Source organism: Oncorhynchus masou, chromosome 6 (genome assembly GCF_036934945.1).
Source record: "Oncorhynchus masou masou isolate Uvic2021 chromosome 6, UVic_Omas_1.1, whole genome shotgun sequence".
Classification (NCBI taxonomy): domain Eukaryota; kingdom Metazoa; phylum Chordata; class Actinopteri; order Salmoniformes; family Salmonidae; genus Oncorhynchus; species Oncorhynchus masou.
The window spans coordinates 63,360,277-63,504,455 of NC_088217.1; the positions used below are offsets into that span (position 1 = coordinate 63,360,277).

The 144,179-nt window shown below is 40.9% G+C and overlaps 2 protein-coding genes and 1 pseudogene across 4 annotated transcripts; 2 read left to right on the forward strand and 1 right to left on the reverse strand.

The window, feature by feature from the left end:
- Nucleotides 1-35,658: 35,658 nt before the first annotated feature.
- On the forward strand, nucleotides 35,659-55,573 carry LOC135542421 (zinc finger CCCH domain-containing protein 15-like). Its single transcript, XM_064969342.1, has 10 exons — nucleotides 35,659-35,867; nucleotides 36,466-36,561; nucleotides 43,228-43,333; nucleotides 45,601-45,753; nucleotides 45,866-45,966; nucleotides 47,524-47,706; nucleotides 48,034-48,180; nucleotides 48,316-48,417; nucleotides 50,592-50,724; nucleotides 55,310-55,573. Exons 1-10 carry the CDS (start codon nucleotides 35,790-35,792, stop codon nucleotides 55,480-55,482), a joined length of 1,272 nt encoding a protein of 423 aa, XP_064825414.1. The 5' UTR covers nucleotides 35,659-35,789; the 3' UTR covers nucleotides 55,483-55,573.
- A 9,494-nt stretch (nucleotides 55,574-65,067) lies between these two features.
- LOC135542422 (RNA-binding protein 45-like) lies at nucleotides 65,068-105,730 on the reverse strand. Of its 3 annotated transcripts, XR_010456081.1 has the most exons (12): nucleotides 105,418-105,730; nucleotides 97,850-97,972; nucleotides 97,488-97,614; nucleotides 97,235-97,360; nucleotides 96,955-97,128; nucleotides 96,522-96,651; nucleotides 80,794-80,893; nucleotides 80,405-80,562; nucleotides 75,231-75,452; nucleotides 71,023-71,105; nucleotides 66,627-66,815; nucleotides 65,068-66,315 (listed from the first exon to the last, which is right to left on the reverse strand). XR_010456081.1 is itself a non-coding variant. In XM_064969344.1 (10 exons), exons 1-9 carry the CDS (start codon nucleotides 105,691-105,693, stop codon nucleotides 75,251-75,253), a joined length of 1,416 nt encoding a protein of 471 aa, XP_064825416.1. In that variant the 5' UTR covers nucleotides 105,694-105,730; the 3' UTR covers nucleotides 73,641-73,927; nucleotides 75,240-75,250. The 3 variants fall into 3 exon arrangements, 2 of the variants coding, with proteins under 2 accessions (XP_064825416.1, XP_064825415.1); XM_064969344.1 differs by lacking the exons at nucleotides 65,068-66,315; nucleotides 66,627-66,815; nucleotides 71,023-71,105 and adding an exon at nucleotides 73,641-73,927 and having other exon boundaries at nucleotides 75,240-75,452; XM_064969343.1 differs by lacking the exons at nucleotides 65,068-66,315; nucleotides 66,627-66,815; nucleotides 71,023-71,105 and adding an exon at nucleotides 73,641-73,927.
- Nucleotides 105,731-134,603: 28,873 nt separating this feature from the next.
- LOC135541173 (cytochrome c-like) lies at nucleotides 134,604-137,227 on the forward strand (annotated as a pseudogene).
- The last annotated feature ends 6,952 nt before the right edge of the window (nucleotides 137,228-144,179 follow it).

The window sequence follows — 144,179 nt, forward strand, 5'->3', positions numbered from 1 at the left end:
CCCTCTGGAGAGCCTTACGGTTGTGGGTGGAGCAGTTGCCGTCCTAGGCGGTGATACAGCCCGACAGGATGCTCTCGATTGTGCATCTGTAAAAGTTTGTGAGTGCTTTTGGTGACAAGCCGGATTTCTTCAGCCTCCTGAGGTTGAAGAGGCGCTGCTGCGCCTTCATCACCACGCGGTCTGTGTGTGTGGACCAATTCAGTTTGTCCGTGATGTTTGCACCGATATTACATATTTGGCCAATATTTTCCTTGCCCCAAAAAACGAAACCGATAACCAATATTTAAAAATGTTTCTGCCTTTTAAGCATTCTAGTGCAGTTAAATAGTTAACACACACACGGAAGCAGCGGTCTAAGCCAATACATCTCATTGCATGGTTCGAATCAAGGCAGTATCACATCCAGTTGTGATTGGGAGTCCCAGAGTAGTTGTCTGTTATTGGTGTAGAGAGGACGACAAAGGAGAGGGATCCCACACGTGGATGGGAAGATCCATAATAATGATAATTTGTAAAATATTAATTTCAAATCCAGGAATTTTAAAACTTTAGCATTCTAGGTCAAGCCAGTAGACTATAGTAGGTTGTATCCAAGTGGAAACATTTGTCAACGCACTGTGGAAAGTGTCGAATTTGGTCAACAACAAAATGAATGGCTTATTTCATAATGCTTAAGTTGTGGACACGTGACATACCGAAAACTTTGATAAAAACACTATGTGTTGTCTCCAGATCGCTATGCATATTCATGCTAGTAGCTAAGCATCTCTCTCCATTGAATACAGGCGGTTGACGTCAACAACCCTCATAGTATATAAACAATAGATTACAATAACATGTATTAAACAAATAAAGAAAGAATAGGCGGCTTTCACCTTGATTCATCTGGTTACCTGGTCACAACTTGCAGACTTGTTTACGTGTTGCTGTGTGTTTTGTGCGTTCTGATGCCAACTTACTTTGCTACCTAACAACTTTACGGTTTTTACTTTTTAATTGCGGTTTTTATTTGTATTTTTTCCCTCACTCAAATTTTTTTCATTCAACTTTTTCACTCAGGACGCTTTATCTGGATGTGGTCGCTGTACTCATAATATACAGGAGAATGATCGCCTTACTGCGAAGCTAGCTGTGTTGCAAGCCCAGCTTCAGACGCAATCATTAGGCAAGGGTAATTTCAGTGTAGGAAAGGATGAAACAGCATCTGTGCCACCAGTAAGTACAGATAGTTACATTAGTATAAATCCCCTCGCACGGTCCCTGCAGCCGGACAACTTTCTCATGGTTTCTGGAGGGAAATGCTGTAGGAATGCTCAACCAGTGTCGCTCATTCAGCCGACAGAAACTTTCAACCGGTTTTCCCCATTAAGCAGTGAGTCTGAGTCTGAGGCCGAGCCTTCTCTTGTCTCTACTCCTCCCGTTACAGGGTCTGAGACGCGGAAGCCTCCCACCATTAGCTCTGACAAATTGAAAACCCTAGTCATTGTGACTCCATTACCCGCAGTATTAGACTTAAAACGAATCATCCAGCGATCATACACTGTTTACCACGGGGCAGGGCTACTAACGTTAAGGCTAATCTGAAGATGGTGCTGGCTATAGCTAAAACTGGTGAGTGTAGAGAGTATAGAGATATTGTTATCTGTTAGCCAGCCTGCCAGCTTAGTGGAGTCTGCCACTAGCACAGTCAGTGTATTCAGCTCAGCTATCCCCATTGAGACCGTGTCTGTGCCTCGACCTGGGTTGGGCAATACTAAACATGGCGGTGTTCGCAATCTCACTAGGATAAAGACCTCCTACATTCCTGTCATTATTGAAAGAGATCGTGATACCTCACATCTCAAAATAGGGCTACTTAATGTTAGATCCCTTACTTCAAAGGCAATTAAAGTCAATGAACTAATCACTGATCATAATCTTGATGTGATTGGCCTGACTGAAACATGGCTTAAGCCTGATGAATTTACTGTGTTAAATGAGGCCTCACCTCCTGGTTACACTAGTGACCATATCCCCCGTGCATCCCGCAAAGGCGGAGGTGTTGCTAACATTTACGTTAGCAAATTTCAATTTACAAAAAAAAATGAAGTTTTCGTCTTTTGAGCTTCTAGTCATGAAATCTATGCAGCCTACTCAATCACTTTTTATAGCTACTGTTTACAGGTCTCCTGGGCCATAATACAGCGTTCCTCATTGAGTTCACTGAATTCCTATCGGACCTTGTAGTCACAGATAATATTCTCATTTTTGACTTTAATATTCACATGGAAAAGTCCACAGACCAACTCCAAAAGGCTTTCGTAGCCATAATTGACTCAGTGGGTTTTGTCCAACATGTCTCTGGACCTACTCACTGTCACAGTCATATTCTGGACCTAGTTTTGTCCCATGGAATAAATGTTGTGGATCTTAATGTTTTTCCTCATAATCCTGGACTATCGGACTTCCATTTTATTACGTTTGCAATCGCAACAAATAATCTGCTCAGACCCCAACCAAGGAGCATCAAAAGTTGTGCTATAAATTCACAGACAACACAAAGATTCCTTGATGCCCTTCCAGACTCCCTCTGCCTACCCAAGGACGTCAGAGGACAAAAATCAGACTCCTCTTCAAATCTGCGTTTTCCTTCAAAGCTCAGTTGTCTTGAGTCTGCACAACTCTGCCAGGACCTAGGATCAAGAGAGACACTCAAGTGTTTTAGTACTATATCTCTTGACACAATGATGAAAATAATCATGGCCTCTAAACCTTCAAGATGCATACTGGACCCTATTCCAACTAAACTACTGAAAGATCTGCTTCCTGTGCTTGGCCCTCCTATGTTGAACATAATAAATGGCTCTCTATCCACCGGATGTGTACCAAACTCACTAAAAGTGGCAGTAATAAAGCCTCTCTTGAAAAAGCCAAACCTTGACCCAGAAAATATAATAAACTATCGGCCTATATTGAATCTTCCATTCCTCTCAACATTTTTAGAAAAAGCTGTTGCACAGCAACTCACTGCCTTCCTGAAGACAAACAATGTCTAGGAAATGCTTCAGTCTGGTTTTAAACCCCATCTTAGCACTGAGACTGCACTTGTGAAGGTGGTAAATTACCTTTTAATGGCATCAGACCAAGGCTCTGCATCTGTCCTCATGCTCCTAGACCTTAGTGCTGCTTTTGATACCATCGATCACCACATTCTTTTGGAGAGATTGGAAACCCAAATTGGTTTACACGGACAAGTTCTGGCCTGGTTTAGTTCTTATCTGTCGGAAAGATATCAGTTTGTCACTGTGATTGGTTTGTCCTCTGACAAATCAACTGTAAATTTCGGTGTCCCTCAAGGTTCCGTTTTAGGACCACTATTGTTTTCACTATATATTTTACCTCTTGGGGATGCCATTCAAAAACATAATGTTAACTTGCACTGCTATGCAAATGACACACAGCTGTACATTTAAATGAAACATGGTGAAGCCCCAAAATTACCCTCGCTAGAAGCCTGTGTTTTAGACATAAGGAAGTGGATGCCTGCAAACTTCCTACTTTTAAACTCGGACAAAACAGAGATGCTTGTTCTAGGTCCCAAGAAACAAATAGATCTTCTGTTGACTCAACCCACTTAAGTGACGCACCCCTCTTAGGGACAGCATGAAAGGGCACCAGTAAGCCAGTGACTCAGCCCCTGTAATAGGGTTAGAGGCAGAGAATCCTAGTGGAAAGAGGGGAACCGGCCAGGCAGAGACAGCAAGGGCGGTTCGTTGCTCCAGAGCCTTTCCGTTCACCTTCACACTCCTGGCCAGACTACACTCAATCATATGACCCACTGAAGAGATGAGTCTTCAATAAAGACTTAAAGGTTTCAGACCGAGTTTGCGTCTCTCACATGGGTAGGCAGACCATTCCATAAAAATGGAGCCTTGCCTCCAGCTGTTTGCTTAGAAATTCTAGGGACAATTAGGAGACCTGCGTCTTGTGACCGTAGCGTACGTGTAGGTATATACGGCAGGACCAAATCAGAGAGATAGGTTGGAGCAAGCCCATGTAATGCTTTGTAGGTTAGCAGTAAAACCTTGAAATCAGCCCCTGCCTTGACAGGAAGCCAGTGTAGAGAGGCTAGCACTGGAGTAATATATGATCACATTTTTTGGTTCTAGTCAGGATTCTAGCAGCCATATTTAGCACTAACTGAAGTTTATTTAGTGCTTTATCCGGTTAGCCGGAAAGTAGAGCATTGCAGTAGTCTAACCTAGAAGTGACAAAAGCATGGATTAATTTTTCTGCATCATTTTTGGACAGAAAGTTTCTGATTTTTGCAATGTTACGTAGATGGAAAAAAGCTGTCCTTGAAATGGTCTTGATATGTTCATCAAAAGAGAGATCAGGGTCCAGAGTAACGCCGAGGTCCTTCACAGTTTTATTTGAGACGACTGTACAACCATTAAGATTAATTGTCAGATTCAACAGAAGATCTCTTTGTTTCTTGGGACCTAGAACAAGCATCTCTGTTTTGTCCGAGTTTAAAAGTAGAAAGTTTGCAGCCATCCACCTCCTTTCTGAAACACATGCTTCTAGCAAGGGCAATTTTGGGGCTTCACCATGTTTCATTGAAATGTACAGCTGTGTGTCATCCTCATAGCAGTGAAAGTTAACATTGTTTTCTCCTGACCCCTCCTGTCTCAGCCTCCAGTATTTATGCTGCAGTAGTTTATGTGTCGGGGGGCTAGGGTCAGTTTGTTATATCTGGAGTACTTCTCCTGTCCTATTCGGTGTCCTGTGTGAATCTAAGTGTGCGTTCTCTAATTCTCTCCTTCTCTCTCTCTCTCTTTCTCTCTCTCGGAGGACCTGAGCCCTAGGACCATGCCCCAGGACTACCTGACATGATGACTCCTTTCTGTCCCCAGTCCACCTGGCCGTGCTGCTGCTCCAGTTTCAACTGTTCTGCCTTATTATTATTCGACCATGCTGGTCATTTATGAACATTTGAACATCTTGGCCATGTTCTGTTTTAATCTCCACCCGGCACAGCCAGAAGAGGACTGGCCACCCCACATAGCCTGGTTCCTCTCTAGGTTTCTTCCTAGGTTTTGTCCTTTCTAGGGAGTTTTTTCAAGCCACCGTGCTTCTACACCTGCATTGCTTGCTGTTTGGGGTTTTAGGCTGGATTTCTGTACAGCACTTTGAGATATCAGCTGATGTACGAAGGGCTATATAAATAAATTTGATTTGATTTACTACAGCTCATTTAAGGCAGTTTCATTAAGCCAAACAACATCTAAATAAGTAGCTAGCTACTGTAGGTCTATACTGCTCCTACATGGTGTAACAATACATCATGTCGATGTATATACTCGACAGACAAGGTCTATACTGCTCCTACATGGTGTAACAATACATCATGTAGATGTATATAATGCACAGACTTGGTCTATATTGCTCCTACATGGTGTAACAAAACATCTTGTAGATGTGTATAATGAACAGACTAGGTCTATACTGCTCCTACATGGTGTAACAATACATCATGTAGATGTATATAATCAACAGACTAGGTCTATACTGCTCATAGATGCTGTAACAATACATCATGATGTACCCTAGCGTTAAGAGGTTTTGGTTACTTAGAAATGTCCTTGTTTTTGAAAGAAAATCACATTTTTTTTTAAATTTATCATTTATAAAAACCTGTTTTTGCTTTGTCATTATGGGGTACTGTGATGTCATTATGGGTTATAGTGATGTCAATATGGGGTATTGTGTGTGGATTGATGAGGAAAATGTTTTATTTCATCAATTTTCGAATAAAGCTGTAATGTAACAAAATGTAGAAAAAGTGAAGGGGTCTGAATACTTTCTGAATGCATTGTATATATAGGGGCAGTACCTAGTGACATCACTTCATGAAACAGGAGGTACAAATATATAACATAGGTTCAAAATATCAACATTCAATGTATCAAAATATTTGACCAAGCTGGAAGTGTAAACGCCAGCCCAGCCACAATCCTAGAGGTTCACTGATGATCAAGCTCCTCCTTCACATCTGACTCCTGATGATCAACCTCCTCCTTCACATCTGACTCCAGTGATCAATCCAGAGCATCGTCTTTCTTGGGGAATCCCGATGGACGACGTCATCCAATAGGCCGTCATCACCACCACAAGTTAATTGTCATTCAGGTTATTGTTGAGAAGAGCATTAGCAATATGTCCTGTCTGGTAACTTGACTCGTTCAATGGATTTACATTGACAGGTGTAAAAAAATAAATAGAAATTCAGTCGATCTCAAACTGCAGGAAAACTTTTGGAAGTCTTTCACTGCATCAAAGTCTGTGGCCAGTGATGTTGGGACAAATGATAGTCCCTTATTATACAATTCTACAGCACAATGGTAGAGTCATGTCTTCCGTGTAAAACTAACAATGACTCAATAATCCATGCCTCCTGGGAATGTTATAACATCCAAAAGTTATGGGTGGAGTTAGAAAGTTGGCTGTCAGAAGTACAGATATGCAATGTAAAATTACTTTTAATCTGTCTGTCTGCAAATTTCAAACGCTGGCATTTGAGTGTGCAGTGAGATACCCCAGAGTTGGACAATACTTTTCTCGTCAATCATCTTAAATATTATACTTAATTAAAACCTGGAAATCAACCAATCCTCCGTTGTTAACGCAACGGAAAGGTCAAATGCTTTTTCATCTACAAGTTGAAAGTGTCGGAGAGAAATAAAATGGTGCTGATGCGGGCGCTGGAGATGGGGCTGTGTTCTAGTGGGTCTGGGCAGGTGTGATGTAGTTAATGGAGATGGGGGTGTGTTCTAGTGGGTCTGGGCAGGTGTGATGTAGTTAATGGAGATGGGGGTGTGTTCTAGTGGGTCTGGGCAGGTGTGATGTGATGTAATATGGAAGACCAGCCTATTCCCTATGTAAACTACAACAGAAATACCATCAAATGTAGAACTTCAAATTAAACCAATTGTTTGCGCTCATGATTTGAGTGATTAAAGCAAACCACAGTTTTGGGAATACATAACGCCATCTAACCAAAATCAAAGAATGTTAGCTATAAGCAGTTATCTTAGCCAGCCAGCTAACATTAGCTATTTAGCAAACTAGCTATGGTCAGCGAGCTGGAGCCCGACCACCAGAGACCAGTTACAACACGATGAACAAAACCCAACTAAAACATAACTGCAGATCAAAAGAGCAGAGACATACAGAATGATGTCAGGGAAAATCCCCACTATCCAAAATAGAAAGATTACAGATGTCAGTCAGCTAGTGCGCTAGCAGTAAGCCAAGGTTGTAAAAGTTACAAAACTCCCATAGTCTACTTCACAGAGAACATGCTGAAAAGTAGGGATGCGAAACAAAGCTTCCTGAAGCATTGACACTTTCCAGCCAATTGTGTCAAAAATAGATTCATTACTCAAGGCTTTGAGCGACACATAATTTAGAACAGCCACATTTTTATAGATGACGTCACACATGTCATAGTGTCTGCGCAGTGTCGCCTTTATGTCATCTACTAAACCACTGGCCATGTTCGAGAGCATCAAATCCATGCGACATTGTGAGTAAATTATGACTGGTTGACTGATTTATAAATAATAATGAGTAGTTATTTATTATGCAAGGTGATTTGTAGGTCAGTCAGTCAGCAGTTGGCTGCAATGTCAAACAAGCCCAATACCAAACCAATCAGGTGGTTGTTTCGACAAAATGAATCTTCAGACGCCATTGATGACGTGCTGCTGATAAAGTGATACAGGCATCGGCACACTGCTTTGAAGTTTACTGCTTAGAAATTTGGACGCATGCCTCAAACCTCTGGTGTCAAACGTAACATCCCTATTGAAAAGTTGCCAAAACAAAAAGGAGCAAGCAAATTGATTTCCTCTGTCGTTTTAAACCCACGGCAAGAAGGCACCAGAGACCACCATGCTAACACGTTCCCACTAGATACCACAACCACACAGTATATGAAAGCATGAGGTGTGGCTAACGTTTGCAAGCTTGAGCAAGATATCAACCTAGTGTGACCTTCCTGTTCCCTCAAGTCAGTGAGTCAACACAGGAAGGTGCAATGAATGGATAGTTAATGGATAGTTTATTTCCAAAGCTGCAATGATGGGACACACACAGTATGGATGAATGATCAGTAGTGATGGGATATAAGTAGCACTCCCATAGCATTTTTCCATAAATCTGCCCTATAATATACAAACAAAAAAACAATTGAAATGTCTTTTATAGTTATTGTGATCATACAATGGATTTAACAATTCCTACTAATTCCTAATTTACTATAATAGAAATAAATGCATGGTTTCTATGTGTAATCTCATATTTACAACATCAGAATAAACTGTCATACATTTTAGTATCAAAATATATCAAATTAACCTGAAAGAATATTCAATGTCCCCCTCTGGTGGCGAAGAAGTATAATACACCTAAACTAACAACCGGGCTAATAAACTGGCTGGTGTTCATGAGTTTATAAAACATATACGTTGAATGATCAGTAGTCGACGGGGTAAAAATAGCACTCCTAAAAATATGCATTTTCCATTTAGCTACCAACTTGAAAGAGGGAACCTTAGCATAAAACCCACATGGAAAACTGAGATTTGGCATATAACATATAAAGAGAGGAATATTTGACGCCAAACCAACAACAGTAGTTACTAAAACATAAATTGCTAATGTATGATGTAATGGCAAGTTTATACATTTCTATCCCAGGACCACTCAATTTTCAAATTCTCAAAAAATCTGCTGTGGATTACCAAGATTCCCATACCTTTATCACTGACTGTATTACACTGAGTAATACAAACACACGAGCAGCCCAGCAGTCTAAGGTACTGCATCTCAGTGCTAGAGGCGTCACTACAGACCCTAGTTCAAATCCAGGCTGTATCATTACAGGCCGTGATTGGGAGTCCCATAGGGCTGCGCACAACTGGCCCAGCATCATCTGGGTTAGGGTTTGCCCGGGGTAGGCTGACAATGTAAATAAGAATTTGTTCTTAACTGACCTGCCTAGTTAAATAAAGGTTAAATATATTTAAAACATGTATCTTCATTACACCGTTACACTGGCATACAAACTCAGTAGCACAGAGTAGATCCTCCATATGGCATTGAGAAATACTGCATTGTGGGCAGTTTAGATGATTTCCTGAAATAAGTTAATAGAGATGTAATGTAAAACATAACTGTTTGTACTTATAGGTAACCAGATCGTGAATTCCATTAGCTTACTAAGTCTTTCTTGGTGAGTAAAAACGAATGCTCCCTACACTTTAACTTGTCTGAACATTATTATATACACTGCTCAAAAAAAATAAAGGGAGCATTAAAATAACACATCCTAGATCTGAATGAATGAAATATTCTTCTTAAATACTTTTTTCTTTACATAGTTGAATGTGCTGATAACAAAATCACACAAAAATTATCAAGAGAAATCAAATTTATCAACCCGTGGAGGTCTGGATTTGGAGTCCCACTCAAAATTAAAGTGGAAAACCACACTACAGGCTGATCCAACGTTGATGTAATGTCCTTAAAACAAGTCCAAATGAGGCTCAGTAGTGTGTGTGGCCTCCACGTGCCTGTATGACCTACCTACAACGCCTGGGCATGCTCCTGATGAGGTGACGGATGGTCTCCTGAGGGATCTCCTCCCAGACCTGGACTAAAGCATCCGACAACTCCTGGACAGTCTGTGGTGCAATGTGGCGTTGGTGGATGGAGAGAGACATGATGTCCCAGATGTGCTCAATTGGATTCAGGTCTAGGGAACGGGTGGGCCAGTCCATAGCATCAATGCCTTCCTCTTGCAGGAACTGCTGACACACTCCAGCCACATGAGGTCTAGCATTGTCTTGCATTAGGAGGAACCCAGGGCCAACCGCACTAGCATATGGTCTCACAAAGGGTCTGAGGATCTCATCTCGGTACCTAATGGCAGTCAGGCTACCTCGGGCGAGTACATGGAGGGCTGTGCGCCCCCCCAAAGAAATGCCACCCCACACCATGACTGACACACCGCCAAACCGGTCATGCTGGCGGATGTTGCAGGCAGCAGAACGTTCCACACTGCGTCTCCAGACTGTCACGTCTGTCACATTTCAATTTTGAAATTTTATGAAAATTGTCCACAGTGTTCATATCATCCTGAATAAACAGTACAGCAAAAAAAATTACATCCAGAGTGCATCAAACATGATTTAGACTTTGCTTCCGGAAAAGTGTTTATTTCTCTATTTCAATGTTAAAATTTGCAAAAAATTGTCCACAGTGTTCATATCATCCTGAATAACCTGTACAGCAAAAAAAAAATACATCCAGAGTGCATCAAACATGATTTAGACCTTGTTTTCGGAAAAGTGTTTATTTCTGTATTTCAATGTTAAAATTTGCTAAAAATTGTCCACAGTGTTCATATCATCATGAATAACCTGAACAGCAAAACAAAATACATCCAGAGTGCATCAAACATGATTTAGACCTTGTTTTTGGAAAAGTGTTTATTTCTGTATTTCAACATTGAAATTTGCTGAAAATTGTCCACAGTGTTCATATCATCCTGAATAAACAATACAGCAAAAAAGTACATCCAGAGTGCATCCATCATGATTTAGACCTTGTTTTTGTAAAAGTGTTTATTTCTGTATTTCAATGTTGAAATTTGCTGAAAATTGTCTACAGACAGTGTTCATATCATCCTGAATTAACAGTACAGCAAAAACAAATACATCCAGAGTGCATCAAACATGATTTAGACCTTGTTTTTGGAAAAGTGTTTATTTCTGTATTTCAATGTTGCAACTTGCTAAAAAGTTTCCACAGTGTTCATATCATCCTGAATAAACAGTACAGTAAAAAAATACATCCAGAGTGCCTCAAACATGATTTAGACCTTGTTTTTGGAGAAGTGTTTATTTTTGTATTTCAATGTTGAAATTTGATAAATAAATTGTCCACAGTCTTCATTTCATCCTGAATAAACAATACAGCAAAAACAATTACATCCAGAGTGCATCAAACATGATTTAGACCTTGTTTTTGGAGAAGTGTTTATTTTTGCATTTCATTGGTGAAATTTTATAAATAAATTGTCCACCGTCTCATTTCACCCTGAATAAACAATTCAGCAAAATAAATACATCCAGAGTGCCTCAAACATGATTTAGACCTTGTTTTTGGAAAAGTGTTTATTTCTGTATTTCATTGTTGAAATTTGATAAATAAATTGTCCACAGTCTTCAGATCATCCTGAATAAACAGTACAGCAAAAAAATACATTCAGAGTGCATCAAACATGATTTAGACTTTGTTTTGGAAAATATTTTTATCTCTGTCTTTCATTGTTGAAATTTGATGAATAAATTGTCCACAGTCTTCATTTCATCCTGATTAAACAATTATAAAAAAATACATTGCATCAAACATTTTATGTTTTTAGAGACACTCTTTATCCAGAGCATTGTACAAATTGGTGAATTCACCTTTGACATCCTGTGGAACAGCCACAAAAAAAATACAATAGTGCATCAAAATCATTTAGACTTTGTTTTTGAGAAGGATTACTTTATCCTATCCTAGGTATTCCTTGAATAAACAGTGGGGTTTCAGGTGTCTCAAACATGAAGGTGGTGATTGACTCCGCTGTCCTGGCGTGTCCACAGTTTGAGGGAGTCTGTTAAGTACAGCAAAAAAATACATCCAGAGTGCATCAAACATGATTTAGACACCAAATTTGCTGAAAAATTGTCCACAGTTGGGGGCCAGAGCAGCGCAAAACAGTGTTGACTGGGCTTTGAGAAAAGGAACTCTGTATTTCAATTCCTTTGAGTGGTAGGGATCCTGAATAAACAGGCAGCAAAAAAATGACATCGCAGTGCCCTTTTAGTTTGGGTTTTGGGCCTGATCAGAGCCTGGATTTTTGTATTTCATTGTTGAAATTTGCCGTTTGTCACAGTGTTCATTTCCTGAATAAACAGGCAAAAACAAATGACCATGGTCTTGATTTAGACGGATTTTGGAAAAGTGTTTTAAACTGGAAGCCAGTGGAGACTTGCTGAAAAGTCCACGGTTCATGACCTGAATAAACAGTACAGCAAAAAAACACCAGAGTGCTCAAACATGATTTGGATGAGTTGTAGGGTGTTTAATTTTGCATTTCAGGAAATTTGGGAGCCCAGCCAACAGCGAGTTGCAGTAATCCAGACGGGAGATGACAAGTGCCTGGATTAGGACCTGCGCCGCTTCCTGTGTGAGGCAGGGTCGTACTCTGCGGATGTTGTAGAGCATGAACCTACAGGAACGGGCCACCGCCTTTAGATGTTAGTTGAGAACGACAGGGTACAAATTTGGTAAATAAATTTCACAGTCCAGCAAAAAAAATACATCCAGAGTGCATCAAACATGATTTAGACCTCCATCACGCCAAGGTTCTTAAACGCTCTGGGAGGAAATACACAATGGAGTCAAACATGTCAACCGTGATGGCGAGATCATTTCAATGGAAATTTGGTCAGTCCATTCCCTGAGGAAACAGCAGCAAAAAAACATCCAGTGCTTGCAAACATGATTTAGACTTGAGGTTTTGGTGATCCGTCATCCACACTGATATGTCTGCCAGACATGCATCCTGAATAAACAGTACAGCCAAAAAAATCATCAGAGTGGGAAACATGATTTAGATTAATTTGTGTGTTTATTTGCATAGCAATGATAGGAGAACCATGTGAGGTTATGACAGAGCCAAGTTCATTTCTCCTGAATAAACAGTACAGCGAAAAAAATAGGAGAGGGCCTCAAACAGAGCCCTTGGGGGACAAGTGGTTTTTTCTGTATTTCAGTTGAACAGATTCTCGTCCACGCCATCCTGGTAAACGACCTACAGGTAAACGCAACATCCAGAGTGGGCCGCAAACATGATTTAGCCTTGTTTTTGGAGAGGGTGGAGAGGAGGATCTGATGGTTCACAGTATTTAGACCTTGATTTTGGAGAAGTGTTTATTTCTGTATTTCAATGTTGAAATTTGATAATCGAAGGCAGCCGATAGGTCTAGAAGGATGAGAGCAGAGGAGAAAGATGATTAGCTTTAGCAGTGTTTAGCGCCTCCGTGATACAGAGAAATAGTCAGTCTTCATTTCAGTTGAATGACAGTCTTGAAAAAAATACTGACTGATTTGGATCAAGAAGGTCATTCTGATTTCAATGAGAACTTGCTGGAGAGCTGTCCACAGGTTCATATCATCCTGAATAAACAGTTTTGGAAAAAAGAATCCAGAAGGGATACTGGTTTAGTTGTTGACATCGGAGGGATCGAGTGTTTATTTTTTTTCAGTTGAAATTTGCAACTCTTGTCCACAGCTTCATCATCCTGAATAAACAGGACAGCAAAACGTAGCCAGAGGTCAAACATGATTTAGACCTTGTTTTTGGATGTTTTTATTTCTGTATTTCAGGTTGAAATTTGGGAAAAGGTCCACAGTGTTCAATGGTCTGAATAAACAGTACAGCAAAAATACATCAAGTGGGCAAACATGATTTAGTTGTTTTTGGAAAAGCGGCCGTTGCCGTGACAAATAAATTGTCCAGATTTCATCTGGAGAAAGAGGGGACAGAAAGAGGTCAGAGTACAGGGTAGGGCAGTGTACAGCAAAAAAATTACATGAGAGAAGAAAAATGTCCAGCGGTGTTCATATCATTTGACTTAGCAAAAAAAGGATCGGATGTCAAACATGATTTAGACCTTCTTTTTGGAAATGGTTTATTTCTGAAATGTTGATCTTTGCAAGAGGGAGGAGGGGGTTCATTTCATCCTGAATAAACAGTACAGGAAAAAGGAATACATCCAGGTGGCAAACATGATTTAGACCTTGGGTTTGAGGTTTATTTGCTTGGAATTTCAGAGTGGAAGAAAAATGTCTTTATTTCATCAGAATACAGAGGAAAAAATGTATCCAGAGGGAGTCAAACATGATGCCAGGTCCGCAGGAAAAGTGTTTTTATTTTCCTCCATTCCCGCTCGGCTGCCCGGAGCATTGTTCTGAATGAACTACAGCAAAAAGTACATCCAGAGTGAGCCACGGAGCGGGATTTCAGTTGACCGCTGAAAATTGTCGGCCTGGAGGATAAACATAGAGAAAAAAATCAAAGGATGCAGAAAGGGAAGAGAGGAGGGTTGAGGAGGCAGAATCAGGAGATAGGTTGGAGAAGGTATGAGCAGAGGGAAGAGATGATAGGATGGAAGAGGAGAGATCAAAAACATCCAGAGTGCATCAAACATGATTTAGACGGGGTGTTTAGAGTTGAAATTTGCGAAATTGGGACGTCTTCATTTCCATCCTGAATAAACAGCAGTGTCCAAGTGTTGGATGAGACCGAGAGGGAAAAGGATTTTTTCAAGGTAGTGTTGGAGACTTGGAGGGGAGTTGCAATGAGGTTATCCTGAATAAACAGCATCTAAAAAAATATGAGTGCATCAAACATGATTTAGACCTTGTTTTTGGAAAAGTGTTTTATTTCTGTATTTCAAAAGAGAGAAGTTGAAAAAAAGGTCAGAGTGTTCAATCCTGAATAAACAAACAGCAAAAAAACATCCAGAGTGCATCAAACATGATTTAGACTGTGAGAGTGAGCCGTCCTTCAGGAAAGGAAATAAATTATCAAGGCATCAAGCTCTGATTGACAGTGCAAAAACTCATCCGAGGCACCTGGAGGGAAAAGTGTTTAAATGATAAGGATGTTAAGCTTGAAAGGGCTGGTAACTGTGACAGCATGGAATTCAAAGGAGGCGAAAATACATCAGATGGGTGATTTAGACTTTGAAAGAGAAGTGTTTATGACCACTTGGGAGAGATGAGGATCCACAGGTGCCACCATCCTGAATGAACAGAAGCTCTCGGGTGTGCGACATGATTTACACGTTGGGGACGTAAGAGAGAGCAGTAGGAGTCCACAGTGTTATCTGTGGTGATCCATGTTTCCGTCAGTGCCAAGAAGTTTAGGGACTGGAGGTGTTTAGGCATTTCAGGTTGAGATGAACTCTGCCACAGTTGTAGGCATCCTGAATAAACAGGCAGTTCCAGAGGCTCAAACATGATTTAGACCTGGAACTCCACGTGGGTTTCATTGTGCGTTGCTGGGACCACCAGTGTTCATTAGGTACAGCAAAAAAAAATACATCCAGAGTGCCAAACATGATTTAGACCTTGTGGAGCGTTTGTATGGTCTGTGCAGAGAGGAAAATTGTCCACAGGGATAGATAGACATCATGAATGACAGTACAGAAAAAAATACATCCAGAGTGCATCAAACATGAGATTGTTTTTGGCAAGTGGACTGTATTTCACGTTGAAATTCAGAAAGTTAAGTCTTATTTAGCAAGAATAAACTTATTGACTAAAAAGATTGAAATGATACAGTACTGCTGGAGTAGGCTAGCTGGAAAACATTTTATTCTTTCATTGTGGGTGCGTTGTTGACTTTGTAGGCTAGCTGGCAGTGGCTGCGTTGAATGACACTACACTAATACATCGAGTGCCGTCAAACATGATTTAATAGTTTTTGGACAGTGCTTATTTTTGGGGCTTTCAGTGAAATTTGCTAAAAAATTGTCTACAGCAGTGTTGATTATCCTGAATAAACAGTACAGTTAAAAGAACGACAATAGCTGGCTATGATAACCTTGTTTTGAAAATCGCTCTCAGACTACACAATTGTCTTAGATACAAAGACCTGCTATGTAGCTAGCTAGCTACGATCAAACAAATCAAACCGTTGTACTGTAATGAAGTTTTAAATGAAAATGTGATACTACCTGTGGAGCACAGTGTTCAATGTTGATCCTGAATAAACAGTGAAGTTCAATTACATCCAGAGTTGGCAAACATGATTTAGCTAGCTTTTGGAGAAGTGTTTATCTCCTTTCAATGTTAAACGACAAATAGCTGGCTAGCTAACCTCGGTAAATTAAGATAATCACTCTAAGTCTACACACTCTAAACTACACAATTATCTTGGATACGAAGACAGCAAAGACAATACAGCAAAAAAAAATACATCCAGAGTGCATCAAACATGATTTAGACCTTGTTTTTGGAGAAGTGTTTATTTTTGTATTTCATTGTTGAAATTTGATAAATAAATTGTCCACAGTCTTAATTTCATCCTGAATAAACAATATAGCAAAAAAAATTACATCCAGAGTGCATCAAACATGATTTAGACCTTGATTTTGGAAAAGTGTTTTTATCTCTGTATTTCAATGTTGCAACTTGCTGAAAAGTGTCCACAGTATTCATGTCATCCTGAATAAACAGTACAGCAAAAAAATACATCCAGAGTGCCTCAAACATGATTTAGACTTTGTTTTTGGAGAAGTGTTTATTTTTGTATTTCAATGTAGAAATTTGCTGAAAATTTTCCACAGACAGTGTTCAGATCATCCTGAATAAACAGTACAGCAAAAAAATTACATCCAGAGTGCATCAAACATGATTTAGACCTTGATTTTGGAAAAGTGTTTATTTCTGTATTTCATTGTTGAAATTTGATAAATAAATTGTCCACAGTCTTAATTTCATCCTGAATAAACATTACAGCAAAAAAAATACATCCAGAGTGAGTCAAACATGATTTAGACTTTGTTTTTGAAAAATGTTTTATCTCTGTCTTTCATTGTTGAAATTTGATAAAAATTGTCCACAGTGTTCATATCATCCTGAATTAACAGTACAGCAAAAACAAATACATCCAGAATGCATCAAACATGACTTCGACCTTGTTTTTGGAAAAGTGTTTTTTTCTGTATTTCAATGTTTCAACTTGCTGAAAAGTGTCCACAGTGTTCATATAATCCTGAATAAACAGTACAGCAAAAAAATATATACAGAGTGCCTCAAACATGATTTAGACCTTGTTTTTGGAGAAGTGTTTATTTTTATATTTCAATGTAGAAATTTGCTGAAAATTGTCCACAGACAGTGTTCAGATCATCCTGAATAAACAGTACAGCAAAAAAAATTACAACAATAGTGCATCAAACATGATTTATACCTTGATTTTGGAAGTGTTTATTTCTCTATTTCATTGTTGAAATTTGATAAATAAATTGTCCACAGTCTTCATTTCATCCTGAATAAACAATACAGCAAAAAAAAATACATCCAGAGTGCATCAAACATGATTTAGACCTTGTTTTAGGAGAAGTGTTTATTTTTGCATTTCATTGTTGAAATTTGATAAATAAATTGTCCACAGTATTCATTTTATCCTGAATAAACAGTACAGCAAAAACAAATGATCCAGAGTGCATCAAACATGATTTAGACTTTGTTTTTGGAAAAGTGTTTTTATCTCTGTATTTCAATGTTGCAACTTGCTGAAAAGTGTCCACAGTGTTCATATAATCCTGAATAAACAGTACAGCAAAAAAATATATACAGAGTGCCTCAAACATGATTTAGACCTTGTTTTTGGAGAAGTGTTTATTTTTATATTTCAATGTAGAAATTTGCTGAAAATTGTCCACAGACAGTGTTCAGATCATCCTGAATAAACTGTACAGCAAAAAAAAATTACAACAATAGTGCATCAAACATGATTTATACCTTGATTTTGGAAGTGTTTATTTCTCTATTTCATTGTTGAAATTTGATAAATAAATTGTCCACAGTCTTCATTTCATCCTGAATAAACAATACAGCAAAAAAAAATACATCCAGAGTGCATCAAACATGATTTAGACCTTGTTTTAGGAGAAGTGTTTATTTTTGCATTTCATTGTTGAAATTTGATAAATAAATTGTCCACAGTATTCATTTTATCCTGAATAAACAGTACAGCAAAAACAAATGATCCAGAGTGCATCAAACATGATTTAGACTTTGTTTTTGGAAAAGTGTTTTTATCTCTGTATTTCAATGTTGCAACTTGCTGAAAAGTGTCCACAGTGTTCATATCATCCTGAATAAACAGTACAGCAAAAGAAAATTACATCCAGAGTGCATCAAACATGATTTAGACCTTGATTTTGGAAAAGTGTTTATTTCTGTATTTCATTGTTGAAATTTGATAAATAAATTGTCCACAGTCTTCATTTCATCCTGAATTAACAGTACAGCAAAAACAAATGATCCAGAGTGCATCAAACATGATTTAGACCTTGTTTTTGGAAGTGTTTTTATCTCTGTATTTCAATGTTGCAACTTGCTGAAAAGTGTCCACAGTGTTCATATCATACTGAATAAACAGTACAGCAAAAACAATTACATCCAGAGTGCCTCAAACATGATTTAAACCTTGTTTTTGGAGAAGTGTTTATTTTTGCATTTCATTGTTGAAATTTGATAAATAAATTGTCCACAGTCTTCCTTTCATCCTGAATAAACAGTACAGCAAAAACAAATGATCCAGAGTGCATCAAACATGATTTAGACTTTGTTTTTGGAGAAGTGTTTATTTTTGTATTTCAATGTAGAAATTTGCTGAAAATTTTCCACAGACAGTGTTCAGATCATCCTGAATAAACAGTACAGTAAAAAAATTACATCCAGAGTGCATCAAACATGATTTAGACCTTGATTTTGGAAAAGTGTTTATTTCTGTATTTCATTGTTGAAATTTGATAAATAAATTGTCCACAGTCTTAATTTCATCCTGAATAAACATTACAGCAAAAAAAATACATCCAGAGTGAGTCAAACATGATTTAGACTTTGTTTTTGAAAAATGTTTTATCTCTGTCTTTCATTGTTGAAATTTGATAAAAATTGTCCACAGTGTTCATATCATCCTGAATTAACAGTACAGCAAAAACAAATACATCCAGAATGCATCAAACATGACTTCGACCTTGTTTTTGGAAAAGTGTTTTTTTCTGTATTTCAATGTTTCAACTTGCTGAAAAGTGTCCACAGTGTTCATATAATCCTGAATAAACAGTACAGCAAAAAAATATATACAGAGTGCCTCAAACATGATTTAGACCTTGTTTTTGGAGAAGTGTTTATTTTTATATTTCAATGTAGAAATTTGCTGAAAATTGTCCACAGACAGTGTTCAGATCATCCTGAATAAACTGTACAGCAAAAAAAAATTACAACAATAGTGCATCAAACATGATTTATACCTTGATTTTGGAAGTGTTTATTTCTCTATTTCATTGTTGAAATTTGATAAATAAATTGTCCACAGTCTTCATTTCATCCTGAATAAACAATACAGCAAAAAAAAAATACATCCAGAGTGCATCAAACATGATTTAGACCTTGTTTTTGGAGAAGTGTTTATTTTTGCATTTCATTGTTGAAATTTGATAAATAAATTGTCCACAGTATTCATTTTATCCTGAATAAACAGTACAGCAAAAACAAATGATCCAGAGTGCATCAAACATGATTTAGACATTGTTTTTGGAAAAGTGTTTTTATCTCTGTATTTCAATGTTGCAACTTGCTGAAAAGTGTCCACAGTGTTCATATCATCCTGAATAAACAGTACAGCAAAAGAAAATTACATCCAGAGTGCATCAAACATGATTTAGACCTTGATTTAGGAAAAGTGTTTATTTCTGTATTTCATTGTTGAAATTTGATAAATAAATTGTCCACAGTCTTCATTTCATCCTGAATAAACAGTACAGCAAAAACAAATGATCCAGAGTGCATCAAACATGATTTAGACCTTGTTTTTGGAAGTGTTTTTATCTCTGTATTTCAATGTTGCAACTTGCTGAAAAGTTTCCACAGTGTTCATATCATACTGAATAAACAGTACAGCAAAAACAATTACATCCAGAGTGCCTCAAACATGATTTAAACCTTGTTTTTGGAGAAGTGTTTATTTTTGCATTTCATTGTTGAAATTTGATAAATAAATTGTCCACAGTCTTCCTTTCATCCTGAATAAACAGTACAGCAAAAACAAATGATCCAGAGTGCATCAAACATGATTTAGACTTTGTTTTTGGAGAAGTGTTTATTTTTGTATTTCAATGTTGCAACTTGCTGAAAATGTTCCACAGACAGTGTTCAGATCATCCTGAATAAACAGTACAGCAAAAAAAATTAAATCCAGAGTGCATCAAACATGATTTATACCTTGTTTTTGGAAAAGTGTTTTTATCTCTGTATTTCAATGTTGCAACTTGCTGAAAATGTTCCACAGACAGTGTTCAGATCATCCTGAATAAACAGTACAGCAAAAAAATTAAATCCAGAGTGCATCAAACATGATTTATACCTTGATTTTGGAAGTGTTTATTTCTCTATTTCATTGTTGAAATTTGATAAATAAATTATCCACAGTCTTCATTTCATCCTGAATAAACAATACAGCAAAAAAAAAAATACATCCAGAGTGCATCAAACATGATTTAGACCTTGTTTTTGGAGAAGTGTTTATTTTTGCATTTCATTGTTGAAATTTGATAAATAAATTGTCCACAGTCTTCATTTCATCCTGAATAAACAGTACAGCAAAAACAAATGATCCAGAGTGCATCAAACATGATTTAGGCTTTGTTTTTGGAAAAGTGTTTTTATCTCTGTATTTCAATGTTGCAACTTGTTGAAAAGTGTCCACAGTGTTCATATCATCCTGAATAAACAGTACAGCAAAAGAAAATTACATCCAGAGTGCATCAAACATGATTTTGACCTTGATTTTGGAAAAGTGTTTATTTCTGTATTTCATTGTTGAAATTTGATAAATAAATTGTCCACAGTCTTCATTTAATCCTGAATAAACAGTACAGCAAAAACAAATGATCCAGAGTGCATCAAACATGATTTAGACCTTGTTTTTGGAGAAGTGTTTATTTTTGTATTTCAATGTTGCAACTTGCTGAAAATGTTCCACAGACAGTGTTCAGATCATCCTGAATAAACAGTACAGCAAAAAAAATTAAATCCAGAGTGCATCAAACATGATTTATACCTTGTTTTTGGAAGTGTTTTTATCTCTGTATTTCAATGTTGCAACTTGCTGAAAATGTTCCACAGACAGTGTTCAGATCATCCTGAATAAACAGTACAGCAAAATAAATTAAATCCAGAGTGCATCAAACATGATTTATAACTTGATTTTGGAAGTGTTTATTTCTCTATTTCATTGTTGAAATTTGATAAATAAATTATCCACAGTCTTCATTTCATCCTGAATAAACAATACAGCAAAAAAAAAATACATCCAGAGTGCATCAAACATGATTTAGACCTTGTTTTTGGAGAAGTGTTTATTTTTGCATTTCATTGTTGAAATTTGATAAATAAATTGTCCACAGTCTTCATTTCATCCTGAATAAACAGTACAGCAAAAACAAATGATCCAGAGTGCAACAAACATGATTTAGACTTTGTTTTTGGAAAAGTGTTTTTATCTCTGTATTTCAATGTTGCAACTTGCTGAAAAGTGTCCACAGTGTTCATATCATCCTGAATAAACAGTACAGCAAAAAAAAAATACATCCAGAGTGCATCAAACATGATTTAGACCTTGATTTTGGAAAAGTGTTTATTTCTGTATTTCATTGTTGAAATTTGATAAATAAATTGTCCACAGTCTTCATTTCATCCTGAATAAACAGTACAGCAAAAACAAATGATCCAGAGTGCATCAAACATGATTTAGACCTTGTTTTTGGAAGTGTTTTATCTCTGTATTTCAATGTTGCAACTTGCTGAAAAGTGTCCACAGTGTTCATATCATACTGAATAAACAGCACAGCAAAAACAATTACATCCAGAGTGCCTCAAACATGATTTAAACCTTGTTTTTGGAGAAGTGTTTATTTTTGTATTTCAATGTAGAAATTTGCTGAAAATCTTCCACAGAAAGTGTCCAGATCATCCTGTACAAACAGTACAGCAAAAAAAATACATCCAGAGTGCATCAAACATGATTTAGTGTAGTGTCAACATCGCAGCCACTACCAGCTAGCCTACTCCAGCAGTACTGTATCATTTCAATCATTTTAGTCAATAAGATTCTTGCTTTTTGTAAAGTGTTTACTTTCTGAACATTCGAGACGTGTAGTCCACTTGTCATTCAATCTCCTTTGCATTAGCGTAGCCTCTTCTGTAGCCTGTCAACTATGTGTTATCTATCCCTGTTCTCTCCTCTCAATGCACAGACCATAAAACGTCCACAGTGTTCATTTCATCCTGAATAAACAGCAGCAAAAAATCTGGTGGTCCCAGCACGATTTACGACCCACGTTTTTGGAGTTCCAGGTCTCCGGTATTTCTGGAACTGCCGATCTGCGGCCAACAAGGCAGAGTTCATCTCAGCCTGAATAAACAGCAGCTCCCTCCAGTCCCTCGACTTCTTGGCACTGACGGAAACATGGATCACCACAGATAAACTGCTACTCCTACTGCTCTCTCTTCGTCCGCCCACGTGTTCTCGCACACCCCGAGAGCTTCTGGTCAGCGGGGTGGTGGCAAAGTGGATCCTCATCTCTCCCAAGTGGTCATTCTCTCTCTCCCCTTACCCATCTGTCTATCGCCTCCTTTGAATTCCATGCTGTCACAGTTACCAGCCCTTTCAAGCTTAACATCCTTATCATTTATCGCCCTCCAGGTTTCCTCGGAGAGTTCATCAATGAGCTTGATGCCTTGATAAGCTGTTTCCTGTAGGACAATGTTCAACCTCTCACAGTCCTGGGCATACATCCTTAAACTCCCCATCCAGTCTACCTTTGACTCATTCCTTTCTGCCTCCTTCTTTCCACTCCTCTCCTCTTTGACCTCACCCTCTCACCTTTCCCCTACTCACAAGGCAGGCAAAAAAATACATCGACCTCATCTTTACTAGATGCTGTTCTTCCACTAACCTCATTGCAACTCCCCTCCAAAATTGTCTCCGACCACTACCTTGTATCCTTTTCCCTCTCGCTCTCATCCAACACTTCCCAAACTGCCCCTACTCGGATGGTATCGCGTTTATTCCCAACCTTCGCTCTCTCTCCCCCGCTACTCTCTCCTCTTCCATCCTATCATCTCTTCCCTCTGCTCATACCTTCTCCAACCTATCTCCTGATTCTGCCTCCTCAACCCTCCTCTCTTCCCTTTCTGCATCTTTTGACTCTCTATGTCCCCTATCCTCCAGGCCGAATAAACTCAGTCCTCACCTCCCCAGCTCCGTGGCTCAAACTCATTTAGAGCTCACAGAACAGAGCTCCGGGCAGCCGAGCGGAAATGGAGGAAAACTCATGCCTCCCTGCGGACCTGGCATCCTTTCACTCCCTCCTCTCTACATTTTCCTCCTCTGTCTCTGCTGCTAAAGCCACTTTCTACCACTCTAAATTCCAAAAAATCCAGCCTCAAACCCTAGGAAGCTCTTTATTTTTGCCACCTTCTCCTCCCTCCTGAATCCTCCTCCCCCTCCCCCCCTCCTCCCATCTTTGCAGATGACTTCGTCAAATTTTGAAAAGAAGGTCCACAGTGTTCACATCCGATCCTCGTTTGCTAAGTCAAAACATGATTTACCGCTGGCTCTGCTCACACTGCCCTACCCTGTGCTCTGACCTCTTTCTCCCAGTCTCTCTCCAGATGAAATCTCGCTTCTTGTGACGGCCGGCCGCCCAACAACCTGCCCGCTTGACCCTATCCCCTCCTCTTTCTCCAGACCATTTCCGGAGACCTTCTCCCTTACCTCACCTCGCTCATCAACTCATCCCTGACCGCTGGCTACGTCCCTTCCGTCTTCAAGATGATTTAGAGTTGCACCCCTTCTGAAAAACCTTTACTCGATCCCTCCGATGTCAACAACTACAGACCAGTATCCCTTCTTTCTTTTCTCTCCAAAACTCTTGAAAACATGATGCCGTCCTTTTTGGCCAGCTCTCCTGCTATCTCTCTCAGAATGACCTTCTTGATCCAAATCAGTCAGGTTTCAAGACTAGTCATTCAACTGAGACTGCTCTTCTCTGTATCAATTTGGATGCGCTCCGCACTGCTAAAGCTAACTCTCTCCAGAGTGCTCAAACATCCTTCTAGACCTATCGGCTGTTTATTTCCTTGATTTCATGTGAACCATCAGATCCTCCTCTCCACCCTCTCCGAGTTGGGCATCTCCCAGAGTGCCCATGATTTAGATTGCGTTTGACAGGTCGCTCCTACAGGTGGCGTGGCGAGAATCTGTCTCCTCACCACATGATTCTCACCACTGGTGTCCCCAGGGCTCTGTTCTAGGCCCTCTCCTATTCTCGCTATAAACACCAAGTCACTTGGCTCTGTCATAACCTCACATGGTCTCTCCTATCATTGCTATGCAGACGACACACAATTAATCTTCTCCTTTCCCCCTTCTGATGACCAGGTGGCGAATTTTGGAAATCTCTGCATGTCTGGCAGACATATCAGTGTGGATGACGGATCACCAAAAAAAGCTGAACCTCGGCAAGACATGAGCTGCTCTTCCTCCCGGGGAAGGACTGCCCGTTCCATGATCTCGCCATCACGGTTGACAACTCCATTGTGTCCTCCTCCCAGAGCGCTAAGAACCTTGGCGTGATCCTGGACAACACCCTGTCGTTCTCAACCAACATCATGGCGGTGGCCCGTTCCTGTAGGTTCATGCTCTACAACATCCGAAGAGTACGACTCTGCCTCACACAGGAAGACAGGACAGGTCCTAATCCAGGCACTTGTCATCTCCCGTCTGGATTACTGCAACTCGCTGTTGGCTGGGCTCCCTGCCTGTGCCATTAAACCCCTACAACTCATCCAGAACGCAGCCCGTCTGGTGTTCAACCTTCCCAAGTTCTCTCACATCACCCCGCTCCTCCGCTCTCTCCACTGGCTTCCAGTTGAATAAACATCCGCTAAAAGACCATGGTGCTTGATTTACGGAGCTGTGAGGGGAACGTGTTTATTTTTGCATTTCAGGCTCTGATCAGGCCCTACACCCAAGCAAGGGCACTGCGTTCATCCACCTCTGGCCTGCTCGCCTCACTACCATTGAGGAAGTACAGTTCCCCTGCTCAGCCCAGTCAAAACTGTTCGCTGCTCTGGCCCCCAATGGTGGAACAAACTCCCTCACGACGCCAGGACAGCGGAGTCAATCACCACCTTCCCTGGAGACACCTGAAACCCCACCTCTTCAAGGAATACCTAGGATAGGATAAGTAATCCTTCTCACCCCCCCTTAATGATTTAGATGCACTATTGTAAAGTGGCTGTTCCACTGGATGTCAGAAGGTGAATTCACCAATTTGTAAGTCGCTCTGGATAAGAGCGTCTGCTAAATGACTTAAATGTAATGTAAATGTAATGTAAATGATTTAGACCTTGTTTTTGGAAAAGTGTTTATTTCTGTATTTCATTGTTGAAATTTGATAAATAAATTATCCACAGTGTTCATTTCATCCTGAATAAACAGTACAGCAAAAAAAATGCATTCAGAGTGCATCAAACATGATTTAGACTTTGTTTTTGGAAAATATTTTTATCTCTGTCTCTCATTGTTGAAATTTGATAAAAATTGTCCAGTGTTCATATCATCCTTAATAAATAGTACAGCAAAAAAAATACATCCAGAGTGCCTCAAACATGATATTCACCTTGCTTTTGGAGAAGTGTTTATTTTTGTATTTCAATGTAGAATTTTGCTGACAATTTTCCACAAACAGTGTTCAGATCATCCTGAATAAACAGTACAGCAAAAAAAATTACATCCAGAGTTGATCAAACATGATTTAGACCTTGATTTTGGAAAAGTGTTTATTTCTGTATTTCATTGTTGAAATTTGATAAATACATTGTCCACAGTCTTCATTTCATCCTGAATAAACAATACAGCAAAACAAATTACATCCAGAGTGCATCAAACATGATTTAGAACTTTTTTTTGGAGAAGTGTTTATTTCTGTATTTCAATGTTGAAATTTGCTAAAAAGTGTCCACAATGTTCATATCATCCTGAGTAACCTGTACTGCAAAAAAAACAGTTAAATCCAGAGTGCATCAAACATGATTTAGACCTTGTTTTTGGAGAAGTGTTTATTTTTGTATTTCAATGTAGAAATTTGCTGAAAATCTTCCACAGACAGTGTCCAGATCATCCTGAACAAACAGTACAGCAAAAAAAAATACATCCAGAGTGCATCAAACATGATTTAGACCTTGTTTTTGGAAAAGTGTTTTTATATCTGTATTTCAATGTTGCAACTTGCTGAAAAGTGTCCACAGTGTTCATATCATCCTGAATAAACAGTACAGCATAAACAAATACATCCAGAGTGCATCAAACATGATTTAGACCTTGTTTTTTTGAAAAGTGTTTATTTTTGTATTTCAATGTTGAAATTTGCGGAAAATTGTCCACAGTGTTCATATCATCCTGAATAAATAGTACATTAAAACAATTAAATCCAGAGTGCAACAAACATGATTTAGACCTTGTTTATGGAAAAGTGTTTAATTCTGTATTTAAATGCTAAAATTTGCTGAAAATTGTCCACAAGATAGTGTTCATGTCATTCTGAATTGATAGTACAGCAAAAACAATTACATACAGAGTGCATCAAACATGATTTAGACCTTGTTTTTTGAAAAATGTTTATTTCTGTATTTCATTGTTGAAATGTATAAAAAATTGTCCAAATTGTTCCTTTCATCCTGAATAAACAGTACATTAAAACAATTACATACAGAGTGCATCAAACATGATTTAGACCTTGTTTTAGGAAAATGTTTTTATCTCTGTATTTCAATGTTGAAATTTGCTGAAAATTATCCACAGTGTTCATATCATCCTGAATAAACAGTTCAGCAAAAAAAAATATGCATCCAGATTGCATCAAACATTATTTAGATCTTGTTTATGGAGAAGTGTTTATTTCTGTATTTCAATGTAGAAATTTGCTGAAAATTGTCCGCAAGATAGTGTTCATATCATCCTGAATTAACAGTACAGCAAAAACAATTACATCCGGAGTGCATCAAACATGATTTGCACCTTGTTTTTGGAAAAGTGTTTATTTCTGTATTTCATTGTTGAAATTTATTAAAAATTGTCCACAGTGTTCATTTCATCCTGAATAAACAGTACATTAAAAGAATTACATCCAGAGTGCATTAAACATGATTTCGACCTTGTTTATGGAGAAGTGTTTATTTCTGTATTTAAATGTTAAAATTTGCTGAAAATTGTCCACAGTGTTCCTATCATCCTGAATAACCTGTACTGCAACAAAATACATCCAGAGTGCATCAAACATGATTTAGACCTTGTTTTCGGAAAAGTGTTTATTTCTGGATTTCAATGTTGAAATTTGCTAAACATTGTCCACAGACAATGTTCATATCATCCTGAATTAACAGTAAACCAAAAAAATACACCCAGAAGGCATCAAACATGATTTAGACCTTGTTTATGGAGGAGTGTTTATTTCTGTATTTCAATGTAGAAATTTGCTAAAAATTGTCCACAGACAGTGTTCATATCATCCTGAATTAACAGTACAGCAAAAACAATTACATCCAGAGTGCATCAAACATGATTTAGACCTTGTTTTTGGAAAAGTGTTTATTTCTGTATTTCATTGTTGAAATTTGATAAATAAATTGTCCACAGTCTTCATTTCATCCTGAAAAAACAGTACAGCAAAAACAATTACATACAGAGTGCATCAAACATGATTTAGACCTTGTTTTTGGAAAAGTGTTTAATTCAAATTTTAAATGTTAAAATTTGTTGAAAATTGTCCACAGTGTTCATATCATCCTGAATTAACAGTACAGCAAAAAAAATACATCCAGAGTGCATCAAACATGATTTAGACCTTGTTTTTGGAAAAGTGTTTAATTCTGTATTTCATTGTTGAATTTATAAAAAATTGTCCAAAGTGTTCATTTCATCCTGAATAAACAGTACATTAAAACAATTACATACAGATTGCATCAAACATGATTTAGACCTTGTTTTTGGAAAAGTGTTTATATCTCTGTATTTCAATGTTGCAACGTGCTGAAAAGTGTCCACAATGTTAATCTCATCCTGAATAATCTGTACAGCAAAAGAAAATACATCCAGAGTGCATCAAAAATGATTTAGACCTCTTTTTTGGAAAAGTGTTTAATTCTGTATTTCAATGCTAAAATTTGCTGAAAATTGTCCAGTGTTCATATCATACTGAATTAACAGTACTGCAAAAAAAATTACATCCAGAGTGCATCAAACATGATTTAGACCTTGTTTTTGGAAAAGTGTTTATTTCTGTATTTCATTGTTGAAATTTATAAAAAATTGTCACAGTGTTCATTTCATCCTGAATTAACAGTACATTAAAAAAATTACATCCAGAGTGCATCAAACATGATTTAGACCATGTTTTCGGAAAAGTGTTTTTATCTCTATATTTCAATGTTGCAACTTGATGAAAATTGCCCACAAGACAGTGTTCATTGTCATCCTGAATTAACAGTACAGCAAAAACAATTACATCCAGAGTGCATCAAACATGATTTAGACCTTGTTTTTGGAAAAGTGTTTAATTTTGTATTTCAATGTTAAAATTTGCTGAAAATGATCCAGTGTTCATATCATCCTGAATAAACAGTACAACAACAAAAAATACATCCAGAGTGCATCACACATGATTTAGACCTTGTTCATGGAGAAGTGTTTTTTTTCTGTATTTCAATGTAGAAATTTGCTGAAAATTGTCCACAGACATTGTTCATATCATCCTGAATTCACAGTACAGTAAACAAAATTACATCCAGAGTGTATCAAACATGATTTTGACCTTGTTTTTGGAGAAGTGTTTTTTTCTGTATTTCAATGTAGAAATTTGCTGAAATTTGTCCACAGACAGTGTTCATATTCCTGAATTAACAGTACAGTAAAAACAATTACATCCAGAGTGCATCAAACATCATTTAGACCTTGTTTTCGGAAAAGTGTTTATTTCTGTATTTCAATGTTGAAATTTGCAGAAAATTGTCCTCAGTGTTCATATCATCCTGAATTAACAGTACAGCAAAAAAAATACATCCTGAGTGCATCAAACATGATTTAGACCTTGTTTATGGAAAAGTGTTTATTTCTGTATTTCATGGTTGCAGCTTGCTGAATATTGTCCAGTGTTCCTATCATCTATTTCAAACAGTACTGAACTTTTTTTTGCTTACAGAGTGCTTCAATCTTGATTTAGAACTTGTTAATGGAAAAGTGTTTATTTATCCTTTTCATGGTTGAAACTTGCTGAAAATTGTCCACAGTGTTCATATCATCTCATTTAAACAGTACAACAACAAAAAATTACATCCAGAGTGCATCAAACATGATTTAGACCTTGTTTGTGGAAAAGTGTTTATTTTTGTATTTCATGGTTGAAACTTGCTGAAAATTGTCCAGTGTCCACAGTGTTCCTATCAAACAATAACCACTTTTTTTTGGTACCATCCGGCATGCCGCTCGTCCGGCATGATGTGAGACAATGTTCTGGTTTCACAAATTTGAGACATTTTTTCAGCACTTTTTTATAAACATGGTCGCAAATCTTTTTTCAGGCTCCGTTTGGCAAGTCGCTAGTTCGGCATGACAGGAGAAACCGTTTCTGGGTCACAAATTTGAAACACAATTTTCAGCATTTTTTCATGAAAGTGGTTTAAAATCTCTTTTTAGGTCCCATCCGGAATTCCGCTAGTTCGGCTTGACAGGAGACACCATTTCTGGGTCACAAATTTGAAACATATTTTTCAGCACTTTTTCATTGGCATGGTCGGAAATATTTTTTTAGGCCCTCTGTCACGCCGCTAGTTCTTCGAAAAAGTGGTGAAAAATAAGTTTCAAGTTCGTTACCCAGAAACGCGTCACGAATTTGAAACATATTTTTCAGCCCTTTTTCCTGAACATGGCCAATAGTCCTTTAAAAAAACAAAAACATTTTTGGCCATGTTTACAAAAAGTGCTGAAAAATGTTTCTAATTCAAAAGGTGGTCAGATGATCCTAATGCTAACCTACAGTACTGTTTTGCGAGCACATGCTGGAATATATATTCCGGGATTCTTCCGATGGCATTGGTATACCACATCAGTCACTACCTTTATCAATAAGCGCACAGAGAACTTGGGACCCACGGTGACTGTACGTACATACCCCAACCAGAAGCCATGGATTACAGGCAACATTTGCACTGAGCTAAAGGGTAGAGCTGCCGCTTTCAAGGATTGGGAATCTAACCTGGAAACGTATAAGAAATCCCGCTGTGCCCTCTGACAATCCATCAAACAGGCAAAGCATCAATACTGGATTAAGATCGAATCGTACTACACCAGCTCCGACACTCGTTGGATGTGGCAGGGCTTGCAAACTATTACAGACTACAAAGGGAAGCACAGCCGAGAGCTTCCCAGTGACACGAGCCTACCAAACGAGCTAAATAACTTCTGTGTTCGCTTCGAGGCAAGTAACACTGAAACATGCAAGAGTGCATCAGCTGTTCCGGACGGCTGTGTGATCACTCTTTCTGCAGCCGATGTGAGTAAGAACTTTAAACAGGTCAACAATCACAGATTACCAGGACGTGTACTCCGAGCATGAACTGACCAACTGGCAAATGTATTCACTGACATTTTCAACCTCTCCCTGTCTGAGTCTGTAATACCAACATGTTTCAAGCAGACCACCATAGTCCTTGTGCCCAAGAACACTAAGGTAACCTGCCTAAATTACTACCGACCCGTAGCACTCACGTCTGCAGCCATGAAATGCTTTGAATGTCTGATTATGGCTCACATCAACGCCATTATCCCAGAAACCCTAGACCCACTCCAATTTGCATACCGCACCAACAGATCCACAGATGATGCAATCTCAGTTGCACTCCACACTGCCCTTTCCCACCTGGACAAAAGGAACACCTATGAGAGAAAGCTATTCATTGACTACAGCTCAGCATTCAACACCATAGTTCCCTCAAAGCTCATCACTAAGCTAAGGTCCCTGGGAGTAAACACCTCACTCTGTAACTGGATCCTTGACTTCCAATGTATCACACTACTCCTCTCAGGATTCTTCCCCCTTGGCCCCATCTTCCTCTACTTTCTTTACTGCCTCAGCATATGACAACTTCACAATGGAGAATATTAGATCCTAATGACTCCCATTGAGTACACTCTTCTCTCTTTGGAGTGATTTATACAATATGCTTAGATTTTAAGAAGCCTTCTGAAGTAGGATTTAGTCTTCATGTTTTTGTATTTTTTTTTATTAACGTAAAATATTAGAGCACAGATATAGAAAACAGTTTCATGAGTATATTATTATTATTTTATTTTTTTGTTTACAAAATCTACTTGGCAGCAAAAACATTTTTTTTACAGTGTTGATAAATCAACTACATGAAAGAATAATTTCTCATAAATCGAAACTTCTTGACATCTCGACAGCTTCACAAAATGAAAAGACATTAAAGGCCCTAAATACAGCCTGCAGGTTAAATGCCAACATCAAAGAACTAAAGTTATTGGGGCATAAATCACCTGGCGAATGCAAACTACGCGGGACAAAACAGCGGTCAAAACGACATAACCTGTTAAAATAAAAGGCATCAATCCAAAGGGATTATCTACAATAGTCAAAGACGCATGGCAGACCAAAAAAGTGGAACCAAACAATTGGCAAAATCAGGAAGTAGAAAGGAAGACTGCGCATGCATTGCTGTATTCAGCACCATTAAATGGAGAGATGGCTTCTGCTGCATCTCCACTCATGAGACAGGAATTAGAGGAGCTCCGTGGTGCTGAAATGGACAGCGCCTCAGCCCAGTTGGCAAGGGCTATTTACCGTTTGAGGGAATTTTGACATGCTATAGGCACAGTTCAGTACACCCCTCATCCAATAGACCCCAGAATCTATATAACCCCCCTCCTGTAATTCTCACAGAAACCACTTTATGTCGGCAATGTTTTTTTTTCCAACACTTTCCCTGGATGCGCACACTCTTGCTCAGCAAATAAGGTCATCTGTCTAATTTCAACTTTTTAATTCACTGCAACAAAACTATTTGAGGTGCTTTCATGGAATATTTAGTCACTGAGAAAAAGTTATATACAGGCTATATAATGTAATGGCATCTAGAAAGTGTTTTAATATACATATACCAGTAGGGGAGCCTACAGATAAATAATGCACTAGGTTAGAGAGAAACGTTTTTTATAAATTAGTACAATTTAAGTTACCCTCATGTTATACTTCACAAACAGACAATTTCATGATGCAGTGTTCCAATCCTGCATTAGACAAAGCAGTAAAAAATCTGTAGGTTAACACCGGATTAAGTCATTAACAAATGAAAAATAATATCACAACAAAAGTAATGTGAGCATTGAAAAGCAATGACTTTATAAGAACATGTATTGCAATGTGATGCATGTATTTGTTGATGAAAAAGTAACTATGATTTGGTGTACTCTACTTGATAATGTGTTTAGAGTTTTGAAACCACTGCCTATTTGATGATATGTTGTTGTAGCTTTTTCTTCCCATATACTTGTGAAAATTGTACCGGTTGAGGGTAGATGAGTCTGTGGCCATTGTGAATAGCACTTCTCATCCAGTATGTGGTGTTAAATCCCCCCCTACGTGGCTTGAATGATGAGTAGAGTTATTCCTTATAATTCCTAAGAAATGTAAGGTCAGTGTTGGCAACATTACTTCTGGTCCAGCAGGGGGTGGTGAAATCCCTCCCTATATGAGTTGACATTCCTTTGAGCTCCTAAATTAAGCATAAGGTGTCAACAGTGCATCACTGCTGAACCCTGTTCTGGGCCGTTTGCTTCACTTAATTCGAGATGATTCCGTTCTTCTTCATCAGTCCTTCTCCATGTCTTCCTTCCTGTCTTGTCCTGTGGGTTCCACTGAAGTGTGTGTTTTAAAAAAAAACACTGGCCACTTTAATTAATGGAACACTAGTTACTTTAATAATGTTTACATATTTTGCATTACTCATGTCATATGTATATGCTGTATTCTATTCTACTGTATCTTAGTCTATGCCGCTCTGACATTGCTCGACCATATATTTATATATTCTAATTTCATTCCTTTACTTAGATGTGTGTATTGTGTGTTAATTTTATTTATATTTTATTTAAGGAGAGCTGCATACTCTAGGAGCTCAGATGCAATAATTTAATTACCAACGTTTCGACAGACAAGCTGTACTTGTGTACTTCAAGCGCTAGCCAGCACCTCGCCTAAATAGGTGTGTGTTTCTTTCGCCTCTATTTTATTTATTTAGCATTTATTTAACTAGGCAAGTCAGTTAAGAAAAAAATATTATTTACAATGACAGCCTACACTGGCCAAACCCGGATGACACTGGGCGCCACCCTATTGGACTCCCAATCACGGCCAGTTGTGATACAGCCTGGATTCGAACCGGGGTGTCTGTAGTGATCCCTCTAGCACTGAGATGCAGTGGGTAGTGGGTAAATGTGGCCTCAGGATATGTGGTTTCCAGTTTGCATAAAGTCCAGTGGAAATTCTTTGAGGGCTGTCGTGGTATCGGCTTGAAGGGGAATATACATGGCTGTGACTATAACCGAAGATATTTCACTTGGGAGGTAATACAGTCAGCATTTGATTGTGAGGTACTCTAGATCGGGTGAACAAAAGGACTTGAGTTTCTGTATGTTATCACAATCACACCTTGAGTGGTTAATTGTGAAACAAGCATCCCCGTCTTTCTTCTTCCCGGAGAGCTTTATTCCTGTCTGCGCAATATACTGAGAACCCAGCTGGCTGTATGTACAAAGACAGTATGTTCCAAGAGAGACCTGATGTCTCTCTGGAAGGCGATTCTTGCCCTGAGCTTGTCTACTTTATTATCCAGAGACTGAACGTTAGCGAGTAATATACTCGGAAGCGGTGGATTGTGTGAGCGCCTCCTGAGTCAGACTAGTAGTCCACTCCGAATACCTCTTCTCAGCCGGAGGTGTTTTGGATCAGGCTCTGGAATCAGTTAAATTGCCCTGCGGGGTACGAACAAAGGAACCAATTCGGGAAAGCCGTATTCCCGGTCGTAATTCTGATTAGTTACCACCGCTCTGATATAAAAAAGTTATTTCCGGCTGTATGTAATAACAAAAAAATATTTCCTGGGCTGATAATGTAAGAAATAGCACACAAAAAAATGAAATACTGTTCATTAACACGGTACTTCATTCTGTTTATCTGTCGGCCACAGCCTCGATCTCAGGCCGGCCCTGTGTGTAAGCTAACTGACCCTCTCTGCCCATTCATCGCCGTTTACCCGTTGTTGTCTTACCTCTCCCAATCAACACTTTATGCCTTTCTCTGTCAATATGTATACTGTTGTTTAGGGCAGAGCTCATTGTTTTATTTTACTGGAGAGCCCCTAGTCCTGCTCAACATGCCTCAGATAGCCCCTCCCCTGCCCACACATTCCCGAGACCGCACCTAGCTTAACTGGCGCCTCCAGAGATGTAACCTCTCTCATCGTCACTCAACGCCTAAGTTTACCCCCCCCTGTACACGCACCCTACCATACCATTGTCTATACACTATGCCCTGAATCTACCATACCACGCCCAGAAATGTGCTCCTTTTATTCTGTTCCCAAAGCACTAGACGACCAGTTCTTATAGCCTTTAGCATACCCTCATCCTACTCTTCTTCGTTTCCTCTGGTGATGTAGAGGTTAACCCAGGCCCTGTGTGTCCCCAGGCACTCTCATTTGTTGACTTCTGCAACCGTAAAAGCCTTGGGTTCATGCATGTTAACATCAGAAGCCACCTCCCTAAGTTTGCTTTATTCACTGCTTTAGCACACTTCGCCAACTCTGATGTCCTAGCTGTCCGTGTCTGAATCCTGGCTTAGGAAGGCCACCAAAAATTCGGAAATGTCCATCCCCAATTACATTTTCCGTCAAGACAGAACTGCTAAAAGCAGCAGAATTGCAATCTACTGTAGAGATAGCCTGCAGAGTTCTTTCATACTATCCAGGTCTATGCCCAAACAGTTCGAGCTTCTACTTTTAAATATCCATCTCCCCAGAAATAAGTCCCTCACTGTTGCCGCTTGTTATAGAGCCCCCTCAGCTCCGAGCTGTGCCCTGGACACCATATGTGAATTGATTCCCCCCCCTTCTATTGTAAGAATTTGTACTGCTTGGTGACATAAATTGTGGCGACAGGATAGCCTAGTGGTTAGAGCATTGGACTAGTAATCAAAAGGTTGCAAGTTCAAATCCCCAAGCTGACAAGGTACAAATCTGTCGTTCTGCCCCTGAACAGGCAGTTAACCCACTGTTCCTAGGCCATCATTGAAAACAAGAATTTGTTCTTAACTGACTTGCCTAGTAAAATAAAGGTAAAATTAAAAAATATGCTCAACACCCCGGCCGTCCTACAATCTACGCTAGATACCTCAATCCAAGCTGGCGTAGCAGTGCAGACGTGTTTTTGTTCGTCCTCTAGTGTACATTTCATGAATTTGTACGATGTAGCCACGATTTTAACTTTGTGGTTGTGGTATAGAGTGACAACCGTTGAGGAACGAGGACGTTAAACGATGGTCAAAACTCTCCAGCACAGTAGGTGTCGGTAATGCACCATTATGTTGGATGCCAACCGCCCCCCAAAAACACCTAGGAAGAAGAAGAATTACCACTGACATCATTCAGCGTCAACTTGGTAACAAGTTGTCACGGAGTGGCCTGTTAGTACTGCATGTAGCGGTGGCTATCGTAATAGAATAATTCAAAAAAATATAGTTACATCAGTCACTATGCCTCCGAAGAAACCAGTTCAAGCTGCCGCAGGTAGTAAAAAAACGCAAGAAAAGAAGAAGGAAAAGATCATTGAGGTGAAATCCCTTTTGCGCACGAGATCCAAATTACATGGGATAATGCTAAGCTAGTTAGCTAGCTAAGTTACAGTAACGTTCAAATGTTATTTTGTGAAGCTAGTAAGTTAGACGGATAACGTTAGATGCTAGCTAGTTATACCACGTATTGTTGAAAGAACACTCTCCAATCGTTATTTGCTATGTACCAACCCAACGAACGTTAGCGTTCTTATGCTAATCCCTTTTTAAGAACGTGGTAGCTACTGGTAGCTAACTTGTGCTTGCATGATGTAGCTTGTTAGCTGCAGACAGTAACTAGCAAAGGTTACAATCGTATTTATTCGAATTAATGTTAAGTGTAGCTAAGTTGTGTGATCGTCTGTCCACGGCTTGAATTAACTGCTTAGTTAGTAGTTGTAACACAGATGAAAGGTTGGCTAGCTAGTTATCTCACATTTGTCGGTAAAGTTAGCTAGTTAGTCAGCTACTATAACTACTTCGATAGCTAGCGCCAGAAACCTTATTATTTTGTCGTTGAGGTTTCTTCTAGGTAGCCTGCCAACTAACGTTAAGTCCTTTATTAAATTGCTGATATTGAATTTGTTTATCTATATAGGACAAGACATTTGGTTTGAAGAACAAAAAGGGTGGAAAACAACAGAAATTTATCAAGAATGTCTCTCAGCAAGTCAAGCAAGTTCCCGGTAGTAAGGTAAGATTGAGCAGCTAGGCCTACAGTCGTATTGTTTCTCAATTAATTGTCCGAATGACCACTGGCCTGACATGTAATTTCTACAGATATGTTTACCATTAGAACATCAACAATCTATAGCCATAATAACCCGGCCTTTGTTCGTCTTATCTCTCGTTCGAATGTACCTAGTCAGCATACAAGTGTAAGTAAAAACGAATGCAAATAAGTTGGAAATTGTGCTGCTAATGCACATGAAGGCACAAACACATCTCGTAAATATGTTTTTGTTTGGTTATCTTTTGGAAATAAAACATTTTCCTGCAGAAGTTCTAGCTAGGCAGTCTAACATCAGTTAAATATCATACAGTAGGTGTATATTAATAATTATATATTGAATTTTTAATTTATTTTACCAGGCAAGTCAGTTAAGAACATTCTTATTTTCAATGACGGCCTAGGAACAGTGGGTTAACTGCCTGTTCAGGGGCAGAACGCCAGATTTGTACCTTGTCAGCTCGGGGGTTTGAACTTGCGACCTTCCAGTTACTAGTCCAGCACAAGTCCCACAAGCTACTGGTGGCTGAAAACACAATCATCGTGGGATGAACGAGTAAGTTTATACTCATGAGATGTCATCAGAAGTGTCCACTTAATTTGAGGGCTGAGGGGATAGGGTGGGTCTTTTAAGTGTTTGGACCACAACCACAGAAGTGACCACCTGTGCTAATTAGCTATCTAGCATGCTCCAAACACTTGTGTGTAAGCGTAACTCAGGTGTAGTTAGGTCGGATGGAGCCACCCATAGCTGTATGGATCTGTGCAACACTGCTTCAGTAATTGTATATTTTTTATTTGAATGTTTCTTTCTCACTAAGGGCTAAATGTTTTCGAAAGTTGTATCGCAAGCAACGATTATTTACGTTTCTAAACTTCAAAACAGTCGGGATTGTAGGTCACACGAGCCAGTTGTGGGTGACGCTGACAACTGTAAGGAGAAGACAAAATGCTCCCTCGAGTTTTTGAGAGCTAGAGCTAGTCGGAAGAGTGTGTTATGCCAGAATGTGGACAGCTAATGTTAAAAGCAATACGCTGGATTTTACAACACTTAAGGTAGCTACTGCACCCCCTAAGCGTTGCATTTTCTTGGGATTCAATGGACTGCTATAGCATTTGCTAGCCTATCAGGCTGATGAAAAAGGCAGTTTAATAAAAAATGGGCAATATTTCAATCTTATCAATTAAACAATTATCATTTGGGAGAAATTAAGAGTACAGTGACATATTCTATCCCAGGATTGAGTTACATTTTCCTAGCCATATTCCGCGCTGTCCACGTTCTGGCATAGCTCTGTTCCAACTAGAGAAGAAATTTACATAAGTCAGGTTCTTATGGCTACATCAATCTATATATGTTTTCTCGCTAATTTACTTTGAATTGACACATCTAGCCTAATTTTTGACTGGATCTAGCATCTTAATTCTGAGTGTGAACTTCCCACTCTAGTTGCTAATAATAACATATACAGTGGGGCAAAAAAGTATTTAGTAAGCCACCAATTGTGCAAGTTCTCCCACTTAAAAAGACGGGAGGCCTGTAATTTTCATCATAGGTACACTTCAACTATGACAGACAAAAATGAGGAGAAAAAAATCCAGAAAATCTCATTGTAGGATTTTTAATGAATTTATTTGCAAATTATGGTGGAAAATAAGTATTTGGTCACCTACAAACAAGCAGGATTTCTGGCTCTCACAGACCTGTAACTTCTTCTTTAAGAGGCTCCTCTGTCCTACACTCGTTACCTGTATTAATGGCACCTGTTTGAACTTGATATCAGTATAAAAGACACCTGTCCACAACCTCAAACAGTCACACTCCAAACTCCACTATGGCCAAGACCAAAGAGCTGTCAAAGGACACCAGAAACAAAATTCTAGACCTGCACCAGGCTGGGAAGACTGAATCTGCAATAGGTATGCAGCTTGGTTTGAAGAAATCAACTGTGGGGGCAATTATTAGGAAATGGAAGACGTACAAGACCACTGATAATCTCCCTCGATCTGGGGCTCCACGCAAGATCTCACCCCGTGTGGTCAAAATGATCACAAGAACGGTGAGCAAAAATCCCAGAACCACGCGGGGGGACCTAGTGAATGACCTGCAGAGAGCTGGGACCAAAGTAACAAATCCTACCATCAGTAACACACTATGCCGCCAGGAACTCAAATCCTGCAGTGCCAGACGTGTCCCCCTGCTTAAGCCAGTTCATGTCCAGGCCCATCTGAAGTTTGCTAGAGAGCATTTGGATGATCCAGAAGAAGATTGGGAGAATGTCATATGGTCAGATGAAACCAAAATAGAACTTTTTGGTAAAGCTCAACTCGTCGTGTTTGGAGGACAAAGAATACTGAGTTGCATTCAAAGAACACCATACCTACTGTTAAGCATGGGGGTGGAAACATCATGCTTTGGGGCTGTTTTTCTGCAAAGGGACCAGGACAACTGATCCGTGTAAAGGAAAGAATGAATGGGGCCATGTATCGTGAGATTTTGAGTGAAAATCTCCTTCCATCAGCAAGGGCATTGAAGATGAAACGTGACTGGGTCTTTCAGCTTGACAATGATCCCAAACACACCGCCCGGGCAACGAAGGAGTGGCTTCGTAAGAAGCATTTCAAGGTCCTGGGGTGGCCTAGCCAGTCTCCAGATCTCAACCCCATAGAAAATCTTTGGAGGGAGTTGAAAGTCCGTGTTGCCCAGCAACAGCCCCAAAACATCACTGCTCTAGAGATCTGCATGGAGGAATGGGCCAAAATACCAGCAACAGTGTGTGAAAACCTTGTGAAGACTTACAGAAAACGTTTGACCTCTGTCATTGCCAACAAAGGGTATATAACAAAGTATTGAGAAACTTTTGTTATTGACCAACTACTTATTTTCCACCATAATTTGCGAATAAATTCATTAAAAATCCTACAATGTGATTTTCTGGAGAGAGAAATTCATTTTGTCTGTCTTAGTTGAAGTGTACCTATGATGAAAATTACAGGCCTCTCTCATCTTTTTAAGTGGGAGAACTTGCACAATTGGTGGCTGACTAAATACTTTTTTGCCCCACTGTATATTCCAGAAGACTGAACAAACCCTTTACAAGTCAGAATGTTGAATAAACTTCAGTTGATCTTACTCTCCTGGTTGTCCTCTGAGTTCGTCCTTATTACAGGCTATAACTACACCGCTCGCGTCGTGTGCCCGAGCGTTGTAAAATACATGTAGATTTCTATATTATTCAATTATTGCACCTACACTGCTCACGCGCGCCAATGAGCGTCTGCGTTGCCAAGAGCTAAAAGAGAAGTCAGTTCTATTTCTGAAGCAGATCATGCTGAAAGTCCTGCCTCTCCCATCTCATTGGTTTATAGACGCAGGTTTCCACGCCATCTCCTCATTGGTTATACCCACGTGGGTGACTGAAAGACAAAATAGGTCAGTGGCAGTAATCCACCTAATTTATGAAAGTTGCCAATCGCAATATAAAGTCAAGAGAAGAAGAAGCCTGGAAGGTGGAGAGATGACTTGAAATTATTCGGTTGACCGCTCTATATTTGGATTAATTGGTGGAGGAAAAGACCTTGTGCATTTCAGGTATATAAAAAAAATCAATGTTTATATTCCAGGACAAATTAGCTAGCAACAGCAAACTAGCTTAATAGGACAAATTAGCTAGCAAATGCAAGCTAGCTAGCTAAATTGCCATAAATATTTAATACTTTTAAACCTGTCCCCAAATTAATATAATTGGTTCAGAGTTTGTTTTGATATTTTAATCTGAGTGTCGTGATCGTGTGTGGGGTGGCAAAAGACATTTATGCACGATGGTGCACGCGTGCAGCCGGTTTGGGGTCCGTGTTATGCTGTTGGAAATTTGAGACAAAACATCCACAGGAAAGTATTAAAGACATGCTCCGGAACTTTGGCGAAACCTCCCACTAGGCTGGATGTGTCAATGTGCAGTTCATGCATGCATAATAAATAAGCAGAATTAGTCTTGCCTCAATTAGCCACGAAATTCCTAGTTTCAAAGACACTTTTCTGGAAGCTGGGCAGTGCCGTTTCCCCCCACCCAGGGGGCCCTATAGCAATTCGAGCTTCAGCCCTCAGCTTTGAGTGACAGCTAGCAAGATGCACAGACAGCAGAGCGAGAGAGACCAAATATGGGGTACACGTGACGTATGACCTTTTCGCGGCCATTTATTTTAGGAAAAAATATTAATGTAGGCTTTTGGCTTATGTGGCTTCAACTTGTTTAGTAGATACTTCCATTTGAATTTTATCATCCAATGTTGGGACATTGCAGCTCTACATGCTCGTCAGCCTGCAAAGTAAATACTTCTAAGGCAGCTAAGATAAATTACTAAACTAGAAAATGTTAATATACTGAATTTGTGGGCTTGCTTCAGTTGAATAAAAATATTTGTAACTTGGGTTGCAAATTTTGGGGAATATTCAGAGGTGGCACTTTCCATGGGAATTATAAAGGGAATATATGGGAATTAACATAATATATGCAAATTAATATTAATACCATTTAAATGTAGATGTTTTTTGCATTGTATATATTTACCATATAATATGGAGACATAAACCTTTTACATTATCATAAGTAGACATAATTGCAAACGATTAAATCCTTCCAATAGAAATAAATAGATGTAGTTACGAATTGAACTTTAATTAAACGAGTTGACTCTTCACATGGGATGATTTCACTGAACAACAAAAGGGAATATTGAATGATCCCCAATGATCCATCGCATCTCCCAAAAATGTTTTCAACATGCATCTGTAAAATTATAGTCTCGAAACTAAAGCTTTGATTCTCTAACACTCCGGCTTCGAAGTCTTCTCCCTGGACCCCCTCAATGTCCACCTCTTGAACATCAGACGCCGAGGCCTCATCTTCGCTGTCACTTTCCAACCTTTTTGAGGATGGCTCGTTGTCAGGCTCAAACAGCGCAAATTTGCCTGGAGGGCCACCAATTTTTCAGCCCTTGTATTGGTCAGCCTGTTGCGTGCTTTGGTGTGTGTTCCCAAACAAGGACCAGTTGCGCTCTGAGGCGGCTGATGTTGGTGGGATTTGGAGGATGATGGAAGCAACAGGGGAAAGAGCCTCAGATACACAGTGCCTTCCACCAGGTGGCTGATGAGATATGTTGGCACGACTGCAAACATTATGCTACAAAGCACACTTTTAAATACAACAAAACAAACGGAAGCGAGAAGCTTCGGAACTAAGGTTTGAACACATCCTCGTTCGCGTCTCCATCACAACCCCACTTTTGCGCAGCTGAGGCTGGCTATTTAATTGGTAATTAAAGGGGATGCGCCCTATTGGAAGGAGAAGCACTGAGACGGTTCAGACAAATTCAGGGCCGTCACAACATGCATGTGCACAAACACCTGCACGCGGCATCAGCCTCAGGCAAACCGTCATTAGTTGTAAAAACACTGCCACTTAGTGTCGTACTTTTATTATGTTTTATTTGGACATTTTTTCCCCTTTATCTTTTGACCATCATTCTCTCTCACACAGCAACTCCACTCCCACTTGTCTCCAATTCCACATACCAACCCTCAGCTTCCCACAGCCCATCCCATCTATCTCTGCTGTCCACCCACTTCGTGTTTCTACGCAAAGCATATCTTTCAACTATGCTATGATGTTTAAAGTACAATTTCAATCTATCTAATCAAATAGCATCTACAGATTGCATGTTGAAGATAAATACTTTTACTAAGAGTATTAGTTTATTAGTAATTGACTGAGATCTCCAGATCTCCTAACAGTACTATTTCTAGGGTCAATTTTAGATCAATGCTATGCATTTTCAGCCATTCTTGAACCTGAGACCAGAAACAGGCTACCTACCTGAGGGCAATACCAAAATAAGTGGTCCATTGATCCTGTATCCTCACAACAAAATCTGCAGCGCTTCGATTAATTTTTGCCCCAAATATTCAACATTTTGGTGGCAAGAATTCTATATAATAATTTTAGCTGAAAAGCACGAAGTCTTGAATCTTGCGTTGTTTTATATATCAACTCATACACCCTGTACCATGGAATCGGTACATCAAAAATCTCTACCCAACTATTTTGCAATCTGTATGGTACAGTTGTCAACATCCTGGTCCTCAAATTAAACTGGTATACCTTCCTATTTATGCTATTTTTAGATATTTTGTCAAAAATGTCCAATGGCATAGGACCAACAAAGTGGACAATTGGCAGAGTAAGTCCAAATGACACTTTATTCAACATTCTGGCAAAACAAGGCACCTTCTGAAAAATGTAAATGTATGTAAAGCTGACCTAATCAAAATCAGTTTGTCACATGTGCCGAATACAACAAGTGTAGACATTACAGTGAAATGCTTATTTACAGGCCCTAACCAACAGTAAAAAATGTAAGTAAAAAATAGGTATTAGGTGAACAATAGATAAGTAAAGAAATAAAACAACGGTGAAAAGAGTGAAAAATAACAGTAGTTAGGCTATATACAGGCACCGGTTAGTCGGGCTAATTGAGGTAAGCTTAAGCTATAGCTTGCTATTAGGTCAGGAGACCGGCCAACCTGGTTCCTGTTGTGGACTTGTGACTAACTAGATCCTGTTTTCCTAGGTTGCTGCTGAAGGGGACAAGAACAGAAAGGGTGACAAGAAGAAAGAGTTAGATGAGCTGAACGAGCTTTTCAAGCCAGTGGTGGCTGCTCAGAAAGTCGCTAAAGGTGAGGATGGAAATGTCTTCTGTATTCAGCTACAAAGTTTCCTCTGGTACATATATTCTGAAAAATGCTCTGTTTAATATAAAAGGATATTTTGCAACCTTACCCTATTGAATGCTTAACAAACTCCTAATGTCAGTCTTTATCACTGATTAGGTCTATGTGGACTACCCTCTACTGTTTGTCAAGAATTAGAACAGGGCAAAGGTGCAAAAAGTTATTATGATATAAACTGAGCAATTTCAGACCATCTTTATGCACCAGGCAGAAAAGCCATCAAGTGTGCATAGAGTTGCATCATTGCGGTTTTGTGTCGGAGATACTATAAGATATTTTATTTTTAAGTTCTTATTTGCAATGACGGATGTTAAAATTCTAAATTATTCATTCCATTAGTGGATTGTTTTCTCAGGAGGGTTATATCAAGTTTCAATTAACACAATTTGCAATGTTTTCTCTAAGTTGTCTCTAAAGAAAGGTTTATTGCAATGCATCAAATTACAAGATTAACACTAACATGTAAAATAATTTGTAACACCTTTAACAAATTCGATGTTTACTGTTATGTTAATGAAGTTCTTACAGATTGTATTGCATGTTTCAATGAATGAGTTTGTAATAAATGTTAATGTTTATGTTGTACAGTACCAATCAAAAGTTTGGACACACCTACTCATTCAAGGGTTTTTATTTATTTTGACTAGTTTGTAAGTTGTAGAATAATAGTGAAGACATCAAAACTATGAATTAACACATGGAATCATGTAGTAACTAAAAATGTGTTAAACAAATCAGAATATATTTTAGATCCTTCGAAGTAGCCACCCTTTGCCCTGATGACAGATATGCACCCTCTTTGCATTCTCTCAATCACCTTCATGAGGCAGTCACCTGGAATGCATTTCAATTAACAGGTGTGCTTTGGTAAAAGTTCATTTGTGGAATTTATTTTCTCCTTAATGCGTTTGAGCCAATCAGTTATGTTGTGACATTGTAGGGGTGGTATACAGAAGATAGCCTTATTTGGTAAAAGACGAAGTCCATATTATGGTGTGAACAGCTTAAATAAGAACTTTGAAAGGTTCTTCAAGTGCGGTTGCAAAAACCATCAAACGCTATGATGAAACTGGCTCTCATGAGGACCGCCACAGGAAAGGAAGCACCGGAGTTACCTCTGCTACAGAGGATAAGTTCATTAAAGTTACCAGCCTCAGAAATTGCAGCCCAAATAAATGCTTGAGTTCAAGTAACAGACACATCTGAACATCAACTGTTCAGGGGAGGCTGCAAAGAAACTACTACTAAAGGACACCAATAAGAAGAAAAGACTTGCTTTGGCCAAGAAACACAGCAATGGACATTAGACCAGTGGAAATCTGTCCTTTGGTCTGATAAGTAAAAATGTGAGATTCTTGGTTCCAACCGCATTGTCTTCAACCAATGCAGAGTAGTTGAACGGATGATTTCCACATGTGTGGTTCCTACTGTGAAGTGTGGGGGTGCTTTGCTGCTGACACTGTAGGTGATTTATTTAGAATTCAAGGCACACTTAACCAGCATGGCTACCACAGCATTACGCAGCTATACCCCATCCCGTCTGGTTTGGGCTCAGTCCCACTATCATTTGTTTTTCAACAGGACAATGACCCAACATCTCTCCAGGTTGTTTAAGGTTTATTTGACCAAGAATGAGATTGATGGAGTGCTGCATCAGATGAGCTGGCCTCCACGATCACCCAACCACAACCCAATTGAGATGGTTTGGGATGAGTTGGACTGCAGAGTGAAGGGAAAAAGCCAACAAGTGCTCAGCATATGTGGGAACTCCTTCAAGACTGTTGAAAAAGCATTCCAGGTGAAGCTGGTTGAGGGAATGCCGAGAGTGCAAAGCTGTCATGAAGGCAACGGGTGGCTACTTTGAAGAATCTACAATATATTCTGATTTGATTTGTTTAACCCATGATTCCATGTGTTATTTCATAGTTTTGATTTATTTTCCATTCTACAATGTAGAAAATAGTAAAAAAAATAAAGAAACCCTTGAATGAGTAGGTGTCCAAACTTTTGACTTGTACTGTACATAATTTAAATAATTACCCAATATTGTTACCCTGTGTTGGGTTACAATAACAAAAGAGAATAATTTTTTCTTAATGTGTAGTTATTCTATTAAATCCACATAACTGGCAACAGTGGCAGGAAAGACCCTGAGGTAATGAGCGCAAGAAGAAACATTCAGTACTTATTATATTTTCCTCTTAATTCTGCAGGGGTGGACCCAAAGTCAGTTCTTTGTGCCTTCTTCAAGCAAGGCCAATGCACCAAAGGAGACAAGTGCAAGTTCTCCCACGATTTGACACTCGAGAGGAAGTGTGAAAAACGGAGCCTCTATGTTGACAAGAGAGATGATGAGCTTGAGAAAGGTTAGTGTCTTCTAACCATTAGTGTTGTCAGCAGTTAAGAAACTGATAAAAAGCAGAAGCTGATATCTCTGCTGGGTTTTGTAGAGCTGACTATTTATCCTGTTTTGTATAGACACCATGGATAATTGGGATGAGAAGAAGTTGGAGGAGGTTGTGAACCAGAAGCACGGAGAAGCTGAAAAGAAAAAAGCTCAAAGCTCAAAAACTCAAATTGTATGTTTTGGCACATCCCTCTAAGAGCTAAGATTCATCACTACTATACAGTGCGTTCGGAAAATGTTCAGACCCTTTCCCTTTTTACACATTTTGTTACAGCCTTATTCTAAAATGGATTACATGTAAAAAACAAAAAAACAAAAATGGTCATCAATCTACACTCAATACCCCATAATAACAAAGCAAAAACAGGTTTTGCAATTTTACATAAGTATTCAGACCCCTTGCTGTGAGACTCAATTGAGCTCAGGTGCATCATGTTTCCATTGGTCATCCTTAAAATGATTCTACAACTTGGGAGTCCACCTGTGAAAAATTATATTGATTGGACATGAAAGACACACACCTGTCTATATAAGGTCCCACAGTTGACAGTGCATGTCGGAGCAAGCCATGAGGACAAACGAATTGTCTGTAGAGTTCCGAGACAGGATTGTGTCGGGGCACAGATCTGGGAAAGAGTACCAAAACATTTCTGCAGCATTGAATGTCCCCCAAGAACACAGCGGCCTCGATCATTCATACATGGAAGAAGTTTGGAACCTCCAAGACTCTTCCTAGAGCTGGCTGCTCGGGCCAAACTAAGCAATTGGGCGAGAAGGGCCTTGGTCAGGGTGACCAAGAACCTGATGGTCTCTCTGACAGAGCTCCAGAGTTCCTCTGTGGAGATGGGACAACCATCTCTGCATCACTCGGCGGAAGCCTCTCCTCAGTAAAAGGCACATGGAAGCCCGCTTGTAGTTTGCCAAAAGACACTAAATGACTCGGACCATGAGAAACACGATTTCCCTGGTCTGATGGAGTTTGAACTCTTTGGCCTGAATGCCAAGTGTCACATCTGGAGGAAATCTGTCAGCATCCCTACGATGAAGCATGGTGGTGGTGGCAGTATCATGCTGTCAGGATGTTTTTCCGTGGCAAGGACTGGGAGACTAGTCAAGATCGAGGGAAAGATGAACGGAGCAAAGTACAGAGATCCTTGATGAAAACCTGCTCCAGAGCACGCATGACTTCCAACAGGACACCGACCCGAAGCACACAGCCAAGAAGAGTGGCTTCAGGACACGTCTCTGAATGTCCTTGAGTGGCCCAGGCAGAGTCCTGATTTGAACTCGATTGAACATTTCTGGAGAGACCTGAAAATATCTTCAGCGACGCTCCCCATCCAACCTGACACAGCTTTTATGATCTGCAGAGAAGAATAGGAGAAATTCAGAAGTGCCAAGCTAGTAGCGTCATACCCAATAAGACTATAGGCTGTAATCGCTGCCGAAGGTGCTTCAACAAATGTATGGAGTAAGGGGTCTTAATACTTATGTAAATGTAATATTTCAGTTTATTTTCCAACAATTTGCAAAAATGTCAATTTCTTTTTGCTTTGTCATTATGGGGTATTGTGTGTAGATTGAGGGGGGTGAAACAATTTAATCTATTTTAGAATAACGCTGTAAAGTAACAATGTGGGAAAAGTCAAGGGGTCTAAATACTTTCCAAATGCACTGTATATTAGGATACATTGACTTTAGACTGACTTCTGCTTTTGTCGTCTTGTAGGTTTGCAAGCATTTCCTTGATGCCATTGAAAACAACAAATATGGTTGGTTTTGGGTATGTCCTAGTGGAGCTGACACTTGTATGTACCGCCATGCATTGCCTGCTGGGTTTGTGCTAAAGAAAGACAAGAAGAAGGATGAAAAGGAAGATGAAATCTCAATGGAAGAGTTGATAGAGAATGAGGTAGATGTGGCCATTTTTTCACAAATTCAACTTCCTACTTGAGATATTATTATTTGGCCCATATTACACTTAAAGCCACAATGTTTGTTTCAATCGGCAGCCTCGCTACTTTATCCACTCTGAAAGGCATAAAGAGCTATGGATGCCAGAACTGGCTGTTAACTCTGTTAATGTTTGCATTCACTCTGTGACCAACATACTTTAAAAAAATGTTTTTTATCTAACTTGTGACTTATTCAATGACAGTGCTGAGATTGAGATCCTGTGAAGTTTCCGTGGGCTTTTACTGTTTAAGAAATGTTACCAAACAATTACTTTGTCTGTCAGCGATCTGCTCTTGGACCAAATGTCACCCGAATAACTCTGGAGACCTTCTTGGCCTGGAAAAAGAGGAAAAGGCAAGAAAAAGTGGCCAAGGCAGAGCAAGACATAGAGAAAAAGAAAGCTGATTTCAAAGCTGGCAGGTCCTTTGGGGTGAGATTTAATTTTGTTTTCTACCAGAGGACGTTGCCAAAGCTCAAAATAATCATATATTTTGATTGCAGTATCACATCTTACAGATGAGTTGAAAACATTTTAATACTAATATGAGTTGTTGTTGTTGTGTAGGTTAGCGGCCGTCAAGTATTTGAGTTTTGCCCAGATCTGGCTGATGATGACGATGAGGAGGCTGATGACATAAAATATGTTGAGGACGATGATGACTTTGAGGTAAGCCTGATAAAGCAGATTTTTCAATAGGCATGTATCTCAGGATACTCATGAAATCTTTATTGAAGTAGCTTGAGGATGTGTTGGCGCTTCACCAGATTTCATTATCATGAAGTGATACATATGTATAACATTGATACTAGAGGTCGACCAATGATGATTTATCAACACTGATAGCCATTTATTGGAAGACCAAAAAAAAGCCAATACCGATTAATCAGACAATTTTTTAAGTTCATTAATTTATTTTTAATAATGGTAATTACAGCAATACTGAATGAACACTTATTTTAACTTAATATAATACATCAATAAAATCAATTTAGCCTCAAATAACATGTTCAATTTGGTTTAAATAATGCAAAAACAAAGTGTTGGAGAAGAAAGTGATGTTTAGGGTTAGGTACACATTGGTGCAACGACAGTGTTTTTTTTTTGCGAATGCGCTTGTTAAATCATCACCCGTTTGGCGAAGTAGGGCGTGATTCGATGAGAAATTAACAGGCACCGCATCGATTATATGCAACGCAGGACACGCTAGATAAACTAGTAATATCATCAAACATGTATAGTTAACTAGTGATTATGTTAAGTTTATCAAAAACAATCAATCTTATCTTAATGCTAGCTAGCAACTTACCTTGGCTTCTTGCTGCACTCGCGTAACAGCTCGTCAGCCTCCCATGCAGGCTCCTCGTGTAGTGCAATGTAAGGCAGGTGGTTAGAGCGTTGGACTAGTAACCGGAAGGTTGCAAGATCAAATCCCCGAGCTGACAAAGAATTCCCCCCCAACATTCCGCTGAAAAGGCAGCGCAGGATATTCAAATATTTTGGGGAAATATTTAACTTTCACACATTAACAAGTTACAGCAAATGGAAGATAAACATCTTGTTAATCTACCCATCGTGTCCGATTTTTAAAATGTTTTACAGCAAACACAACATACATTTATGTTAGTTCACCACCAAATTCCAAAAAACACACAGGCATTTTTCCCAGCCAAAGATAGTCACAAAAGCAGAAATGGAGAGAAATTAATCACTAAGCTTTGATAATCTTCATCAGATGACACTCATAGGACATCATGTTACACAATACATTTGTTTTGTTCGATAATGTGCATATTTATATCCACAAATCTCGGTTTACATTGGCGCCATGTTCAGAAATGCCTCCAAAATATCCAGAGTAATTGCAGAGCCACGTCATATAACATAAATCCTCATCATAAACTTAGATGAAAGATACATGTTTTACATAAGATTAAAAATACACTAGTTCTTTATGCAACCGCTGTGTCAGATTTTTTTTTTTTACTTTACGGATAAAGCATACCATGCAATAATCTGAGATGGCGCTCAGAGGTACACAACATTTCTCCGCCATGGTGGAGTCAACAGAAATACGAAATTACATCATAAATATTTGCTTACCTTTGATCTTTCATCAGAATGCAGTGCCAGGAATCCTAGTTCTGCAATAAATCGTTGTTTTGTTCGATAATGTCCATTACTGGTGTCCAATTAGCTACTTTTGCTAGCACGTTTAGTTCACATGTCCAAACGCTGGTGCCAGTCCAGGCGAACTCGGACGAAAACTTCAAAAAGTTATATTCCATAAACTGGTCAAATTAAGTAGAGAATCAATCTTCAGGATGTTGTTATCATATATATCCAATAATGTTCCAACCGGAGCATTCGTTTTTGTCTACAGAGTAATGGCGATATCATGAGAAATGCGCCTGACCAGGAACTGGCATTCTGCCAGACCACCGACTCAAATATCTGCCATCCGGTCCCAAATCACACTAGAGGCTTCATTCCACGTTCTACTGACTGTTGACATCTAGTGGAAGGCGTAGGAAGTGTGAACAGATCCATATCTTACTGGGATGTGAATAGGCGATGAGTTGAAAATTAACCAGCCCCAGAATTTCCACTTCCTGTTAGGAAGTTTGCCTGCTATATGAGACTCACAGACATAATTTAAACAGTTTTAGAAACTTCAGTGTTTTCTATCCAATAGTAATAATAATATGCATATATTAGCATCTGGGACAGTGTAGGAGGCAGTTCACTATGGGCACGCAATTCATCCAAAGTGAAAATGCTGCCCCCTATCCCTAAAAAGTTAATCAGTCGACCTAATTGATACTGGTTATCCCTCCCCACAGGTTGAAGATGTTCAGGAGTTCCAGGACATTGATCTAGCCAGGTTTGTTCCAAAGGAAGTTGATAACACCGGGATAACTGTTGCTGCAGTTGACAGATTCACAGCCAAATCGAAGCCAACAAAGGAAACGAATGGTGAGTGTTTGGAATTATTCTGCCAATAAAATGAATGGAAGCCACATCATCCTAGATCTCAAATTTTTTATAGCATTTATCTTTCTATCCCAAATGTTTTCCATAACACGTATATATTGCGTAAAAGTTTTAGGCAGGTGTGAAAAAATGCTTTAAAATAAGAATGCTTTCAAAAATAGACATGTTCATAGATTATATTTATCAATTAACAACATGCAAAGTGAGTGAAAATAAGAAAAATCTACATCAAATTAATATTTGGTGTGACCACCCTTTGTCTTAAAAACAGTATCAATTCTTCTAGGTTCACTTGCACACAGTTTTTTAAGGAACTCGGCAGGTAGGTTGGCCCAAACATCTTGGGGAACTAACCACAGTTCTTCTGTGGATTTAGGGTGCTTCTCGCTCTCCGTGTAATCCCAGACAGACTCGATGATGTTGATATCAGGGCTCTGTGGGGGCCATACTATCACATCCAGGACTCCTTGTTCTTCTTTCACTGAATGCTTGGGATCGTTGTCATGCTGCAGAATACATTTGGGGCCAATCAGATGCCTCCCTGATGGTATTGCATGATGGATAAGTATCTGCCTGTACTTCCAGTTCATTCTGACCAAATCCCCTACTCCATTTGCAGAAATGCAGCCCTAAACTTGCAAGGAACCTCCACCATGCTTCACTGTTTCCTGCAGACACTCATTCATGCACAGCTCCTCAGCCCTTTGGCGAACAAACTGCCTGCCTTCTGCTATAGCCAAATATTTTTACATCAGCCCAGAGCACCCGCTGCCATTTTTCTGCACTCCAGTTCCTGTGTGTTCAGGAATAGTTGAGTCGCTTGGCCTTGTTTGCACATCGAGGGAATGGCTTTTTGTCCGCAGGTCTTCCATGAAGGCCGCTTCTAACCAGACTTCTTGGGACAATAGATGGGTGTACCAGGGTCCCACTGTTTTCTGCAAGTTCTGAGCTGATGTCACTGCTGGACATCTTCCGGTTGTGAAGTGAAGTAAGCATGTGTCTTTCATCTGCTTCAGTAAGTTTCCTTGGCCGACCACTACCAGTCGTGGCAAAAAGTTTTGAATGACACATTAATTTCCACAAAGTTTGCTGCTTCAGTGTCTTTAGATATTTTTGTCAGATGTTACTATGGAATACTGAAGTATAATTACAAGCATTTCATAAGTGTCAAAGGCTTTCATTGACAATTACATGAAGTTGATGCAAAGAGTCAATATTTGCCGTGTTGACTCTTTTTCAAGACCTTTGCAATCCGCCCTGACATGCTGTCAATTAACTTATGGGCCACATCCTGACTGATGGCAGCCCATTCTTGCATAATCAATGCTTGGGAGTTGGTCAGAATTTGTGGGGTTTTGTTTGTCCACCCGCCTCTTGACCACAATTTCTCGATGAGATTAAGGTCTGGGGAGTTTCCAACCATGGACCCAAAATATTGATGTTTTGTTCCCCGGGCCACTTAGTTATCACTTTTGCCTTATGGCAAGGTGCTCCATCATGCTGGAAAAGGCATTGTTCAACACCAAACTGTTCCTGGATGGTTGGGAGAAGTTGCTCTCGGAGGATGTGTTTGTACCATTCTTTATTCATGGCTGTGTTCTTAGGTAAAATTGTGAGTGAGCCCACTCCCTTGGCTGAGAAGCAACCCCACACATGAATGGTCTCAGGATGCTTTACTGTTGGCATGACACAGGACTGATGGTAGCGTTCACCTTGTCTTCTCCGGACAAGCTTTTTTCCGGATGCCCCAAACAATTGGAAAGGGGATTCATCAGAGAAAATGACTTTACCCCAGTCCTCAGCTGTTCAATCCCTGTAACTTTGGCAGAATATCAGTCTGTCACTGATGTTTTTCCTGGAGAGAAGTGGCTTCTTTGCTGCCCTTCTTGACACCAGGCAATCCTCCAAAATCTTCGGCTCCCTGTGCGTGCAGATGCACTCACACCTGCCTGCTGCCATTCCTGAGCAAGCTCTGTACTGGTGGTTCCCCTAAATCAACTTTAGGAGACGGTCCTGGAGCTTGCTGGATTTTCAGCAATTGAACCGCTCTCCTTGAAGTTCTTGATGAGCCGATAAATGGTTGATTTAGGTGCAATCTTACTGGTAGCAATGTCCTTGCCTGTGAAGCCCTTTTTGTGCAAAGCAATGATGGCTGCACGTGTTTCCTTGCGGGTAACCATGATTGACCGAGGAAGAACAATGATTCCAAGCATCACCCTCCTTTTGAAGCTTCCAGTCTGTTTGAACTCAATCAGCGAGTCAGAGTGATATCCAGCCTTGTCCTCGTCAACACTCACACCTATGTTAACACGAGAATCACTGACATGATGTCAGCTGGTCCTCTTGTGGCAGGGCTGAAATGCAGTGGAAATGTGTTTTGGGGATTCAGTTAATTTGCATGGCAAAGAGGGACTTTGCAATTCATCTGATCACTCTTCATATCATTCTGGAGTATATGCAAATTGCCATCATACAAAATGAGGTATCAGACTTTGTCACAAATATTAATTTTCATTCTCGAGAATTTTGGCCACAACTGTACAGTCCTCAACGTTGCTCGTATCTTTGCTTCTTCAAAAGAGCCTGGACAGCACGTCTGGAAGTCCCTGTCTGCCTTGACATTTCTGCCTGGGAGGGACCTTGCTGATGCAGTATAACCACCTTGTGTCTTGTTGCTGTGCTCAGTCTTGCCATGGTGTATGACTTTTGACAGTGAACTGTCTTCACCAACCTCACCTTGTTAGCGGAGTTTGGCTGTTCCTCACCCAGTTTTATTCCTCCTACACAGCTGTTTCAGTTAATGACTGTTTCAACGTACATGTTGAATTGATGATCATTAGCACCTGTTTGGTATAATTGTTTAATCATACACCTGATTATATGCCTTCAAAATCCCTGACTTTGTGCAAGCGTACCTATAAGAATTTATGCTGTTTTGAAGTAGGGTGTTTTGAAGGGGTGGTCACACCTAATATGGATTTGATTAAGATATTTCTTCTGTTCACTCACTTTGCATTTAGTTAATCGATAAATATAATCTATTAACATGTCTATTTTTGAAAGCATTCTTACTTTAAAGCATTTTTTACACCTGCCTAAAACTTTTCCACAGTACTGTATGGCTTTAAACCTCTTTCTATCATACAATTGGCCCTCAGTCTTTTAAAGGGGCAATCTGAGATTCACTTGTTTCTGTTGAAAGCCGGTAAACTCTCAAATTCGTAGACAGACCTAATGATACAAAAAAACGGACTTTCATGAGATTATAGTTTAAAAAGAGATTATAGTTTAAAATTATAGTTTAGGGACAATCTGTAGTTGGTACATATACTTTCAGACTTATGATATGTACCCATTGACTTCTGAAGAATAGCACTTATAAATGCCTCATGAGCTTAAGTTCAGCTGTCATACCCCATCAGAATCCTAAATATAAGCTTGTCTTACTCCTATGTTTGTAAGCGAAGTAAAACATGGTTAAAATGGCACAAGATGTGACTGACATTTTACAGATGGGTTGAGAGTGAAGAGAGGGTTGAAGAGCAGGCTTGAAGCACTAGGCATCTTGTTATGACATGCATTATCTCAATTAGGTCCACAGAATTATGCCTAGGAGAAGCAGCTTCTATGAAGGAACTTTGACTCTCCTTTGAGCTAGCTTACAAGCGTGTGTGTACAGCGGCACCAGAATTAAAAACACGTTTTATCTTTTTTGTAATGAATAAATCCAATGTGAAATGTAATAACTAGGCCTATAGTAATCTTTAAGTAGCATTCAAAAAGTTAATCCATTCTTTTCTAGCTAATAAAAAAGCTCCCGATCTTCTCACGGTTTTAACATCAGTACAGTAGCCTATACTTTGGAGGGGGAAGGGCAGGGAGCCTGCGCGCACACAATGACAAATATTTTCAGCTTGCAGGGCTAGAAAAAAATGCCTGGAACGTAAAATGTTATTAACTGATTTCCATTCTTTTTAAAATAACGATTCTGTTCTGGAGTATGGATCACTTTTGTTCCCGGGTCCAATTCTGTTACTCAATGAAATTTTTCTGTTCCCTGAAGCGGTTCCAACCCCAGTTTTAAAACTATCATTTTGATATCATGGATGGTCAGTCCTTGCATCCATAGCTCTGTTTATGATTTTGAGTGAATTCCAGCCCCATCCCATATCTTTTTGCTGAAATGGGCAGGGAGAATGCTTTGTTTCAACTGAGGATTTCCCCTTTTAAGCGTATACAGTGTTTGTTTGTAAGCAATGTAATTGTAAACAATGGCGTAAAACAAGTTTATTTTCGGTTCTGATGGGGTATGACAATTTAACTAAACTCATGGGAATTTATAAGTTAAATTCTTCAGGAATCAATGGCTATATAAAATTATTTTTAAATCCAAAAATGTCCATTCTGATCCCATATGCCCCTTGAACAAAGTTGAATGACTCTCTTGACACGTCACCTACCATTGCAATTTCATTCATGGGTCACAGCACAGATGCTGCGTATATATCTGATGCCTTTGACTGAGCAGATGTGATGTTCTGAACCTGTGCCTTGCGCCCTCTCCCAGATGACCAGCTGAACGGGGCTTGTGGAGGTGTGGAGGAGAATGGTCACGATGGGGAAGACGAGACTCTCGACAACAAGGAAGCAGAGCCCGTGCCTGTGGACGAGAACCTTTTCACTGGCGAGGACCTAGACGAACTGGATGAGGAACTCAACACACTGGACCTGGATGACTGACAATGATGACTTCTAGTAGAACAGTGCCTCATGGACTATGAATAAGAGATGACTAAAACAGATTCACAATAAAACATCCTGATGCTCACACCTTGTTGCTGCTGCAGTTTCTTTCCCCCCTTAGTGGTCCTGATTGCTAAGAGAGTGAAAAGGATTTGAGAGGGGGTACATCTCAAACTGTATGGTCTTGAAACTGGTTCATGTGAAATCGCCAGTTCTTTCTGGCTGTCCTGAATCCTGTATATTGATGTTGTGTTCTATCGTATAAGCATCCTCCTGACTTTTGTTATTAGACCATACCATGACAGATTGTGCAACTCCTTTCGAGCATGTACAAGGAAGGGGGTTCTAGTGTAAAAAAACCTGATTGAATTAAGTACAATTCCATATTCATGCAATTAATTATTTTACACTTTTGGAATCTGCATATATTGAGTTTTACAGAATAATGACCCATGACGTAGAGACCTCTGGGAATACATCATGGGCCCGGTTTCCCGACCGCTGGAATTTAGGCTTATGAGTGTTTTTAACAATGCGTCTTTCCTACAACGGCCGACAATGTAATATGGTTTCCCAAAGCACCACACAAAGAGAACTTTGCTAAGTGTGTCGTTGAGGCATGTGTCGATACTGATAGGAGCGAAAGAAAGGCAAACGCTGCTCTCGGATCGGCTTTTTCCATTCAAAATGTACCTTACCATTAGAATTATTCCACAATATTTACAATTGATCAGCCACTAAAAAGATCTTACCAATGGCTGCAAATATTAAAGTAGCTTACTCTAATTCTTACCCTATAATGAATTACATCAAGATTTAGCACTGCACACATGAAATATTGAGGCAATTACAGACAGTAGCCTACAATTCGTGAAATATAACTGTTGAATGAACATGAGTATTCAGACCCCTTAACTGTTTCCACATTTTGTTATGTTAGTCCTATTCTAAAATGGATTAAGTTTTTCTTCTTCTTTTTTTACCTCAATCTACACACAATACTCTATAATTTTATTTCAGCAAATGTATTAAATAAACTTTTACATAAGTATTCATTTTGTTACGTTTACAGCCAGTTTTCACTTGAAGTATCTCATTTTTTTCCCATTCTTCGCTTGTTTGTAACAATTGGAAAGACATTGGCAACTTTGTATTTGTAGCTAACTTCAACCAGAAGTTAAACATCGATTCTACAGTCATGGCCAAAAGTTTTGAATGACATATTAATTTTCAAAGTTTGCTGCTTCAGTGTCTTTAGATATTTTTGACAGATATTACTATGGAATACTGAAGTGACACAGTGGGGAGAACAAGTATTTGATACACTGCCGATTTTGCAGGTTTTCCTAATTACAAAGCATGTAGAGGTCTGTACTTTTTATCATCGGTACACTTCAACTGTGAGAGACAAATCTAAAACAAAAATCCAGAAAGTCACATTGTATGATTTTTAAGTAATTAATTTGCATTTTATTGCATGACATACAGTGGGGCAAAGAAGTATTTAGTCAGCCACCAATTGTGCAAGTTCTCCCACTTAAAAAGATGAGGCCTGTAATTTTCATCATAGGTACACTTCAATTATGACGGCGAGTAGAGTTTAGACCAAAAAGCTCTATTGTCTCATCAGACCACATGACCTTCTCCCATTCCTCCTCTGGATCATCCAGATGGTCATTGGCAAACTTCAGACGGGCCCAACTACGTCAGTGACTCAACCCACTCAAGTGACGCACCCCTCAGGGACGGCATGGAAAAGCACCAGTAAGCCAGTGACTCGGCCCCTGTAATAGGGTTGGAGGCAGAGAATCCCAGTGGAGAGAGGGGAACCGGCTAGGCGGAGACAGCAAGAGCGTTAGTTGCTCCAGTGCCTTTCCGTTCACCTTCACACGCCTGGTTCAGACTACACTCAATCATATGACCTGAGTCTTCAATAAAGACAAAGGTTGAGACCGAGTCTGCATCTCTCACATGGGTAGGCAGACCATTCCATGAAAATGGAGCTCTATAGGAGAAAGCCACGCCTCCAGCTGTTTGCTAAGGAATTTTAGGGACAATTAGGAGGCCTGCGTCTCGTGACCGTAGCGTAATACTGTACCGATAACCTTGTCCTGCCAAAGCCATACAAATAAATATTCAGAGAATCTCTCCCATCCCTAAAGTATAGTCCCCACACAAAGTAGCTATCTGGATGCGTGTACAAAATACAATTAATGCACACAGTAGAAACAGAAACTGGTTAAGTTACAGAGTAGGCTACGAAGTGCATCTGAATGACACAAGGCATTTATTCAAAGACCGGGATCAAATTTGTTATTCTAACTTCCGTGGCGCATATACAGTGCCTTGCAAAAGTATTCGGCCCCCTTGAAATTTGTGACCTTTTGCCACATTTCAGGCTTCAAACATAAAGATATAAAACTGTATTTTTTTGTGAAGAATCAACAACAAGTGGGACACAATCATGAAGTGGAACGACATTTATTGGATATTTCAAACTTTTTTAACAAATCAAAAACTGAAAAATTGGGCGTGCAAAATTATTCAGCCCCCTTAAGTTAATACTTTGTAGCGCCACCTTTTGCTGCGATTACAGCTGTAAGTCGCTTGGGGTATGTCTCTATCAATTTTGCACATCGATACACTGACATTTTTTCCCATTCCTCCTTGCAAAACAGCTCGAGCTCAGTGAGGTTGGATGGAGAGCATTTGTGAACAGCAGTTTTCAGTTCTTTCCACAGATTCTCGATTGGATTCAGGTCTGGACTTTGACTTGGCCATTCTAACACCTGGATATGTTTATTTTTGAACCATTCCATTGTAGATTTTGCTTTATGTTTTGGATCATTGTCTTGTTGGAAGACAAATCTCCGTCCCAGTCTCAGGTCTTTTGCAGACTCCATCAGGTTTTCTTCCAGAATGGTCCTGTATTTGGCTCCATCCATCATCCCATCAATTTTAACCATCTTCCCTGTCCCTGCTGAAGAAAAGCAGGCCCAAACCATGATGATGCCACCACCATGTTTGACAGTGGGTATGGTGTGTTCAGGGTGATGAGCTGTGTTGCTTTTACGCCAAACATAACGTTTTGCATTGTTGCCAAAAAGTGCGATTTTGGTTTCATCTGACCAGAGCACCTTCTTCCACATGTTTGGTGTGTCTCCCAGGTGGCTTGTGGCAAACTTTAAACAACACTTTTTATGGATATCTTTAAGAAATGGCTTTCTTCTTGCCACTCTTCCATAAAGGCCAGATTTGTGCAATATACGACTGATTGTTGTCCTATGGACAGAGTCTCCCACCTCAGCTGTAGATCTCTGCAGTTCATCCAGAGTGATCATGGGCCTCTTGGCTGCATCTCTGATCAGTCTTCTCCTTGTATGAGCTGAAAGTTTAGAGGGACGGCCAGGTCTTGGTAGATTTGCAGTGGTCTGATACTCCTTCCATTTCAATATTATCGCTTGCACAGTGCTCCTTGGGATGTTTAAAGCTTGGGAAATCTTTTTGTATCTAAATCCGGCTTTAAACTTCTTCACAACAGTATCTCGGACCAGCCTGGTGTGTTCCTTGTTCTTCATGATGCTCTCTGCGCTTTTAACGGACCTCTGAGACTATCACAGTGCAGGTGCATTTATACGGAGACTTAATTACACACAGGTGGATTGTATTTATCATCATTAGTCATTTAGGTCAACATTGGATCATTCAGAGATCCTCACTGAACTTCTGGAGAGAGTTTGCTGCACTGAAAGTAAAGGGGCTGAATTATTTTGCACGCCCAATTTTTCAGTTTTTGATTTGTTAAAAAAGTTTGAAATATCCAATAAATGTCGTTCCACTTCATGATTGTGTCCCACTTGTTGTTGATACTTCACAAACAAATGCAGTTTTATATCTTTATGTTTGAAGCCTGTAATGTGGCAAAAGGTCGCAAAGTTCAAGGGGGCCGAATACTTTCGCAAGGCACTGTAAGGCCCTGCACCGCCCTCCTTTCGGAAAAGCTGACCACGACTCCATTTTGTTGATCCCTGCCTACAGACAGAAACTAAAACAGAAACTCCAACGTTAGTCCGACCAAGCTGATTCCACACTCCAAGACTGCTTCCATCACGTGGACTGGGATATATTTCGTATTGCGTCAGACAACAACATTGACGAATATGCTGATTCGGTGTGCGAGTTCATTAAAACGTGCATTGAAGATGCCGTTCCCATAGCAACGATTAAAACATTCCCAAACCAGAAACCGTGGACTGATGGCAGCATTCGCGTGAAACTGAAAGCGCGAACCACTGCTTTTAATCAGGGCAAGGTGACTGGAACCATGACCGAATACAAACAGTACAGCTATTCCCTCTGCAAGGCAATCAAACAAGCTAAGCGTCAGTATAGAGACAAAGTAGAATCTCAATTCAACAGCTCAGACACAAGAGGTATGTGGCAGGATCTACAGTCAATCACGGACTACAAAAAGAAAACCAGACCAGTCACAGACCAGGATGTCTTGCTCCCAGGCAGACTAAATAATTTTTTTGCCCGCTTTGAGGACAATACAGTGCCACTGACACGGCCTGCAACGAAAACATGCGGACTCTCCTTCACTGCAGCCGAGGTGAGTAAAACATTTAAACCTGTTAACCCTCGCAAGGCTGCAGGCCCAGACGGCATCCCCAGCCGCGCCCTCAGAGCATGTGCAGACCAGCTGGCTGGTGTGTTTACGGACATATTCAATCAATACCTATCTGTCTGCTGTTCCCACATGCTTCAAGAGGGCCACCATTGTTCCTGTTCCCAAGAAAGCTAAAGTAACTGAGCTAAACGACTACCGCCCCGTAGCACTCACTAACATCATCATGAAGTGCTTTGAGAGACTAGTCAAGGACCATATCACCTCCACCCTACCTGACACCCTAGACCACTCCAATTTGCTTACTGCCCAAATAGGTCCACAGACGATGCAATCTCAACCACACTGCACACTGCCTTAACCCATCTGGACAAGAGGAATACCTATGTGAGAATGCTGTTCATCGACTACAGCTTGGCATTTAACACCATAGTACCCTCCAAGATCGTCATCAAGCTCGAGACCCTGGGTCTCGGCTCCGTCCTGTGCAACTGGGTACTGGACTTCCTGACAGGCCACGCCCAGGTGGTGAGGGTAGGTAACAACATCTCCACCCCGCTGATCCTCAACACTGGTGCCCTACAAGGGTGCGTTCTGAGACCTCTCCTGTACTCCCTGTTCACCCACGACTGCGTGGCCATGCATGCCTCCAACTCAATCATCAAGTTTGCGGACGACACTACAGTGGTAGGTTTGATTACCAACAACGACGAGACGGCCTACAGGGAGGAGGTTCCTCGGAGTGTGGTGTCAGGAAATTAACCTCACACTCAACATCAACAAAACAAAGGTGATGATCGTGGACTTCAGGAAACAGCAGAGGGAGCACCCCCCTATCCACATCGACGGGACAGTAGTGGAGAAGGTAGTATGTTAAGTTCCTCAGCGTACACATCACGGACAAACTGAAATGGTCCACCCACACAGACAGCGTTGTGAAGAAGGCGCAGCAGTGCCTCTTTAACCTCAGGAGGCTGAAGAAATTCAGTTTGTCACCAAAAGCACTCACAAACTTTTACAGATGCACAATCGAGAGCATCCTGTCGGGCTGTATCACCGCCTGGTACGGCAACTGCTCAGCCCACAACCGTAAGGCTCTCCAGAGGGTAGTGAGGTCTGCACAACGCATCACCGGGGGCAAACTACCTGCCCTCCAGGACACCTACACCACCCAATGTCACAGGAAGGCCATAAAGATCATCAAGGACAACAACCACCCGAGCCACTGCCTGTTCACCACGCTATCATCCAGAAGGCGAGGTCAGTAGAGGTGCATCAAAGCAGTGACCGAGAGACTGAAAAACAGCTTCTATCTCAAGGCCATCAGACTGTTAAACAGCCACCACTAACATTGTGTTGCTGCTGCCAACACACTGACTCAACTCCAGCCACTTTAATAATGGGAATTGATGGAAATTGATGTAAAATATATCACTAGCCACTATGCTTCTTAATATAATGTTTACATACCCTACATTACTCATCTATGTATATACTGTACTCTATATCATTACTGCATCTTTATGTAATACATGTATCACTCGCCACTTTAAACTATGCCACTTTGTTTACATACCCTACATTACTCATCTCATATCTATATACTGTACTCTATACCATCTACTGCATCTTGCCTATGCTGCTCTGTACCATCACTCATTCATATATATTTATGTACATATTCTTTATCCCTTTACACTTGTGTGTATAAGGTAGTAGTTTTGGAATTGTTAGGTTAGATTACTCGTTGGTTATTACTGCCTTGTCGGAACTAGAAGCACAAGCATTTCGCTACACTCGCATTAACATCTGCTAACCATGTGTATGTGACAAATACATTTGATTTGAAGTAAGGTGAGAGGAGCCAGAGCTGGATGATCCACAGTGGATATTAAAGCTGGAATTTTTAACTGACATCACCTGCCACCTGAACACGGTGAATCTCCAGCTCATAGGGAAAGCTACAACTGGGAAAAATGCTATGTTGTCACAGCATTTCAAAATAAAATCACCACACGATTCATACCTGACAGTTTGTTCATTTCCCAAAACTAAGAGCAGTTACCACATCCAAGCCAGACATACTGCAACATGCTATGATGCATTTGTGTGTGTGTTTGAGTCAAGATTCAAGGATATTTTAACTTAATTGAGAATCCCTATCCTGTGCCATCTCTGACCCCCTGACTGTGCTGGAATAGAGAGTGAGATCGTGGAGCATTTCGCTACACTCGCATTAACATCTGCTAACCATGTGTATGTAACCAATAACATTTGATTTTGATTTGGAGCTGCAGGCAAATTACACATTGCAAGGTCCATAGGTGCATAGACACAGCTTGGCTAAATTGTAACTGTAAAGCACATATTGGGCTCAACCAGGACTTACATTTGTAAATGAATTAAGACATTTTAAGAATGTGAATTGGGAAAATAGATGGCAAATGCAGAACGGTGGTAAATGCCTGTAAGCAGTTTGGGGAGTATAATTTTTTCAGATTTAATCACGTAATATTAGGCCTGATTATTTCTCACAATATTCTTGGGTGCTAGTCATTGACAGCCTGTGAGCTACAGGACATGCAGTTTGCTGCTATGGTGTAACCTTAAGGCTTCGCTGTAGCCTACCTATCAGAAATGCCCGTGTGCACCATGGCAAGGCGAAATGATGAATTCGCTCGTGGTGAACGCAGCTCAAATTATATGAAACTAACACTATTGGACAACAATACAAATGTAACAGCACAACACAATGGATATAGAGAAATTGAATGATCGGCTATGAAAAGCCAACTGACATTTACTCCTGAGGTTGCACCCTCGACAACTACTGTGATTATTATTATTTGACCCTGCTGGTCATCTATGAACATCTTGGCCATGTTCTGTTATAATCTCCACCCGGTACAGCCAAAAGGGCCACCCCTCATTGCCTGGTTCCTCTCTAGGTTTCGTCCTAGGTTCTGGCCTTTCTAGGGAGATTTTCCTGGCCACTGTGCTTCTACACCTGCATTGCTTGCTGTTTGGGGTTTTAGGCTGGGTTTCTGTACAGCACTTTGTGACAGCTGATGTAAGAAGGGCTTTGTAAATACATTTGATTTGATATACAATTTTATTTTGTAGGTGCCTTTTCATTTTAAACACCAGTGATGCATATAGTGCTTTCTAACGTCACTGAACCAAAACAGTGGAATGAGGGAGCAAAGGAAAACTTGAATGTTTTTGATCGCTTATCTTAAGGTGACAGGGCAGGGGACAAATACAATTCGTTTATTATATAATACACTGCTCAAAAAATAAAGGGAACACTAAAATAACATCCTAGATCTGAATAAATACTTTTTTCTTTACATAGTTGAATGTGCTGACAACAAATTCACACACAAATTATCAATGGAAATCAAATGTATCAACCCATGGAGGTCTGGATTTGGAGTCACACTCAAAATTAAAGTGGAAAACCACACTACAGGCTGATTCAACTTTGATGTAATGTCCTTAAAACAATTCAAAATGAGGCTCAGTAGTGTGTGTGGCCTCCACGTGCCTGTATGAACTCCCTACAACGCCTGGGCATGCTCCTGATGAGGTGGCGGATGGTCTCCTGAGGGATCTCCTCCCAGACCTGGTCTAAAGCATCCGCCAACTCCTGGACAGTCTGTGGTGCAACGTGGCGTTGGTGGATGGAGCGAGACATGATGTCCCAGATGTGCTCAATTGGATTCAGGTCTGGGGAACGGGTGGGCCAGTCCATAGCATCAATGCCTTCCTCTTGCAGGAGCTGCTGACACACTCCATCCACATGAGGTCTAGCATTGTCTTGCATTTGGAGGAACCCAGGGCCAACCGCACCAGCATATGGTCTCACAAGGGGTCTGAGGATCTCATCTCAGTACCTAATGGCAGTCAGGCTACCTCTGGGCTGTAAGCACACCCTCGTGGAGTCTGTTTCTGACCTGTTTGAGCAGACACATGCACATTTGTGGCCTGCTGGAGGTCATTTTGCAGGGCTCTGGCAGTGCTCCACCTGCTCCTCCTTGCACAAAGGTGGAGTTAGCTGTCCTGCTGCTGGGTTGTTGCCCTCCTACGGCCTCCTCCATGTCTCCTGGTAGCGCCTCCATGCTCTGGACACTACGCTGACAGACACAGCAAATCTTATTGCCACAGCTCGCATTGATGATCCATCCTGGATGAGCTGCACTACCTGAGCCACTTGTGTGGGTTGTAGACTCCGTCTCATGCTACCACTAGAGTGAAAGCACCGCCAGCATTCAAAAGTGACCAAAACATCAGCCAGGAAGCATAGGAACTGAGAAGTGGTCTGTTGTCACCACCTGCAGAACCACTCCTTTGTTGGGGGTGTCTTGCCAATTGCCTATAAATTCCACCTGTTGCGCAACAGCATGTGAAATGTATTGTCAATCAGTGTTGCTTCCTAAGTGGACAGTTTGATTTCACAGAAGTGTGATTGACTTGGAGTTACATTGTGTTGATTAAGTGTTCCCTTTATTTTTTTTGAGCAGTGCATATAAAATTGACTATTAGACTTAACTCAAAACAATCATTGAAAATGACAAATTACCCAATGAATCATGATACTTTTCTGGTAAAAACATGGGGGTGCAGCTGTTCTGTTTCCTCCATTGCTCAGATAAAAGTCTCAAAGCAGATATGTGACCTTTGGGCAACCCAACCAAATTCACATAGAAATGTGAGTTATGTCATTCTCATAAGCCTAAGAAGCAGTGTATCTGTTTTGTGTGTGCTATTTCTATGCTTCTCATGCACAACTTTAGTGTATTATTTCTGGTTTTGTACACCACCTTCAAAACAGCTGAAAATACAATATCTGGGGTTATTGGAAAGATATCTCCCAGCAGTTTGGATGGTATGATTCTCTACATTGTTCATTTTGTCAAACTTAAATAAGGCAAACTATAATTTTAACAACCAGGAAATTGCAGAACAATTTATGCACATTGCATCCTTAAACAATACATACAATACAAAGAACCGTGATTCAAATTACTGCCATTGGCCAGTCGTGTTGTGATTGGCTATAAAGAGCCTTCCGTTTGCACAGATGCACTACAGAGCCGTCTGTTTAGCTTGTTAGCAGACTTGAATAGTAAGCACCCGAACAACTAGGTACACACAGGAAGGAATTAAAAATAAATACATAGATATACTATACCTTGAGTGGAATCTACTTGCTAAAGTTAGCCAGCTAATTACTGGTTAGCCAAAAACAATCTGTAAAACGAAAAGCAATCAGCTCTAGCAAACACCATAAAACAAGTCCACTAATTGAAAGCAGGATCCAATATTTAGGGTATTAATCCCAAAGGGAGACACTCAGCACATGGGGAATTTGAATATGAAGACACAAAGGAGAGAATCTGCATACAATGCATAACCAGTCCCAAATAGAATGTAAACTGACATGAATACTAAATCATCTAAACTCAGGTTAACATGTCAGAATCAGCTTTATTCGACAAATACATGTACAGGAATTTGACTCTGAAATGGTGCTGGCAGACCAAATATAGATGCAGATCCAGTGTACATACAATGAACATTAAGCTAAAAACGTTAAACTACGCTATAAGCTACACTACATAAATGATGCATGTAAGAGATGCGAAGAACAATGTGCAGTTCTGGGATGATAGTGCAAGGTACATAGTCTGTGGATGAGCGGATGATCTGTGGACCAGGTGGTGAGGGCCACGGCGCTGGGGAAGAAACTGTTCAGGTGGCGGGAGGTTTTGGTCGTGATTGACCTTAACCATTTGCCAGACGGGAGTCTTTGGAAGAGGGGATGGAAGGGGTCGGCAATGATCTTTCCTGCACGCTTCCTTGCCCTGCAGGACCTCGATGCAGGGCAGGTGGCAGCCAAGGACCCTCTCAGAAGACCAGACACTCCGTTGCAGTGATCGAGGAAGTGAGGATGGATTTGACAGTTGTTTAGAACTGAATCAGTACACACAACATTCAAAAGGAGGACTGAGAGCAAAACACATTCACTGAGGAAAACATTTGTTTTATAGTTATTGTCTGACTGGGAACTACCATTGTCTATCAATTGCAGAATACCAATCTCAATTTGGCATTGGAAGTTTTATTGAAGTCATTAATACAGGAGTCAAATCACATCGGGAGTCTCATCAGATCAGATGTTATCAGCAAGCCAGATCAATCTGTTGAAAGAGCACAAGCAGAACAAAGATATGGTGCAAACAGATACAATTTATCTCTGCTCAACTCCTTGCATCCTTCTCAAAACCCATTGGAGGTCTGAGGCGAGGAGACGGGTTGTCTCCTCCAATGGTGCATCAATAGCTCTGGGAGTGGTTACATTTCTCCAGCCCCATCCCTCAGCTTTTAACAAAAACGGCAGTGGGGAGTTCGCTTTGTTTTGGTTTCAACTGCTAATTGACACTTTAAGAAACACAAATGAGCATACATGTATGTTTAAGCATTCACAACTGTTGGGAGTGCAGTGCCATACCTTTAGTGCCCAGGTGCAGCAGAGCTGACACACTAAAGATGGAGTTGTAGCAGATGTATTGACCAGTCTCTGACTGTTCTCCAGATAACAGTAGGGCTGGAAGCTGTCCCAGGCATTGTTTGTAGCAACATCACCTCCCTCAGAACCAGTGAAGATCTCCAGGTTCTTACAATGGGGCATCAGCATAATCTATAAAGAGAACAGAACAATACAGGAGATATTATAGATTTAGTAGGAGTGGAAGTCCAAACTTAAAAAGTCATTGTACAATCCATAGACATGGGTAAAAAGGTAACCAAAAGTAGGAAACTGGAGTTTGAGGAATGTGGAGGGATACATACAATGCATTCGGAAAGTACAGACCTCTTGACTTTTCCCCAAATTATTACGTTACAGCCTTATTCTAAAATGTATTATATATATTTTTTCCCCCTCATCAAACCACACACACACACACACACACACACACACACACAATACCCCATATTGACAAAGTGAAGGTTAAGAAATTTTAGCAAATGTATTATAAATAAAAAACAGAAATACCTTATTTACATAAATGTTCAAACCCTTTGCTAAGAGACTCAAAATTGAGCTCAGATGCATCAGGTTTCCATTGACCATCATTCAGATGTTTCTACAACTTGGAGTCCACCTGTGGTAAATTAAATTGATTGGACATGATTTGGAAAGACACACACCTGTTTATATAAGGTCCCACAGTTTACAGTGCATGTCATAGCAAAGACCAAGCGATGAGGTCAAAGAAATTGTCCATAGAGCTTCGAGACAGGATTGTGTCGAGGCACAGATCCGGGGAAGGGTACCAAAACATTTCTGGAGCATTGAAGGTCCCAAGAACAGAGTGGCTTCAAACATTCTTAAATGGAAGAGGTTTGGAACTTCCAAGACTTTTCCTACGGCCAAACTGAGCAATCGGGGGGTGACCAAGAACCCGATGGTCACTTTGACAGAGCTCTCGAGTTCCTCTGTGGAGATGGGAGAACCTTCCAGAAGGACAACCATCTCTGCAAAACTCCACATACACAGTAAACTTAGTGTCTGTATACTTCTGACCCACTGGAATTGTGATACAGTGAATTATAAGTGAAATAATCTGTCTGTAAACAATTGTTGGAAAAATGACTTGTGTCATGCACAGAGTAGATGTCCTAACCGACTAGCCAAAACTATAGTTTGTTAACAAGAAATATGTGGAGTGGTTGAAAAACTAGTTTTAATGACTCCAACCTAAGTGTATTAAACTTCCGACTTCAACTGAATGTATGTATGTATGTATGTATGTGTGTATAAGTCCAAGTTCAAGATGACAGTCAATCACCCTCGGTCTGGGGCTCCATGCAAGATCTCACCTCGTGTGTATGCATCAATGATCATGAGGAAGGTGAGGGATCAGCCCAGAACTACACGACAGGACCTGGTCAATGATCTGAAGAGAGCTGGGACCACAGTCTCAAAGAAAACCATTAGTAACACACTAAGCCGTCATGGATTAAAATGCTGCAGCGCACGCAAGGCCCCCCTGCTCAAGCCAGCGCATTTCCAGGCCCGTCTGAAGTTTGCCAATGACCATCTGAATGATCCAGAGGAGGAATGGGAGAAGGTCATGTGGTCTGATGAGACAAAAATAGAGCTTTTCGGTCTAAACTCCACTCGCCATGTTTGGAGGAAGAAGAAGGATGAGTACAACCCCAAGCACACCATCCCAACCGTGAAGCATGGAGGTGGAAACATTCTTTGGGGATGCTTTTCTGCAAAGGGGACAGGACGACTGCACCGTATTGAGGGGAGGATGGATGTTGCCATGTATCGCAAGATCTTGGCCAACAACCTCCTTCCCTCAGTAAGAGCATTGAAGATGGGTCGTGGCTGGGTCTTCCAGCATGACAACGACCCAAAACACACAGCCAGGGCAACTAAGGAGTGGCTCAGTAAGAAGCATCTCAAGGTCATGGAGTGACCTAGCCAGTCTCCAGACCTGAACCAAATAGAAAATATTTGGAGGGAGCTGAAAGTCTGTATTGCCCAGCGACAGCCCCAAAACCTGAAGGATCTGGAGAAGGTCTGTATGTAGGAGTGGGCCAAAGTCCTTGCTGCAGTGTGTGCAAACCTGGTCAAGAACTACAGGAAACATATGATCTCTGTAATTGCAAACAAAGGTTTTTGTACCAAATATTCAGTTCTGCTTTTCTGATGTATCAAATACTTATGTCATGCAATAAAACGCAAATGAATTACTTAAAAATCATACAATGTGATTTCTCTCACAGTTGAAGTGTACCTATGATAAAAATTAGACCTCTACATGCTTTGTAAGTAGGAATATCTGCAAAATCGGCAGTGTATCAAATACTTGTTCTCCCCACTCTGTGTGTGTGTGTGATATATATATATATATATTACACACACATATATACACATACATACGGAATTTCAGATGACTTACGTGCCCAAAGTAAACTGCCTGTTACTCAGGCCCAGAAGCTAGGATATGCATATAATTGGTAGCATTGGATAGAAAACCCTCTGATGATTCTAAAACTGTTAAAAGCATGTCTGAGTATAACATAAGTAATATGACAGGCGAAAACCCGAGGAGAATCCACCCGAAATGTTTTTTTTTTTTTTGTGAGGTCACAGGCCATTTCAATGCCAGCCTATGGGAAATACAAAATAATTCCTCCCAGATTGCAGTTCCTATGGCTTCCACTAGATGTCATGTCTTTAGAAAGGGTTTCAGGCTTATTTGTAGTTTTTCCAAGGTGTCCCGCATTAGAAAAACAGTCATGTTGCGCTCGTGAACGAGATCACGCTTTTCGTTATTCATCTTCCCTTTGAACATACTATTCTCCGTTGTAAATATTATAGTTTATTTAGATATTAGAATACCTGAGGATTAATTAGAAACATCGTTTGACTTGTTTGGACAAACTTTACCGATAACTTTTTGGATTTGTTTGTATGCATGTTGAACGAGTGGATTACTAAATCAAGCGCGCCAACTAAAACAGACATTTTTGGGATATAAAGAAGGACTTTATTGAACACAACGGCCATTCATTGTGTAGCTGGGACCCTTGGAATTGCAAACAGGAAGATCTTCAAAAGTGATTTATTTTAATCTCTATTTGGCATTTTTTGACACGTGCTGGTTTGGAAAAGTATTTTGGCGTGGGGCGCATGCTTATAGAGAAGGGCACTCAACATTTACTGCACTGATACAAATGACTGATGATTGGTTGAAAGAAATTGATAAGAAGATCGTGGGAGCTGTACTGGTAGATTTCAGTGCAGCCTTTGATATTATTGACCATAACCTGTTGTTGAAAACACTTAAGTGCTATGGCTTTTCAACCTCAGCTCTGAAATCCACGATATGGCAATCTAATAGAACTCAAAGTATTTTCTTTAATGGTCGCGTCTCTAATGTAAAACATGCAAAGTGTGGTGTACTGCAGGGCAGCTCTAAGCCCTCTACTCATTTCTATTTTTACAAATGACCTGCCACTGGCGTTAAACAAAGAATGTGTGTAAATGTATGCTGATGATTCAACCATATACACATCAGCAACAACAGCTAATGAAGTCACTGAAACCCTTAAATAGTTGCAGTTTGTTGTGGAATGAGTGGCCAGTAAGTAATAAACTGGTCCTGAACATCTCTAAAACTAAGAGCATTGTATTTGGTACAAATCATTGCTTTAGTGCTTGGATCTTGATTATTGTCCAGTCGTGTGGTACAGTGCTGCAAAGAAAGACCTAATAAAGCTGCAGCTGGCCAGAACAGAGCAGCACGTTTTGCTCTTAATTGTAATCAGAGGGCTGATATAAATACTATGCATGCCAGTCTCTCTTGGCTAAGAGTTGAGGAGAGACCGACTGCATCACTTACTTTTATAAGAAACATTCATGTGTTGAAAATCCCAAATTGTTTGCATAGTCAACTTACACACAGCTCTGACACACACTTATCCCACCAGCCATGCCACCAGGGATATTTTTTTAGTCCCCAAATCCAGAACAAATTCAAGTAAACTCAAAGTATTATATAGAGCCCTTATTGCATGGAACTTCCTTCCATCTCATATTGCTCAAATAAACAGCAAACCTGGTTTGAAATAACAGAAAGCAACACCTCTCCTCTACTTGACCTAGATAGTCTACTCATCAACACATATACAACTATGTGTGCCTTTTAAAAAATGTATGTAGTTCTGTCCTTGTCCAATGATGTTCTGTATTGTTTCATGTTTTGTGTGAACCCAAGGAAGAGTAGCTGCTGCTTTTACAACAGCTAATGGGGTTCCTAATAAAATACCAATACTTGGAGTAGTCCCCAGAGTGCTGTGTATAGAGGAAAGCCAATGTAACCTACTTGGAACAGAATGGATTCCTGTATCTCCTGTCTGTCAGCTGAGCAGAGACAAACTTCAACACCACATATTAGTGACAATGGACCTGCATGGAAAGAGGGATGGAGAGAGAAATGATTTGAGGTCATTCTCATTTATTGCACAAAAAACTGACAAGGGTAAAAGTTATTAAATCTTGAAGTATGCGGATGGGGGCTATAAATATGCCCTATTATTTGTTTCGGACCCTGACCCTTTTGGCTCCCCCAGTGAGGGTCTTCCCTGTATGTTCTCATTTCCCCCCCAATGAGGTATAACAAAAACTCAAGACTGTGTACAAGATGTCCGACTGTTGTTTTCAAGGTAATCTACTCACGCCGATTCCAGGTTGCATCCAGTTTATACTGGATGCGCATGGCACTAGCAACGAAAACATGACAGACATTGGATGAATATAAAATAAGTCTGTTAGTCTATGTTTTATATATAAAACATAGACTATCACACATATATATATATGTATATGTATATACACATATACACACACATACTTGCGGCCTCTGTAATAATTAACTGAATAATTCAGTGGGTGTTTTGTGGAAAAAGGTGAAGGAAATTTCAAATCTGGCCGGCAATGGAAATTATTCTTTCTGGGCCAGGCATCAGCTAAACTGAACTGCAGTACCAAAGCAAAACTGTATACCTTTATTTATTCAAGTTAGTCTCATTAAGATAAAATCTCATGAGACCTGGTCCGACCTTGACACCAGCAGGGGGAAACAATGTTTGAGACAAATATCAGACATACTGTAACAACTTAAACACACCATGAAATGGTGAATTTTTTATTTCATACATTTCAATTTAAGAAACATACGTGTCATAGATTTTTTTTAAATCTATGTACCACCGCATCAAGTCGTAATGATAATCACATCTCAGTAACATGTGAGTCAACCAAACTTACAAACTCCTCAAAGGAAACAAGATGCTGGGGCCCCTTGCTCCCCCCTCTCCTGCCACTCAGTCATACTGGTCTTCCAAGTCCTCCTCCTCTATTAAACCCTTCCTCAACATATCTACATTGCTCTTAGTTAAACCAGAGACTATAGAAAACGATACTACCTTTGGTTAAACCACAGGGTTAAATGTTAGCTGACTAACATTAGCTAGTTCGCTTTCTGCTAACTGACATTAACCTAGCTTGGCTCATCAATAGCCTGCTTTAATAACAAAAGACAAAATAACTACATGCAAATTTGAAATCATAGTTGATTAGCTAGCTGGTCGGTTTCTCTAGTGAAAAACGAATCAAACTTACATCAGCCATCGTTCACCATCCCCTTCCATCTTCTGTGGTCAAAAAAGCGGTAAGAGATCACTCAAGCCATGACTGGCCCAAAAACCTGACCATTTGAGTTTCAGTAGACTGCTACAAGCTAGAACTTTCCTGGTATAAAAAGATAGTAAGCAGTTGCGAGAGCAAAATGGATTTTGGAGAGCAAACAGGAAAATTGGTGAGAGGAGATCTGTGGGGATGTCTTGAACTATTTCTTCAAGGGAACAAAAGCCTCTGGCCTCCAAATAATTTACTGCATATGGCAATGTGGTTCTGCACACTTAAAGTCACACTTGCAAGTACTCAAGTTAAATTTGTGCACACCACGCTGGCCTGCGCTCGTGTGAACCCGTCCTCTGCTCGACTACGAAAACATTACTGAACGTAACGCGCCAATGTAAACTGAGAATTTTGGATATAAATATGAACTTTATCGAACAAAACATAGTGTAACATGAAGTCCTATGAGTGTCATCGGATGAAGATCAAAGGTTAGTGATTCATTTTCTCTATTTCTATTTTTTGTGACTATTTGGATGGGAAAATGGCTGTGTTTTTCTGTAACTAGGTACTGACCTAACAATCGTTTGGTGTGCTTTCGTCGTAAAGCCTTTTTGAAATCGGACACTGTGGTGGGATTAACAGGTTTCTTTAAAATGTTGTAAAATACATGTATGTTTGAGGAATTTTAATTATGAGATTTCTGTTTGAATTTGGCGCCTTGCACTTTCACTAACTGCTGTCATATCGATCCCGTTAACGGGACCTCAGTCATAAGAAGTTAACACAATCACTTCAAACTGAAGCTGGCAAGACATCAAACAAGCTGCACTTCATCTCGTTTGACCTTTTTTCAAATTCACGTCTTTGTATATATACAAAAAAATTATGCTAGCCCATTTACGATTTCGACTGGCTGAAAAACGCCTGTATCGTTCCGACATGTTCATTACTATGGGGCAGCTGTTGCACGTTGGAGACAGACAGCAAGGTTTATAAAAATCCCCGCTGCTGAAAACGAAATGTTAGTCTAAAAGAATGTGAGAATGTCTAGATGCTTTTTATATTGGAGATCAACTTTATAATTTGCCTGGATGGGCAGATGAGACAGTGGATTGCGCAGTCAGATTGAACAGAGTAAATAGGCACTTTAACATCATAGATATAGCCGGTGTTAACTTGTGGAATAGACACCAGCTGGAATGTGGTTTTAAACAACCAGCATTTAGGATTAGACCCACCCGTTGTATAATAGAGATATTATGGTGTCTGTGAAATGCAATCAATGATTAACAGACCAGACAAACTTATCCTTTTGTTTATTGAGCAATTCAGGGTACATACATGGTGAACAAGCTTGAGTATATATCGTAAGTAGTATTAACTGTGACTACACTACTGTAAGTCCTAACTGACATCATACCTCACATTATGAAAAGAAACGCCTTGCAAGTTTGATGCTAGTGGCAATGTCACAAAAAGGTACAGAAATCAATGTCTGTAGTAGTTGGTCGTGTCATCGTCTCAGTATGTCCAGTCATGTCCGTTGTCATGTCCAGTCATGTCCGTGGTCATGTCCGTGGTCACCTCTGCAGAAACAAAAACATTCAGGGTACAGTGAGACATGTGGCTTCTAAAGCCTTCCCTGGCATTGTCACTCAATTCAAACTGTGACTACCAGCCGCCATCAATCTGATCTGAGGGAGTAAACTTTTGGGTAGTCTCACCAGACTCAGGCCACGCGCTCCATTAGAAAATACTACCCTTTGGAAGTATGTAATTACGCTGTTATTAAACTTTGTACCATTTTTGTCAATCAAACTTTCAGATAACATTTTATTGGTCGCATATTTAGCAGATGTTATTACAGGTATAGTGAAATGCTTGCGTGCCATATTAGTTGATGGTGCTATGAGACCAGTGTAAACATAACCAGTTTTGCAAGGAATAAAGCGGTTTCTTAGACAAGCTATGCTACGCAGGCTACACAGAAGCAGCACAGCTCGTAGGGGAAACCGCTTGAGTCGCACAAAATGGAATATAACATTGCGGAAAATGTTCGTAATTACACAATTTCATGTGTACTCGAGGTCGACCGATTAATTGGGGCCGATTTGAAGTTCATAATCAGCATTTTTGGAGTCCGATTACATTGCATTCCACGAGGAAACTGCGTGGCAGGCTGACAACCTGTTACGTGAGCGCAGCAAGGAGCCAAGGTAAGTTGCTAGCTAGCATTAAACTTATCTTATCAATTCGGTGCCTGTTAATTTATCATTGAATCACAGCCTACTCCGCCAAACGGGGGTTGATTTAACAAAATCGCATTCGCGAAAAAAGCAATCGTTGCACAAATTTAAATGAAAAATGTTGAGTTGGTAGTAAAAAAATATATAACTAATACTTAAAAAAGGTCCAATGCAGCCATTTTTTCTCTCAATATTAAATCATTTCTGGGTAAAAATTAAAGCACCTTAAATGTGATTATTTTTTACCATTTTGATTGAAAAACAAAAATAGCTTCTTAGCAAATAGCATTTTCACAAGCAACAATGATTTTTTATTCTAGGAGTGAATGGTCTGAATAGGGAGTGGGAAACAGAAAAATAGATGTTATTGGTAGAGAGGTTTGGATGATGTCACCAGGTAGGCCAAAACGCTATCCCACCTTAATAGGCTGAAATTTCAGGCGGTCGTTTCAAATAGCTTACACTAAAACATTATCATAATTTTCACAGTATTAGTCAGAGTGGAATACACACACATGCATAATTAAGAAAATATAATTGAAAAGCTTTACAAAATTAATAATTTAAGGGTTAATTTTAAGGTTAACAATGTTAATTTAGCATTAACAAAATACATTAAATCTTAACTTTGAAACTGACTTACCTCTTTTACCTAGGAATTGGCTAGTATGTCCGCGGGCGCTTGTGGGACTCCTCCCTTGGTTCCCTGGGCGGGTCAGCCAGCATCACCTTCATCCTCACTCCGTTCACCATTTTACCATGCAAAGCAGCCATAGCGTCGCCCGCACTCTCTTTCTCTGCATACTTCATGTAGCCTACGTTCCTCCCAGGCACGAGGTGCACCTCCACAAGGGAACCAAATCGACTGCAGAAAGAACCATCAGTAAGTACTTTATTAGGCCTGATTGCTTAGAAAACATTATGAAATAGTTTGTTAACCATTAGGTAACTAAATATTGTATGTCTTTAGGGACATTAGTCAGTGTGTGTGTGTGTGAGTGTGTGTGTGTGTGTGTGTGAGTGTATGTGTGTGTGTGTGCGTTTCAACCATGTACAGTTGTGACCTCGTCCCCAGGTTAATTTCGACCCTCTCCAGAGCATGGAAACAGTGTGTGATGCTCTGCGACTAAGGGAGCAAGGTTCCAAAGTCTAGGTGAGAGAGCCTCCTACAGTAAGCCTTGACCGAGCCAGAACGGCCCATAGAGACAGGAGCCCAAGTCCTGTAGCGTGAAGCAGCTTGACGTACAATTACACGCCCTGGACGGCTGTCGCAGGGCCTTAACCCCAATCCATCTCCTTAATGCTCAGTGCAAAGAGAGAGGCATATTTGTTGTTTAAGGCATGTTCCCTTTATTTTTTTGAGCAGTGTATATATATTAGTAGTATAGTAGTGTGTATATACACACTGCTCAAAAATAAAGGGAACACTTAATCAACACAATGTAACTCCAAGTCAATCACACTTCTGTGAAATCAAACTGTCCACTTAGGAAGCAACACTGACAATACATTTCACATGCTATTGTACAAATGGAATAGACAACAGGTGGAAATTATAGGCAATTAGCAAGACAACCCGAATAAAGGAGTGGTTCTGCAGGTGGTGACCAGACCACTTCTCAGTTCCTATGCTTCCTGGCTGATGTTTTGGTCACTTTTGAATGCTGGCGGTGCTTTCACTCTAGTGGTAGCATGAGACGGAGTCTACAACCCACACAAGTGGCTCAGGTAGTGCAGCTCATCCAGGATGGTACATCAATGCGAGCTGTGGCAAGAAGGTTTGCTGTGTCTGTCAGTGTAGTGTCCAGAGCATGGAGGCGCTACCAGGAGACAGGCCAGTACATCAGGAGACGTGGAGGAGGCCAACAACCTAGCAGCAGGACCGCTACCTCCGCCTTTGTGCAAGGAGGAGCAGGAGGGGCACTGCCAGAGCCCTGCAAAATGACCTCCAGCAGGCCACAAATGTGCATGTGTTTGCTCAAACGGTCATAAACAGACTCCACGAGGGTGGTATGAGGGCCTGACGTCCACAGGTGGGGGTTGTGCTTACAGCCCAACACCGTGCAGGACATTTGGCATTTGCCAGAGAACACCAAAATTGGCAAATTCACCACTGGTGCCCTGTGCTCTTCACAGATGAAAGCAGGTTCACACTGAGCACATGTGACAGACGTGACAGAGTCTGGAGACGCCGTAGAGAACTTCTGCTGCCTGCAACATCCCCCAGCATGACCGGTTTGGTGGTGGGTCAGTCATGGTGTGGGGTGGCATTTCTTTGGGGAGCCGCACAGCCAACCATGTACTCGCCAGAGGTAGCCTGACTGCCATTAGGTACCGAAATGAGATCCTCAGACCCCTTGTGAGACCATATGCTGGTGCGGTTGGCCCTGGGTTCCTCCTTAATGCAAGACAACGCTAGACCTCATGTGGCTGGAGTGTGTCAGCAGTTCCTGCCAGAGGAAGGCATTGATGCTATGGACTGGCCTGCCCGTTCCCCAGACCTGAATCCAATTGAGCACATCTGGGACATCATGTCTCGCTCCATCTACCAACGCCACGTTGCACCACAGACTGTCCAGGAGTTGGCGGATGCTTTAGTCCAGGTCTGGGAGGAGATCCCTCAGGAGACCATCCGCCACCTCATCAGGAGCATGCCCGGGCGTTGTAGGGAGGTCATACAGGCACGTGGAGGCCACACACATTACTGAGCCTCATTTTGACTTGTTTTAAGGACATTACATCAAATTTGGATCTGCCTGTAGTGTGGTTTTCCACTTTAATTTTGAGTGCGTCTCCAACCCAGACCTCCATGGGTTGATACATTTGATTTCCATTGATCATTTGTGTGATTTTGTTGTCAGCACATTCAACTATGTAAAGAAAAAAGTATTTAATAAGAATATTTCATTCAGATCTAGGATGTTTTATTTTAGTGTTCCCTTTATTTTTTTGAGCAGTATATATACACCCCTTCAAAATTACTGGATTCGTCTATTCTTCTATTTCAGGCAGACCGGTTGCTGGTGTATAAAATCAAGCACACAGCCAGGAAATCTCCATTGACAAACATTGGCAGTAAAATGGCCTTACTGAAGAGTTCATTAGATGCCAACTTTCCAACAAGTCAGTTTGACAAATTTCTGCCCTGATAGAGCTGCCCGGTCAACTTTAAGCGCCGTTATTGTGAAGTGGAAACATCTAGGAGCAACAGCTCAGCGGTAGGCCACACAAGCTCACAGAACTGGACCGCCAAGTGGTGTAGAGCGTAAAAATAATCTGTCCTCAGTTGCAAAACTCACTACAGAGTTCCAAATTGCCTCTGGAAGCAACGTCAGCACAAGAACGGTTCGTTGGGCGTTTCATGAAATGGGTTTCCATGGCCGAGCAAGCCTAAGATCATCATGCGCAATGCCAAGCTTCAGCTGGAATGGTGTAAAGCTCGCCTCCATTGGACTTCAGAGCAGTGCCTCTATCAGTGCTCAGACTGTCCGCAATAGGCTGAGAGAGGCTGGACTGAGGGCTTGAAGGCCTGTTGTAAGGCAGGTCCTCACCAGACGTCACCGGCAACAACGTCACCTATGGGCACAAACCCACCGTTGCTGGACCAGACAGGACTGGCAAAAAGTGCTCTTCACTGAAGAGTCTTGGTTTTGTCTCACCAGGGGTGATGGTCTGATTCGCGTTTATCGTCAACGTAATGAAGGGGGGGTCAAAATCTAAAGTAAATCAGTATCTCCTGTGGCCACCAGCTGCATTAAGTACTGCAGTGCATCTCCTCCTCATGGACTGCACCAGATTTGCCAGTTCTTGCTGTGAGATGTTATCCCCACTCTGCCACCTGCATGTTCCTGGACATTTCTGGGGGGAATGACCCTAGCCCTCACCCTCCGATACAACAGGTCCGATACGTGCTCAATGGGATTGAGATGCGGGCTTTTCGCTGGCCATGGCAGAACGTTGACATTCCTGTCTTGCAGGAAATCACGCACAGAACGAGCAGTATAGCTGGTGGCATTGTCATGCTGGAGGGTCATGTCAGGATGAGCCAGCAGGAAGGGTACCACATGAGGGAGGAGTATGTCTTCCCTGTAACACACAGCTTTGAGATTGCCTACAATGACAAGCTCAGTTCGATGATGCTGTGACACACCGCCCCAGACCATGGCGGACCCTCCACCTCCAAAAATCGATCCCGCGCCAGAGTACAGGTCTCGGTGTAACGCTCATTCCTTCAACGATAAACGCAAATCCGACCATCACCCGTGGTGAGACAAAACCCTGACTCGTCAGTGAAGAGCACTTTTTGCCAGTCCTGTCTGGTCCAGCAACGGTGGGTTTGTGCCCATAGACAACGTTGTTGCTGGTGATGTCTGGTGAGGACCTGCCTTACAACAGGCCTACAAGCCCCCAGTCCAGTCGCTTACAACCCATTGCAGACAGTCTGAGCACTGATGGAGGGATTGTGCGTTCCTGGTGTAACTCATACCCTTCCTGCAGGCTCATCCTGATAATGCTGTGTGCTGTAGCGTACCTGTCCCGCATGTGTGATGTTCGGATGTACCGATCCTGTGCAGGTGCTGTTACACATGGTCTGGCACTGCGAGGACGAGCTGTCCTGTCTCCCTGTAGCGCCGTCTTAGGCGTCTCACAGTACGGACATTGATTTTTTTTTTATTCTGGCCACATCTGCAGTCCTCATGCCTCCTTGCAGCATGCCTAAGGCACGTTCACGCAGGTGAGCAGGGACCCTGGGCATCTTTCTTTTGGGGTTTTTCAGAGTTTGTAGAAAGGCCTCTTGTTCATTAATTGTTTATGGTTCATTGAACAAGCATGGGAAAGTGTTTAAACCATTTACAAATGAAGATCTGTGAAGTTAGTTGGATTGTTACAAATTATCTTTGAAAGACAGGGTCCTGAAAAATATTTCTCAGCAAAAAAAGAAACCTTCCTTTTTCAGGAAAGTATTCAGAGCACTTGGCTTTTTCCCCATAATGGCAAAGCAAAAGCAGGTTGAGTGTTTTTCAAAAGTATTAAAAAATGAAAAACTGATATGTAAATGTGATAAGTATTCAGACCATTTACTCAGTACTTTGTTGAAGCACCTTTGGCAGCGACTGAGTATTACACTACAAGTTTGGCACACCTGTATTTGGAGAGTTTCTCCCATTCTTCTCAGTAGATCCTCTCAAGCTCTGTCAGGTTGGCATTCAGGCCACAGAGTTCAATCGTGGTTTCATCAGACCAGAGAATCTTGTTTTCACTTTGTCATTATGGGGTATTGTGTGTAGATTGATGACAATTTTTTAAATGTTATATCCATTTTAAAATAATGCTGTAGCGTAACAAAATGTGGAAAAAGTCAAGTGGTCTGAATACTTTCCGAATGTACTGAACATTTTATTTGGCCCCTCAAGATCTGAGAATAAAATAATGTATTGTGCCAGTTGCGGAACCCTGTTCTAAGTTGAATGCTAGATGGTGATAGACAGAGATTAGTCAATTAAAATCAAGCGGGGGGATATTACCCGCTCCTGTCATAGGCTCTGTCTAAGTCGCTATCTGAGGCTCTCAGGATCCAGACGGTTCGACAAAGAGTGAGCCGCCTGGTGGACAAGACTAATGATGGTCCTAATCCTATATAAACCATGAACACCAGGCTTTATACATGTATTTAATTATCTTGGTTTACAAATATTAAAATAATGTTGATAAGCAGCAATTTATAAAACCTTCAATTAATGTGTTGTTATCAGTGCAAGGACTCATTGGGATTGTGAACTGAAGGACTCAGATTAGCTATTTTAAGTTCTTCCATACCAGAAGACATCTTCCAGGACGTCCATGGGAAGAGGTGCAGGGCTGAAGACCACAAAGAGACGCTCCTTAACCCGGCTATCTGGGGGTGCCAGGTTCTTCAGGGAGGGAAGTGATACATCTGTCTGGACACGGGGCATCGGAGAGGCAGTGCGGTAACCCTGAGACACGTCACATCAAGAGATTAACAGAGTACCCATGCGCACACCAACATCCCAAAAGCAAATAATTGAAAATCTACGATCTAGAAAATGTACAACCTGTCTACTAGGTGTTTTAATTGTGGTTGTGAGCTCCTCTGAGGATCTATGCCAATCTTGATACAGGAATAACTGCAAAGTGCAAGTACATTCAAACACTGTTTCCATTATGTAACAAACACTGTTGCTTACTGTGCTCATCTTCATCAGTTGCTGGCTGGTGGTAGGACCATTCCACACCATTGACATCATCTGAGCAGCAACCAGCTGCATTGCCATCTTCCCGACAGGACTAACAAACGACATGACAATTGTCTTACAATGGTGACCCACTAGAGTTGTTTTTAAAAATATATCTCTCAGCATTTCTAGAATGTACTCGAAAGGACGGGTAGGGACAGTGACAACCACAAAGTAGACATCCAATTTGATGCATTCCTTCTATCGATAAAAAAACCTTTATTCTTGTGAGTACTGGTACTTCTAGGGAAACTGGTTGTGAGAGAAATTAAGCTGCGTGTATCCAATTGTAGTAAATACTATTAATAATTTATAACACGCTTTCAATGAAAAACAATGCAGTGAGTGCAATAAAATAAATTAAAACAAGACAAACTAGCCAGGGCCACTGACAAAGAACACAGTTGACACTTCAACGGACAAGGAACACAGCTTTAACTAAGAAGGCTTTCCTAAAGAGACGGGTTTTAAGGCCAGTTTTAACACTAGAACTGCCGTAGGCCAACGGCCACTGACGTTTGATTTTGTACATTAAAAATAACTCCAAGAACCTGCGCCGACATTTCCTAAATATTTATATTTTACATTGCTCTGTTGTCAAAATAAAAAAAACAACAAGAAAGTCTTTAGATATTGGAAATGTAAATGGGAGAATGATAAATCAATATCATGTGTGCTATTTCTTTTTGTAAATGTGTATGCATGTGATAAAATTCTAATTGAAATGCAAAATATATTGCATTATAATATTCATGATTAAGTATGCATAATGTCTGACAATTTGAAAAGGAAATAGCAATTTGTTTTTGATATTCCATTTCCATGGTACTATCCACTGACATTTAAAAATATAATGTAAATGATTAAATGACAGTTTTTCAAATGTTAGCCATTTCAATTCCTTGTGACAAAAAAATAATATTATCAATTGGCAATTGACAATGCTTTTCCATCCATACTATGTGGTTCAAGACTGTCAAAATTCAACTTCAAATTTGATAAATCAATCGCAATGCTTCATTTTCAACCTGTATTCATTGTCAAACACAGTGGGCAGGTTTTTGGTAATGTGTGGCAGAAAAGGTTGCCTGTGTTGCTGGCAACATTTTCTTTCGGGCATGCTAGCTGTATCGATATGGTGTTTTAAGGCCGTACCGGCAACAACAGCCAGTGGAAGACCCCACAGAAGAAGAACAGACAGTGTTTGCGAGGACTTTGACGGAGGGAACTATAAAGCTCAAGGGGCACGGGGAGACACTAGTAGCTAGCTAATATAGCCAAATTGGCTATTATACACAGTGTACAAAACATTAGGAACACCTTCCTAATATTGAGTTGCATTCCACAGGGATGCTGGCCTATTTTGACGCCAATGCATCCAAGGGAAATTACCAAGTATCCGGGTAGGCTGCAACCTGTTCAGAATGAGTCTGACGTTAAATACAGACCTCCAGGCATTGACTTGGAAAGTAAAACTTGATGTCGACCTCAAGACGTGTTAAGGGGACCTGTAGTAGTTTTACTACACATCAATGTCTTACACCATTGTAGTGGTGATAGGTATGATGGAGTCTATTTTATAGCTATGTTATCCACGGAGGAGCTAACCTCACGATGGAGGGTTCTATTTATTAGTGGCGTGTGAGTTAACCATCAGAAGAGTGTTCTGGAGATTCCCTTACATGTGTTGCAATCTCCTCTGTCGCTGTTATCAATAGCAATTTGTTTTGGGAGGTCTCTAACACTCTTACTGATTGGGTCTGGACTGACTGTGCTGGCATTGGTAGTTGTACTCAAGAGGACCAGTTATTCTACCGGAACACGATTAGAGCATTTTACTAGTTGCATTGTAGTTTAACCTACACACGGCAAAGAATGGTTATTTTTGCCATTTGTTGGAGGTGGAAAGTCCACTGGACTTCTTTCAGAACCAGCGTGGTACACCTCAGTGATATCTTAGATGTGTTGTAAGGTTATCCCCGTCAAGAGGCTTGTCCGCTCCTCTCTGTTCTAAAGGGGAAGTTTAAAACTAGAAATGTTTCCTGCTCTGGCGGCCTTGCACAGTGTTGCACGTAGTTTCGACCCCGCCAGCAGCCTCGATGAAACTCATGGGTCTGGGCTACTATTCTCCCCTTTGTGTCTCGGGAGCTCCCCACCAGCGGTTGGTATTATCTGAGGCTCAAACAAAAAGATTGGACCCTATGGACGAGTTGTCAGCGACCGCGTTATTAAATTGGCTGTAAGCTTTAACCAAATCCCCTGTTGATTGTGCTTCAAAAATCTCAGGGGGCTGTCGAGGCCCCTCAGTCACAGCGTCCGCATGTGGCAACCTCTTCAGTACCTGCGAACTGAGACGAGGATATCTGTCTGTGATAGTGTTTCACCAGTGGGAGTCATCGGGTCAGTTGCAGGACTGACGCCATTAGTGTCATTGTAAGGGGTGACAGTCCCCCACAAAGCAGAAGACAGTGTGGTCAGCGGAGAAGGCACTGACCTGTGACCAAACGTGGTTGGTTTTCAAATCCATCAGTGGGAGTAAACGATCCATCAAGTGTGCACCGAGTAGCAGGGGTTCAGATTCAAGGCTGGTAACATACACAGGTTGAACAAGCGATACATCCCGGAAGTGTAGTTTTAGCATAACTATCAATGTTAGAGATGAGGTAGTCTGAGTGAAACCTCGAAGTGTATTGTCGCATCGTTCCCGTTATAACCAATGTTTAGTCTGCCTGAAAGCCCTTTAAAGATCTCTAACATTGTTCTATGATGAGCGATATTGTCGAGCCCAAATCAATTAGCGCATGACAGGTTAAGCAGCCCTTCAGGACTGTTTCCAGGTATGGCTGTTTTGAGTTGCATTTAACTTCTTCGATATATAGGGGGCGCTCTTAATTTTTGGATAAAAAACGTTCCCGTTTTAAACAAGATATTTTGTCACGAAAAGATGCTCGACTATGCATATAATTGACAGCTTTGGAAAGAAAACACTCACGTTTCCAAACCTGCAAAGATATTGTCTGTGAGTGCCCCAGAACTAATGCTACAGACGAAACCAAGATGAAATTTCATACAGGAAATGCCCCAGATGTTGAATGCGCTGTGTTCCAATGTCTCCTTATATGGCTGTGAATGCGCAAAGAATGAGCCTACACTTTGTCGTTTCCCCAAGGTGTCTGCAGCATTGTGACCCATTTGTAGGCATATCATTGGAAGATTGACCATAAGAGACTACATTTACCAGGTGTCCGCCTGGTGTCCTCCGTCGTTTCCACTTGGTTCAGAAGAGAAAGGCAACTGCCACGAATGATTTATCATCGAAAAGATGTGAAAGACACCTTGAGGATTGATTCTAAACAACGTTTGCCATGTTTCTGTCGATATCATGCAGTTAATTTGGAAAAACAGTGCGTTGTAATGGGGGGTTTTCTTATCCAAACGTGATGAACAAAACAGAGCGATTTATCCTACACAAATAATATTTTTGGAAAAACTGAACATTTTCTATCTAACAGTCTCCTCATTGAAAACATCCAAAGTTCTTCAAAGGTAAATGATTTTATTTGAATGCTTTTCTTGTTTTTGTGAAAATGTTGCCTGCTGAATGCTAGGCTTAATGCTATGCTAGCTATCAATACTCTTACACAAATGCTTGTGTAGCTATGGTTGAAAAGCATATTTTGAAAATCTGAGATGACTGTGTTGTTAACAAAAGGCTAAAGCATGTGAGCCAATATATTTATTTCATTTGCGATTTTCAAAAATAGTTAACGTTGCGTTATGCTAATGAGCTTGAGGCTATGATTACGCTCCTGATACAGGATTGCTCGACGCTAGAGGTTAATTGACATTCTTAACGACGTAATGTTCCGTTTCTATTCATGGGGAAAGCAAATTGACTTCTCGGATTTTGAGTGGGCTTGGATTTTGCCAAGCTTTTGACCTTTCTTTGCAACCTTTGTATCAGTCTATAGACAAAGCCTGTGGGCTTGTATCTTGATCGAGCGAGCCCTGGATAGGGTCTCGAGCGGGAGAAATAAGATTTAACGTCCTTGCTACGGGTGTTAATTCCTGTGGACTTGTTGTCCAGCAATTCCCAGTCTAGCCACTGTGTCTGATCTTTTTCCCTTTTCCAAAATGTGACTCGCTTTAGGTTCTTCACATAGAACTTCCAGGGAACATTGGTCACGTTTTGGTCGTATCAAACCTTTTGTTACCCGTGTGCTATGACACTGTGTGGGTTGGGTGCAGGAACGTAGCGATCAGGTCGATTGTAGCGGCAGTCGTTTTGATAGACATACTTTATTTATTATTTAGACCGCAGTGGGTATTGGTATCATGGCAGAAACAGTTGTTGTGCAGCAGCTCTCAACGCTCCAATATCTCATAATGCACCCTCTAACTGGAGTGAGTGCTCATGGTCAAACTCCAAAACCAAGATGTCAGAGCTCTTAGCATTGCGTGCTTTTGATGCCTCAAAAGCTGTGCTTGCAAGCTCTTTGAGTTGTGAGATTGGCAAGCCAACGTGGGCTGCACCGCCCAAGTAGGTAATGAAGGTGGGATACATGATCGACAGAAACATTTGTTTGAATGGTAACAGCTCTTCCATTCCTGTTTCAGTGAGTAGACCAAGGTAAGCTGAATGAAGCCTATGATAGTAAGCTTGTGGGTGTTCATTCCGAGCTTGTTTGACAGTGTTAGCCAGGGAGCTATCGTGTTTGCAAGTCACAGAACCAATGAATTCTAATTTCAAAGCGGTGGCAAGTTTAGTGTAGTCGTTTTGCACGTGTTGCTGTTCTAGACGAATTAACCTTGTCACGTGTCTATGACGTTCACTTCAACAGGTAAAGCCTATCAGAAACCGCAGCGTTCAGGTAGCCATCCTCTATGTCAGCTAGGAAAGTCTAAGTGTTGTTTGGCTGACTTGGAACTGGGTCAAAGGTCGGAAAGTTGACGAGTTTGTCATGGCATTCCATGCCAAGCAGGTGGAGAGGGTTCGCGGGTGGGGCCGAAAGGCCAAGAGGAGATGCCAAGCTTTGGCGTTGTTGGCGAAGAAGCACCATATTACTCTTTACCTGAACGGCCAAGAGGAGAAGACCTAGGGACGCACGAGAGAGGCAAAGTCTGAAACCTATCTTCACTCCATTGAGTACGGGCTCCGGTTGCTTGGTTGGGTAGTCACACTGTAGCGCATGACCATTCTGAAATTCCACCAGATGGTACCTAAGGGTGGTATTCTGCTGCATAGTAGAGTACACTTGATTGCTTAGAGTACTGATTTCAGACACCTGAGTGTTGCACTTGCTTCGTTCAGCCTCATACTTATCCGTCCTTGTTTGCAGATGGAGGTCTTGAGTATGGACCGAGAGCCGTGATGAGATTTCCTCCGCTTGTTTAAAAATCAATATTCCCATCTTCATCACCTGAGTTCTTTCATCATTCATTTGATCAGCGACTTCAATGAGTTCTGCTGATTTGGCATCCAACTTAGTCACTATGTTCATACACTGATAGTCTTTGGTTTGCAGCATTTGTTTTGAGTAACGTTCATCAAAACTGCCTGCATGTTATCAAATTTGCGCGCTCCTGTTTGTAGATAACGACAGATTTATCTAGTTTAGCGTGGCCTTCGTCGTATTTAGTTTGGGCTAAATCGAAGTTGTTCATGTAGAAAATGATTTTGTTTTAAAGTTTGTGCTCGTTCATCGTCTAGTATTTGTAATTACTTTTAAAATTGTTCAGTTTTCAAAGTACAGGTCCTCGGCTTGCAGAATGTTTTCATTTCCTGCTTTTGTCGATATTTGCTCGGTTCTCTCCACCTGTCCCTTCATATCAGCCATATTTTGCACATGCTTCTGCTAAACACTGGGGTACTAGACCGATGCCAATCTTTGATGGCGATACATAAAGGCTAAAGTGGAGAGAACCTTTACAATGCCTGCGTCCGATGATTGTTTTCGCAATTTCTGCTGTCTTTCCACTAATAGCATAGTTAGGGTTTGTATCGCTGAGGTCAATGATCAATCGGTGAGGGTTCACTAATTAGCGGGAGACTGGGAACCACCCCTCTGATAGCTTGCACATACAAAAAAAACATGTTAAAATAATGTTTAAAGTATTTTTTTTTGAGGTGGTGGAAGCGGCAAAGACTATGTTAATCTATTTAAAGACGTTAATGAACCATCAATACTGGATCAGTAATGGGGGAGTTGAAAGTGAATGAATTTGCAAAAGCAAATTTAATTGACTAATCAATGTTAAGTAATCATACCTGTATAGGCTATTTGGGAATTAACTGTAATTAACCTGAAAGCAATGCTGCCACTAGGTTAACGTGGTACGTTTAAATAGTCTCTTTGGAAGAAATCCGTTTGGACCTAATTTTTGCAAAATTATTCAGCCCCCTTAAATTAATACTTTGTAGCGCCACCTTTTGAAGCGATTACAGCTGTAAGTCGCTTGGGGTCTCTATCAGTTTTGCACATCGAGAGAAATTGGGAAATTTTTTCCCATTCCTCCTTGCAAAACAGCTCGAGCTCAGTGAGGTTGGATGGAGAGCATTTGTGAACAGCAGTTTTCAGTTCTTTCCACAGATTCTCGATTGGATTCAGGTCTGGACTTTGACTTGGCCATTCTAACACCTGGATATGTTTATTTTTGAACCATTCCATTGTAGATTTTGCTTTCTGTTTTGGATTATTGTCTTGTTGGAAGACAAATCTCCGTCCCAGTCTCAGGTCTTTTGCAGACTCCATCAGGTTCTCTTCCAGAATGCTCCTGTATTTGGCTCCATCCATCTTCCCATCAATTTTAACCATCTTCACTGTCCCTGCTGAAGAAAAGCAGGCCCAAACCATGATGCTGCCACCACCATGTTTGACAGTGGAGATGGTGTGTTCAGGGTGATGAGCTGTGTTGCTTTTACGCCAAACATAACGTTTTGCATTGTTGCCAAAAAGTTCAATTTTGGTTTCATCTGACCAGAGCACCTTCTTCCACATGTTTGGTGTGTCTCCCAGGTGGCTTGTGGCAAACTTTAAACAACACTTTTTATGGATATCTTTAAGAAATGGCTTTCTTCTTGCCACTCTTTCATAAAGGCCAGATATATGCAATATACGACTGATTGTTGTCCTATGGACAGAGTCTCCCACCTCAGCTGTAGATCTCTGCAGTTCATCCAGAGTGATCATGGGCCTCTTGGCTGCATCTCTGATCAGTCTTCTCCTTGTTTGAGCTGAAAGTTTAGAGGGACGGCCAGGTCTTGGTAGATTTGCAGTGGTCTGATACTCCTTCCATTTCAATATTATCGCTTGCACAGTGCTCCTTGGGATGTTTAAAGCTTGGGAAATCTTTTTGTATCCAAATCCGGCTTTAAACTTCTTCACAACAGTATCTTGGACCTGCCTGGTGTGTTCCTTGTTCTTCATGATGCTCTCTGTGCTTTTAACGGACCTCTGAGACTATCACAGTGCAGGTGCATTTATACGGAGACTTGATTACACACAGGTGGATTGTATTTATCATCACTAGTCATTTAGGTCAACATTGGATCATTCAGAGATCCTCACTGAACTTCTGGAGAGAGTTTGCTGCACTGAAAGTAAAGGGGCTGAATAATTTTGCACACCCAATTTTTCCGTTTTTGATTTGTTAAAAAAGTTTGAAATATGCAATAAATGTCGTTTCACTTCATGATTGTGTCCCACATGTTGATTCTTCACCAAAAATTACAGTTTTATATCTTTATGTTTGAAGCCTGAAATGTGGCAAAAGTTTGCAAAGTTCAAGGGGGGCGAATACTTTCGCAAGGCATTGTATGAAAGCTGGTGGTTCCTTTTAACATGAGTCTTAAATATTCCCAGGTAAGAAGTTTTAGGTTGTAGTTATTATAGGACTATTTCTCTCTATCCACTTGTATTCCATATACCTTTGACTATTGGATGTTCTTATAGGCACTTTAGTATTGCCAGTGTAACAGTATAGCTTCCGTCCTTCTCCTCGCTCCTACCTGGGCTCGAACCAGGAACACATCGACAACAGCCACCCTCGAAGCAGCGTTACCCATGCAGAGCAAGGGGAACAACTACACCAAGTCTCAGAGCGAGTGACGTTTGAAACTCTATTAGCGCGCACCCCGCTAACTAGCCAGCCATTTCACATCGGTTACACCAGCCTAATCTTGGGAGTTGATAGGCTTGAAGTCATAAACTGCGCAATGCTTGAAGCACAACGAAGAGCTGCTGGCAAAACGCACCAAAGTGCTGTTTGAATGAATGCTTATAGGCCTGCTGCTGCCTACCACCGCTCAGTCAGACTGCTCTATCAAATCATAGACTTAGTTATAACATAATAACACACAGAAATATGAGCTTTAGGTCATTAATATGGTCAAATCCGGAAACTATCAACTCGAAAACAAGACATTTATCCTTTCAGTGAAATACGGAACAGTTTTGTATTTTATCTAATGGGTGGCATCCATGTGTCTAAATATTCTTGTTACACTGCACAACCTTCAATGTAATGACATAAGTGAAATTCTGGCAAATTAGGGAGCCCAAACAATTTCACCTGGTTAATAGTCTGCTTACCTGGATTTCTTTTAGCTAAATATGTAGGTTTAAAAATAAATTGATTTTAAGAAAGGCCTTGATGTTTATGGTTAGGTACACAATTGTATACAACGCAGGACACGCTGGATAAACTAGTAATATCATCAACCATGTGTAGTTAACTAGTGATTATAATTGAATGAGTGTTTTTTATAAGATAAGTTTAGCTAGCAACTTACCTTGGCTTACTGCATTCGGGTTACAGGAAGGCTCCCCGTGGAGTGCAATGTAATCAGGTGGTTAGGGCGTTAACTGTAAGGTTGCAAGATTGAATCCCCCGAGCTGACAAGGTAAAAATCTGTCGTTCTGCCCCTGAATGAGGCAGTTAACTTATGGTTGCAACCCCACTATCGGGATATAAGTGTCATCAACAACCGCTGAATAGCATAGCGCTACATACAATAAATATTACTATAATTATTTATATTCATCAAATCACAAGTGCAATATAGGGAAACACAGCTTAGCCTTTTGTTAATTCACCTGTCATGTCAGATTTTGAAATTATGCTTTATAGCGAAAGCAATCCAAGCGTTTGTGTAAGTCTATCGATTGCACGATAAAACATTAAGTGCATCAGGTAGCTCGGTCACGAAAATCAGAAAAGTAATCAAATGAATCGTTGACCTTTGATGATCTTCGGATGTTTTCACTCACGAGACTCCCAGTTACACAACAAATGTTCCTTTTGTTCTATAAAGATTATTTTTATATCCAAAATGCCTCCGTTTGTTTGGCGCGTTGTTGAGAAATCCACAGGAAAGAGCGGTCACGACAACGCAGACAAAAATTCCAAATAGCTTCCATAATGTCCACAGAAACATGTCAAACGTTTTTTTTTATAATCAATCCTCAGGTTGTTTTTAAAATATAGTCGATAATATAGCAACCGCAAATGTCTTTCACAGTTGGAGAGGGAAAGGCAACACCTATCCAAACTCTGTTGTGTGAGCAAAACTCATGTGACCACTTGACGCGATGCTATCGTTCTGGCTCGTTTTTCAAAATAAAAGCCTAAAATTATGTCTGAAGACTGTTGACACCTTGAGGAAGCGATAGGAAAGGGAATCTGGTTCATATCCCTTTAAATGGAGCAAAGGGAGGCTATGGAACATGGGGTTTTCAAAATAGAAGCCACTTCCTGCTTTGATTTTCCTCAGGGTTTCGCCTGCAATATCAGTTATACTCACAGACAGTTATACTCACAGACAATATTGACAGTTTTGGAAACTTTAGAGTGTTTTCTATCCAATACTAATAATAATATGCATATATTAGCAACTGAGACTGAGGAGCTGGCCGTTTACAATGGGCACCTTTTCATCCAAGCTACTCAATACTGCCCCTGCAGCCATAAAAAGTTAACACATTCTTATTTTCAATGACGGGCCAGGAGCGGTGGGTTAACTGACATGCCTAGTTAAATAAAGATTAAATAAATGGTGTAAACGGTGTCCAAAAATACTGATTTCCGACGTAATGAAAACTTGAAAATCGGCCCTAATTAAATCGGCCATTCCGATGAGTCGGTCGACCTCTAGTTATAATAGTTACATCAGACGTACCAATGGACATTTCTCTATCGAACGACCTCCTCACGTCATCGGTTGAGTTTCCCAGACTATTTTACATATACAGCTGCAGACTAAATGTGGTCTTAAGTTGTGTAGATTTCTTAACCATTTCAACGTGTACTGCTGGTGCTGCACGTAGCTGGTCTGGTGGAGTCTAAGCATTCGTGACGTCCGGTTCAACACCATCCGCCTGCTCGGGGGGGACAATGAAATATTTGGACAATGAAATATTGTTTCATTCCCCAATCTATTGATGTTGGAGTTTGTGGGAGGACTCCCTTTGTTCCACAGAGGTTCTCTCCCTCAATATTGCATGACAAAGAAGAGAAAGTTTCTATGAGGTAATAAAACGGCCAACTTCACCCCTCTCCCTATGGGAAAGAGGGTGCTGTAGAGCGGACCCACTGTAACCTGATTCTTCGGATCCTCACAGAAGTCATGACAACTTGTAAAAGTCTAACACATACAACATGTATTTCCATAAAGTATGTTTCTGAACAAATAACCATGACATCTTGTTGACAATATGACCAGGTCGCTCATCCCTCACCACTTTCACCTATTCACGTCATGGGCCGAGCTCGGTGCACCCCAGTCCAGCTTAAACTCCCTCAACGGCATGGTAGTGCGCAGTGGAATAAAATTGAATAATTATATTCATGTTGTAGTAACATGATCCTCCCCACTGAATTCTTGTTTGTGACATTTTGTTTATTGCAAGTCAAGCTTTCGTTTGCACGCCATTAAATATTGTCAGTACTAAATTATGATACCCGCATTGGACAGTAACAGAGATTCTGTAAGGCGGCAGATGACCTATGATATGGACTGAAACCAGTCTGATTTTTTTGTTTGTTCCTGTTGTCTGATTTGAAGGCTACCAAAGTTATTCTGGGAAGAAAAGTATTTTCTATGAGCTATTTTGCCCCAGACCTGACAGTGTGCTTTTCAACTAATCTATTTTATTTCAACTAATCTATTCTATCCCGAGCAGCTCCTCCAGCAGACACTGCTCCCTCCTGTCTTCCAGATGCTGCTGCCCACCATCAGACAAGTAAAGATGCTCTACCATGAGCAAAGGAACCAAAATGGCTGAACGATGCATTGATAATATCACATTTACATAAGTATTCAGACCATTTACTCAGTACTTTGTTGAAGCACTTTTGGCAGTGATTACAGCCACGAGTCTTCTTGGGTATGACGCTACAAGTTTGGCACACCTGTATTTGGGGAGTTTCTCCCATTCTTCTCAAGCTCTGTCAGGTTGGATGGGGAGCGTCGCTGCACAGCTATTTTCAGGTCTCTCCGGAACAGGTTTTCATCAAGGATCTCTGTACTTTATTCAGGATTGAGAGAACGGAGCAGTCTCCCAGTCCCTGAAAAACATCCCCACAGCATGATACTGCCATGCTTCACTGTAGGGATGGTGCCAGGTTTCCTCCAGAAATAACGCATGGCATTCAGGACCAAGAGTTTGATCTTGATTTCATCAGACCAGAGAATCTTGTTTCTCATGGTCAGAGTCTTTAGGTGCCTTTTGGCAAACTCCAAGCGGGCTGTCATGTGCCTTTTAATGAGTGGCATCCGTCTGGCCACTCTACCATAAAGGCCTAATTGGTGGAGTGCTGCAGAGATGGTTGTCCTTCTGGAAGGTTCTTCCATCTCAACAGAGGAACTCTGGAGCTCTGTAAGAGTAACCACCAGGTTCTTGGTCACCTCCCTGACCTTTCCAAATCATGTCCAATCAATTGAATTTACCACAGGTGGACTCCATTCAAGTTGTAGAAACATCAAGGATGATCAATGGAAACAGGATGCACCTTAGTTCAATTTCAAGTCTCATAGCAAAGGGTCTGAATCCTTATGTAAATAAGGTGTGTTTTTTATTCTTTTATAAATTTGCTAAAATAATCTAAACACCTGTTTTCGCTTTGTCATTATGGGATATTGTGTGTAGATTGATCCATGTAAACCATTTTAAAATAAGGCTGTAACTTAACAAATATGTGGAAAAAATAAGGGATCTGAATACTTGCCGAATGCACTGTATATGGATGATTCCTAAAGCCAGGCATATTTAAAAGTTAGGCTATTGATTATAGACCTAATTCATTTGGAGTTTCCTCTCTCCTCAATATTCTCAGACAATTAGGCTAAGGCAAGGACTGTTTCCTCGTCTCTGCCGCTGCAGCCTCCACCGCATTGTTCTCAAACCCAATAGGCTGGTTAACTTTGTTATTATGCACATAGCAACATAGGAAAGACGCCAATTCTATGGTGTACTGAAGATTGTTGGTTCTTAGACAGCGAACGTATCTAACGCGGGAGAAAGCGCATGTTATAAATTATAATTATATATTTTCTTTTTTACCTTTATTTAACAAGGCATATTAGTGTTGCACCATTATTTTTACATAATATAACCATATACAATTGTTTGTCTTAGAGTGATGGACTGTGCCATCCCCATGGCCTTCGCAATGGATAAGTCCACGGAGACAGGAGCAAATCAAACATTTTTTTAAATTGCGATTGCTCGGGTCTTTGTTGTCTCTTGGTGTCTTTAATATATACATACATATTAGAGGTCGACCAATTTAATCGGAATGGCCGATTAATTAGGGTCGATTTCAAGTTATAACACTCGTAAATCAGTATTTTTGGGCGCTAATTTTGACGATTTTTTAAAATACCTTTATTTAACTAGGCAAGTCAGTTAAGAACACCTTATTTTCAATGACGGCCTAGGAACGGTGGGTTAACTGCCTTGTTCAGGGGCAGAATGACAGATTTGTACCTTGTCAGCTTGCCTTTCTTAAACTCAATACACAGAAGTATATATTTTTAAACCTGCATATTTAGCTAAAAGAAATCCAGGTTAGCAGGCAATATTAACCAGGTGAAATTGTGTCACTTCTCCTGCGTTCATTGCACGCAGTCAGGGTATATGCAACAGTTTGGGCAGCCTGGCTCATTGCAAACTAATTTGCCAGAATTTTATGTAATTATGACATAACATTGAAGGTTGTGCACTGTAACAAGAATATTTAGACTTCGGGATGGCACCAGTTAGATAAAATACTGAACGGTTCCGTATTTCACTGAAATAATAAACGTTTTGTTTTCCAAATGATAGTTTCTGGATTCAACCATATTTATGACCAAAGGCTCGTATTTCTGTGTGTTATGTTATAATTAAGTCTATGATTTGATAGAGCAGTTTGACTGAGCGATGGTAGGCAGCAGCAGACTCATAAGCATTCATTCAAACAGCACTTTTGTGCGTGTTGCTAGCAGCTCTTCGCAAGCACAGCGCTGTTTATGACTTCAAGCCTATCAGCCTAATGGCTGGTGTAACTGATGTGAAATGGCTCGCTAGCCTCTTAAAGATCGGGTTAATTTTTTCAACTTTTTGTTAAACATCGGGAAAAATGTTAACGTCCTGCTACTCATGCTAGGAATATAGTATATGCATATGAATAGTATGTGTGGATAGAAAACACTGAAGTTTCTAAAACTGGTTAAATCAGGTCTGTGACTATAACAGAACGTGTGTAGCAGGCAAAACCCCAAGGAAAACTGATCACAAAAAAAAAAAGATTTCCTTCCGCCAGTTGTCTGTATTGTCTATGGCAAGGGAAAATAGATAGCTCCCAGTTTACAAATCCTACAGCTTCCACGCGATGTCACCAGTCTTGGCAATTGGGTTGAAGTTATTCCTTGGTGAAATGAAGAATAGGCACTTCCTGTCATCAGGGTACACCAAAGGAAGTTTTCATGAGAGAATATCGACCATCATTTCAAGACCTGCTGCTATGCAATACAGATCGCCCGTGATCAATTTGATCGATTATTTATGTTTACTAATACCTAAAGTTGGATTACAAAAGTAGTTTGAAGTGTTTTGTCAAAGTTTATAGCCAACTTTTTTAATTTAAAAAAAAATGACGTTGCATTTTGAAAAGGTGTTTTTTCCTGGATCAGACGGGCTTCATAAATGGAAATTTTGGGTATACATGGACGGATTTAATTAAAAAAAGACCCAATTGTGATGTTTATGGGACATATAGGAGTGCCAACAAAGAAGCTCGTCAAAGGTAATGAATGTTTTATATTTTATTTCTGCGTTTTGTGTAGCGCCAGCTACGCTAATTCTTTTGTTTACATCCCCTTCAGGTATTTCGGGGGGTTGCATGCTATCAGATAATAGCTTCTCATGCTTTCGCCGAAAAGCATTTTAAAAATCTGACTTGTTGGCTCGATTCACAACGAGTGTAGCTTTAATTGAGTACCCTGCATGTGTGTTTTAATGAAAGTTTGAGTCTTATCGAGTACTATTAGCATTTGGCGTTGCGCATTTGCATTTCCTGTTGGCTAAGTGAGACGCTAGCGTCTCACCTTGCTCTAAGAGGCTAGTTAGCGGGGTGTGCTCTAATAGCGTTTCAAACTTCACTCGCTCTGAGACTTGGAGTAGTTATTCCCCTTGCTCTGCAAGAGCCGCGGCTTTTGTGGAGTGATGGGTAACGCTGCTTCGAGTGTGGCTGTTGTGTTCCGGGTTCGAGCCCAGTTAGGGGTGAGGAGAGGGACGGAAGCAATACTGTTACACTGGCAATACTATAGTGCCTATAAGAACATCAATAGTCAAAGGTATATGAAAGTGGTAGAGTGAGAAATAGTCCTATAAATACGATATTAACTACAACCTAAAACCTCTTACCTTGGAATATTGAAGTCTCATGTTAAAAGGAACCACCAGCTTTCATATGTTCTCATGTTCTGAGCAAGGAACTTAAACGTTAGCTTTTTTACATGGCACATATTGCACTTTTACTTCGCCAACACTTTGTTTTTGCATTATTTAAACCAAATTGAACATGTTTCATTATTTAGAGGATAAATAGATTTTTATTGATGTATTAGATTAAGTTAGTGTTCATTCGGTAGTGTTCATTCAGTATTGTTGGAATTGTCATTATTACAAAAAATAATAAAAGAAATGGGCCGATTAATCAGTATCGGCTTTTTTTTTTGGTCCGCCAATAATCGGTATCGGCGTTGAAAAAATCATAATTGGTCGACCTCTAATACATATATAATTTTATGTAATATCTTGTGTTCTTGTCTAACTGTTCTGTACTTTGTATGTGGACCCCAGGAAGAGTAGCTGCTGCATGTGCAGTAGCTAATGGGGATCCTAATAAACTAAATTGACTTACACTATCTTTCGACAACATTGGCGACAACTAAACACAACTAACTATGGCCTAGTCACTGACATCGAAAGTTTCCAGTCTCAGGTAAATCATGTCATAAATTGGGTCAGTGGATGGCTGGAGAAGGTCTTTAGCAATGAATATGTACAAGATCAAATAAACTTAAAGATCATGCTTTAATGCGTATTACTTTCAAATAAATCTATTATCATTATTGATAGACAAAAATCAAGACATTTGACACATTTTAAGTGTACCATCAAATGATAAGTCTGTACCTGGTCCTGTCTTCTCCATCCTCTATGTGGGCCACAATGAGGCGGTTTCCAGGGGGATACTCAAAGCCATTCAGCTTCTCTTTGGCGTAGAGGGCAGAGCCCAGGTTGTTGTAGCGAATCACAGTATGTCCTGTGGGGGGGGGAACGTTTTAAATGCATCGTGAGCAACAACAAAAATGAATGAACAATTTAAATACAAAATTAGGAGTGTTAATCTTTGTGGGTAACACGACATAAGAATGTAAAAAAAATATGTATATTAACAAACATAATGAGTAGGCTTATTCCAGAATGTCTTATAAGCATTATGAACAATTTATAGATGCCTTTATAGTAATGTCTAAAGTGTTACTCTTGATAAATCAATGTGTGACTCAAATTTTATTTAACCACATCTTCCCCTATTAAATACATAATTATCAATGTATAATACCTTTGTTGAGCCCACAATGATCCCGCTGCATCTCACAGTAATCCATCCCTGGTATGAGGTCAAAGAGGCCATAAATCTGCTCCTGGGTAACACTAGCTCTCGAGGATACCATTAGGCACCTGGTGATGAGGTCACTGGATCGGTAGTCAGTTACGGCATAACTGCCAGGGTCAGCTGTCAGGTAGGGAACACAGACAGATGTCAGACCACAGCTAGATTAAAGCAAATGCAAATGAAAGCAAAGGTGACATTCTGAATCAGAATGAAGTACTTCACATACACACTCCAAAGGAATAGGGGTTCATTCCCAGGTCACTCGACATGTGCTCTGCTCTGCCACTGCTGTGATAGTCATTATCTGCAGATGAGTTCTTGCTTCGGGGCTCAGCAAGAACAGCCCTGTAGGCTGGTTGCACAGACATGGGTTAAATTGATACAAATGAAATTCTACAGTGAAATCATTGAAAGGGAAAGTGTTTTAACTTGAGTTTATCCATTCTGAGGCTTCGATGAAAGGGCTGATGCCTGCTTACCTCTATCACAGTTCTCAATGGCAATGGCTGCTTGTGACGGCTTATGATACCTCACATATCCCAAGCCTTTGCTCTCCCCTGTGGTTTTATTCTTTATGATCACACAGTATTCTATGTCCCCATACTCCTACAAGCAAAAAAAAAATGTTTTAAAAATTATATTGGTCTGCTATCTTAAGGGCTGTAGGTGTTTAGAGCATTGAGCAAGTAACGGAAAGTTTGCTGGTTCAAATCCCCGAGCCGACAAGGTGTGTCGATGTGCCCTTGAGCAAGCGTCTGCTAAATTATTAAAATGTACAGGTGGTCACATTGGCCAGAAATATTTCACCAAGTGATAAAATGCAATGCAATGGACCTCGTACCTTGAATGTGTCTTTCAGATCTTCTTCTGTGAATGTTTTGGGAATCTTTATAAATATTCTGGTGAGCTCTTCATCCTCCACATCTCTGTGTCTACCAGAGGACCTTGACTGGGCAATGAACACCTGAAACAGTAGTCATATTCAGTCAAAATGCATAACTTGTATACAGTGCATTTGGGAAGTATTCAGACCATGACTTTTTCCACAATTTCTTACGTTACAGCCTTACTCTAAAATGGATTAAATTGTGGGTGTTTTTCCTCAATCTACACACACACACACACACAACACCCCATAATGACAAAGCAAAAACAGTTTAACATTTGTGCAATATTAGAAAAAATATTCAGACCCTTTACTCAATATTTTGTTGAAGCACCTTTGGCAGAGATTACAGCCTTAAGGTCTTCTTGGGTATGGCGCTACAAGCTTTGCACACCTGTAATAGTGGAGTTTCTCCCATTCTTCTCTGCAGATCTTCTCAAGCTGTCAGGTTGGATGGGGAGTGTTGCTGCAAAGCTATTTTCAGGACTCTCCAGAGATAGTTAATTGGGTTCAAGAACGAGACTTGTCCCAAAGCCATGTCTGCGTCTTGGGTATGTCGGCTGTGTGATTATGGTCGTTGTCCTGTTGGAAGGTGAACCTTCGCCCCAGCTTGAGGTCCTGAGCGCTACAGAGAAGGTTTTCAAAGATCTCTGAACTTAGCACCACTTGCCTCAATCCTGACGAATCTCCCAGTCCCTGCCGCTGAAAAACATCCCCACAGCATGATGCTGCCACCACCACGAACCACCGTAGGGATGGTGCCAGTTTTCCTCCAGATGATGCTTAGCATTCAGGCCAAAGAACTTAATCTTGGTTTCATCAGACCATAGAATCTTGTTTCTCATGGTCAGAGTCCTTTAGGTGCATTTTGGAAAAATCCAAAACAGGCTGTTGTGCCTTTTACAGAGGAATGGCTTCCGTCTGGCCGCTCTACCATAAAGGCCCACTTAGATTGGTGGAGTGCTGCAGGGATGGTTGTCCTTCTGGAAGGTTCTCCTATCAGCAGCTCTGTCAGACTGACCATCGGGTTCTTGGTAACCTCCCTTCGACCCCGATTGATCAGTTTTGCCAGCTCTAGGACGAGTCCTGGTAGTTCCAAACAGTGTTTTTGGGGACCTTCAATACTGCAGATTGTTTTGTATCCTTCCCCAGATCTGTTCGACATAATCCTGTCTTGGTGCTCTACAGACAATTCCTACGACCTCATGGCTTGGTTTTTGCTCTGACATGAACTGTCAACTGTGGGACCTTATATAGACAGGTGTGTGCCTTTCCAAATCAACAGGTGTACCACGATCAAGTTGCAGAAACATCTCAAGGATGATAAATGGATACACCGGAGCTCAATTTCAAGTCTCATAGCAAAGGGTCTGAATAATTATGTAAATAAGGTATGTAATTTGTTTTGTTTTTTAAATTAACTATTACACATTTAAATAAATCCTATTATCTTCCAGTGTGGTGAGAGCGGCTTTATTGCAATGCTACGTCACACTGGCCAAATGTCTAAGATATAGATAAAAACATGAAGTGACCCAGGGAATGGATAGAACGACATTCAGAGATGTACAAAAATAAATATTACATTCAAAATGGGTGAATCTTTACTTTAAAGGTATAGCTCACCCGGTGAATGCCCCAAGCGGTCTGTCTAAACTACTGGCACACAGCTCAGACACCCATACATACCCCACAAAACATGGAAAAACACCTCATGGAACACCTCATGGAACAACAAACATTGGCACAGACACATACAAACACATGGATATAGTAATGTAGATATGTGGTAGTGGTGGAGTAGGGGACTGAGGGCACACTGTGTTGTGAAAGCTGTGAATGTATTGTAATGTTTCTAAATGGTATAAACTGCTTTAAATTTGCTGGACCCCAGGAAGAGTAGCTGTTGCTTTGGCAGCAGTTAATGGGGATCCATAATAAATACATTGGTTTCCTTACCCTGTAGTCCATGGACAAGGTACGACAGGAACCAATGTTTGCATTTAAATCAGTTGCCAGATAAACAAACTTTTTTAGCATTTGTGGCACAAACCTAATGCATGTCAATGGTAACTATATTATCATTTGAAACAGTGGCCAAGCATGGGTTGCTGTCATACCTTGTCTATAGACTGCTTACAGGGTAATGAAAATGTAATTTTGTCATTTGGGTGAACTAACCCTTCAACAGTGAGGGGGGTCTAATATATATACACTGCTCAAAAAAATAAAGGGAACACTTAAACAACACAATGTAACTTCAAGTCAATCACACTTCTGTGAAATCAAACTGTCCACTTAGGAAGCAACACTGATTGACAATAAATTTCACATGCTGTTGTGCAAATGGAATAGATAACAGGTGGAAATTATAGGCAATTAGCACCCCCAATAAAGGAGTTGTTCTGCAGGTGGGGACAACAGACCACTTCTCAGTTCCTATTCTTCCTGGCAGTGTTGTTTTCCAATAATTTTGAGTGCGACTCCAAATCCAGACCTCCATGGGTTGATACATTTCTATTGATAGTTGAATGTGCTGACAACAATCACACAAATTATGTAAAGAAAAAAGTATTTAAGAATAATATTTCATTTATTCAGATCTAGGATGTGTTATTTTAGTGTTCCCTTTATTTTTTCGAGCAGTGTGTAGATTTGTTTAATCTACTAATAGCAGGAATAGCACCATCTAGTGGTCAGAAGACTTCAATGACTTTCTCTGAACGGGGAAAAAAACCATCACCACATTCACTGAGAATGCATTACATAGTAAGAAGAAACAATACACCGAGCCACAGCTCCATACTATTTGTCAAACACAGAACTTAAATTGGACACACCCAACACAACGAGTATGCGTGGATGGCTTTTGACAATTCTTCGGAATCCTCATGTTTTAGACAGAAAATGTTTTGGTCCAATTTAGATATGTACTCTATTTTTTATTTATAACAATTTGGGTACAATCAATGGCTTAATTTCTCAGAAAATTATAATTCAACAAAATAATGTTGCAGGAATGCTAACCTTATCCATTTAACTAAAGAAACAATTTCAGAACAATCAGATTGTGGGTGTCATGGCTTGCTGAAATTACATGGAACGATCCTTTAAATCAAATCCAATTTTACTGGTCACATACACATTAGTAAGTTAGTCAAGTAGGGCTTTTATTAATACAAATAAATGTAAATGAGTAATGACATTGTAGCATAAAACAAAAAGCCCATAATTACAGATAGTCTCTCCATGTACCCCCAACTTTGACCATATACTAGGTTTTGAATAGGAAGTCTAGGTTTTTCATTACAAACGAGTTTGACTTAAGTCTGTACCCGTGACTGTACATATTTGTTCTTATTAAGATCGGCATCCCCTACATCACAGAGCCATGCACAAGTATTAAATCCAGTTACACTATCCCCTGAAACAAAAAATAACAAGAACTGGCTACAGATGAGATAGGCTGTAGACTTGGCCCAGAACTATATGCTCTCGGGTCACCTGGGGGGCATTGTTTAAAGTGACTAGTGATACAACACATTTTTTATTATTAAAAGTGGCTAGATATTTGAGTTAGTATGTTGGCAGCAGCCACTCAATGTTAGTGATGGCTGTTTAACAGTCTGATGGCCTTGCGATAGAAGCTGTTTTTCAGTCTCTCTGTCCCAGCTTTGATTCACCTGTACTGACCTCGCCTTCTGGATGATAGCAGGGTGAACAGGCAGTGGCTTGTGTGGTTGTTGTCCTTGATCTTTTTGGCCTTCCTGTGACATCTGGTGGTGTAGGTGTCCTGGAGAGCAGGTAGTTTGGCCCCGGTGATGCGTTGTGCAGACCTCACTACCCTCTGGAGAGCCTTACGGTTGTGGGCGGAGCAGTTACTGTACAAGGCGGTGATACCGCCCAACAGGAAACTCTCGATTGTGCATCTGTAAAAGTTTGTGTTCTGGGTTAGAAGTCAAATTTCTTCAGCCTCCTGAGGTTGAAGAGGTGCTGTTGCGCCTTCTTCACCACGCAGTCTTTGTGGGTGGACCATTTCAGTTTGCCTGTGACGTGTATGCCGAGGATCTTCCCACCTTCTCCACTACTGTCCCGGCAATGAAGATAAGGGTCAGCTCCCTCTGCGCTTTCCTGAAGTCCATGATCAGCTCCTTTGTTTTGTTGACATTGAGTGTGAGGTTAGTTTCCTGATACCACATTCCCAAAGCCCTCACCTCCTCCCTGTAGGCCGTCTCGTCATTGTTGGTAATCAAGCCTACCACTGTTGTGTCCTCCGCAACCTTGATTGAGTTGGAGGTGTGCATGGCCACGCAGTCATGGGTGAACAGGGAGTACAGGAGAGGGCTGGGAACACACCCTTGTGGGGCCCCAGTGTTGAGGATCAGTGGGGTGGAGTCTGATAACACATTTTTATAGGCTCGAGCTCCCGAGTGGTGCAGCAGTCTACGGCACTGCATCTCAGAGCTAGAGGAGTCACTACAGACACCCTGGTTCAAATCCAGGCTGTATCACAACTGGCCGTGATTGGGAATCCCATAGGGCAGCGCACAATTGGCCCAGCGTCATCCGGGTTTGGCTGGTGAACGCCGTCATTCTAAATAATAATTTGTTCTTAAGTTAAAAAGGTTAAATTAAATAAAAGTACCAGTCAAAAGTTGACACCTACTCATTGAAGGTTTTTCTTTATTTGTAGTATTTTCTACATTGCAGAATAATGAAGACATAAAAACATGAAATAACACATGGAATCATGTAGTAACCAAGTGTTAAATCAATATATTTTATATTCTCAAAAAATAGCCACCCTTTGCCTTGACAGCTCTGCACACTCTTGGCATTCTCTCAACCTGCTTCATGAGGAATGCTTTTCCAACCGTCTTGAAGGAGTTCCCACATATGCGGATTACTTGTTGGCTGCTTTTCATTCACTCCGCAGTCCAACTCATCCCAAACCATCTCAATTGGGTTGAGGTCAGGTTATTGGGAGGCCAGATCTGATGCAGCACTCCATCACGTTCCTTCTTGGTAAAATAGACCTTGCACAGCCTGGAGGTGTTGGGTCATTGTCTTGTGGGGAAAAAATGATAGTGGGACTAAGCGCAAACCAGGTGGGATGACGTATCGCTGCAGAATGCTGTGGTAGTCATGGTGGTTAAGTGTGCCTTGAATTCTAAATAAATCACTGACAGTGTCACCAGTAAAGCACCCCTACACCTCCATGCTTCACGGTGAGAACCACACGAGATCATCCGTCCACCTACTCTGCGTCTCACAAAGACTATGCGGTTGGAACCAAAAACCTCAAAATTGGAGTCATAAGAACAAAAGAACAGATTTCCACTACTCTAATGCCCATTGCTCGTATTTCTTGGCCCAAGAAAGTCTCTTCTTATATGTGTCCTTAAGGTTCCTTTGCAGCAATTCGACCATGAAGGCCTGATTCATGCAGTCTCCTCTGAACAGTTGATGTTGAGATGTGTCTAACTTTAACTCTGAAGCATTTATTTGGGACGCAATTTCTGAGGCTGGTAACTAATTAACTTATCCTTTGCATTAGAGGTAACTCTGGGTCTTCCTTTCCTGTGGCGGTCCTCATGAGAGCCAGTTTCATCATAGCGCTTGATGGTTTTTGCAACTGCACTTGAAGAAACAAAGTTCTTGAAATTTTCCACATTGACTGACCTTCATGTCTTAACTTCTTGGTGACAGGGGGGCAGTATTGAGTAGCTTGGATGAATAAGGTGCCCAGAGTAAACTGCCTGCTACTCTGTCCCAGATGCTAATATATAAGCATATTATTAGTAGTATTGGATAGAAAACACTCCAACGTTTCTAAAACAGTTTGAATGATGTCTGTGAGTATAACAGATCTCATATGGCAGGCAAAAATCTGAGAAAAATCCAACCAGGAAGTGGAAATCTGAGGCTTCTAGTTTTTTTTTTTTTTTAACTCAGCCCCTGTTGTAGATACAGTGGGATATTGGTTGTTGCACTTCCGAAGGCTTCCACTAGATGTCAACAGTCTAGAACATTGTTTCAGGCTTCTACTTCTATTATAAATATTCACTTGCCTTTGATGATCATCAGAATGCACTCCCAGGAATCGCAGATCCACAATAAATGTTTGTTTTGTTCGATAATGTCCATCATTTATGTCCAAATAGCTTCTTTTGTTTAAAGTAAAAGCTTGTCAAACTAAGTATAGAATCAATCTTTAGGATGTTATCATAATTCTTCAATAATGTTCCAACCGGAGAATTCCTATGTCTGTAGAAAAGCAATGGAACGAGAGCTAACTCGTGACCACACCTCAGCCTGTGGCAATCTGCCAGACACCTGACTCATTCCTCTCTCATTCAGTCAGAATGCACTCCCAGGTGCATTCCCAGGGACCGAAAGAGAGGAACGAGTCAGAAGTCTGGCAGATTGCCCTGCACTTTCACTGGCTGTTGGCAAACTACTGTCCCACATATCCCAGAGCAATTAAAGTAATGATGGACTGTCGTTTATCTTTGCTTATTTGAGCTGTTCTTGCCATAATATGGGCATGGTCTTTTACCAAATAAAGCTATATTCCGTATTCCACCCCTAACTTGTCACAACACAACTGATTGACTGAAATGTATTAAGTAGGAAAGACAAATTAACTTAAGGCACAGCTGTTAATTTAAATGTATTCCAGCTGACTACCTCATGAAGCTGGTTGAGAGAATGCCAAGACTGTGCAAAGCTGTGAAGGCAAAAGGTGTTAAACTTTGAAGAATTTCAAATATAAAATATTTTGATTTGTGTCAATGTTTTTGGGTTACTAAATATTCCATGTGTTATATCAGTTGTCTTCACTCCTATTTTACAAAATGTAGAATAGTAAATTGTTATTATACTATTACACACACACACACACACACACACACACACACACACACACACACACACTACTATTGTACAATCTGTGTTGCGTCATTTTCCTGACCTATTGTTTGTTTGAATTCAAGACCATAATGATCTCAATTTGTCAGTGTCAGATTAGCCACTTATTTCGGTCATTTGTGGTATTTAAAAAAAGATTCAGTTAATTTCCATCATGTAAGTATTGTGGAATTGCATCCGGCCCTGGTTATTGAAAAAATGTCAGGGCGGTTTTGAGGGAACAATGGATTCTCGAGACATACATTGTTTGCGAACTATTAGATGCAACCAGGGAATGGCGGGGCGAGTTCTGCATGATGCACCTTCGAGGAAAGATTTGAACGGAGAAAGCTGATCCGAGAACAGCGCTCCCTTTCTTTCCATACTATATGTATTCACCTTCGACGAAGTACTGTGGCGACCATTTTCTCTGCTTGATGTTTCGGGCAGTTGCAGGAAACGTGCATCGTTAAAATACGGGTAAAACCTTCCATCGCTATTGGTGAACAGGGCCCAGCATGGAATCTTTTTTTTTAAATACGTAAGGAAATAAATAGTGAATGTTAGAAACTTGGATGAGGTCGTATTAAGTTTAGATGTATGTGCATGCAAACCTTAATGGGCTTCGTTCCGTCTAACAGGCATTTTCCATGCATGTCCTCCATTGCGGTGCATGCTTCCGAAGACTTCGCGAATTTAACATAGGAGATCCCCTTCGATTCTTTCGTCTGTTTGTCCTTAACCACCCATACACCTTGGACCTCTCCAAATACAGAAAATTTCTCTCGAATAACATCATCTGAAACTGATCGACTTGTTACGAGAAACAAGCGACTGTTAGGAGGATTGTCAAGATTTTCAACTGATTGCTTGGATGAGTAGTCCTCCATTTTGGTTATCAAGAAATGACGTTGTGTGCGTCACATAGTACATGTTTGATGCTGCGTTCAAGTCAACTCGGAAACATGGTCTCTGAGTTTCCATTTGAATGTACCAGAATCAACCAATAAGAATATACGTAAATACGTTCGTTATAACTCGGTACGTTCTGATAGCACACGAACACAGCGTTTCTCCGAGTTTTCCACTTGGAACCAGAACAAATCAATTGGAATCTATGCAAAAATGTAGGCACATTTTAACTTGCAGTTTCAGCTTAGTCTTGAAAGCAGTTAACTTTTGTCGCCTTTCATTATGAAAATACACATTTTCAGACTTTCACTGATCACAAAAGTTAATGCAGTCAAAGGTCATTAAGCTTTGACTGCAAATTTCTGCAGTTCCTCTTCACCACCTTCTTCCTGCATCGTGGGAGGCTCTATTGTCAACCAATCATTTGTGCGTTTGTTTGTGTTACCCTTTCTATGAGCTTATAATATAAACTACAACACAAAGGTATGGTTTACTTCATGTCAGCACATGTAACAGCAGTTTACAGCCATTTTTTTTGTTTCTTATTCTTGCTCTCCCCAATTCACTTAAACTATATTTCTGTATTTCCCATGGGCTTCACCAGAGTACCCCCTAGTGGCTGGAATACAACTGTATTAAGCCTTACAACACCCCCGGCAAAAATGAAATGTCCTAAACATTTCACTGGCCTCAAAACAAAGAGGATGTAAGTACTGGTCATGAGAACAACTGAGAAAATTGGCCTAACAGCAATATAACTATCTAGACATGTCCAGTCTACCTTTATGGGCAAAGACGCAACCCCTACCAAACATTATCACTCTGTGATTAGTAAAGGTAAACAAGAAAATATATACACACATCTCTAGTTGGTGTCCTGATAAGAACTGGGCAGCCCTAAAGTGTTATAGGTCTGAATGTCTCTGGGCCTCCTCTGCCAGGCTGAACAGCGGGGCAAGGTCATTGGTGACCCCAATGACTCAGGTGTCCACTTCATCATGAGATGATTGAGTCTGAGCCCTAGGCTGTTTCCATATTTACCCCCATTCTCTCCTTCCTCTCTCTGAGGAGTGGTTGGCACTCCTTCACAATGAAGTTTATCAGTCTGACCCCGTTCCTCACCATTATCTGATACTAGCTGTGTGCTACTCTGTCTGCCCTCTTCATCCCTATGTGACCTATTGATGAAAACTGGATAAGAATCCTCATCTGAGCTCTCAGACTCAGCGCGCTCCCCATTTTTTTGCTTCCCCTTGTGGAGAAGGGGTGGTTCCCTTCTCCACAGACCTCTACTGGGTGTTTCAACAGGTTCCTCAAATGGTAGGGAATTACATGACATGAGCATATTGGGATGCAGAACCTGGGCCCTGCCTGTACCCCTCGTGGGTTTGACCAGATAGACAGGGCTGTCATTACCTTTCCTGGTTACCACCACATGTATTTGGGTCCTCTCAGTGTGATCTTAGCTTTCCCAGCCATCCACGTTCTGACATGTTCCTCACCAGTGCACGATCCCCTGAGACCAGACCTCATTTTCTTCTGATCGTAGTAGGCTTTTCCCTTTGCTGTTGATTACTCCATGTTCCTAATGGCGATGTCATAGGCTTCCGCCATCTGTTGCTACCACTTCTTAGCATAATCCTGGTATGATTTCTCCTGTTTCTTTATCTGTAACCCAAAGACAAGGTCAACAGGTAGCAGTGAAGCCCTTTCAAATAGCAGGAAATATGGTGAGAACCCAGTAGCATCACTGGTGGTACAGTTATATGCATGAATGACGTTGTTCAGATAATCACCCCAGTTGGCCTTTTTCTCTTTATCTAGTATGCGCAACATTGATAACGGTGTACGGTTAAATCTTTCCACCGGATTCCCCTGTGGATGATATGGAGAGGTTCTGGAATTGGCTATTTCCCTTACAGTCCTGCAAGACTCTAAATAACTAATTGTCAAACTCTCTTCTCTGATCATCATGAATTTTTGACAAGGCCAAACTTTGGGAGAAAAAAATCATATTTGTTTTACTGCAGTTTTCTGACTTATTTCTGGTGGGGTAGGCTTGTGCAAATTTTGTAGGTATCTAAACTAACTAAAATATACTCGTAGCCCCCTCTGCTTTTCTCCAAATGCACAATCAATTGAAATAATCTCGAAAGGAGCTGTAGCTCGTACATGTTGCATCGGGGCCCAAGTTATTACACAGGGTTTCTTTTGTTTGATACACTTACACACTTTAGTAATAAAGTGTTCAATGTCATGTTGCATGCATGGCCAATAAAAGCCTTCTAGTGCTAAGTTCAACACTCTTTCTGTTCCTAGATGGGCCATTTCAGCATGTGTGTAAGTACTTGTAAATCAGTGTACTATACAGACTTGGTACCACAACTTGTGTCCTTTTTGCTCTTTTCCTTTGTAATAATCCATCTGGTGAGACATTGAGCCTGTTCCACTCTTGCAGTAACTGTTTCACCTTGTATAACTTGTTGACATTCTGTTGGTTTAGGCATCGTCCTTTGACTTTTCCGTTCCAAGATTCCCGATACAGCTGCATCCTTTAACTGATTCTGCATGAGATCGTGTGGAGACAGTCGGTCTGTAACTGTTCCCCCCCACCATGACAGCTCATCTTGCACTGGCCTTAGTGTGACAGCGGATATCCAAGTTACACAGTCATTCTGTTGTGTAATACAACTGTATTAAGACCCTTACATTTGACCCATAGAACTTGGTCAATGCGTGACTGGCAGAGTTCTATTAAGCTGGCTGGGGTTGAACCAGCCTATGGCCCTAAACGTGACTAGTGAAGCCTCGAGTGAGGAGCGCCCTGCTCAAATCAAACAGAAATCTGCAAAGCAGTTGAGGCTGCTGAGGGGAGGATTTCTGGAAAAATGAATTATATTTAATTACTACAAAAAATTGCATGAAAAACGATAGATAGGCAAAGTGTGGTTTCTTCCCTGTCTTCTCTCTGGTGGTGGGGAGAATGATGAAAAACTGTGTGTGTGCACATTAGCCAATCAGAACATTGAAAAAATTTAACTTATTTCACCTTGTGAAATTTATGTTTTATAAAACTCCAGACTCCCTCTTGCACAGTGGAACCCAGAACGATATGTAACCTCTTGGTTATGGCGACACCGTTCTGCTGAGGACAACCAAAGCAGAACGGCCACCGCAAAGCCCAAGGAGCCTGGCCCTCTCTAGAAGTTGCTGTAGCCCTGCTTGAGATATTTAGCCTATATTGGCAATTGGTTGAGACTCAGGGCCCCATTCTAGCTTGGTATGTCATCGTGGGAAATTGGAAATGTGAATTGGAGGTAATAATACATATAGGTTATAGTTTGAGATGTGTGAATATACCACACTAAAGATTGTATGGCTGTTTTAAAGCTGTTTCCTGCAATTTTATGTATTAATGATGTGTTAACTACTTGGTCAATTGATTTGATAGCATGTTTCAATCTATGCAAATAAATTATATTAATTGATAGTTCACCTCTTTTCTTTTATTCTCTAATAGGGTATATTGTAACCATGCTTTCAACTAATGGAATCAATGTTTATTTATGATACAGTGTAGTGTAAACTACACAACGCAATTACATGCTCACTCGCAATTTAAGCTCTCCTACAAACAGTGCAATGAAATTAAGCGATATGTATTTGTATTTACATGAGGCTATAGCCTACGTATAGCTATACGAAATAGTCGAAATAGCCTATTAGGCTATACTGCACTTATTTTTCCTGAACTGGCCAAATGGCAGAGCTATCATTCAGCACCACAAGTTGGTTCAACTTATAGAACATCATTGCACAATCCTGGTGCTATCCTTTCAGAACCATGAAGGGCACTCCAAACATTTAAAATAACACTTATCAAGATCTGTTGCTTACGCCGAATAGTCGTACTCATCACTTATTACAAATAGAAGATTACTAAATGAGCACCATTGTAAGAAGAGGTAAAGTTAAATCAAAGCTGAATCAATGTCTTGCAAGATCACATAATGATGAATTTGTATTTTACATAACAGAACCAAATATACAGTAATAACGTAGCATAGTAGGCCTATAACAGTACTGTTACACCAAAAACACCGCCTCAGATCTTATGAGATTTCCGGATGGTTAGCAGAAGCTGAATAGTCACCCAAAAAATGCACCAAAACTCAGAGCGTGCCACCTAGGCAGGATATGCTTGATTGAAACAAAATACAAGAAACTTGTTAACTCCATCTGCTCTAATTCACTCACAAAAAAGTAGTCAATGAAGATTGAAATGCATAGTATATTCCCATGCAACTGGTTGAGATCAATCAAATACCAGTTTCACCGGTAAAACGTGAATAACTATGTATTTATCACTGCGTTTCCTGTCTCTCTGTGCCAGTTCGTCTTGTATGTTTAGTCAAGTCAACCAGCGTGTTTTTCCCCGCACTCCTTTCCTATTCTTTTTGTCCTCCCAGTTCTGACCCCTGCCTGCCCTGACCTTGATTCTGCCTGCCCTTCGGTACCTATTGGACTCTGAACAGGTTTTGACCTTTTTGCCTGTCCACGACCACTCTTGCCTACCCCTTTGGATTAATAAACATTGTAAGACTCTAACCATCTGCATCTGGGTCTCACCTTGTGCCTTGATAAACTTGGTGTTTGAGGGTATTAAAAATAGAAAATGTTCTTGAGACAATGTGGCCATAGACAGACCTTGCATTTTATGCATATTCTATATAATGATAGGCTACATCAGTCGGTGGAAATGACTTCATCAAAATCTGAAAATGCACTACCTCACCTAAAAAAAAAAATGCACTACACAACTGGTGCAGACCTACATCACTTTTGTTTTGAGCCTACTTCGCCATCAGCCAGGAGGCAGCCTGGTTCCAAAACCAATGCTATGCCTATCCTTGCGCCTGCGCCAGCTTAATAAATGCTTCTCCCTTTTTTTTCCATGCCCCGCTATAAAGTTTCTCCCTGCAGGCAGTTACTGAGTCCGAGGTGCTAAAGGAGCTCCTGAAACTTGACCCCAAAATGCCATCTGGGTCAGATGGTTTAGACCCTTTCTTCTTTAAGGTTGCTGCCCCTATAATCACCAAGCCTGTCTCTCCTTTCTGGGAAGGTTCCCATTGCTTGGAAGGCAGCCAGGAGAGATACAGCTGATCCTAACTTATAGGCCTATTTCTATTTTGCCGTTTGTCAAAAGTGTTGGAAAAACTTGTTACGAATCAACTGCGTGCCTTTTTTGATGTCTCGTATTCGCTCTGGTATGCAATCTGCTTTCCACTCAGGTTATGGATATGTTACTGCAACCTTAAAGGTCCTCAATGATGTCACAATTGCCCTGGATTCTTAGCAATGTTGTACTGCTATTTTTATTGACTTGGCCAAATGCAATCACTTTTCAATAAATGCTTCTCCCTTTTTTCCATGCCCCGCTACAAAGTTTCTCCCTGCAGGCAGACCATTCCATTCTTGTGGGCCGGCTAAGGAGCATAGGTGTCTGAGTGGTCTTGTACTGGTTTGCTTACTATCTCTGAAAGAGTGTAGTGTATAAAGTCAGAATCTGCAGTCTCAGCCACGACCTGTCACCAAAGGAGTACCCCAAGGCTCAATCCTAGGCCCCACACTCTTCTCAATTTACATCAACATAGCTCAGGCAGTAGGAAGCTCTCACATCCATTTATTTGCAGATACAGTCTTACCCTCAGCTGGTCTCTCTCTGGATTTTGTTTTAAATGCTCTACAACAAAGCTTTCTTAGTGTCCAACAAGCTTTCTCTACCCTTAAACTTGTTCTGAATACCTCCAAAACAAAGGTCATGTGGTTTGGTAAGAAGAATGCCATTCTCCCCACAGGTGTGATTAGTACCTCAGGGTTTAGAGCAGGGGTGGGCAATTCCAGTCCTCAAGGGTCTGATTGGTGTCACAGTTTTGCCACAGCTAACACACCTGCCTCCAATCACCTAATCATGAACGTCAGTTTAGAATGCAATTTGATTAATCAGCTGTGTTTGCTAGGGATGGAGAAAGGCCTGATTGGTGTCACACTTCGAGGACTGAAGTTGCCCATCTCTGGATTAGAGCTTGAGATAGTCAACTCATACAAGTACTTGGGAGTATGGCTAGACAGTACACTGTCCTTCTCTCAGCACATATTAAAGTTGCAGACTAAAGTTAAATCTAGACTTAGTTTCCTCTATCGCAATCGCTCTTCTTTCACCCCAGCTGCCAAACTAACCCTGATTCAGATGACCATCTTACCCATGCTAGATTACGGAGGCATAATTTATAGATCAGCAGGTAAAGGTGCTCTCGAGTGGCTAGATGTTCTTTACCATTCGGCCATCAGATTTGCAACCAATGCGCCTTATAGGACATATCACTATATACACTCCTCTGTTAACTGGTCATCTCTATATTCCCGTCGCAAGACCCACTGGTTGATGCTTATTTATAAAACTCTTAGGCCTCACTCCCCCTTATCTGAGATATCTATAACAGCCCTCATCCTCCACATACACCCGTTCTGGCATCACATCCTGTTGAAGGTCCCGAAAGCACACACATCCCTGGGACACTCGTCTTTTCAGTTCGCTGCAGCTAGCGGCTGGAATGAGCGGCAACAAACACTCAAACTGGACAGATTTATCTCAGTCTCTTCATTCAAAGACTCAATCATGGACACTTTTAATTACAGTTGTGGCTGCTTTGTGTGATGCATTGTCTCTACCTTCTTGTTATTTGTGCTGTTCTCTGTGTTTCCTAAGACACATTGGTGTGACTGGTTTCCGGGTTAAGCGCAGTTTATGTTTCGATATGACTCTACCTTTGCCTCCCAAGCCTGTTGGGGAGTTGCCGCGATGACAAGATCAAATTGGGGAGAAAAAAAAGGTCCAATAAATAGAAAAATCTATATATATAATATACGAATGTCAACAAAATGTACGCTATCGTGGTTCCAAATGTTTAATAGCCTAATAGCTAAATCTCTGGTGTGACCCATTAAGTCAAAAGATTAGAAATAGCTTAACCAGAAACAGAATCATTTTTACATGAGAAAAAATAAAAAAAGGTCAATGGGCGCAACATCAAGACACACCAAGCAGATCAGGGGCCTTATTTATAGAGTAGCACAGTATGAGTCATAATACCCATAAAACGTAGCGGTCAAACAGGGAAATGGTTCCAATCGTTTCTTCACCATACAGGATTGTTTTATGTTATGACACCGCCACTGTGGGGCTCTATAACCATTGTTTAAAATGTAACTAAATATCTGCATGCGCCTTTTCTGAAAAGGCATGACAAAAATATTTTGATTTATGAACTTGGATGCCATACATACACGTTTCCTGTTGTAAATTAGACACGTCATTAAACTGTGCACAAGCATTACAACTCCACCTGAAAAACACCCATCAGTCAACATTTATGGTGACAATAATGCCCTTATTTGCAAGTAGTGGTTAGCTAACTAACTAATGAAACAACACTATACAGTACTATTATATACAAAGGCACATGATACTTATAGCAATGCTAATATATGGCCAACAGCTAAAAACAAAGCAGCATGCTTTGAACCTTTACTCAGAAATCGTTTTATGACGTTGTACAGGTATTCAATTAGGCCAAGACAGTAGCTAAAGGAAATAGCAATGGCGAATGTGATCAAATCTCTTTGTAGGTGTCAGTACAACACTATCAAAGAGTACAGTAAGAGCAGAAACTGCTTTTCCAATAGAAATCCCCGATCACGCTTGTAGGTATTGTCATGCAACATTGGCTAGCTAAGCTCATGCATAGAAACACGTCGGGTCTTACGGTCGTCTCACGCTGAACTGCGCATCAAATCGAAAGCACTATAACATTTTTATTTATTTAATTTTTTTAATGTGTCAGTTTGTCACTTTCACTAGGTTATGCCTTGAATTTGAGAAAATTAACAGCTAAGGAAGTGTTGCTCCCTTCTCTCACTGACTTCTCAAACCATGGCCTGGTCTGCTTGGTATGTTTTGTAAGCTTTCCCGGAAATCTTGCAATGTTGCGCCTCTGGGTTTAGAAACTGACTGTGTACATACGAGTTAGGGGGCAAACATACTTCTCACCCATACAACTTCTCACTCATGTAATCAAATAAAATTGTATTTGTCACATGCACCGAATATATCTATCACGTCTCAGTTAAGACCCAAACGCAGACTGTTGAAGTAACCATGTTTATTACAGCAACAGGGGCAGGCAAACAGCTCAAGGCAGGCAGGGATTGATAATCCAGAGTTGTGGGGCAACGGTACAGGACGACACAGGCTCAGGTCAGGCAGAGGTCGGTAATCCAGAGTAGGGGCAAAGGTAACAGATGGCAGGCAGGCTCAGGCAGAGTGGTAAGGCAGGCGGGCTCAGAGTCAGGACAGGCAAGGGTCAAAACCAGGAGGGCGAGAAAAAGAGACTGGGAAAAAGCAGGAGCTGAGAAAACGCTTGTTGACTTGAACAAACAAGACAAACTGGCAAAAGTACCCAGGGGATAATGGGTGACACCTGGAGGGGAGTGGAGACAAACAAGTGAAACAGATCAGGGTGTGACAACAGGTACAAGCCCTTAACTAACAACGCAGTTTAAGAAAGAGTTGCGAAAATATTTCACGAAATAAAGTAAAAAATGTACCGGTACCAAGTCATTGTAAATAGTCCAGGTGGCCATTTGAGTAATTGTTCAACAGTCATATGGCTTGGGGGTAGAAGCTGTTAAGGAGCATTTGGGACCTAGACTTGGCGCTCTGGTACCGCTTGCTGTGTGGTAGCAGAGAGAACGGTCTATGACTTGGGTGACTAGTCTGACAACTCCAACATGCACCCGCTTGTTGTGGCAGCATACATAGACTAGGCCGAATTACATTAATCTTGTCTGTATGCTATCGGCAGGTTAATTTATTCACCTTCCCATTTTATGACCCAACTTTATTTTTAGTCAACATTTACCACATGTAATCTCCTTTGAACTAGCTGACACATAAGACATTGACACTTAGCTGCACTAGCCTTCTTTTTCCCCAGAAACTCCTACTTCATGGCACTAAACAAGAATACTACGGACACAAACAAGATTATGACATTTAATTCGCACGCATAGAGCGCTGGTTGCTATGACATGAAGATAGCACAATCAGCCATGTTACAACTTGTGAATGCATGTGACTGAATGCAAATGACTAAGCATTGATGAAAAAAGCTTACGCCTATTCAACATGATTAATTGTTTTGTACAGTGTGTCATATATAGGCTCTGTCATGCAGGAAGTAATTTCATGTGAAGCTATGTGCAAACAAAACTTGTAATAAAAGTCAGGGATAAAAGGCGGTAGGCAAAATAAATAGCTTGGTTACGCTGTACCGGTAACACAATGAAAACAAAAATGACAAGAAAACAGTAGGGTATTTCACCACTGCATGTTAGAGGCATGAAAAATTAGCAAATAGACTTGAAAAAGGGTGGTATAGCTTAAGTTCCAAAATGCAATGTGGTTAGACTAGAAATTACATTTTTCCCCTGGTCAGAGATGAGTAGCAGAGATGCGCACAGACAGCAGTGAACGCATGAATTCAGGCCTAAGGACAGACGCCAAATGTCATCCTTAACAACAAAAGACTGCAGTATAACTGTAGTGTGCCATCAAAGAAAAACCTGAAATAAGCGTCACTGGTGCCGAGTAACTGAAACCCTATGTTTTGCACTGCAAGTTGGAGAGAGAGGGGTAGTTCCTGTTTGATACCTTCCCCAAATAAACTACATTCGTCCACCTCCTCAACCTTTTTTCGCAAAGCATAGCCTCCAAGTACTGTACTCAGGAATTTACTAGAGATGCTATGGTCTTGACCCACCGATCGCCTTCTGTCCTGTTCTTGCCTAACTTGGATTACGACTGTCTGCCCCTTGTACTATAATAAACGGAGACTCCTACTATCCGTCTCCTGTGTGTGTGTGTATGTTCATGTCTAACATGCCACCCATGTACCACAAGCATGTTTGCTTCAGACATAAGATGAGTCGTTACATTCTTCTAAATCCAAGTCCTGACTCACTTACAGCTCCATCAGCCTAAAGAGGAACACAATTGTTACACTGTCCTTTTACATTCAGACTAGCACTGTGATGCTTTATTAACTTAAGCCTACCTGTGTGCGTGTGTGTCCAACATGCCACCCGTTTAGATGGGGCAGGCAAGCGACAGATCAAGGGCAGGCAGAGATCGGTATTCCAGGGCAGAGTCCGTAAGGTACAGAGTGGCAGGCAGGCTCAGGTCAGTAATCCAGGGCAGTGTCAAAAGGTACAGAACGGCAGAAAGGGTCAGGGCAGGCAGAATGAGCAAAACCGGGATAACTAGAAAACAGGCACTCAAGCAAACAGGAGTACAAAAAACAGGCTGGTAGGCTTGACAAGACGAGCCGGCAACAGACAAACAGAGGTATAAATGCACAGGGGATAATGGGGAAGGTGGGCGACACCTGGAGGGGAGTGGAGACAAGCACAAAGACAGGTGAAACAGATTAGGGTGTGACACCATCATTATGTTAAAACATGAAGGTCAGTCAATATATAATATATAATACTTTAAAGTTCCTTCAAGTGCAGTCACAAAAACCAGCAAGCGATTGGATCAAACTGAGGACGGCCACGATCCGATGAAGAGAGAGGAGACACCATTGAGGTAAACGCTTTGACTGATAGAAGGGTTGATTTAATTGTATTTAGCAGAAACAATTCATATATTATCTGAGTGTACACTGTAAAGCAAATAAATCACATTTTAACTTGCCCTTGTCATTTTCAGGTGCACAACCCTTTTTTCTCCCTTTCTGTCTCGATCTCCCTTTCATTCACTCAAACTCACACATGCAGTTGCAGAGAAGGGGAAACATATTTACCTTGACTGTAGGGTTGATACAGTACTGTTCAAAAAGTTTGGGGTCACTTAGAAATGTTGTTTTTGAAATAAAAGCAAATATTTTGTCCATTAAAATAACATCAAATTGATCAGAAACACAGTGTAGACATTGTTAATGTTGTAAATGACTATTGTAGCTGGAAACTGAAAGCAGAAACTCATCAGTCTATTCTTTTTCTGAGAAATGAAGGCTATTCTATGTGAGAAATTGCCAAAACTGAAGATCTTGTACAGCACTGTGTACTACTTCCTTCACAGAACAGAGCAAACGGGTGTAACGAATGTGAAACGGCTAGCTTAGTTAGCGGTGCACGCTAAATGGCGTTTCAATCGGTGATGTCACTTGCTCTGAGACCTTGAAGTAGTGGTTCCCCTTGCTCTGCAAGAGCCGCAGCTTTTGTGGAGCGATGGGTAACGATGCTTCGTGGGTGACTGTTATTGATGTGTGCAGAGGGTCCCTGGTTCGCGCCCGGGTATGGGCGAGGGTACGGTCTAAAGTTATACTGTTACACGGGCTCTAACCAGAATAGAAAGGAGTGGGCGGCCCCTGTGCACAACTGAAGCAAGAGGACAGGTACATTAGTTTCTAGTTTGAAAAATAGCTTAATTAAATTGTACCCGCAAAACACCAGTATCAATGTCAACAGTGAAGAGGCGACTCAGGGATGCTGGGCTTCTAGGCAGTTGTGAAGAAAGACATATCTCAGACTAGCCAATAAAAAGAAAAGATTAAGATGGGTAAAAGAACACACACTGGACAGGAACTCTGCCGAGAAGGCCAGCATCCCGGAGTTGCCTCTTCACTGTTGACGTTGAGACTGGTGTTTTGCGGGTACTATTTAATGAAGCTGCCAGTTGAGGACTTCTCAAACTAGACACTGTAATGTACCTGTCCTCTTGCTCAGTTGTACACCGGGATGGCGAGCTTACCCAGAGAGATCAACATTTTCGATTCCATGCAGAAGAAAGACATCTGATCACCCCAGTCCCAACAAACACAGTAAAGCTGTGGAGAAGAGTGTACTTAAGTGTCCTTCAAGAAATGGTCCTCTTGAAGGGATGTCTTCAGATAAGCATCTCAGCTCCAAAGCAGGCTACAAGTGAAGACAGACACATCGGGACACAACTGCGTGCATCCTTCTTATCGAATGCCGAGGCGCATATTGAAGATAGTAAAAGAACTGTCCATATTTACTTTTCATCAGCCAACAAGATGAGTAGGCCTAACGAACAGCAAATGCTCTAACCTATGTCAATCTACTATCCCCCATAGTACAAAAGTTGACCTATTCTATTGGTCAAACATTTGGGGTTTCTGTATGACAAAAAAATTATTCCAAACATAGTCTGGGACAGTTGTGGGATGTGATAGATCCCAAATCAATACAACCACCAGCATTTTTTTAAAGCAATGAGGCTGATTCAACAGATCAGAACGTTTAGCTTAAAATGTTGATAAACAATTAGGCTATTTCTTCACATTATAAGCGCAGCAATACTCACACAGCAGTAGGCTATAACCGCAAATGTTCCAAAATGCAATCAATTAGCGGAAAAACACTGTTCTCAAAAGTCACCACGAATGTGATTATGCATGTATTACTTTATTATAAAGGTGCGTTTTTATGGTGAAAATGATCGTCACGAAACTTGAAACTCACGCGCCGCCCAACGTATGCCAGTTAGGCTCTACACCGGTTGTAAAGCGGATTAATGTGCTTAATTTTAAGAAGATATTTGGCCACTTTAGTTGTGATAAAATCCTTATGAAAACATATTGTCATGCCTGCTCCTGCTCTTCCTCCCTCTGGCGCTTAAGGGTGCCAGACTCCCCAACATTATGCAATCAAGCCATCTTCAGTACGCACACCTGCCTTTCCCCGTCACGCGCATCAGTGCTCATTGGACTCACGTGGACTCACGTGGACTCAATTACTTGTTTAATTTCCTTCCCTATATCTGTCTGTTTCCTAGCTCTGTTCCCTGCCTCGTGATTGTTTGTCATATGTCCTTGTTTTCCCGTGTGCTAACGCTGTTCCTGCCGTGGTCTATGTCTGTTCCTGAATAAATGTTTGACTCCACGTACCTGTTTCTCATCTCCTGTGTCAGGTCTTTGCAGAATCCCAAAGCTATCACACGAAGCAACGGGGAGTACTTGTGTTCCGGTTGGTGGGGAAGTCAGTTCTGGGTCGCCACCGATGGAACCGGGGGTGTCTAGCCAGCTCCTTGGGATTCCACGCCCTAGCTGACTCAAAGTTTTCTTGCCCCGGTTGGCTTGGACGGCGCCCATCCCACGTTGGGCCTCAGCCGGATCGTCAGGTCCTGTTTGCCCAGCCAGCTCGTCAGACTGTCACGTCTTTGTCGGATCATTGGGCTTCCACGTCGCAGCGGGATCGACAGGCGTTTATGTCTCGGCCGGCTCGCCCAGGTGGGTACTGTCACACCTGTCGTCCCCCCCCCCCAGCCGGCTTGCCCAGCACCTATTTCTCGGCCGGTTCGCCCAGGTGGAGGTCCTTGAATTATGCCAGGTGCCCCTGGAGGTCCTTGCATTATTGATTAATTGCTGGAATAATTATTTGATCTAATTAATTGTAATTAATTTGGTTATCCTATCCAAATTAATCAAAGGTGGGGCACCATTGAGATTTTATATAGAGACCCCTATAATTAACTCTTGCCAGTAATTATTAACCATTATAACATTAATGCTTATATCAACAGTAGTTTCAATCAATAGACAATTTCTACACTGAACACAAATATAAACGCAACATGTAAAGTGTTGGTCCCATGTTTCATGAGCTGAAATAAAATATCCCAGAAATGTTCCATAAGCACAAAAAGCGTGCACAAATGTGTTTATCCCTGTCAGTGAGTATTTCTTCTTAGTCAAGATAATCCATCCACCTAATAGGTGTGGCATATCAAGAAGCTGATTGAAAACGGGTAGCGACAATTATTTGAATAACTCAATGTGCACAAAATTGATGACTAAAGTGTCTTATTAGGAATTTTCAAATCTGACCTCTCTATGAGGCCGTGTATGTAAATTCTCTTTCTGGGCAGGGCATCAGTTAAAGCGACAATCAGCAGTAGAAACAATAACAAAGTGGTGTCTTCATCCCTGGTTCGGTAAAAAGCTGAAGCATGAGGCTGGAGAAATGTAACCACTCTCAAATTGATAGAGCTATGGATGCAAGGACTGACCATCACTGATATCAACATTATATTTTAACCATGTTTTGAGGCTATTATAGTGTTTGTTTACATTTTCTTTGTATACAAACGATGGAGTAAAGCAAGCTTATATTTTGTGTTCTGATGGGGTACGACAGCTGAACTGATTTTATGATGCATTTATAAGTTATATTCTTCAAATATCAATGGATACATATCATTCATTTAAGTAAAAAAAATGTATGAAGCAACTGCTAATTGTCCTTTTAAACTGCAGTACTGAAGCAAAAATGTTAAGAGCCTGTGAACTAGAAGTCTTCATGGGTCCAAACAGTTTGACCCATTCCGAAATGGAACTGGGGCTTTCCCACACTGACACTAGCGTTTTGCATGGTCCTTAGGACAACTAGACCCGTTTAGTATAGACCTGGTTGGATCCATAACCTGTCCAAACGGAGTGAGGGAAGCAGCTGAAAAGTAATTTATTAAGCTACTTTAATAAACAGAGTTGACAAAGCGTGAGAGGAGAGAGAGGTGCCACTCTAGCAGGCGGGGGAAGGGCCATACTGTGAGCAAGTGGCATGGGGAGCAGGGAGGGAGAAAGACAGCAACCAAACAAGCCGACTCGTGCTATAGTAGACGAAAGCTGCCATAGGAAGGTTATCATCAAATATGATTACATAGTATGTCTTGACTGCATCAAACCGGGAGAAGCTAGTTAAGTTAGCCAAATTTAGCTAGCTAGGCTAATTGAGGCTGCAGTGCATATGCTTTGTCTTTCTCCTACAGTTACAAATAGAAAAAACTCCATTAAGAATATTAGGTAGCCAGTAGCTGCTCTTGGTCATTGTAGCCTATCATTCTCCTTTACCTATTGATTGAAGACTGTCAGAAAACATGGTTGTAACATTAATAATTTGGTTGTTAATTCATTGGTTACCTCTACGCAGATGCCCCAGGGGCAGAGTGGCACACACTCATTGATTATGTCACTTTTAAATGTTTGCACAATCACTAGTACACTAGTAACTTTTCTTGTTTATTGCATGTTGCTCACTGAAACATGGCTGTCTTCAGCCTGCAGTGCTGCTCTTATTGAACCCCCCCCCCTCCCCCCCACCATTGATGCCATAGCTCCAGTAATGTTGAAAAAGGCTACATCCAAACGGAGAGCCCCTGGATGAGTGAGGAAACTAATAAATTAAAGAGAAATGCAGAAAGGCAGAGCAGAAGCAGAGAAAGTCAATGTTGCAGGTCCATTCTGATATTCTGTGAGAGCAACTTGGCATATAACAAGGCAAATAGAAATGCCAGACAGGCTCATTTTTCTAATTTGATCACTAATAATCAGAATAATTTGAGAGTGCTCTTTTTGACCATTGATGGCCTGATAAATCCTACCCCCTCAAACCTACCTTATGCAAATTTTCCTCCGCATCTAAATGTGATGAGTTGGCTGCATATTTCAGAGATAAAGCTGGGTATCAGTCAAGCAAGACCTGATGCGAAGTTTGATATGTACTCAGGCCTACCACACAAAGTAACAATGAATTTATTTCCCCTGGTTGACACAGACATGCTCAGGAAAATGATATCACAACTTAAGCCTTCTACCTGCCTTCTTAATCCTACCCCACCACCTTTTTCAAAACAGTTCTTAATTGAATATCTGAAGAAATGCAAACTAATGTTATTAATCACTCCCTGTTCACAGCCACTTTCCCCACTGCACTAAAAACTGCTATGGTGAAACCCCTTCTGAAGAAAATGTATCTAGATTCTTCAGCTCTTAGCAAGTTTCGGACAATCTCCAACCTTCTATTCTTAAGTAAAATTCTGGAGAAATTGGTTTTCAAACAGCAAAATTATATTTTAATTGCCAATGTTTTTATTTTCCAATCTGGTTTCCAGGCCCACTACAGCACAGAGACAGCCTGTCACGCCCTGACCTTAGAGAGCTTCTTACATTTACATTTACATTTAAGTCATTTAGCAGACGCTCTTATCCAGAGCGACTTACAAATTGGTGAATTCACCTTCTGACATCCAGTGGAACAGCCACTTTACAATAGTGCATCTAAATCATTAAGGGGGGGGTGAGAAGGATTACTTATCCTATCCTAGGTATTCCTTGAAGAGGTGGGGTTTCAGGTGTCTCCGGAAGGTGGTGATTGACTCCGCTGTCCTGGCGTCGTGAGGGAGTTTGTTCCACCATTGGGGGGCCAGAGCAGCGAACAGTTTTGACTGGGCTGAGCGGGAACTGTACTTCCTCAATGGTAGGGAGGCGAGCAGGCCAGAGGTGGATGAACGCAGTGCCCTTGCTTGGGTGTAGGGCCTGATCAGAGCCTGGAGGTACTGCGGTGCCGTTCCCCTCACAGCTCCGTAGGCAAGCACCATGGTCTTGTAGCGGATGCGAGCTTCAACTGGAAGCCAGTGGAGAGAGCGGAGGAGCGGGGTGATGTGAGAGAACTTGGGAAGGTTGAACACCAGACGGGCTGCGGCGTTCTGGATGAGTTGTAGGGGTTTAATGGCACAGGCAGGGAGCCCAGCCAACAGCGAGTTGCAGTAATCCAGACGGGAGATGACAAGTGCCTGGATTAGGACCTGCGCCGCTTCCTGTGTGAGGCAGGGTCGTACTCTGCGGATGTTGTAGAGCATGAACCTACAGGAACGGGCCACCGCCATGATGTTGGTTGAGAACGACAGGGTGTTGTCCAGGATCACGCCAAGGTTCTTAGCGCTCTGGGAGGAGGACACAATGGAGTTGTCAACCGTGATGGCGAGATCATGGAACAGGCAGTCCTTCCCCGGGAGGAAGAGCAGCTCCGTCTTGCCGAGGTTCAGCTTGAGGTGGTGATCCGTCATCCACACTGATATGTCTGCCAGACATGCAGAGATGCGATTCGCCACCTGGTCATCAGAAGGGGGAAAGGAGAAGATTAATTGTGTGTCGTCTGCATAGCAATGATAGGAGAGACCATGTGAGGTTATGACAGAGCCAAGTGACTTGGTGTATAGCGAGAATAGGAGAGGGCCTAGAACAGAGCCCTGGGGGACACCAGTGGTGAGAGCGCGTGGCGAGGAGACAGATTCTCGCCACGCCACCTGGTAGGAGCGACCTGTCAGGTAGGACGCAATCCAAGCGTGGGCCGCGCCGGAGATGCCCAACTCGGAGAGGGTGGAGAGGAGGATCTGATGGTTCACAGTATCGAAGGCAGCCGATAGGTCTAGAAGGATGAGAGCAGAGGAGAGAGAGTTAGCTTTAGCAGTGCGGAGCGCCTCCGTGATACAGAGAAGAGCAGTCTCAGTTGAATGACTAGTCTTGAAACCTGACTGATTTGGATCAAGAAGGTCATTCTGAGAGAGATAGCGGGAGAGCTGGCCAAGGACGGCACGTTCAAGAGTTTTGGAGAGAAAAGAAAGAAGGGATACTGGTCTGTAGTTGTTGACATCGGAGGGATCGAGTGTAGGCTTTTTCAGAAGGGGTGCAACTCTCGCTCTCTTGAAGACGGAAGGGACGTAGCCAGCGGTCAGGGATGAGTTGATGAGCGAGGTGAGGTAAGGGAGAAGGTCTCCGGAAATGGTCTGGAGAAGAGAGGATGGGATAGGGTCAAGCGGGCAGGTTGTTGGGCGGCCGGCCGTCACAAGAAGCGAGATTTCATCTGGAGAGAGAGGGGAGAAAGAGGTCAGAGCACAGGGTAGGGCAGTGTGAGCAGAACCAGCGGTGTCGTTTGACTTAGCAAACGAGGATCGGATGTCGTCGACCTTCTTTTCAAAATGGTTGACGAAGTCATCTGCAGAGAGGGAGGAGGGGGGAGGGGGAGGAGGATTCAGGAGGGAGGAGAAGGTGGCAAAGAGCTTCCTAGGGTTAGAGGCAGATGCTTGGAATTTAGAGTGGTAGAAAGTGGCTTTAGCAGCAGAGACAGAGGAGGAAAATGTAGAGAGGAGGGAGTGAAAGGATGCCAGGTCCGCAGGGAGGCGAGTTTTCCTCCATTTCCGCTCGGCTGCCCGGAGCTCTGTTCTGTGAGCTCGCAATGAGTCATCGAGCCACGGAGCGGGAGGGGAGGACCGAGCCGGCCTGGAGGATAGGGGACATAGAGAGTCAAAGGATGCAGAAAGGGAAGAGAGGAGGGTTGAGGAGGCAGAATCAGGAGAAAGGTTGGAGAAGGTATGAGCAGAGGGAAGAGATGATAGGATGGAAGAGGAGAGAGTAGCGGGGGAGAGAGAGCGAAGGTTGGGACGGCGCGATACCATCCGAGTAGGGGCAGTGTGGGAAGTGTTGGATGAGAGCGAGAGGGAAAAGGATACGAGGTAGTGGTCGGAGACTTGGAGGGGAGTTGCAATGAGGTTAGTGGAAGAACAGCATCTAGTAAAGATGAGGTCGAGCGTATTGCCTGCCTTGTGAGTAGGGGGGGAAGGTGAGAGGGTGAGGTCAAAAGAGGAGAGGAGTGGAAAGAAGGAGGCAGAGAGGAGTGAGTCAAAGGTAGACGTGGGGAGGTTAAAGTCGCCCAGGACTGTGAGAGGTGAGCCGTCCTCAGGAAAGGAGCTTATCAAGGCATCAAGCTCATTGATGAACTCTCCGAGGGAACCTGGAGGGCGATAAATGATAAGGATGTTAAGCTTGAAAGGGCTGGTAACTGTGACAGCATGGAATTCAAAGGAGGCGATAGATAGATGGGTAAGGGGAGAGAGAGAGAATGACCACTTGGGGAGATGAGGATCCCGGTGCCACCACCCCGCTGACCAGAAGCTCTCGGGGTGTGCGAGAACACGTGGGCGGACGAAGAGAGAGCAGTAGGAGTAGCAGTGTTATCTGTGGTGATCCATGTTTCCGTCAGTGCCAGGAAGTCGAGGGACTGGAGGGAGGCATAGGCTGAGATGAACTCTGCCTTGTTGGCCGCAGATCGGCAGTTCCAGAGGCTACCGGAGACCAGGAACTCCACGTGGGTCGTGCGCGCTGGGACCACCAGATTAGGGTGGCCGCGGCCACGCGGTGTGGAGCGTTTGTATGGTCTGTGCAGAGAGGAGAGAACAGGGATAGATAGACACATAGTTGACAGGGTACAGAAGAGGCTACGCTAATGCAAAGGAGATTGGAATGACAAGTGGACTACACGTCTCGAATGTTCAGAAAGTTAAGCTTACGTAGCAAGAATCTTATTGACTAAAATGATTGAAATGATACAGTACTGCTGGAGTAGGCTAGCTGGTAGTGGCTGCGATGTTGACACTACACTAATCAAGTCGTTCCGTCGAGTGTAATAGTTTCTACAGTGCTGCTATTCGGGGGCTAGCTGGCTAGCTAGCAGGTTGATTGCGTTACGTTACCTTAAAAGAACGACAATAGCTGGCTAGCTAACCTAGAAAATCGCTCTAGGCTACACAATTGTCTTAGATACAAAGACGGCTATGTAGCTAGCTAGCTACGATCAAACAAAACAAACCGTTGTACTGTAATAGTTACTACAGTGCTGCTATTCGGGGGCTAGCTGGCTAGCTACGTTAAAAGAACGACAATAGCTGGCCAGCTAACCTAGAAAATCGCTCTAGGCTACACAATTGTCTTAGATACAAAGACGGCTATGTAGCTAGCTAGCTACGATCAAACAAAACAAACCGTTGTACTGTAATAGTTACTACAGTGCTGCTATTCGGGGGCTAGCTGGCTAGCTACGTTAAAAGAACGACAATAGCTGGCCAGCTAACCTAGAAAATCGCTCTAGACTACACAATTGTCTTAGATACAAAGACGGCTATGTAGCTGGCTAGCTACGATCAAACAAATCAAACCGTTGTACTGTAATGAAGTGAAATGAAAATGTGATACTACCTGTGGAGCGACGCGAATGTTGACCGGGTAGTTGGAGTTCAATTCGGTAGAGGTTGGCTAGCTGTTGGCTAGCTAGCTAGCAGCATTTCCTACGTTAAGGACGACAAATAGCTGGCTAGCTAACCTCGGTAAATTAAGATAATCACTCTAAGTCTACACACTCTAAACTGCACAATTATCTTGGATACGAAGACAGCGAAGACAACTATGTAGCTAGCTGACACTACGCTAATCGAGTCGTTCAGTTGAGTGTAATAGTTTCTACAGTGCTGGTGGACAGTGGATGATAGCTAGCTGCTTAGCTAGCTGCTGGGCAGATACGTTAGGACGACGAAATACGATAATTATGCAATTATCGTTGATACAAAGACGGCTATGTAGCTAGCTAAGAAGAAATTGCTAAGATTAGACAAATCAAACCGTTGTACTATAACGAAATGTAATGAAAAGTTATACTACCTGCGGACCGAAGTGTAGATGCGACCGCTCGCTCCAACCGCTCGCTCCGCATTATTATTATTATTATTCTTATGTCTCTCTTTTGGTTTGGTCAGGGAGTGATTTGGGTGGGAATTCTATGTTCTATTTTCTATGTTTGTATTTCTTTGTTTTGGCAGGGTATGGTTCTCAATCAGGGACAGCTGTCTATCGTTGTCTCTGATTGGGAACCATACTTAGGCAGCCCCTTTTCCCACCTGTGATTGTGGGTAGTTAACTTTGTTTGTGGCACATAGCCCTCAAGCTTCACGGTTGAGTTTGTATTGTTTATTGTTTTTGTCGGCGTCATCCTAATAAATAGGAATATGTACGCTCACCATGCTGCGGTTTGGTCCAGTTCTTTCGACGGCCGTGACACAGCCTTAGTTAAAATTGTAAATGATCTTAGAGCCAACACAGATGCCAAATATCTCTCTGTTCCTGTACTCATGGATTTAAGTGTTGCATTCGACACTGTTGACCATGATGTCTTCTGGACAGGCTGAAGAAGTCTCTCCTGTCCCGTTCTAAATTGGTTTAGGACATATTTAACCAGTCGAGAGTTTTTTGTCACCCTTGGTGAACATAACTCAGAGAAAATACATAACACGTGGCATTCCACAAGGATACATTTTGGGTCCGGTACTGTTCAGTTTATATATGTTACTCCTTGGCAGCGTTACCAGAATGCACATCATTGATTTTCACTGCTACGCAGATGATGCACACCTTTACATTTCTGTCACCAGAGGATTTTAGCTCAATGGATAAATTATTAGACTCTATATACTAGGATAGCTCACAACTTCCTTCAGCTAAATCAAGACAAGACTGAGGTACTTACTTTTGGATCCAAAACACAATGAGAGAATCTGGCAGCACATTTTAATTCATGGGCAATAAAGATAAAAAACCTAGGTGTTGTTTTAGGCTCTTGGGTGGCGCAGTGGTGTAAGGCAATGCATCTCAGTGCTAGAGGCGTCACTACAGACCCTGGTTTGATTCCAGGCTGTATCACAACCGGCTGTCATTGGGAGTTCCGTAGGGTGGCACACCGTAGGGTGTCCCAGCGTCGTCCGGGTTTGGCCGGAGTAGGCTGTCATTGTATATATGAATGTGTTCTTAACTGACTTGCCTAGTTAAATAAAGGTTACATTTATATTCTGAACTCAATTTTGAATCACACATTAGGAATGTGACCAAAATAGCTTTTTTACCACCTGAGGAACTTTGCCAAGGTGCAGCCGTTTCTCTCTCAGGCTTATACAGAGAAACTCATCCATGCTTTTATTACAAGCAGGCTTGACCACTGTAATGCTCTCCTGTCTGGTCTACCCAAGAAAGCCATTGGTGAACTGCAAAACATACAGAATAATGCATGATGGGTACTGACTAATACAAGATGGAGAGCACACATTACACCGGTTTTAAGGTCTCTGTACTGTTTGCCTGTGAGTTTTAGAATTCATTTGAAGATTCTTCTATTGGTTTTTCAATCAATCCATGTTTGTGCACCCCAATACATGTCAGGCATGCTTTTAAGTTATGAACCCAGTAGGTCCCTCATGTCCTCTGGCATTGTTCTTTTAACTATCCCAAAGCCGAGGACCAAGAGGCATGGAGAAGCAACCTTTAGTTACCATGCCCCCAGCCTCTGGAATAGACTGTCAAAGAACCTAAGGGGGGTCGAGACTGTTGACATTGTTAAGAGATTTTAAAACACCTTTTTAATCTTTGATTTTCCTTAGGGTGTTTTTAGTCATTCAGTTTTTGTTGTTATTCTTTGTTTTTTTCATTGTTATATTCATTTTCCTGTGAATCACATTGTGTTGCATTCCATGTCTGAAAAGTGCTGTATACATAAAGCTTGATTTGATCTGTATAAATAAAGCTTGATTTGATCCTAACTTTTACCACACCTGGAGGCTCTATGACTATATCTTATATGATGACTTATGACTGGCCAACAACAACAAGCTCCACGTGCCACATTCCACTCTTGTGAAAAGCAAGAGAAGCAGAATAAATTATAAAATGTCTCTCTCTCTCTACTGCAGCAGTCGCATTTGGATCTGTGCGGGTCCTTCCGGAAAAGTCAGTTAAAATTACACATACAGTGAGTGACCAGTGACAATCATATCAGATCCGACCCAGACCCATGACATTATTTAGAATTATGGATCCGGTCTCGGATATTTAGGAACAGGCGGATCCGTGAACAGCTCTAGCGCAGTGTTTCCCAAACTCTGTGCACGTTTTGTTTTTTGCCCTAACACTACACAGCAAATTCAAATGATCAAAGCTTGATGATCAGTTGATTATTTTAAAACTTCTTATGGCTGCAGGGGCAGTATTGAGTAGCTTGGATGAAAGGTGCCCATATCAAACGGCCTGCTCCTCAGTCATAGTTGCTAATATTTGCATATCATTATTAGTATTGGATAGAAAACACTCTGACATTTCTAAAACGGTTTGAATTATGTCTGTGAGTATAACAGAACTCATATAGCAGGCAAAAACCTGAGAAATTCCACTTCCTGTTTTTTTTCATCTGGAGGTGGCATATTTTCAACCAAGGTCTCATTGAAATTACAGTGATATATGGATGAGTCTTCACTTCCTACACATTCCACTAGATGTCAGCAGTCAATAGAACTTTGTCTGATGACTCTAATGTGAAGGGGTGTCGATTGACACAGGAAATGGTCACCACAGCCATGAGTGGACCATGCTTTCACCAGGCGCGTTCACAGGGGAAGGACTTGCTTTCCACCGCTCATCTGAAGTCATTCTAATTCTCCAGTTGGAACGTTATTCAAGATATATGTAAACAACATTCTAAAGATTGATTCAGTACATCATTTGACATGTTTCCACTGACTGTTACGGAACTTTTGGACATTTTGTCACGTTATAGTGGATGCGCTTTGTGACTTTGGAATTGTTTCCCAAACGCGCTAACCAAAGTAGCTAATTGGTCATAAATAAAGGACATTTTCGAACAAATCAAGCATTTATTGTGGACCTGGGATTTCTAGGACTGCATTTTGATGAAGTTCATCAAAGGTAAGGAAACATTTATCATGTATTTTCTGGTTTCTGTTGACTCCAACATGGAGGCTAATTTGGATCCGGTCTCGGATATTTAGGAACAGGCGGATCCGTGAACAGCTCTAGCGCAGTGTTTCCCAAACTCTGTGCACGTTTTGTTTTTTGCCCTAACACTACACAGCAAATTCAAATGATCAAAGCTTGATGATCAGTTGATTATTTTAAAACTTCTTATGGCTGCAGGGGCAGTATTGAGTAGCTTGGATGAAAGGTGCCCATATCAAACGGCCTGCTCCTCAGTCATAGTTGCTAATATTTGCATATCATTATTAGTATTGGATAGAAAACACTCTGACATTTCTAAAACGGTTTGAATTATGTCTGTGAGTATAACAGAACTCATATAGCAGGCAAAAACCTGAGAAATTCCACTTCCTGTTTTTTTTCATCTGGAGGTGGCATATTTTCAACCAAGGTCTCATTGAAATTACAGTGATATATGGATGAGTCTTCACTTCCTACACATTCCACTAGATGTCAGCAGTCAATAGAACTTTGTCTGATGACTCTAATGTGAAGGGGTGTCGATTGACACAGGAAATGGTCACCACAGCCATGAGTGGACCATGCTTTCACCAGGCGCGTTCACAGGGGAAGGACTTGCTTTCCACCGCTCATCTGAAGTCATTCTAATTCTCCAGTTGGAACGTTATTCAAGATATATGTAAACAACATTCTAAAGATTGATTCAGTACATCATTTGACATGTTTCCACTGACTGTTACGGAACTTTTGGACATTTTGTCACGTTATAGTGGATGCGCTTTGTGACTTTGGAATTGTTTCCCAAACGCGCTAACCAAAGTAGCTAATTGGTCATAAATAAAGGACATTTTCGAACAAATCAAGCATTTATTGTGGACCTGGGATTTCTAGGACTGCATTTTGATGAAGTTCATCAAAGGTAAGGAAACATTTATCATGTATTTTCTGGTTTCTGTTGACTCCAACATGGAGGCTAATTTGGCTACTGTTCTGAGCGCCGTCTCAGATTATTGCATGTGTTGCTTTTTCCGTAAACTTAAAAAAAAAATCTGACACAGCAGTTGCATTAAGGAGAGGTATAGCTATAATTCCATGTGTATTATCATCTACATTTATGATGAGTATTTCTGTTGAAACAATGTGGCTATGCAAAATCACTTGATGTTTTTGGAACTAGTGAATCTAACGCGCCAATGTAAACTCAGATTTTTTTTTATATAAAACGCACCATAAATATGAACGTTATCAAATAAAACATGCATGTATTGTGTAACATGAAGTCCTATGAGTGTCATCTGATGAAGATAATTCAAGGTTAGTGATTCATTTTATCTTTATTTATGCTTTTTGTGAATGCTATATTTTGCTGGAAAATGGCTGTGCTTATTGTAGTTTGGTGGAGAGCTAACATAATCGTTTGTTGTGCTTTCACTTAAAAGCCTATTTGAAATTGGAAACTTTGGTGGGATTAACAACGAGAATAGCTTTAAAATGATATAAGACACATGTATGTTTTAGGAATTGTAATTATGAGATTTCTGTGGTTTGAATTTGGCGCCCTCTATTTTCACTGGTAGTTGTCATATCGATCCCAGTAGTGGGATTGCAGCGATAACAAGTTAATCAGTTGTGTAGTTCTAGGGCAAAAAACAGAACGTGCACCCATTGGGGTCCCGAGGAATGAGTTTGTGAAACCCTGCTCTAGTGTGAACCCTGGACCCTTGGTTCACACACACATCTCCCCTCTCATTGGCTAGAATCGTCCCACCTGATCTTGCCTCCACCTGACTGCCTTCCATTTTTTAAGACATGTATTTTCGTTGTTAGGGCAGCCACTATATAATCTGTGATACCACCACAGATAAAACAATGTGCCAGATATTTCACCAGATGTAGAAATGTGAAGCATCCGGTTGGCGTTTCCACTTATTACCAAGTATGGGGATGAGAGGAAGCCCAGTGGGAGAATATCGAGTGAGGTGGATTTTGGCCGACATTCTGCTAATTTTCTCATAGATGAAACATTTGATCTACATACTGCGTTTTTGTGGACTTTACCTTTGCCAAAGTTACAAAACAATTGTGTTGCTTAGGAGTGCAAGGGCAAATTGAGTTATTGCACAAGCGCACTTTAGATGAGGTGTTCCGAAATAGAAATATGCAAATAAATGCTAGAACGCACAGAAAGGATCTCACTAGCTCTTGCTTGGCTTTGCCCACTTCCTTGCTTGTTCTGGCCACTATGATAAGTTTGATCCATTGTACAATGACGGGCTCTAGTCAACGCGTGAGCGTTGCAAAATACATTAACACATACTGTACAGTGCATTCGTAGAGACCCCTTCCCTTTTTCCACATTTTGTTATGTTACAGCCTTATTCTTAAATGTATTAAATTCATTGTTTTCCTAAAAAGCAGAATGCCTTATTGACATAAGTATCCAAACCTTTTGCTATGAGACCTCAATTTGAGCTCAGGTGCATCCTGTTTTCATTGATCCTCATGAGATGTTTCTAAAACTTGATTAGAGTCCACCTGTGGTAAATTCTATTGACTAGACATGATTTGGAAAGGCACACACCTGTCCCAGTTGACAGTGTATGTCTGAGCAAAAACCCAGCTATGAGGTCGAAGGAATTGTCTGTAGAGCTCCGAGACAGGATTGTTTCAAAACACAGATCTGAGGAATGGTACCAAAAAATGTCTGCAGCATTGAAGGTTCTCAAGAACACAGTGGCCTCCATCATTCTTAAGTGGAATAAGTTTGGAACCACCAAGACACTTCCTAGAGCTGGCCGCCTGGCCAAACTGAGCAATCGGGGGAGAAGGGCCTTGGTCAGGGAGGTGACCAAGAACCTGATGGTCACTCTGACAGACTTCCCCTGTGGAGATGGGAGAAACTTCCTTAAGGACAACCATCTCTGCAGCACTCAGGCCTTTATGGTAGAGTGACCAGACGGAAGCCACTCCTCAATAAAAAGCACATGGCAGCCCGCTTGGAGTTTGTCAAAAGGCACCTAAAGGACTCTCAGACAATGGGGAACAAGATTATCTGGTCTGATGAAACCAAGATTGAACTCTTTGGTCTGAATGCCAAGCGTCACGTCTGGAGGAAACCAATACCATCCCTATGGTGAAGCATGGTGGTAGCATCATGTTGTATGGATGTTTTTCAGCAGCAGGAACTGGAATCAAGGAAAGATGAACGGCGCAGAGTACAGAGATCCTTGATGAAAACCTGATTCAGAACCCTCAGACTGGGGCCAAGGTTCACCTTCCAACAGGACAACGACCCTAAGCACACAGCTAAGACAACGCCGGAGTGGCTTCTGGACAAGTCTCTGTTCTTGCTTTGTCATTATGGGATATTGTGTGTAGATTGGTGAGGGGGGAACAATTTAGTCATAGTGGGCAGCACAAGCATGGAGGTGGGCAGAGCCAAGCATGAGCTAGCGAGATCCTATTGGCGCGTTCTAGCATGCCTGCGCATATTGCCGTTAGGGAACACCTACATTGTGAAGTGCATATGTACAATAACTCAATATGCCTTTGCACTCCTAAACAACTAAACCTTTTGTTACTTAATTAGTGAAATCTGCAAAAGTCAACTCTGTTTGTAACATATTCTAGTTTGGGAACAGAAAATTGTATGTAGATCAAATGTTTAATCGATGAGAAAATTAGCAGAATGTAGGCCAAAATCCATCTTGATCCATCTTCTCCCACTGCCGGAAACTGGGCTTCCTCTCACTACCATGCATTGTAGTGAGTGGAAACGCCAAGTGGACGCTTCACATGTATACATCCAGTGAAATATCTGTCTCATTTGTCTATCTGTGGCTGAACTGAGGTCCACACACCAGTCCAGGTGATGGTAATGCACCTTTAAGTTGGATTCCAACCAATAAAGACCATAGAGGAAGACTAAAATAGGCAAGATTACTAGAAACCAACTAGGTTTTCCCTTTTATCTGTAGATTAATTGTCGGAGTAGAGAACACAGGATTTTGTGTGACTCAAAATGGATCAAAATTCTACAAAGATCAAGGAAAAAAAGGACCTTGTGCGTTTCCGATAAAACATCAACCTGATGTTTACACCCCAGGACAAATTAGCTAGCAACTGCAACCTAACTAGCTAAATGTCCATGAATGTATCGACCTGTCCCCAAATGAATATAGTTGGTTCAGAGTCTGTTTTGATATTTCAACCTTCTTATCCTGATCGCGTCTGGTGTGGCTGGACCAAAATCAACATGCGCATGCCCTGTGACAGTACCACTACATATTCGTCGAAAGCTAGCACGTGATTGAAGTGCTGCCTGAGTGTGATGTCAAATGCCGGTGCCTCTAAAATGATGTGACCTTCAATTACCCCCACACTAGGACTATTCCATAAGCAACCGATAGATGACAATTCCTTGGCAGGTTTAAAAAGATATTATTCAAAGGTAATAATCGTGACTCATTTAGTTTTACCTTGCGACCGTATCACTGCTGCTGGTATTCTGCTAAACTTATGATAGACCGGTAAATTTAATGTGAGTAGGACAGCGTGTCCTGGGCTTTGAAGAATAGGAATTGCGTAAACCTAACCTGCAATTCGGAAACAATTGACTAAGGCTGTGCCCCTCCATCCATGCCCTTTTAGATTGTCTTTCATTTATAATGGATTGGATTAAAGTGTATGATTTTTTAGATTTTTTAGGTAGTTAGATGTATTAGGTAGTTAGATGTATTGTAGTTAGATGTATTGCAGATCATTGACCTCTTCTTAGCTTGCTATAGCTAGTTAGCTCAGCATCACTGACAGCTCCTTGTCAATAATAGTGGCAAATTACTAACTTGAACAAACTAACAGCACTACCCATCTGACGAGCCAACTCACCTGTCAGCTTTCTTCTATAGAAAAATGTGTCGCAGTAAGAAACCCAATTACAATTAGCTAACTCGTTTTGGTTTTAACTATAAATTACGTATTGGTTCGCTAAATCAATATATTGTTAGTAGAATACCAGCAGCAATGATACAAGCACGCGATGTCAGCTACAATGCTCCGTTGATGGTTAACTAACTTTAGCTGGCTTAGCTAGCTCAGGGCAGTGTGGCAGATTTGGCCCGTGAAGTGGCCCAAAAAGTTGTTGATTTGGTAGCTAGAAAAAGTTGTTGATTTGGTAGCTAGATCACGTCATCTCAAATGACCTTTCGATGGTAGAATCACCTTCATCGGGGAGGTGGCCCAGTTGCTTGCTGTTAGTCAACTGAGTATTGCCCAGACTAATCCAGACCAAGTCCTGGATAACGTTAGGTGATAAACCAAAGTGTAGCTAACCTAACGTGTTCTGTATCTTACACTAGGTTACTATGAGTGACATTGCAAAGGGAAAGAAGGCCTTCGTTCAGAAAATGCGCCCAGTGCCACACTGTCGAAGACGGTGGGAAGCATAAAGTGGGTCCAAACCTTTGGGGTCTGTTCGGACGTAAGACTGGTCAGGCTGAGGGCTACTCCTACACAGACGCCAACAAGAGCAAAGGTAGGCCTTTTCACCTATCGTCCTAGTTAGTGGGAAATGGCTGGAAGGGATCCAGATTGTCAAATTACCAAATTTTTCCTAACCTGCTACGAAAGTCAAATCGTCTCCATTCGGAGTAGAGACTCGGGGCTAGAAAATGGTATATCATACACTACAGTTGAGGAACAACGGGGAAAGTAATTTGGCTTTGAAAGTTCATCAACTTGTAACCCCACTTTTGAGAAAATGGCCCTTTGAATGTTTTGGTACACCTACTAGAGAGCTCTTCATTGTCTACAGCCAATCAGCATTGTTTACACCCTTTTAAACCTTAGCCCCACCCATCTCTTTAAGGATTCAAATGTGAGGCCATGTGCTAAATGGAGTGAGTATGGTAATGTGCTAAACATCCAAAGATTCCAAGACTAAAGACTTGTTTATACTATGTCTATTGTCATGTCTCTAGACAGTTGTCGCAGTGACATCATGAACATTCTATTGTCATCTGACATCAAACTTGTCGTTATGAAAAAGTATAAACCGAAAAATGACAGGCAGCATGACATCAGCAGCATGGTGGTCCAAAATAGCAGAACTGGTATATTTTAACACCTATGAACCCATCTGTTTAAAAAATGAATTTAGTATATCTAAATTTAGCAAATGAGGCAACTAAAAGCAACTTTCTAAACAATGTTTTGGTCAATTTCCAGCTTGTTAGTTAGCTAGCTAGCTAACGTTAATTTAGCTGAGTAGTCAGTTCAATTAATGACCATATCATAGCTGACTGATTTAACTTTAGCACATTTAAAAAAAAATAATACAGGTAAATAAACTTGCAACAAGATCATTATTTCCAAGTTAAAGGCAAGCTAATTACAGAAAATTGCTTACGTTTGTGAGTGTGATGGAATAAAAAAAAGGGCATTCTACATGGGAAACACACACTATTTCAAAAATCTAGGTTTATTTGTCACATGCACAGGATACAGAAGGTGTAAACGGTATAATGAAATGGTTACTTGCATAGCTGAGTCTTTTGTTTAGACATGTACCTAGCTTGTTCTTAACTGACTTGCCCAGTTTAATAAAGGTAAAATTAAAAAAAATGTTTTTAAATACCAACTTATGTTACTACCATACATGACTCTGCAGATAGCCAAAGCTAACCAACTGGTTTCAGTGTTAGCTAGATAGTTAACATAAGGCTATAACTAGCAATGCAAATGGTTTTCCGAGATACAAAAAATGTTACTGTACAGATCATACATGTAATGTTAGCTAGCTAACAGTATGCTTTAACTTGCAATTAAAGCAACTTTCGAACAATATTATGAATGTATAATACCTGAAAATGTAGCTAGCTAGACTCTTACGCATGCATGGATTAATGCTTCTCCCTCTGTCATGGATGCCATGATTGCCCTTAGTTTGAAGATGTATTCTGGAGGCAGGTGATTTCATACAACAGCCTTCTGTGTTCTCTTTTCTACTCCCTCTGCATATTTGCAATCAAACGGCAGAATTTTCTTAGGTATCATACTCTGCTTCCACCAGGCATTTCACTGATTTCAAAATTCTTGTCAACAACACTGTTGATTGCCGTTTCAGAAGATTACAATGTCTGATTCAATTAAAATGTTTTTACCTAAATCAGGGATTTCCTCATCGTCTTATTCATTTTCAGAGTCAGCATGGCACGATCGTTCTCCAGAAAGTGGAGAGTATTAGCAACACTTTTGCAGTTCGTGATATCTTTCAAAAAAGCTGTGTTAGAACGGCTAACCAGCACATACTGAGCAGCTCATGTTATAGACAGATGCATGCTACATGGCAGACTAAGTCGAACTCCTCTCTCGGGATTTCCAGCCCATCCATTATCTCAGCAAATTATGCCTAGCGGGAAGGTTCCTGGCTTTTTCCGTGGCTAAACCAACTAGGCCCGTAATTTAATTTATATTTACAGATGGCATACAAGTTTGTTTTTAAGGCAAATGAAAGTTCACATGTTCCAGAAGGCATTTCTGCCACCAAAAAGGCGTTTTGGTAAAGAATAAATATTTAAGTTCAAATTAGTCACCTGTGAAGTAGTGATGTGTGACATGCGCCTAGTTTGCTGAAAAAAGTCACAATTTGACAAGCTGGATCCCTTCTAGCCATTATCTAGTTAGTGCTGTCTGAGTCAATTTACATTTCTTGTCAAGTGAGGAAATGTATAGCTGTCCCCAAACTTGCAGGTCATTAATAAAATGTCAGATAATTAACTGAATATTGTCTTGATGTACAGAGTTCCTTGCCTTAGCTAAGGGATTGTATTATTCTCTTGTAGGCATTACTTGGGGTGAAGCCACCCTGATGGAGTACTTGGAAAACCCTAAGAAATACATTCCAGGAACAAATATGATCTTTGCTGGCATCAAGAAGAATGGCGACCGCCAAGATCTTGTTGCATATTTGAAGTCTGCGACATCATAAAACATTGTATTTGAAGATAAATATTTAAGTTAAATGTGTTTTTAGTTTGAGTTTGCTGTCCCTTTTTGATCTGACACAAAATCACTATTTAATGGCCAGGACTCATCAATCTTTGTGTTGTCATGGAATTTGTCCTATGCCAGACCCATCTTACTTGTGAACAGAATCCAATATTACTTGATGTAATGCTGAGATATCAGTCATGGTTGATCAGCTGGTGGTTACTGAAGGCCCCTGGTTCTCCCTCCTGAATGAAGGAATGACAATATATTCCCTGGTTTCACAGGAGTTGTTGAAAGTTAAGTTAGTTTACTTTAATGAAAGTTATAAGTATTCCAGAAGGCTGTTGGTAATTGTGAAGTGGCTATATGCACTATGGTTATGTACCTGAAGGAATTGATCAATAAAGTGCTGACATTTGAGCATGCAATGCTTTTTTTGTGGATTTGTCTTTAGATAAGTAACATAGGATTGATATTCAACAAGGAAATAGGTTTAGGTTCAAATTTAAATTCAAACCAGTCTAATTGGAATGAATGGCAGAGGTATAATCCGGATTATACTTTCAGCAGGAATATAAGACATATCAGCAATTGTGTAATATAATTATTATCATATAAATAGTTTATGTTGATTTTATACCAATGTTCTGAATAAATAGCCTCAAAAATGTATGCAAACAGACAAATGTTTTTTCTTGGTGAAATTATTATATGATACAATATCAGTACTTGTTGCAGCTTGTCTAAGTCCTATCAACTGATTTCAGCCAGTGTATGGCTGCATTGTTTAAATGTAATGTTGGCATATAGACATAAAATTGTGTTCAGATTCAGTGGCATATTTAAGTGCTAGCCCTGAGTTTCCATGGAGCAACCAATTGCTTAGGATTAAAGACACTGAACAAAAATATGAATGCAAAAATGTCAAAGATTTTATTGTGTTACAGTTCATATAAGGAAATCAGTGAATTTAAATACATTCATTAGGACCGAATCTATTGATTTCATATGACTGGGCAGGGTACAGCCATAGGTGGGCCTGGGAGGGCATAGGCCCACCCACTTGTCAGTCAGCCAATCAGAATGAGCTTTTCTCCACAAAAGGGCTTTATTTCAGACACAGACAGAAATACTCAATGATCTGCGGTTGTGAGGCAGGTTGGACGTATTGCCAAATTCTCTAAAACGACGTTGGAGACAGCTTATGGTAGAGAAATGAACATGACAGTTTCTGTCAACTGCTCTGGTGGACATTCCTGCAGTCAGCATGGCAATAGCGCACTCCCTCAATTTGAAACATCTGTGGCGTTGTGTGACAAACCTGCACATCTTAAAATGGCCTTTTATTGTCCCCAGCACAAGGTGTAATGATCATGCTGTTTAATCAGTTTCTTGATATGACACACCTGTCAGGTGGATGGATTATCTTGACCAAGGAGAAATGCTCACTAACAGGAATGCAAACAAATTTATGCACACAATTTGAGAGAAATAAGCTTTTTGTGCGTCTGGAACGTTTCAGGGATTTTTTTTTAATTTTTGCTCATGAAACATTTGCGTTTATATTTTTATTCAATGTACAGTGCCTTGCGAAAGTATTCGGCCCCCTTGAACTTTGCGAACTTTTGCCACATTTCAGGCTTCAAACATAAAGATATAAAACTGTATTTTTTGTGAAGAATCAACAACAAGTGGGACACAATCAAGTGGAATGACATTTATTGGATATTTCAAAAAATTTTAACAAATCAAATACTGAAAAATTGGGCGTGCAAAATTATTCAGCCCCTTTACTATCAGTGCAGCAAACTCTCTCCAGAAGTTCAGTGAGGATCTCTGAATGATCCAATGTTGACCTAAATGACTAATGATGATAAATACAATCCACCTGTGTGTAATCAAGTCTCCGTATAAATGCACCTGCACTGTGATAGTCTCAGAGGTCCGTTAAAAGCGCAGAGAGCATCATGAAGAACAAGGAACACACCAGGCAGGTCCGAGATACTGTTGTGAAGAAGTTTAAAGCCGGATTTGGATACAAAAAGATTTCCCAAGCTTTAAACATCCCAAGGAGCACTGTGCAAGCGATAATATTGAAATGGAAGGAGTATAAGACCACTGCAAATCTGCCAAGACCTGGCCGTCCCTCTAAATTTTCAGCTCAAACAAGGAGAAGACTGATCAGAGATGCAGCCAAGAGGCCCATGATCACTCTGGATGAACTGCAGAGATCGACAGCTGAGGTGGGAGACTCTGTCCATAGGACAACAATCAGTCGTATATTGCACAAATCTGGCCTTTATGGAAGAGTGGCTTGAAGAAAGCCATTTCTTAAAGATATCCATAAAAAGTGTTGTTTAAAGTTTGCCACAAGCCACCTGGGAGACACACCAAACATGTGGAAGAAGGTGCTCTGGTCAGATTAAACCAAAATGGAACTTTTTGGCAACAATGCAAAACGTTATGTTTGGCGTAAAAGCAACACAGCTCATCACAATGAACACACCATCCCCACTGTCAAACATGGTGGTGGCAGCATCATGGTTTGGGCCTGATTTTCTTCAGCAGGGACAGGGAAGATGGTTAAAATTGATGGGAAGATGCATGAAGCCAAATACAGGAGCATTCTGGAAGAAAACCTGATGGAGTCTGCAAAAGACCTAAGACTGGGACGGAGATTTGTCTTCCAACAAGACAATGATCCAAAACATAAAGCAAAATCTACAATGGAATGGTTAAAAAATAAACATATCCAGGTGTTAGAATGGCCAAGTCAAAGTCCAGACCTGAATCCAATCGAGAATCTGTGGAAAGAACTGAAAACTGCTGTTCACAAATGCTCTCCATCCAACCTCACTGAGCTCGAGCTGTTTTGCAAGGAGGAATGGGGAAAAATTTCAGTCTCTCGATGTGCAAAACTGATAGAGACATACCCCAAGTGACTTACAGCTGTAATCGCAGCAAAAGGTGGCGCTACAAAGTATTAACTTTAGGGGGCTGAATAATTTTGCACGCCCAATTTTTCAGTTTTTGATTTGTTAAAAAAGTTTGAAATATCCAATAAATGTCGTTCCACTTCATGATTGTGTCCCACTTGTTGTTGATTCTTTACAAAAAATACAGTTTTATATCTTTATGTTTGAAGCCTGAAATGTGGCAAAGGGTCGCAAAGTTCAAGGGGGCTGAATACTTTCGCAAGGCACTGTATTTATTTTTTGTTGCCCCACCAAGATTTACATGCTAAAATCGCCACTGCCAGCTTCACATTTTAAAAACAAAATAATTTTTGACGAAACAAATGATACACTTCGCCATTGTAGTATTTGGGATTCTGTTCAGTCGCGATGAATCGAATAATGTGAATCATTTGTTAATCATGAATAGTAAATTTTATGAAAAAGATTAGCTGTAGCCTTCTTTTTGGGTTATGTGACTGCAAAACTTGTTTTGTAGATACTTCAAGTTGATTTGGGCATTCAATTGATGGGACATTGCATCTCAATATATGCTAGTTAGCCTGCAAACTCGATAAATATGACTAAACTAGAAAAGGTACATTTCCTGAAAAAAATGTTGCTTCAGCTGTCAAACATATTTTTTTATGGTAGAATTCAAGATGAATAGAAGCTGAAGCAGTTCGTCATAGTAAGAATAGGTCTGATTACTTCAGTAGAATGCTATTTATTTCAGCTAACACATCAATTATTAGAAATAGCAGAACTATAACTCTGAAAAATTAACTGTGCCTAAAACTCAGCTTGCACCAGCTTTTAATGGCATTATCCTACTCAATTGAGTTAATTAGGGGGGGGTACCCTGACCAGGACTGAAACTGTGGTGTCGTGTCTGTGACTCATTAAATGTGAAGACTTATTTTATCAAATCAATTCTCTGTGTAATTATTATTACGTGACTAAATTATTCATGTATATTTTAACTAGGAAGTTGGGGCACAACGGGAAAATGTTTATAGCATAGATGATTCTTTCCTGATTGTTACGAATCCCTTTTGGCCCGACAGTCTAGGGGGGATGGTAATGAGACTCGTAACATAACTCATGCAAATTATTATTGTGACAAAGGAAAAGTGTGAACGAAATAAGCACGACAACTGAAATCTACCGTCAAACTCTAGGTTTATTTATAAACACACGGTAATGGGGGAGCAGGAAAAGGGGCTGAGCTGGACCCAAGGAAAGAAACAATAAGTATTCAAAAACACCCCTAAGCTAGACTAGCCTACTTTAACAACAGCTAACTAACTAACCAAAAATACAGTGGGTGGTCCGCCCAGTTCTAACTAGTGTATTTAACAAAGTTCACCTACGGGTAGTGTATGCCCATGGGCGACTTGTCTTGGTTTCCCCCTTTTCCACCAGCAATCAAACACAAACACCATAACCAAAAACAATACTCACAGGTGATGACAAAGTGCTATGAGGTGCTTAAACAAAAGAGAGGTTACGACACAAAGCGAGAGTGAAACACAGAGACCTACAGACATGGCATTTACAGAGAGATTGGGCTGAGCTGGGCTGAGCTGGGCTGCCCTCTAGAACAAACAAATGGGGTTTTTAAACCATGGGGAAGGAACTGTGATAGGTCAGGAAATTGGAGGAGGTGTGTCTTCTGATTGATGATTGGTTGTTGACTGATTGGGGAGTGATGATTTTCACCTGTGAGGGGAGAAGGAGAGAAAAGAAACACACACACAGGATACACACACAGGATAACTGTATCCGTAACACTGATATTAGATGATAGATGATTCTCTTCAGATATTTTCATATCTTATCAAAAGAGTTGCTTATTAATGAATTATTAATTGTTACCTCATTAGTCTCATTCCAAACATCGTACAATTCTGTGTTATCTGCACAAACCCTAGTTTCCATAATGAATCAGCAACATACAAATTGACTTAATCATTTATATATTAACTAACTAAATAATCACAGAAATACATCACAAACAAACAGTAGATATTGGTTACTAACAATGATAGAAAAGTTCCTAGTGGGCTCAGCCGATATGACGGCTTGGTAGACAAAGATAAAGAGTGGGAAAGACAATGAATTTACTAAACACAGTCTATAATTATAGTAAATGAAATGCTAATCCTTTGCACATGAACGGCCGCTCATTCGGGAATGTTTGCAATTTATATATTTACGCCCGTATGTTGTTGTCTTCTCTGTTGGAATCCTCGATCGTCCTGTAGAGTTCATCAGAGTCTCTGGTTAACTTTCCCAGAAGTCTCAATGTCTTTCATGGTTGTAGGTGGTTAGAATGGATACTTCCACAACGACGTCCCGGCGCTCTCTGACTCCTTAACCATTCGAGACATCCGGCTTACCGTGGGTCTCTTTGGCATAGTTGTAGTTAAACCACTTCACACACCATCGTCACCCAGCATGTTTTGGTCTAATGTGAATTTCTTGAGGAGTGGGTTTAATACACTTCAGTAGAAAAGAGCAGTTCCATGACGCCGACGTAATGTCTATGCTCACGTGGGCGTGGCCACTGAGTTAATCTTTATATGAAAATCATACTCTCATTTAGAAGGTTAACATCACATTACATATTTTCACAAATAGTTTCATGTTTAGTCACATACATTTCACAATATTTAGATGGGAAATGTACACTTTAAGAGATACAGTTATGTGTGTTTCTTGTCCTTCATGAGATCACCAAATGAAACACACTCATCATAACCTTTCCCCTAAGTGTCCACATACCCTTCCCACATTCTCAAAAGTAGAAATATTGTTTAATTCTCCCATGTTGGGGATTAGGAGTTTGGCCAAGAGAGGCTCTTTGTTCTCTCTCCTTCAATACGGCATAGCAGTTTCTACCAGGTATTTATGACCTGTCGTAAAGTCACAAAACAATGGAGAGAGGGGGGGGCTATAATCCTCCCCCAGGGCCCGTCACAACAGTCCCCCTCAGTTGGATTGAATCTTTTGATTATCCTGCAAGTTGCAAACCAACATAAAAATACTGACCACGTGATGTGCTGGTTGTGGATCATCGTTGCAGTCCCCCTCTGGTGGTTGACCTTGGCAGGCTCTCTGAAAGCGGAGCAGCCCACTGCAAGGATGGGCAGTGGCTGTCCGGTTGGTGATCGCCGTTGCAGTCCCCCTTTGGTCAACCCGGATAGGATTTCTGCAAATGGAACAGGCCGACACAAGGATGGGCAGCGGGTGTCCGGATTGGGATCGCCGTTCCGGCGATGTCACCTGGTTGTCCAGACTGGAAGACCTGGGCAGTAACTTAGGCAGATGTTAACAACGCACACACACTCACAAGATATATAATTAGATTTCTTCCAAAATGAGCATCATTGTGGCACTAAGTGATGGTTGTATGGGGACTTTGTTTATGGCTCTATCACTTCCTAAGTGTCAAAGGAACTGAAATGAAAAGGAATGAGAGCATAAACAAAAGATGTACAAGATATATATATCACACCAAAATCATCTATTAGTAATGTATTCTATATACGTCCAAGGTCCTGGCAAAATTACCCTATCATGGCATTGTCTAGTGTCGTATCTAGGGTGTTTTTTACGGCGTGTTGCTTAGGGCACTATCCCAAGGTGATAACTACATGATAAGTCTACAGCTGCAAGGCACCAGCTTCAGGCAGTCTACAGGGATGACCTATGGACCTCTAGAAATTGGTGAGTACTGTAGTTGTGGAGTCAAAGACCTCGTAAATTTTCAACTTTATTAAAGGTGGTGTTTTGTGTCGAACCCTGAAGTGATCCGAGCATAAATTCTCATTAAATGTTCCATTTTACGTGTGTGTTTATGCTTCCATTAGCCACAAGCCAAGGGAAATTACCAAGTATCCTGGTAGGTTGCAACCTGTTCAGAATGAGTCTGACGTCATCAAATAATTTCCAGGTCAATGCCTGGAGGTCAGTAAGAATTGATGTCGACCT

Coding starts and splice junctions, on each gene's coding strand:
- LOC135542421 (XM_064969342.1), top strand. CDS start 35,790: ATGCCTCCGAAGAAACCAGTTCAAGCTGCCGCAGGTAGTAAAAAAACG. Junction 36,562..43,227: donor AGCAAGTTCCCGGTAGTAAG/GTAAGATTGAGC, acceptor CTGTTTTCCTAG/GTTGCTGCTGAAGGGGACAA. Junction 48,418..50,591: donor AGGACGATGATGACTTTGAG/GTAAGCCTGATA, acceptor CCCTCCCCACAG/GTTGAAGATGTTCAGGAGTT.
- LOC135542422 (XM_064969344.1), bottom strand. CDS start 105,693: ATGGAGGACTACTCATCCAAGCAATCAGTTGAAAATCTTGACAATCCT. Junction 97,973..105,417: donor ACGGAACGAAGCCCATTAAG/GTTTGCATGCAC, acceptor CTACTGTTTCAG/GTGTTCATTGCCCAGTCAAG. Junction 97,361..97,487: donor CATTGAGAACTGTGATAGAG/GTAAGCAGGCAT, acceptor CTGTGCAACCAG/CCTACAGGGCTGTTCTTGCT.